The 131851-nt window shown below is 28.6% G+C and overlaps 3 protein-coding genes and 1 long non-coding RNA gene across 31 annotated transcripts; 3 read left to right on the forward strand and 1 right to left on the reverse strand.

Annotated features, from left to right (window-relative positions):
- The first annotated feature begins 2903 nt into the window (after nt 1–2903).
- LOC136988281 (neuronal growth regulator 1-like) lies at nt 2904–8682 on the forward strand. Of its 6 annotated transcripts, XM_067286164.1 has the most exons (8): nt 2904–2998; nt 3123–3235; nt 3310–3597; nt 5391–5672; nt 6958–7074; nt 7215–7314; nt 7405–7686; nt 8588–8682. In XM_067286164.1, exons 6-8 carry the CDS (start codon nt 7248–7250, stop codon nt 8590–8592), a joined length of 354 nt encoding a protein of 117 aa, XP_067142265.1. In that variant the 5' UTR covers nt 2904–2998; nt 3123–3235; nt 3310–3597; nt 5391–5672; nt 6958–7074; nt 7215–7247; the 3' UTR covers nt 8593–8682. The 6 variants fall into 6 exon arrangements, 3 of the variants coding, with proteins under 3 accessions (XP_067142265.1, XP_067142264.1, XP_067142267.1); XR_010882742.1 differs by lacking the exon at nt 8588–8682 and having other exon boundaries at nt 6958–7314; nt 7405–7453; XM_067286163.1 differs by lacking the exons at nt 7405–7686; nt 8588–8682 and having other exon boundaries at nt 7215–7242.
- A 1505-nt stretch (nt 8683–10187) lies between these two features.
- On the forward strand, nt 10188–32224 carry LOC136988279 (cell adhesion molecule Dscam2-like). Its single transcript, XM_067286162.1, has 5 exons — nt 10188–10589; nt 10690–10980; nt 30885–31172; nt 31605–31895; nt 32154–32224. Exons 1-5 carry the CDS (start codon nt 10538–10540, stop codon nt 32171–32173), a joined length of 942 nt encoding a protein of 313 aa, XP_067142263.1. The 5' UTR covers nt 10188–10537; the 3' UTR covers nt 32174–32224.
- LOC136988275 (cell adhesion molecule Dscam2-like) lies at nt 11041–73208 on the forward strand. 23 transcript variants are annotated; one of them, XM_067286137.1, is made up of 17 exons: nt 12350–12668; nt 12782–12883; nt 12959–13249; nt 13810–14100; nt 33341–33460; nt 33548–33718; nt 33897–34044; nt 40112–40260; nt 43335–43469; nt 47081–47239; nt 47499–47569; nt 47640–47877; nt 58581–58682; nt 59964–60146; nt 60219–60380; nt 64144–64334; nt 72611–73208. In XM_067286137.1, the coding sequence occupies exons 2-17, from the start codon at nt 12826–12828 to the stop codon at nt 72704–72706; spliced, it is 2565 nt and encodes an 854-aa protein (XP_067142238.1). In that variant the 5' UTR covers nt 12350–12668; nt 12782–12825; the 3' UTR covers nt 72707–73208. The 23 variants fall into 23 exon arrangements, with proteins under 23 accessions (XP_067142240.1, XP_067142259.1, XP_067142238.1 ...); XM_067286158.1 differs by lacking the exons at nt 12350–12668; nt 12782–12883; nt 12959–13249; nt 13810–14100 and adding exons at nt 11051–11509; nt 11589–11722; nt 11793–11879 and having other exon boundaries at nt 72611–73204; XM_067286151.1 differs by lacking the exon at nt 13810–14100 and having other exon boundaries at nt 12561–12668; nt 72611–73205.
- On the reverse strand, nt 63868–91919 carry LOC136988283 (uncharacterized). The gene is made up of 3 exons (XR_010882746.1): nt 91813–91919; nt 64108–64341; nt 63868–64024 (listed from the first exon to the last, which is right to left on the reverse strand). It is a non-coding gene; the product is annotated as an uncharacterized lncRNA (long non-coding RNA).
- Nucleotides 91920–131851: the final 39932 nt, after the last annotated feature.

A 131851-nucleotide genomic window follows, 5' to 3' on the forward strand; every position in this document is an offset into this window, starting at 1 on the left:
CAACTGAAAATCCACGAGGGCAATCGCAGCTTTTTTAACCGGGTCCAATAGCTGTCATACAATGCAGAATTCCATGGAGGCAATTGCTTGATTTACAGTTGAAGTCACGAAAACAACTAGTACTCGTAAAAATCCTGGCAGTTGTGGGTCGGATTCGATTTGAATCCCTCCAGAGCGAAAGCCAAACCTAAGCCACCAACTGGCTACCTGGCAACGACGTTCTAAAGAAATCAAAAGGAAAGATAGGATTGATGGAATAAGGCAACGCAGCACTTGGGCGATCTGCTAAGGGAAGACTTTCTGTAGGAAATTGGCTCCTATTTAGATGCAAGGCACACGAGCAAAATCCGGAAAACCCCACATGGCGACATGGCGACTTCCTTGGTGAGGCGCGAATCCGCGATCAACTGCCGGGAATTGGTCCGTCTTGACGATGTCACCACTCGGCTACCCCATCGTGGTACTGGCCCAACCTACGATGAGCTTGAGAAATAGGTGTTAGTGCTCACAGGGCAGAATAAAAATACAGTATACATACTTTTCATGTGTCATTCATTAGCGAGGTTGAGGCCGAAGTTTTAAACGCGAAAACGTGTACGTCGGACGTTCAGCGCCGCTTTCCTGTAAGCCTAGAAGTTTTACAATGGCGTTTGGAAAGTCAGTGAAATCATGCTCGACGTTCCAAATGCCATTGTCAAACTTTTAGGCTTACAGGAAAGCGGCGCTGAACGTCCGACGTATACGTTTTCGCGTTTAAAACTTCGGCTTCAACCTCACTATTGTTTAACGCTAGCAATATGCTGCTGCTTCACAGGCGTTATTAGAAAGCGGCAGTTTTAACTGTTTTACAGACATTTGAATTGTATCTTTTTATCATCATCATTAATCAATTAACTAACAAAAACTGTTTGTTTGTTTTATTAAGTTATGGCAACGCAACACTTGGGCGATTTGCATAAGGGAAGAATGCCTTCCGGGAGATCTTTTTAAGGATAACTGACCCCTCTTCAGGCGTTACAGACGTGGAGAAAACCCGGAAAACTTCACGTGGGCAGCCCGTCCTAGGCGAGGCGCGAACCCACGACCGAACTCCCAGTGTTCAGGGAACGGAACCGCTTCGCCACTGGTGGACTCGACAAAAAATGATATTGAAAAATTAATTAATTTTTTATTTCATTTTTCAATATCATTTTCTGTATGGCGCAGTCATTAGTGACTTGGAAAACACAGAGCGGGAATGTCAATTATTTTCAACCATACTTTCTATTTGTAAACATTATTTCAACTATAATTTTATCATGGTTGGTGACAAATTTTCCCCTGCTTACTTACTATAGGCTTATATTCTTTAATTTATTTAAGGTCATAGAAAGAATGATAAAATTTTCACAGTTCAGGATTCAGTCATGAGCATTATTCATATCAGGAACAAGCGGTAATAGACATTTAGATTTTTCCATACAAAGAATAGAAAATGGCACGTATATAAATCGTGAATCGAAGTAAACTTTGAACTAGGAAAGTAAACTATTTACAAAGGTGCTTTTGGTCTGTGAATCGCGTTTTATCTGATCTGATATCGTATTCAGACGGGTCAAAAAAAAACTCCAGAAATTTTTCCATAGTTCGTATATGTCGGAACAGTCTCTCGCAACCCGGCCTCTCCCAGTTTGGCTTAGCCGAACCAATGATTGGTATGAAAAAAGTCTTCTTAGTGCCCACAGGTGGAAAGAGAGAAAGAGGGAGGAAAAATCACATAGTGACAATATCGAGCACATATTTCAGTTTTCCAAGTTTTTAAAAACTAGAACAGTTTTAGAATGGTTTTAAAATACAGGGTGGGCCAACGAAAACGAAACGGCAGAGTGTTCGTGTTCGTCCAAGCAAATCGCTCGGACAGGTCGATTTTATTCTCGAGGGGACATCTTTTGCAATAAAGTTTTTGCGATTCTGAATACAACAGACAACAAAAAATTTTAAAAACTCATTTATTTTGTATTAACTAAACAAACATTTATTTCGAAAAAAAATGTTTGTTTAGTTAATATTCAGATTCGCAAAACTTTATTGCATAAGATGTCCCCTCGAGAATAAAATCGACATGTCCGAGCGATTTGCTTGGACGAACACGAACACTCTGCTGTTTCGTTTTCGTTGGCCCACCCTGTATATTCATTCATAAAAACAAAAGTTTTTATTAAAAAATGAAGACTATACCAGTTTCAGTCTGTCTTTAAAATTTATTATTTAATTTTATTCAGGAGCTGATAGTTGACGACTTGAAGATAAAATACTAAAAATCTTCATTTAAAAAAAGAGACCGACTAGATACGTTTAAAAAATACAATACACATAATAAAATGACTTTCTTAAGTAATAAATAAGAAGAATTCTTTACGTAAATGCCTATTAAAATCATCAAAAAGTTACATTTTAATCAAACTTTGCATATACCTCAGTTTTTGTTATTTTTTATGTATCATTTTTTATTTCAGTTTTGATGTGCGTGTGTTTATAATTAACTTTATTAAAAGTAAAAGCTTTAAAATTTTAAAAGTGTATTTTTTGAATCCAGTGAAAACTAGTGTTTAATTTTGTGTATTTATTGCATATTTTAAGCAAAGGTCGAGAATCCTCTATCTTATAACATGACCGCCATCTTTGTTTTTCGGATGTTAACTCCTGTTAAAATGGAATTAATTATATGTTGTTTTTATTATTTAGATACAAATATTTATATAAGTATAGAAATAAATGAATGTACAATAAATACAACATTTGTAACTGTACGATATACACTCTTGAAATCTCTCTATAGCTTAGAATTTCATTGGCTAAAAAATTTAAGATAAAAATGTTTTAATATTAAGATTTTAGTTCTTGAATTATACACTTTCGGCGCTGCAGTTTTGATTTTAAATTCAATGTATTACTTGAAGACGAAGGTAGTATTGTATGTATTCTTCTGCAGTTGTCTTTCTTAGCGGCAAGTTTTCAGGTAAATGTTCTGTTTTGAATAGCAAAACATGTTTATAAATGATCTTTCATTAAAATTTCGATTTAAAAACTTGATTTGAATAGAAATTTATGAACATCAGAATGTATTCTTTCTTCTTTTGAAGAACGTCCGAATATTTTGAAAAGTTATCACCAGAGGTCCTCTTCGAAATGTTCCTTTGCTATAACTCGATTTTTTTTAATTTAATTATCTTGTGGAAATTTTACAGTATTGACTGTAAGTATAATAGAAAGAAAAAAAAAGAAAATATTTTTAAAACTTATTTCAAATATTTTTTATCTTTATTTTAGCCGCGGTTGCGCCAAAAATTAAGCCGTTTTACTTCTCAAAATCTGTACACGAAGGACAAAGGGAACAAGTAATATGTTCTGCTATAACTGGCGATCTTCCATTAACTTTTATTTGGAAAAAGGATGGAGTCACCGTTGAAAATTTTCATGACATTACTCTTGTATCAAATGACTTATTTTCAGTCTTGGTTATTGCGTCAATAAAAGCAGAGAACGTTGGAAATTACACCTGTATTTTAAAAAACGCTTTTGGTTCCGATACCTATACAGCATCCTTGGTTATGAAAGGTATTCAAAAATAGTTTGCCATGTTTTAAAATATTATTTATAAGATATACTTTTTATATAAATGAAGATAAACTATATTCAATTTATTCAAAATTTTTATGTGAAAACTTATTCTAATTATTAATCATGTTAAACTGATTGAAATGAATATATAACATGATTAATAATTAAAATTTATTCTAACAAATTTATTTCATTATTCATGTATCATTGAATCAATGGTCTTTATTGATATTCGCATTAGAAGAGGACAGCGATGAAAGAATATAGTAACATCCATGTAATATATTATAAATTGTAATAATAATCAAACAATACATCCGGATTCTTATCGGGCTATAATAAAATCCGACAAGAATTCGGCTATATTGTTTAATTATTAATATATATTGGGTATGGTTTTATATTATTAATTACTATCATTTAAATGATACAAATGAATAGCTTTATAGAGAAAAGGTTTGCTATTATAGAATCTTCTAAGATTGCATTTTACAGAGGAGAAAAATATTTTTTTTTACTTTATTAAATCGAATTTTTAATGAGAGTAATGATATATTTTCTAATGCGTTGAAAATTTCATGTAATTCATAGTGTGTCGAATATTTGTTTTGATCTATAAAGAAGAAAACTTTGGTTTATACAATTCATTTGAATTTTGCAATATTGTACGCTGTATGAATAAAATCAGTTAGTAATGGTGAGATGTGGGAAAAAGTTCCGATCAAATTATGCAAATAACAATATCACAAGAATTCGGTTGATTTTATTAAAGCTTCTTGTCCTTTAATTATTGTATGATTTAAATCATATGATTTAATAAATTAAGGACTTATCATATAGAAACATATTTTACAAGATGGACGAAATAAGTTCAACTTAATTCGTCCATCTTGTAAAATATCTTCTTGTATGATAAGCTCTTAATTTATCAAATTATATAATTTAAGAAATACATGAATTAGGATTTCTCTCGAACTCTGGGTGTCCATCAGTGGTCGAATGGATAAAACCTCGGACTACTGGTAGTTGGCTCCGGTTAGCGCTTGACAAACTTCCAGCTGTCCACGTGGAATTTTCCGGGTTTTATTCACGTATCTAAACTTAAATAAAGGCCAATTTATCATAGAAAGTTCTTTCGACAGGCACTTTCTCGAATTAAGCTCAATCCAATCTAACTCGGATCCATTATTCAATCGACAAACCGCAAAATAAGATAGAGCTTAGCGAAAATATTAATTAAAAATGTTATACTTGTAATTATTACTTTTTTATTTTTATTTTTCTCGTTTATGAAAAATGCTTGTCTCATCACATATTAAACGAAGTTCTAAAAAAGATTTTATCTAAATTGAAATGATGTAAATCCCAATATTTATTTCATATAATTTCGAAAATGGTCGCTAGTGGCGTTCCAGTTAGAAAGCTTTCATTGTTAAAGAATTATAACTGAATTTTGAAATACTACAAACAATTTACAGCATATTTTAGGCAAGAGTTTAGATATTGCCGTATAAATAAGATTTACATGCAGACTTTCATTGTTGTAAATGAAAATGTATAACGTTATTTTAAATGTTTAGAGTTTATTTTCTATTATGACTATGCATTTGCCTTTGTGAAAGGAACCAACGAAGATGATTATTAGAATGATTAACTTTTTATCGTTGATCATTTTTTGGAGTTTTGCCGAAGGTAAGATGTGAACATTATTTTGATAATGAATAATTTGATTTATTTAAACATTACATAAGTTTGTGTTTATATTAACGTATTTATACGTGTATCTACAGGTTCAACAATTCCGAAAATTATACCTTTTCATTTTATGAGTACTGTGCAAGAAGGAGAAAGGCAACAAGTAATGTGTTCTGTTGTTGCTGGTGATCCACCTTTCACATTTACTTGGAAAAAAGATGGTGCAGAAATTTCAAAATCAATAAAAATAAAAATGGATGAGTTATATTCGGTTCTAATTATCCCATTTGTGCGTTCAGAAGATATAGGAAATTATTCCTGTATCGTTCAGAATGAAGCAGGAATTGATCAGTATACAGCTGCATTATATATGAAAGGTGAGAATTTTAAAAGTTAATCTGTTGACTACCTAAAGATAATATGAAAACGATTTAATAAACTTGATCTCAGTTGCATATAATTAATCATTTTAAATAAATATGCATTTAAACTGTAATCCACATTTCAGAATGAATATGAAACCAAAATATAAAATAACAATACTACATGATTTAATTAAAATATAGATTTGTTTACAAAATCCTCTAATATTCAAAACTCCACTAATATTCAATCGAAAATAAAGCTGAAATACAAATATCTTGTATATTTTCTACAGCTTAAATGTGAACTAACAACAAAATTTCATGAAGTGACTATTAAATGTGCCATGGAACGCGATCGTATTTCGTAAATTGATATATATATATATTTTATATTTCTACAATAAATCACTAATAATTTTGATTCATTAGAGAAAGATTCGCTTCGTACGATATTAAGATTTGACATCAATAACTTTGTATCGTTTTCTTTGGATGAGAGTTTCAAATTTGATGATGTTTTATCAATAAATCCTTGGAATATGTTTAAATTGGATTAATTTTATACTTTTATACTAAAAAATTGAATACAACACAATGTCTGAAATAAACTTTTTACAATCAAGTTTACGTGAAATTTTCATAATTTCCGTTTATATGGAATATATTGCTTGTTTATTGATTAGCATTTTGTTATTGTAAACAATAAATAAATTTGCAATACATAGACTAGAAACATTTAATTTTTAGTTCGTTCAAATTTTACATTTAGAGTTTACATTTTGAGATTAATTTGTCATTGTTCTATGTTAATATATTCAAGAGGAAGAAAGATGATAAAACTTTTTGAATAATAACTAATTTCATGTAAAACTAGCAATGAATTTTATTCTGTAATAATTCCTTTAATAAACCCGTTACATTTCGATAATTATATAGGTATTACAGTACATTTTGTGAATTTTCTAGTTATTCGACAGCATCGATTTTAAAAATATTTTACAATATTTTTCGAGGCAGTTATCAAAGAAAAAGTCTATAATTATTACCAGTTATAGATAATGGATTTATCCATTTATAATAATAAACATACATTTAAAGTTTCAACTTGTGCGTTACATTTTGCGCTATACAAATACCAGTTATCTGATCTTTTGTGTAAAAGTTATTTTTTTAAAAAAATTGGATTTATTCAACATATGGATTCTTGAATTTTATTTAAGGTAATGTTTTGGAAATCAAATTATGAATATTTCCCACTGTATTCTGTTCGGAAATAAAAATATTTCCTTAATGTCAGTTTATATAGCAGTCGCTAGTGGCGTTCCTGTTAGCTATACCCGAAAGTCTTTGCTGTTGGAAGATTTTAAAACTATCACATATTTTGATTTGTATTCTTGATAATTCGTCTATTTTGGTAAGGATTTTTAAACATATAATTTCAAGTAATTATAAATAGATCTTTTGAAATCGTATGTGAAATATGCAAATTCTTATTTTATGTCATTACAATGTCCATTATTCTTTGTATCTGAATGCTTTACAATACTCCAATAGTTCTCGAATGAGTTTCGAGAGGTCGCCACCGAAATGTTTTTACGGATGATAAATTTGGTAGTCTGTTTTCTTCACATTTGGAATTTGAAAATAGTGAAAGGTGAATAGATACTTCTTTTTAATAGTTATATTTCTACATAATTTAATTTGCTTAAAAAGTAAGTGAATGCTTATGTTTTATGGCTTTTAGGTAATAGTATTCCAAAAATCATGCCTTTTCAATTTTTGTCAACTGTTCAAGAAGGACACAGGCAACAGATAACGTGTTCTATAGTTGCGGGAGAGCCACCTTTTGTTTTTACATGGAGAAAAGATGGAAAAGAACTTTCTAAGTATATAGAAATTAAAACTGATGATTTATATTCGTTATTAATTATTCCTTCTGTTCGAACGGAAGATATCGGAAATTATACATGTCTTGCAAGCAATGCTATAGGAACCGATAGTTATACTGCTGCACTTAAAATGAAAGGTATACAAATTATTTTATTAGAAATATAAGCAGCTATATGTTTACGTAGACATTACGCTAGTTTTTATGAGTTTAATAAGTTTTATGGTTATTTATATAAATCCGTTATTTCTTAATTCACTGAATTTACTGATGAGATTTTATATTGGGATTACAGAATTTTACTAATGAAAATCTTATTTGTAAAACACGTGTTTTATAAGTGATTGTTTTGCATCTTATCTGTTTAGCTTCATATTTTAAAAATGTTAATTTTCATTTATTAATAGTAGTTTTTATAATTGTTGTCACTTCGTGTATATATTAATTAAGGGTGGGTATTTCATAGCACATTGGATATATGGATGTTATTTTGCTACATAAAAGCAGAAATATTTCTCAATAAATAGTAAACATTGATGATAATTATGCCATACTATAAAAAGCATATGCATGCAGATTCGAATTTTCAGAATTTATCACAATTTATAAAAAGGTGAAATAATGAATAATAGAACAATTTCATCCAAAGTAAAGCATTTGCATATATTTATTCGTGAAAATAATTTCAAATTTGTTTAAAGTTGTATGAAATTATTTTTCAGCTATTGTGCTCATTTTCACTTAAGATATCTTTAAAAAATTTCGAATTAAATTGGAATTAGTTCCAAAATAAACCACTAGTGGCGTAACAGCTTTGATACGACCAAAAACATTACACTACATAAAACTAAACGGGTAAGCGAGTAGTGGAGGAATTTTCAGGTAGGCTATGATTCATACCTACAATCATTTATGTGAATATGATATTCAGAAAGATGTATAAACTTTAATCATAAGAATCTTTAGTGATTTTGTAATTATGAATTGCATTTTCTGTTCTGCTTATTGTTAATAGTTATTCTTGACTTGTTTCCGTTAGAATAACCAGAGGGCGCCTTCGAAAATGTTCTTTTGCGGCACATTCATTTATCTGCTTTTAAATGTTTCGTGGTTATTTTTTCAGATTGTAAATAGTAAGTTCTGCATTATTATAAAAGAATCGAGATTAGGATGATTTTATTTCTCGTGGAAGTGACTTATCAGAGAATATTTTCTAGGCGAAGTAGTTTCTCCTGAAATAAAACCATTTTATTTTTCAACATCTATACAAGAAGGGAAAAGACAGCAAATCACGTGTTCCATTGAAGCTGGTGATCCACCGTTACATTTTATTTGGAAAAAAGATGGTAGCGATGTTTCTAGAGAAACATTAATCAAATACGATGACCTGTATTCAATATTAATTATACCTTCGGTTCAGTCGAAAGATATTGGAAATTACACTTGCATTGTGAAGAATGCAGCAGGATCCGATTCCCATACAGCTTCTTTGATTATGAAAGGTAAACATCATTTGATAAATTAGAATATTTCGTGTTATTTCACAATTTTTTATGCTTATATGAATTATACTTTGCAATCACTTTTAATTGAAAGTACTTTTGCGAATGAAACCAAACAAGATAGTTTTAAAATATGAAATAAAGCAGGTGTTTTAAACAACCAGATAATAGAATAAAATTTTATAGATGTGTCTTTAATAATGAACATTAAAATTTTTTGAAATATTCAATTTTCGATTAGTAAATTAATATTATTTTTTAAAATGCGAAATATTTCGAAAATACCAATATTACAATTGTAATCAAATAGTTCTAATAATGTGGAAATCATAATTCTCTATATGATAATTTTATTTTTATAGTCGAAAGTGACAAATATTTTAAGGTTTAATTTTAATGGTTTGATTTTATTATTTAATATTAAAACATTTAGTTCTAAAATATACCAATGTGGTGCTGCAGTGTGTTATATCCCGAAAGCCTTTACAGTTTTCAAGTGGATGATCTTGTATTGTTATTATTGTTATTATACAAGTTAAAATTGTGTTTATTTCTGTATAGTTTTATCGAGTGACTAGTGTTCAATAATTACATGAAAATATCGCTTTAAGATGTGTTCTTTTCAATCATGCTAACTACTAAAAGAATTTAGGAACGATCGTATGGATGATGCCAAGATAATGTGTCAAATTTTTTATCTATTTTACTTCACAATTCTTTTTATTGGATATAGCACTGTAAATGGTAAGTTGTTGGTTATAAATTTGATTTATCATTTTAACGCTTTAAACTTTCAGATATGATTAAAAAATAATATATTAATTGTAGGACAAAATGCTCCAAAAATTATGCCATTTTATTTTTTATCAAATATTCAAGAAGGACAAAAGCAACATGTAATGTGTTCGGTAGTAGATGGTGATCCACCTTTATCTTATCATTGGATGAAAGATGGTATCGATATATCTAAAATTTCAAGTATCAAAATTGAATTGTCCGCTGACTCCTATTCGACTTTGCTTATACCTTCTGTGAAATCAGAACATATAGGAAATTATACTTGTATTGTGAAAAATTCTTTAGGTTCTGACAGTTACACTGCTTCTTTGGTTATGAAAGGTATGGATTTTATTTAACATAACAATAAAATTATATATTTAAAACATAAGTTTTTATTTTATTAAAATAGCGCGATATTTTAATCGCTATATTGTGTTCGCCGAAAATTTTTTTGATAAATTTATCGCGGTTTTTAAGAGTTTAGTTCGAAATTAAACCACTGGTGGTGTCGTAGTTTCGAATTATCTTTGGTGTTTGGAATGAGAGTATTTTGTTGTTTCCTCGAAAATATATTAATTAGGTAAGTGTGATTATACTTTGCATTATTTTATAATTTTAATTTTATTTTTATTTGTATAAGTAAACCTTTAACAAGTTTCATTTTTAATTTACTCTAGAATTTCATAGAAACAATATTAATTATAACCATGTTCCTATCTCTACTAGTTTTTGTATTAATGAAGTTACATATTGGCAAAGGTATCAATTTTACTGTATATAAAATTTAATTTACGTTTTTAGTTAAATACGTCATAACACTTTTCATGCCTATTTAATAAATTCTTGCTCTGCCCAATAGGTGTTACTGCACCACAAATTAAACCATTTTATTTTTCAACAACTATTCAAGAAGGGCAAAGAGAACAAATAATGTGCTCAGTTGTCGCTGGTGAATCACCTTTACAATTCAATTGGAAAAAAGATGGTGTTGACATCGATAAATTTATAAATATTAAAGTTGAAGTGTCACCCAATTTCTATTCTGCCTTAATAATTCCTTCTGTAAAATCTGAAAATATTGGGAATTATACATGTACAGTGAAGAATGCCATTGGATCTGATAGCCATACTGCCTCTCTCGTGATGAAAGGTAAAATATCACATATAAATAAATTGTGTGTTATCTTTGGTTTTTCGTAGTGATATTTATACAATAACCATTTGAGTCTTGTTTCACGAAACGTTTGTTGAATTGTGGCGCTCCCATATTTTATCATTTGCCGTTTAATTTCTATATGCTCTTATTATATAAAAAATAATTTAAGATTTTGATTCCATAATAAACCGTTATTGGCGCTGCAGTTTTCGTCTAGTCGACATTCTTTTCATCTTAAAATCAGAAGTGTGTTCTTCCAATCAGTTTTTCAGATCAGGTGAAAAGAGTAACTATTGAAATCTACGTGTAAAATCAAAGTGAGTTGTATATACTTAATAATATGTAGTACGTTTATCAGTTTTATTAGACATAGTTTTAATCATCAAATTAATTTTATATAGTTTGTTCAGTGCTCTGATGGTATACTTTCGGAAACACCCAACAGAGGTCAGTAGTACGTTGCTTCTGATCCGCACAATTCTTTATTTAATGCATATTTTGTGGACTTCAAAAGTTGCTTTTGGTGGGCACATTACATTTAAAATTATTTATTGTAAATATATTTCTTAAAAGTATTTATAAATGAAATGAAATTTTTTCAGGCGCGGTTTCTCCTCAAATAAAACCGTTTTATTTCTCAGCAAATGTCGAAGAAAATCAGAGGGAACAAGTTACTTGTTCTGTTGTAGCTGGAGAACCGCCTTTCTCTTTTAATTGGATGAAAGATGGGATAAATGTGAATAAATTTTTAGATATAAAGATAGAAATACCGAATGATTTTTATTCGGTTTTAATTCTCCCTTCAGTAAAAACAGAGAATATTGGAAATTATACTTGTATTGTATCAAATTCTGCTGGATCCGATTCTTATACCGCATCGCTGATAATGAAAGGTAAACATTGAATTTTATATTACCGAAAAAATAATACAGAGTATTATTATTACTTTTACATTTGTAGATTAGCTCTAACTTTGGATATAATAAAGGGAAACATCAAGTGAACTTTCATATTTTATTTATAATAATCATAATTTTTTTTATACATATACAAACATATACACATTAATTTAACCGTTTTCATGCATTTGCGAGATTTTGAAAATGTAGTTTATTCCATTTTCAAAATCTGACAAATGCATGAAAGCTGAATGTATCACTATACGAGTATATTGTATGTATACTAATTAATATATGTTTATCTCAGAAATTTATTGATATGATTTCGATTTTATATAAATTTCTGACGGATATTTTAGAAATTATTTGTATGTTTGTAGTTTTTTGTACAAAATATCGGTATAAATATTCCTTTTGATCTGTTTCTTTATATAAGCCTATAAAATTCGTTACGAGAAGAATAGAAACGGCGGCACCGGGAATCGATGAAACGTTACCAAATTTTGTTACGAACAGTTTATATAGGGAATAAGGGGCAAAGCCACCTCTAGTTGTATATAAAATAAACAGCATTTCATGAAATATTCTCAATATAATCATTTCCATAGTGTAATTTCTAATGTGTGTTTAATTCGCTTTCTAAAAATTAATTTCTATTATTAAAAATTCAGTTACATTTAGTTCTGAAATATGTCGCTAGTGGTGTTTCAGTCTTCATTCTGTAGAAATCATTTTGAGTAGGAAATCTTACATTGTTACTCTGAAAAACAAACTTAATTTCAGGTAAGATTCAGGTTTTCCGTATAATTCGCGACATATTTTGATTCATCATTTCATGTTTAAATGTTATGTTTCGTTTTAACGAACTAATTTAGGTTATAAACATTTCCTTGTAGATAATTTTGATTCTGAACGTCAAAATTCGACTACAGATGTCGCTATGAAAAAATTCGAAAAGTTAGCTATAATAATTTATACGTTTGTTTTTGCTGTTAATGGTTAGTAGAGGTTAAGTATTTTGTTTCAAAAATTATTTTATCCTAGTATTTATTAAAGATTAAAATATTCTACAGCGGTAGTTATGCCGAAAATTAAGCCATTTTATTTTACATCATCGGTTGAAGAAGGCCAGAGAGAACAGATTATATGTTCTGCTATATCAGGCGATCCACCGCTAACGTTTTCATGGACGAAAGATGGAGTTGATGTTAACAAAATATCAGATGTAAGAGTGGAATCTCCAAGCGATTTTTATTCTGTGTTAGTTATATTATCAGTCAAACCGAAAAACATTGGAAATTACACTTGTACAGTTACAAATCCTGCTGGATCCGATAGCTTTTCAGCTGCTCTTGTAATGAAAGGTAAAGAAAAAGAATCCAAATTTATTGTTATTATATATGTTTTAGGCATTTTATAAAATAAATTGAATTAAATCTCACATTTTTATGCGTTTTTAGTTTAAAAGTATTTCATCTAAACAAACAAACAAAAATATTAAACAATAGTAATAAAATTCGCCACTATAGCGCTTCAGATGTAATTTACCCAAAACTCATTGCGGTATGAATGACCAAACCTCTTCGCATGTTTTAATAACATTTTAAGTCGTGATTTTACAGATATATTAGTTATTCTAGAGAAATTTTATATTCCTCTCCAAAGGTATTGTGCTTTATGGTGTATATTTTAGTCTTACAGTGTTATATCAAAATAATTTCCTTTGTTATAATGAATAGCTTGTATATTTCATTGACTATTCACTGGAGGTCGTCGGAGAGATGACAATAGTTAGCAAACTGTTTTCAGTTCTATTTATTTCTTTATTGGAAATATTCTCAGTGACTTGTGAGTAATTCAACGATTTTAAAAATTTTAATATTTTCAATAATATGCCACAATTTCATAAATTTTGTTCTTGTAGGTATACATGCTCCACAAATTAAACCGTTTTATTTCTCTGCAACATTACAAGAAAATCAAAGAGAACAAATTACATGTTCTGCTATTGCTGGCGATCCACCTTTGTCTTTCTCATGGACAAAAGACGGAATTAATATTGATAAATTTTCCGATATCATCATTGAATCGCCTAAAAATTTTTATTCAGTTCTCGTGATTCTTTCAATTCAAACAAACCATATAGGAAATTATACCTGTATTGTCAAAAATTCTATGGGTTCTGATAGTTTTACAGCAGCTTTGGTATTAAAAGGTATGAATTTTATATATGTCAGATTATGTTTTACGTGACATGGCACTCTGCCCTGTGTTTTACTGCCCTTATTTTAATATCTGTTATTATTTATATATATAATATAATCGATATTAGTATATATAGTATTTATTATATTTTCTCTGATTTTTGAAATACGTAAAATGCACGCTTAATTCTCATTGCGGACGCTAGTAGCGCTTCAGTTTTCATTTAATAAAATGTCACTGAAGTTTATGAAAGAATTGTAAAAATCGGTTTTACTTTTTAAGCTAAACAAGTACACATTGGGAAAGTGTTTTAACACGAAGCATCTGATAAGTAGTGTATTTCAGTAATTTAATAGAATGACTATTATTATCCTTCATTAATGCTTGAACTATCAATCGGTACAACTATCTTATTGAATTTATTACAATGGCTGTTGTATATATTATATTCTTGATTCTTTTCCCGTTTTTGACATCGAATGGTTAGTGTTATATATAATATTCACAAAAGATATATACCTATTGATTATTTTAAACATAAAAAATATTTTTCAGGCTTGATTATTCCTAAAATTAAACCATTTTATTTTTCTTCATCCGTCGAAGAAGGGCACAAAGAGCAAGTTATATGTTCCGTAGTAGCCGGTGATGCTCCTTTAACCTTTATATGGAAGAAAGATGGGAGTGATATCTCAAAATTTCCTGATATTAAAGTGGATATAGCAAATAATTTATATTCGGTTTTGGCAATATTGTCTGTGCAGCCAGAAAATATTGGTAATTATACATGCATAGTTAAAAATCCCGTTGGATCTGATAGTTATACGGCTGGTTTAATAATGAAAGGTAAATGTATACTGTTAGTTTTTGGAATATTACATTTATACTGTGAAATGATTTCTTCATTGTAAATTAAAATTTTATTTAATTCATTTTACATAATTTCACCGATTTTAGTTAGTTCAGTAACATCTCACTTGGAGTGCAGTAGTGCTTAAATATCCCGACAGTGTTTGCGAATGTTCACATTATATCGGCATAAATCGTATATCATTAACAATATTATCTTTAATTTTATCAGGAACTAATTAACATAAGTTTAACTCGATGAAATCATAAGACAAACGGAATAGTTTCATTTTATAGTGATTATTTTCGATTTTAACAGTTATCGAGCCCATCTTAGAATAGCTTTATGGAAGCTATTTTTCTTTGTGTCATTGCTGTTTTGCGTTATCTTCAGTTTTCGATCGGTGAGTAACGTTGATTTTATAGTAATTTAACGTATAAAATACCAAATTTTTAAAAATATTGTAAATTTATTGATAAAATATATTGAAATTTTTAAATGAAACTTATGAAGTTTGTTTTATGAATAATAATTATTTTTATAGGTGTTAAGTCACCAAAAATCAAACCTTTTCATTTTTCTGATGATATACAAGAAAATCAAAGAGAACAAGTAACATGCTTAGTTAAAGAAGGCGAACTTCCATTGAATTTTCAATGGATGAAAGATGCTGTTGAAATTAGACGTATTTCTAATGTTTTAATTAAACAGATTGATGATTTCTCTTCAATGTTAACTATTCCATCTGTCACTGTTGATAATGTAGGGAATTACACTTGCACAGTTACAAACAATTATGGATCCGATAGATATACAGCACTTTTGAAAATGAAAGGTGAGCATATTAAAAAAAAATGGTTTAAAGATTAATTTATTAATTGTTTTTTTGTATATTTTATGTAATAAAGATTTTAAAATATTTTAAACGTTACTGTAATTCGGAAATTACACACTAATGGCGCAGTTGTAAAGAAGTTCATTCGCCATCTTTGATATTTATAGTTTATAACAGCGAAACATACAAAAGTAATCTCAAATTTCGACTGTTTACGATTAGTGAATATAACTTATTGTCTAGTTTCTGTCTTGATATATTATGTCAGTTATAATTTTACTTATAGCGTGTTTGAGCAGCTTTAACATACTAGTTGGTGAGTGATTAATACTTTTATTTGTTAAGCAACTTTGTTAAAACACATCCAAATTAGGAATGTTTCTTTTAGCTGCTGTGGTACCTAGAATTAAACCGTTTCATTTCACTAATGACATTCATATTGGTCAACGAGAACAAGTAGTGTGTTTGGTTATTGATGGAAATCCACCATTCACATTTATTTGGACAAAAGACGGTTCCAATATCGACAACTACCCGGAGATTCTTATTGATTATAATAATTACAATTCCATACTTATGATAGCATCAGTACAACCAAATAATATTGGAAATTACACTTGTACTGTGTCAAATAATGACGGTTCGGATTCCTACACTGCAGCGCTGTTAATGAAAGGTGAGAAAATACTCTAAATATATACATATGTAATAATTTCATAAATTTGTATATTCAGACACAAAAACGTGTTTAAATCAATATATTCCATAACTCACGAAATATGTCACGCGATTTTTTCGCCACTAGTGGTGTTTCAGTCGTTAATTGTCGCCATGAAAATAAGTTGAAGATACTATTCAATTAAGTAAGTATTTGATAGTAATTTTTATCAAACAATAAATTTAAATATCATTAAACTTAATAGAATAATATATTAATAGATTCTATTCTTTCTAGATGCATTTATAATAACACAAACAATGATTACAATATGGCACAATAATCTCAAAGTTATTTTCTATATAGTCATTTTGTGCCTCGTGCATGGTAAGTGTATAATAATTTTTATATATTATAAGTTAGTTAAAACGAAATTTCTGACCATCCATCTTTTCAGGAAAGACCATTCCTAAAATCAAACCATTCCATTTCACTCAAAATCTTCGTGAAGGTCTGAAAGAACAAGTTACTTGTGCTGTCAATGAAGGAGAAACTCCTCTTACTTTCACATGGTTGAAAGATGGCGAAGATATTATGAAATTTAAAAAAATAAAAATAGTGGATATAGCAGATAGTTCTTTGTTAATCATTCCATCTGTTCAGTCCGAAAGCATTGGAAATTATACATGTATTGTTAGGAATTCTATGGGTTCCGATAGTTATACGTCTCAGTTAATCTTGAAAGGTAAGATTGTATTGTTTCTGGAAAAATGTAATATATATATAATAATTTTCGGTTTCCATGATATGATAAAAAAATTTAAGAAAGAATCATCGTAAACATGAAATACTAGTGGCTATTTTTGTGCGAATTTATCTTAATATTAAAATATTGGCTGTGTGAAGTGAAATTCCGCTAGGAGGTTGTATAATCGTATTTAGTATTGTTTGTGAAGTGATGGATGAATTAAAGTTTTATTCATTTTAAGTGTTAAATATAAGTGAGATTTTAGAAAAGGTTTCAGAAATTGTTTAGTGTCAATGGAATGCTTCGTGAAAAGAGAAGTGAAAACATTGTTGTTCGTTTTCACCATAGGTTATTGTTTTTGCAGTGAGTAGAGCAAACGTTTTGATTCTGAACTAAATTTTATATGTATATAAATTTAATGCTGATTTTATTTTAGGTGTATCTCCACCTAAAATAAAACCATTTCATTTTACAAAAGATATTCAGGAAGGTGAAAGAGAGCAGGTAACATGTGGATTAAAATCAGGCAGTCCATCTTTTGTGTTTAGTTGGATGAAAGATGGAATAAACATTAAAAACACTCCTGATATAAGCATTGTCGATGTTCCAGTCAGTTATACTTCTCTTTTAGTAATTTCTTCAGTTCAAGCGAAACATGTTGGAAATTATACATGCATAGTTAAAAATTCCGAAGGTATAGACAGCTATACAGCTGCTTTGGTGATGAAAGGTGAGATCATATGATATTGATTTAATTTTTAGAATGTTTTACGAATGGAATTTCATTTTGATTAAATTTTATTAAGGAAAAAGTTAATGATGATTGACTATTGTAAAGGTATATTTAAAATTTTATAATTTACTTGTACTATTACTATATTTTTATAGTAGTTACATGTATATTTTTAAAATAACAAATATCGACCTAATTTTCAAATTGCTTTTAGAGAAGACAGAAGCATTTAAAAATATATATTTAAAATTCACATTTGTTGAGACTAATTTATTATTCATGTTTTTTTAAAGCTGTTAAATATTAGTTTGTAATTAAATTACTAACATTATCGTAAATTTTATGTAAAGCCAACCAAATAATGTTTATATTTAAATATATATAGAATTGTACAATTTTGTTTTGAGCGACGATTGTCGATTACAAATATTTTGCGACAAATATAAATTAGTTTGTTGCAAAAATCTATTTGACTAATTTAGAAAATGATAAAGATGTAATGTAAAATTAATTATTCTTCGTCAAAAGTTTATGAATTCAACAATTGATTTATAAGTTCTTATTAAATTATACCATCATAAAATTTGAATGCTTTTCGTATAAGTCTCAACAACAAATTTTAAGTTAATGAAATATAAAAGTAGTATAGATTTTGTATAAGTTAAATTTATTATTATTGCCATTTGGAATTGCTTTAATCAGATATAGAACAGTTTCTACTAGAAACAGTTTTATATGTGAAATTTATCGAAGAAATCTTATCTATTCTGATTAAATGAAACAATATAATGTTAGACGTAATATTAAAATGTTTCTGTTTATCTTTTATCTGGCATTTGCTTTATATTGGGTAAACTTGGTTTTCAAAAATTCTGCTTCCTCATTATCAGATTTAAGTCAGATTTTGATGTTCGCGAAATTTGTGTGAAATCTTAATACTTCTAAATGACAGTGCAGGTTTAGTGTGGTCACAATATTCTAGTAGTTGATGATTTTGTTGAAAAAACACTAACTATTTACACGTATTATTATGAGGATGATGATATGAGACTTCAATAATCTAGTATTAGTGGAATATTTTCGTTACAAAATTACTACTAATCGTATAATAATAACATAATCGTATTCTACATTGCCGCATTATTAATCAAAAGTGAGAAAATAATTTTAAAAAATGTTATACGTATATATAAATCAATTTTCTAAATGCATAGTGCGTTCACACACAAATATCTGTTTAAAATCGACAGATTTCTTAAACTTGTGACTTATGCAGTTCTTTCGCCACTGGTGGTGTTTCAGTCGTTAATTCTCGCCATGACGATAAGTTGAAGGCACTTTATTTTACTAGGTATTTAAAATTTTCATTGATACTTAAGCGTATTGTTAGATTATGAATAATATAAACACTTCTTGTTCTTTCTAGATGTGTTTATAGTCAAATATTAAACAATGATTGCAATATGGCAAAAAAGTCACACAACTATTTGCTATGTAGTCATTTTGTGCCTCGTTTATGGTGAGTGTATAATAATTATATATATATGGTAGTTGGGACGATTTCTGATCATCCATCTTTTCAGGAAAGACCATTCCAAAAATTAAACCATTTCATTTCACTCAAAATCTTCGTGAAGGTCTAAAGGAGCAAGTTATCTGTGCTGTCAATGAAGGAGAACCACCTCTTTCTTTCACTTGGTTGAAAGACGGCGAAGATATTCTAAAATTTAAAAAAATAAAAATAATGGATATAGCAGATAGTTCTTTGTTAATCATTCCATCTGTGCAGTCTGAGAGTGTTGGAAATTATACATGTATTGTTAGGAATTCTATGGGTTCCGATAGTTATACGTCTCAGTTAATTTTGAAAGGTAAGCTTTTTGTACTATTTTCGAAAAAAGACTGTTATAATTTTCGTTTTTTATAGTATGACAAGAATATATTAAAAAATATCATCATGGATATTAAAAACTTGTGGCTATTTTTGTGCGATATACTGTAACATTATTAAAATACTGGATACGTAAAGTGAAATTCCGCTAGGAGATTGTACAATCGGATTCAATATTGTTTGTGAAACGTTATATGACAATGTTTAAGTGTTAAATGCAAATGAAATTTGGTAAAGTAGTTATAAAGTTTTCAAACTCCAGTCAGTATCAATGGAATGGTTTATGAATAGAAAAGTGAAAACATTGTTCATCGTTTTCAATATAGGTTATTGTTTTTGCAGTGAGTAGAGTTTTGATTCTGAAAATGAGTCGTTATGTGTATCGAAATTTAATTCTGAATTTATTTAGGTATATCTCCACCGAAAATAAGACCATTTCATTTTACTAAAGATATTCAGGAAGGAGAAAGAGAGCAGGTGATATGTGGGTTAAAATCAGGCAATCCATCTTTTGTGTTTAGTTGGATGAAAGATGGAATAAACATTAAAAACTTTCCTGATATAAGCATTGTCGATGTTCCAGACAGTTACACTTCTCTTTTAGTAATTTCTTCAGTTCAAGCGAAACACGTTGGAAATTATACATGCATAGTTAAAAATTCCGAAGGTATAGACAGTTATACAACTGCTTTAGTGATGAAAGGTGAGATTATATGATATTGATTTAATTTTTAGAATATTTTATGAATGGAATTTCATTTATTTTGATTAAATATTAATATTTTTGAAGAAAAAGTTAAGGATTATTTATGAGAAAGTATGAAGTATCGATAATGATGATTGACATTTGTGAACTTCAAAATTATATAATATACTACCACCACATTTTCATAGTAATTACATGCATTTTTTAAAATAACAATATCGACCTAATTTGCAAATTGCTTTTAGTCTAATCTTATAGAAGATAGATAGCATTTAAAAAATATAGTTAAAAATTCGTTCGTTGGGAATGAAATTACACTAATTTATTATTCATGTTTTTTAAAGCTGTTAAATATTAGTTTATAATTAAACTACTAACATTATCGTAAATTTTATGAAAAGCCGACCAAATAATGTTTATATTTTATTTAAATGTATATAGAATTGTACAACTTAGTTTGATTATGTTTTGAACGACGATTGTCGATTACAAATACAGTATATTGTAACAAATATAAATTAGTTTGATGCAAAAATCTATTTGACTAATTTAGAAAATGATAAAGATGTAATATAAAATTTATTATTCTGCGTCAAAAGTTTATGAATTCAACAATTGATTTATAAGTTCTTATTAAATTATACCATTATAAAATTTGAATGCTTTTCGTATAAGTCTCAATAACAAATTTTAAGTTAATGAAATATAAAAGCAGTATAATTTTTGTATAAATAAAACTTAAGCAATTGCAAATGGTAACAATAATAAGTCAGATATGGGACAGTTTCTACTAGAAACAGTTTTATATCTGAAATTTTTCAAAGAAATCTCATCTAGTCTGATTAAATGAAACAATACAAAAGTCTACTTCCTCATTATCAGATTTTAATTTTCGCGAAATATTCGTGAAATCTTAATATTCCTAAATGATAATTCAGTTTCAATATCGGCACAATATTATCTTTTGCACTAGATTATCTTTTGAATAAACACTAACGTTTTATATGTGTATTATTCAGATGATGATGATGATATCAGACTTCCAATAATTGCATTAGTGGAATATTTTCGTTACAAAATTACTATTATGTATATAATGATGACATAATCGTATTTTACATTGCCGCATTATTAATCAAAAGTGAGAAAATAATTTTAAAAAATGTTATACGTATATATAAATCAATTTTCTAAATGCATAGTGCGTTCACACACAAATATCTGTTTAAAATCGACAGATTTCTTAAACTTGTGACTTATGCAGTTCTTTCGCCACTGGTGGTGTTTCAGTCGTTAATTCTCGCCATGACGATAAGTTGAAGGCACTTTATTTTACTAGGTATTTAAAATTTTCATTGATACTTAAGCGTATTGTTAGATTATGAATAATATAAACACTTCTTGTTCTTTCTAGATGTGTTTATAGTCAAATATTAAACAATGATTGCAATATGGCAAAAAAATTACGCAACTATTTGCTATGTGGTCATTTTGTGCCTCGTTTATGGTGAGTGTATAAAATTTATACAGTATATGTAGTAGTTGGAACGATTTTTGACCACCCATCTTTTCAGGAAAGACCATTCCAAAAATTAAACCATTTCATTTCACTCAAAATCTTCGTGAAGGTCTAAAGGAGCAAGTTATCTGTGCTGTCAATGAAGGAGAACCACCTCTTTCTTTCACTTGGTTGAAAGACGGCGAAGATATTCTAAAATTTAAAAAAATAAAAATAGTGGATATAGCAGATAGTTCTTTGTTAATCATTCCATCTGTGCAGTCTGAGAGTATTGGAAATTATACATGTATTGTTAGGAATTCTATGGGTTCCGATAGTTATACGTCTCAGTTAATTTTGAAAGGTAAGCTTTTTGAACTATTTCTGAAAAAAAAGATTATTATAATTTTCGATTTTTCTAATACGACAAGAATATATTTAAAAAATTATCATGGACATTAAAAACTTGTGGCTATTTTTGTGCGATATACTGTAACATTATTGAAATACTGGGTATGTGAAGTAAAATTCCGCTAGGAGGTTGTACAGTACAATCGGATTCAATATTGTTTGCCAGTCGATGTATGATATAATATTTAAGTATTAAATGCAAGTAAATTTGGTAAAGTGGTTATAAAGTTATCAAACTCCATTCAGTATCAATGGAATGGTTCATGAATAGAAAAGTGAAAACATTGTTCTTCGTTTTCACCATAGGTTACTGTTTTTGCAGTGAGTAGAGTTTTGATTCTGAAAATGAGTTGTTATCTGTATCTAAATTTAATTCTGATTTTATTTAGGTGTATCTCCACCTAAAATAAAACCATTTCATTTTACAAAAGATATTCAGGAAGGTGAAAGAGAGCAGGTGATATGTGGGTTAAACTCAGGCAATCCATCTTTTGTGTTTAGTTGGATGAAAGATGGAATAAACATTAAAAACTTTCCTGATATAAGCATTGTCGATGTCCCAGTCAGTTACACTTCTTTTTTAGTAATTTCTTCAGTTCAAGCGAAACATGTTGGAAATTATACATGCATAGTTAAAAATTCCGAAGGTATAGACAGCTATACAGCTGCTTTGGTGATGAAAGGTGAGATTATATGATGTTGATTTAATTTTTAAAATGATTTACTAAATAAATTTTCATAATTTTTTTTGTTTTTAAATTAACGAAAAAAATCATTTTGAAAAAAGTACGAATTACGATAATTATGTTTGACCTATTATGGAATTATATAGGCCTAATATATTGCTATTAGATTGCTATAATTCCATATATAGTTTTAAAATAATAAATATTGTTTTACTTAATCCATAATTTCCAAAAATGAAATTAGACGAATTTATTCATTAAAGCTACTAAATATTGATTGATAATTAGATTAATGGTATTGCAATTTTTATGAAAAGTCAATGTTAAACTGATATGCATTTTAATTTTATTTGTATTTCGGCGATTATGCACAAAATACCTTGTAACGAAGATACTTTATTTTGAAATAATAAAAAGATGCGTTGATATAATGCAAATTATTCGGATAATTTAGGAAATGATGATTGATAACTGTTACACAAAAAATTAACTTTATATTAAGTAATTTACAAATTATGTCTATAATAATTTATAAATTAATTTATAAGTTATTAGTTTTTTATATTAAATTACATCAATATAAATTTTGATTTGCTTTTTAATATAAGGAGCAGTTTTTTATTAGTAATAAAAAATCATTTTATATTTCACTATAATTTTTGCTTATATATAAAACTTTACATTTTAATAAAATTCCAAAAGACTATTGAATAGATTTTTATAAAAGTATAACTTTTTTAACTTTTTGTAAAAATAAAACTTACCGTTTGATTAGAATTAATAATGTCATTTGCATTTAGAGTTAAGTGTGTTTCTGATGGAAACCGTAAAGTATTTGAAATTTTCTTCAAAAATTTCATTCATTGTGATTAATGAAGAAAAATCCTATTGACGTATTATTAAATGAAATCCCGGTGTGTCTTCAATCTAACTATTTATAATTGGTTTTCAGAACCCACAAAAGTTATCAGATTTACATTTAGATTCTCATTTGTATGCAGTACGTAATGTGCACACAAAATAATTTTTTTTTTTTTTTTTTTTCAAATGAAGGGTTCAATATACAGCTTGTCAAAAGTCGCTTAACACCTATAAAATCGAACCGAGTTAGGCAGGAGAAACATGTTATGCCGTCCGATTGACACACAGATGGTTGCTCCTAAGTATAACATGTTTCTATTATGCCAAAATTTTCCTTGTTTGCTTCAATTTTATAAGGGTGTTAAGCGACTTTTCACTTACCATGTATTACAATATTCTGTCTGATATGTGATTGATCGATTATTCGAGAAAGCGTTAACATTTTTCGCACTCATTAGCGGAAGTGGGATTCTAGACATAATGTAAGGAAGTTACAGGACTTCAGTAATTTTATATTAGTGGAATGTTTTTGTTATAAAATTATATATTAAATACGTATTAATATCTTAATTATATTAAAACTAATATAAATGTGTAACATGACATGCAATCTTTTAGATAAGTTTTTGTATTTTAAATATACTCAAATTGTCGCTTGTGGCGCTACCGAATCGTCATTTCAGTGTTGATAAATTACTAGAGGTAGATAGGAATGCTTATATATATATATGCTATATTTAAATAAGTAATTAATGTAGTATAATAAAATGGTCATTGAACATTCTTTTGATATTAATTCAATCAGTTAAAATGGAGTGTGATTTAGCGTTTCGCTTTATTTTATTATTACTCGCCATCGGTTTTGTTTCAAGTAAGTACAGTACAAGTCATTTTTAGTGGAATTAATCAAAATTGAAATTAATTGGAATTCTCATTTAGTGAATAGTTCACCGAAAATAAAACCGTTTCATTTCACTGAAAATGTGAAATATGGTCAGAGAGAGCAAGTGATTTGTGCTGTTATAGAAGGAGACCCGCCACTCACTTTTACTTGGTATAAAGATGGCGAATCAATTGAGAAATTATCTGAAATCAAAATTGTCGATGTTGATAATAGTTACACATCTCTGCTAATCATTCCTTCAGTTACACCGAAAAATATTGGCAATTATAGTTGTGTAGTTTCAAATTCCATTGGTTCGGATAGATTTACTGCTACTTTGATTATGAAAGGTAATATTTTAAAATTATTTTTATAAATATTTATTGTAATAGGAATACAGCTTTTTTATAATATTGACGAGACTGTTGAAAATATGTTATAATAATTGATTTTATTGATAAGTTGCATTATTCTGACACTAGAGTGTGTAGTAACAAAATGGAGAATTCGTTGTATGTTCTCAACATTCTATGTATTCCTCTAGTCTTTGGTAAGTTTCTCAAAAATGTTTGTTTAAGCCATTCTTTCACATTCTCTTTGCATGCGAAATCTAAAAGAAATGTTCATAAAAATCAACAAACTTAAAATTCTACATTAGTTTTCTTATATTTCAGGGTCACTTCCAAAAATTAAACCTTTCCATTTTACAAATGATGTTAGAGAGGGACAGAGACAGCAGCTAACATGCACTGTTACCAATGGCGATTCTCCATTCAGTTTTGAATGGAAAAAAGATAATGTTGATACTAAAAAATTTTCTGGTATTAATATTGTTGATGTGGCCATCACAGATACTTCATTATTGAATATTCCTTCGGTTCAGGCCGAACATATCGGCAATTACACGTGTATAGTTTCTAATTCTGAAGGTACTGATAGTTATACCGCTGTTTTACTTATGAATGGTGAGTTTTATTTATCAAGTGTTCCTTCACTTTAAAAATTATGATATAGAATATATATATATATATTCTATATCATAATTTTTATATTTTTATTTTTATCAAACATATATATATATATATATATATATGTTTGAAATGTTATCGTAAGCATTGATATGAACAAAGTAAATTATTTATACGTAATTATTTTATTAATAAATTTATGTAAATTAAAAAGAGGACATTATAATAATGTTTTGGTTAAATTAAATATACTTTTCTTAAATATAGCTATTAAACAAAACAAAAATGAACTTGTGAAAATTATGCTGTATGCATGCAATATATCCTCAATAAAAGTTTATGATTTTATTTAAAAATCATGAGTAGATATTACCACTAGATGGCAACATGTTATAATTGGGGGCTTTTCGTATTTTACGAAATTTAAGACTGAATATAATCGCGAATTAGATATTAATAAAAAATATATATTTTTATAAAATTTTTTTATTAATGTATAGCTTATATATCTGAATGATCTAGAATTTATATTTTCTATATTAGTACATTGTTTTCTCACTTGTGGCAATACAGTCGCGTTCATGGCGTTAAAACTGTGAATGTTATTTTCGACTCCAGTAAAACTGTCTGACTATTTCTGATGTATTGTTTCGTTATCAGTGAAATTTTGTTGTACATTTGCTGAAATTTAACTGTCATTAATTTATAAAAAATATAAATGATTTATTGTTAAAATGGTATAAATTTTATTCCAAAATGAATTTATCATTGAAAGAAATCAATCGGATCTTGCTTCTCTTATCCACTATTCATATAGCTTATGGTAAGTTTGATGTAGTTTTGTTTTCTAAAGAAAAGTTCAATTGTTCATTAGAAAAGCTTTTCTTCCTTAGCCGTTTCGCCTCCAAAGATTCGCCCATTTCAATTTACGGATGGTCTTAAAGAAGGCCAGCGAGAACAAGTCACTTGTGCGGTACTAGAAGGCGATTTTCCACTTTCATTTATGTGGATGAAAGATCAAATGGAAATTGAAAGATTTCCAGATATAATTGTAGAAAAGAATGACTTTTATTCTGTGCTTATCATCCCATCTGTACAAGGTCAAAATATCGGAAATTATTCCTGTATCGTAGAAAACGCTGTCGGAAGAGATAAATTCATGGCTACTCTGATGATCAAAGGTAAAAAAATTACGCGAAAGTTGTTGAATGTTTGTGCTATATATATAACGTCAAAATTAATTTTATTAAATGCAAATTGTTTTGTTTTTATTTTTGTTTATTATTTAGAAGTTATAGAAAGTAAACAATTTCATCACGTATTGTAATCATTTGTCAACTTGATCGAATGCTTAATGTTTAGTTTTTCACAAAATTTCAAGACTATTTTTGTTTTTTATAATTTTCATTATATCGGTTTTATATATTATTACTGTGTGATAAAAATATAGCCTGATTTTAGCAAGCTTAACAAAGTATTGAACTGACGTGAAATTTTGAATAATGATATAAATAAAATGTGAAATTTTTTCGATAAAAATTTAAATTTTAATTTAAAGTGTACTGAAAATGTTGCTATTTTATAAAATTATAAAATCTAAATTAATTATATATGATATTACTTATGTTAGTTCTTTATTTTCTCGCTTGTGGCAATGCTGTAGCATACTTATAGCTTTGTTGATAGAATGAATTCTGCGTAAATTTATGTGAATATATCTTCTTTCTTTGGTGTTCTATTAAGAAACTTTGCTATGGTCCATTTATTGTATACTTTCAATAATGAATTCGTATTTGAAAGATACTAAACGAATAATTTTGTTCGTTTCCATTCTTCATATTGTTTTTGGTAAGTGTTTGCATTCATTTGCATACTGTTGGCAATAGTTACAAGCATTTATCATGAAATATTCTTTTATTAGCTGTTTCCCCTCCGAAGATTCGCCCCTTTCAGTTTACCAATGGTCTTAAAGAAGGCCAGCGAGAACAGATCATTTGTGCAGTTCTGGAAGGTGATTCTCCATTTATATTTACTTGGATGAAAGATCAAATGGAGATCGAAGGACATTCTGATATTAAAATAGAAAAGAATGAATTTTATTCGTTACTCATTTTTCCTTCTGTACATGCCCAAAATATTGGAAATTATTCGTGTATAATTGAAAATTCTTTTGGAAGTGACAGATTCACGGCTGCTTTAGTTATAAAAGGTAAAAAGTCTCAAACATATTATTAATTTTGACGCTAAATTTATATTAAAATATTTTTTTCAAATAATAAAAATTATTTCATTTCAACTGTGGAAATCTTATTTAATCATTTCTTTAGTTGGTCACTTTTGGCGTTGTTGTTGTTTTCTAGGAACCATGTTTTCTACTGCAGCCTTTCATGATGTTAGAGATTTAATTGTTTTGTATTTTACATGGTACCTTCTTAGTAAGCAAAGATTAGCATTTTTGTTCGTATATTAAAGTTAAGGTGTTTTCAATTAAGACAGTAGTATAATTAGCATATATTTGAAATGCGACAAATACAGGTTTTGTTTTCGTTGGTATTCATAATACCATTTTCGTCAGGTATGCTTGAAATAAGTTACTTTGATATAAGCATTTTTCTGTTAAATAACAACGCCATGCTTTTTAGGAAAGTATCCTCCTAAGATCAAAGATTTTCATTTTACCAAAGATGTAGAAATTGGAGAAAGAGAACAAGTAACTTGCTCCGTGAAATCAGGCGATCCGCCATTCACATATAATTGGAAAAAAGATAACATCGATATCAATGAATTTAAAGATATAAAAATCGAAACAAGCGAATTTTATTCCATATTAATTGTGCCTTCTGTTCAGCCGAAAAGTATTGGTAATTACAGCTGTATAGTAATCAATTCTTTTGGTTCTGATATATATACGGCTGCTTTGCTTATGAAAGGTAAGCTATAAAATAATAATAAGAGAGGTTTTTATTATTTTATATGATATAGATAAAAAATTATTATTATAAAACGAAATATTTCGCTATTTTTAAAATATGTTTTATTTGTCATGAAAATATTGCAAGACACTTTTTAAGAATTAGTACACATTGAAACTTCAATATAAAAAATTTTCGATTTTATCACGAATTAATTGTCTGATTTACCACATTGGCAGTGTTATCGTATTATTCCTTCTGTTTGTTGAAGTGAACTTAACCATCATTTTATAGCGAGTATTTATTGTTCCGTAAGTTAAACATTATAGTTTTGTCTTGTGAAAATCTGTTAGTCAATGTCTTTTTTTGATATGGACTATATATAGTTCAAATATAGAACTGAATAATGAATTTCAAACTAGTAGTGATAGGCTTAACAGTGATTTTCGATTTGTGCACAGGTAAGAGAGATAAATGAAGTTAATATAATTTGGAACGTAGACGCTAAAGGTAACAAAGTTTTTTAATATTTAGCCATGATTCCACCGAAAATCAAGCCTTTTCATTTTACTACAAACACAAGGATAGGTCAAAGAGAACAAGCAGTGTGCACGGTTATAGAAGGAGATCCGCCGTTTACTTTTACTTGGTTGAAAGATCAAATCGATATTAAAACACTTCCAGATATTAATGTGGATTCTATTAAAGATTTCAGTTCTTTTCTTACGATTCCTTCAATTCAACCATCAAACATTGGAAATTATACATGTATAGTACAAAATTCTGCAGGTTCTGATAGTTATACTGCATCTCTTGTGGTGAAAGGTAATCTATTAATAAAATAATAATGCATTGTAGTTATAAATTTCTTAGTATTAATAATAATTTTCACATTTTAAAGATTATTTCAGCAATAATATCTCATTCATAATTACAATCCTTTTTTTACTTACTCTTTTTGTTGGATTTGTCGATAATGGCGCTGTTGTTGAATTTTAAAAGCTGCAATCTTTTACCTTGGGTACACACTTTATAGTTGCAATAGGGTTGCAATACACACTTTAGGTTGCAATAGAGTGTTATTTCTTTAAATTTGTGTTCAGTTCAACGAATAACATATATGAAATGAAATGTTTTGTGTGATGATTTAGTATTAGTCTTAAAATAGAGTGTTCTACTATTAATAAGTTCGTTACAATGTATTTGAAGTTGGATATCAGGAAAATAATAATATATTCAATACAAATATCATGTGTTTTAGGTAGGTAATAAATTCATTCTTGTTAAATTCGACCTTTTATCCATTAGTGAAATAAATCTTATTTTGGTATTTTAGGAATTGTTCCGCCAAAAATTAAGCCATTTTATTTTACAAAAGATATAAAGGAAGGTGAAAGAGAGCAGGCAATCTGCGCTGTAAAATCGGGAGATAGTCCTCTCTCATTTACATGGATGAAAGATAATTCAGATATTTCAAATTTTCCAGATATTAAAGTTGAAATATTGAATAACTTTTACTCGGTTTTAATAATACCTTCAGTTCACTCAACGAATATTGGTAATTATACATGTATAGTAACGAATTCTGTGGGATCCGACAGTTTTACTGCCACTTTGATGATGAAAGGTGAGATGACATGAGATTTAAATAGGATATTTCGGTTTAAAAATTAAACGTTTATTCACTTTGCCTTTATTTTTTGCGACAAAGCTCTTAAATACTTGATTAATTATTCGTATTATCATCGAAGTAAATAATTTTTAAAAAGTTGTGTAAATTAACTTTTTTAAATAAAATAATCATTGTACTTAAAAATAAATAAATAATACAGCAAAAACTATTTAAAAAATATATCTTTTAGGCTACAGAGAGTAAAATTTATTTACTTAAATACTTAATTTGGCGCTGCTGTACCTCCCATTTTCGGTCACAATGTATGGTTCTTCGATAATATTTAAAAACCTTCATGTTTAAATATTCACAAAACAATTAACGAAAGTTAAATATTTGTATCAGAAATATTTCAGTTCATAATGATAACTGAATTTACTCTTTTATGGATCATTCATTTTTCTGTTGGTGAGTACTGCTAATATACAGTACACGGTGTCGAAATAATTATATTGTTTCTTGATGTCTGAATTTTTTCTTAGCCATAAATGTACCAAGAATTAAACCGTTTCACTTTACCAAGGATATTCAAGAAGGGGAGAGAGAACAAATTTACTGTGCAGTAAAAAGTGGAGATGCTCCGTTTACATTTCAGTGGCTTAAAGATGGAATCGATATAAGGAGAATCGCCGAAATCAAAGTAGAAACCAAAGATTTTAACTCTCTTTTGATGATTCCTACTGTTAAAACAGATAGCATCGGCAACTACACTTGCACAGTTACAAATTCTTTTGGTACCGACAGCTATACAGCACAGTTATTAATGAAAGGTGGGAATGAATGCAGTTATTTTACAGTATGTGTAAATTTTTGAAATTTTTTGTGAAATATATCTGGGCAGTAAATTTCAATGTTTCGTGAAATTCTTATTTTCACAAATAATGTAAGGAATTTGCTGTAGTTAATTTGTAAACAAGCATGCTGTAGAAACATACATTAAATATTTATGAAGCGATTTTTCAGGGAGAAAAAGTACACTTATTAATATAGTTTGGCCGATAAAATTTTGATTTTATTATTAAATATGTTTAGATCCAAAAAAGCAAACCCCAATGTCTGCTATTGACACTAGAGGCGCTTCACAGAATGGAGTATCTAGCTGTCATATTCATTTTTTTAGCGCTTGCAAATGGTATGAATTTCAATGTTTTATGATATTTTACAAAATTACAATTTGATAACGAAATTATTATTTTAATTAGGAATTCAGCCACCAAAAATATCACCATTTCATTTCAGTAATAATGTTGTTGAGGGGCAAAGACGACAAATATTGTGTACTGTTATAGAAGGCCATCCGCCCTTTAATTTTACGTGGAAAAAAGATAACATGGATATACAAAAATTTACAGGAATATCTATTGATTCTGCTAATATTTATAGCTCTTATTTAATGATTCACTCTGTACAAATGGAAAATATGGGTAATTACACTTGCATGGTTACAAATTCGGCTGGGGCCGATAGTTATACCACTTCTTTAATTATGAAAGGTAGGCATCTTATGTAACATCTTAATCAGTTTTAGGCAAAAAGCTTTATAAATTATAGAGAGTAAATAAATGCTTACAGTTTTTATTTAATAATCGATTAAATACAGCTGGAAAATATGTTGAATATGTGTAAATATTATTATATTTTCCGCATTTTTATTCATTTTAATTATGTGAAATAATTTGGAATTTTATAAATAAATTTAAGATATTCTTCATTATTATTATTATATTTTGATAATGTGGTTATACCAGTAGTTCCGTTTTGTGCCACTTGAGGTATCATAGTTTCTCAGAGAAAATTTCAATTGAATGGATTTTTAACTAATCTTTCATGAATAATAGAAGATAATAATGAAAATGACGGTGAGCATAATTATAAAATTTAATATTAAATTTTATATCTTGTTTAAAATCACTTATAATCGTTATTTCTAATAGAAATCTTTTAAATTTCAGCTCTCACTCTGTATCTGTCTAAAAACTTTTTATTTTCTAATACTTCTTTACCTTGTTGCAGGTATAAAATTTTTTTAACTTTCTACAGTTTACACAGTTTTTTTTAAAATAAAACATATATAATTTAATGAAACAATGTTTTTTCAGGTCTAGATCCACCTAAAATTAAACAGTTCCATTTTTCTTCTGATATACAACAAGGTCAAAGAGAACAAGTCACATGTGTTGTCATACAGGGTGATTTACCCTTACATTTTAAATGGCAGAAAAATGGTATCAATATTAAAGAAACGGGAGAAATAAGTATTAATAAAGCAGATGACTTTACTTCACTTCTGACACTTCATAAAGTAAATGTAGATAGTATTGGAAATTACACTTGTATTGTCACTAATGCTGTAGGTTCTGATATTTACACAGCATCCTTGGTTATGAAAGGTAGGAAAGTTTCGATAAAACAATGTTGCTGAATTTGTAATTTAGCAAACCTTTGTTGTGGTTTTTATTTATGTATGAATATAAGCAATAAAGTATTTTACCAATCATTTTGTATAGTTCACTTCTCATTTCCTGAGTTTAGCACTTGAAAATGTGGTGTTTTCATTTAATTTTAATTAATGTAATTTTTAAAGGTAAATATTGTAAGTTAGTTAATTCATAAGGTTATTTATGAATGTATAATTTATTATTTAAAATACTGATGAAATAACGAGAAATTTTTTATAGAAAATAGAAATCATATACGAAATACGTAAGTAAAGAGTTTTAAATAGATATATCCTAATATTTAATTTTATTTGCATTATATTCATTTAACGGCATTAAATGGCATCGTTTCATTCGTCACCATTTATTTTTACACGTTTGTGACAAGTTTATTTTAAAGGCGCTAAAATTGATTACAAGCATCGATACGTTTGTTAGCTGACTGGGTAATCGAAAGTAACTTTTAAAACTAATTTAACAAATATAACTTTCGTTTTCAGTGCCACCTCGATGGGTTAAAGAGCCGACAGACATCGCAGCTACTTTAGGTTCAAGATTGACTATCGATTGCAGTGCTACTGGTTATCCGCAACCTCAAATTACTTGGGATAAATTGACAGGTACGTAATTGATATTTTGAATGTGTTTAAATTGTCGAATTTTAGTTTTATCGCAGTTAAATGGATTAAAATTATTATTAATTTCAGATCGAAGCGAGCATCAGCTTCCCGTAGGAAGCGATAGTCAAAGGACTTTAGCATCGAACGGTTCTTTAACATTTTTGAGAGTCGACGAAAGTGATAAAGGAGTATATATTTGTCAAGCTTATAACGGAATTGGAAACGGTTTGCAGAAAAAAATTCATCTAACTGTACATGGTACGGAAATTCATCATTAAAGTTGTTGGGATATAATATATTGTAATAAAGTATGTTTATTATATCAAGAGGATGTGACTTTTCACAATCATTTTAAATTTATTGAGCTGACTCGCCTTCTATTTTTGGAACTGCTAAATTAGTTTAACTTGATGATGATTAATGACTTTTATTACAGTTGCACCGAAAGTGAAAGGCGATTTTTCCGTTATTACTGTACGTAAAGGTTTCACCGCTCATTTGAAATGTGAGGTGTTTGGTGAACCGCCCCTCACTATAACGTGGAAGAAAGAAGATACAATAATAGCTGGAGAAAAAGGTTCCAGGTTGGAATTATTTAAATTTTCTGAAATAATTTTAAAATTAAATTTTGTATTAATTAATAAATAAAATATTTATTTTAATTAGTATATGTTGATTTAAATGGAAATATTTTAAATAATTTTAAACTATAAATAGATGTTTTATTAGCTTTTTTCTTTAAATAAATTGCTTGAAATTTTTTAATAAAATATTAAAATTTAACAATAGATTTATTTTCTAATTTTAATTCTGAATTAATTAAAATAATCATAAACAGGATAATTTTATAATAAGCTTACAAGAATTCTGTAGAAATTGCATAACTTCTTATATTTGAAATTGTTTATTATACAATTTTCTTTTAATTCTGATTCACATATATTATTCAACATAAAATTCATAATATGTGAATATAAATAAATCAATAATACAATATTGATAGATTTTGTTATAAACCTATATTTTAAGTCTGTATATTTTATTTTGCTGAATGATGATTATGTTTTTTTCTAATTTTTATCTGGTTTTCTGTGGTGAGTAGTTATCACTTACCTATTGGCATTACTATGGGTATGTTAATAAATAAATTAAAGAAATTTGATTCCATATAAAAACGAGATGTACTGTACATGTGCATAAAGTTTATTTACAAGAATCAACAACAATTATTACCTAAAATGCAAGTTTAAATAATGACAAAATAAATTTTTAAAATCTTATTAGACTAAAATAGTTATAGTGAACAAACAATTAAAACTCGTAATATATAAATAAATTTTTAATTATATAAAATGAGTCTAATTTTTTTGTTCAAACTGTGAAAATGTTTGTTGAATAGTAGTACTGTACAGTACTGTACATTAATATAGAATTATATTAGTTTATTTAATTTCATTTTAAAATTGGAGAAGTGTGTTTTATATTAATTGAAATATATTTTCTCTTTTATGATATTTATTATTATAAATATTTAGAACATTGCCAAAAGTTTTTTTTAATTTAAAAAAAATTATTATTTAATTTTAAACTGGAAAAATGCTTTCCTTCTTTTGACAGGCTTCATCTAATTATTTATTAAAGAATTAAAAATATCTCAAAAAATATTATTCTGCTTTCACCTTACAAATTCAGAGGAATAGTTTCATGTATTTATAAATAGTTTAAAAATGTCAATTTTTTATATTATCTTGTTGATTGCTTTGAACTACATTGAAATAATAATAATATCATCCAAATTATGATATTAATGAATCAAATAAAAATTCATCGGTCACAATAAGCTATTTGTTTGTTATTCTGTCAGTAAATAGTCTGAATTTTAGCTATTTGTTATATTAATTCAGAGAGTATTTTTCCTTTGTTTTCAAAGAATATTTAAAATAAACTTTAAAATCAAATTCATTTATTATATGAATTTTTATTTTAATTTGAAAGATTTAATTAGACATAAGATGTTCTTCAACATCATTCCAAAATATGTATAACTTCTTGTATCTTGTATATTTGCTGATTTATCAATTATGGATTTTAGATTTTTATTCAGTTTTTTCAGTTATTTCTTGAAATTGGCTTGAAAATTTTGGAGTAGATTTTTGGCACAAATGTTTCTATATATATTGGAACAGAAATAGAGGGTAGGAGGTTCACATTTACAAATTGTGAAAATAAGCTCCACCCTAATGAATATGTTAAACAAATGGGTGCTGATGTGTTAAAATTTGTTAAATTATTATTACCACCTCTGCCAGGTGCACCTAGGTTCTCTAATATATTTAAACATCTCTGATACTATACTCAGTCTTACTGAATGAAGATTGTGGGATACACAATCTTCATTCAGCTTCTAGCCACATGACAAATAGTCTCTGAGTTTACAGATTTTCAGAAGTGGTCACCCTACTTGCTGTGCTTATCAAATATAAAAATTATGAGTCTATGAAATGATAAAATCAATAAATAACATTCTGATTACAACAAATAATGCTTTTCATACTTACTTTTACAGAATTGATTAGTATATTAAGTGGTCACAATAAATAGAGTCTATTATATATTTGAATGACTCATTCACTCTAATTTATTAATTTTAATAAATGATTTAAATAATATATTATTAAAATAAAATAAATCTTTTAGAAAATGATTAATAGAGCAATCAAAGATCAATCATTTAAAAGTTGATTTTTTTTCATAAATCCAATTTAATAAATCTCAATTTTACTTTTCTTTAAAAAAAATTAAAATTTAATAAGATATGTCATTAAATCTGAATTCTAAAATCTTAAATAATACATTGTACAGAAAAATAATAAAGTTAAACTTGTTCCTAACTTCATTTTGCAGAAAATATCAAAATATTCACTCAAATTGATTGGTTAATCACATTTGCCAGTCTATTAGCTTATAAATTGGTTTTACAATACCAATCATCATTTTACAAGTTAAAAGAATTACAGTATGAAGTATAAGTAATTTTTTTAGAGTACAGTATTGTAATATCTTGAAGTATCTAATAATAATCACTGTTTTTAAAAATAAATGGTTAATTGTGATAATTCTTATAAAATATTAAAGCAATACATTATACATAGTTTTTAAACCAGTTTAAATTAATTGTTAAATAATAGTTTAAATGATATCTGAAACTTTCATTTAATTCAGTTACAAGGTTTTTAAGATATCTAAATTTGACTTTAAATTAGGTTTCTGATTTGGGAATTGGGAAATTCAAAATATTTCTTGTTTCAAGTCTCAGGAAAAACGTTTTTACAAATCTGAAACAGAAATGTCTCAATTTAATTTTATAAGTGTTATTTTATTCATTTTATTAAAAAAATAATAATAGAGTATTTTATCATTGTAATAAAATTTTAATCATCTAAGTGATGAAATAGTTTAATGATGGCAATAAATATAACATGAATCAATGCATAAAATAATGAATAATGGTTTTTAAATATAGTACAATAATATCATATGATTTGTTACACTTGGTTTACAGTCATATTAAACATCACAGACAGTGTCTACAGATGTAAACTATAGACTCTGCCACAGATAATAGATATATTTAATGTACTTACACTTTGAGTCAGTTCATTCACATGGTTATCCTTCTTATCAGATAATTCATTAGTTAAATGCAGTTGCTGATCCAGGATTGAAACATTGGGGCACATGCCCCATCATTTTTAGAATATGCACCAGTTGTTAAATCTACTTACAAAATTCTTGTATAATGTTAAGTTATATGATTTTTTAAAAATTAATAATTGGTCTAGATAAAGATATGAACACTTTTATAAAGATATGAGGTAACATTTTAATTATTTATATTATATAGTATCCCTTGTGTCATTTTTTTTTCTGCATTTGTCACTGGTTAAATGTAAACATGTGTTTTATATATGTTAATTTTCATATATTTTTTTATTATGTATAATATAATATTATAAAACTTTGGTTATTTTAATCTGAGTTTGATTATTGTTGTTATCATATTTGGGTAAATTAGCATTTTAAAGATCTTTTCATATAATCAGCTAAATATGTGGCTAATAACATGCAGTTATTATCACTTATTGTTAATTTAAGTACTCATTAAGACTAATATGTTTTCAATACAATAGCTTAAATTTCTGAAATTTATTACTTTAATTATATATCTAGGTGGTGTTGAAGATGGTATTGACAAACAATACTGGATGCATTATATTATTAATTAATCTTCAAGTTATACAACTATAATTTTTTAGCATGTTATTTTATAGTCTTGCTCACTTTGTTATCAATCAATTATTGTTTAAGCATTCAGTCCTAAACAGGGCCAGATTTAACAATTAGAGGCCCATGGGCACAAATACGATGGGGCCCCCCTTTAAAAGTAGGCAAATTTGATGATTTAGAAAATTTACACAAAATACTGTACTTTCAACTAGATTTCAACTAGGAAGACGTAAATTTCATTTAAAAATAAGGTTATTGTAGACATACATATATTTTATTGTGTAAAACTAATTATTTTAACTTAATTAAAAAATACCTGTGTAAAATTTTTTTTCCAAAATTTTTTGATATGTTTCATAGGTTTTTTTTTGGGTTTGGTTTTCTGTCTGTGGCCTTCATTATTAGGCCACACTAGGCTGTCATGATAATAGGAAAAAAAAATTATGTTTAAACATAGTTTTGTGGGGGCCCTGGCACTGGCCCCAAATGCCTTTATGTAAATCCGGCCCTGGTCCTAAAGTGATTACAATAAGTGGATTCTACTGTATATTTTTGAAACTATTAAAAATTTTAAGTTCTTTTTTTTTGATATGTCCTTTTTTTTCAGAAAATAGCATAATAGGTATCAGTTTGTTGTTTGCTAATCCTCCTTCTTTGCATTTTCTTAAATAAAAAAATTAAGTCTGTCCAGAGCAAAAATCAGTTATTGCCTTTTATGGTAAATAACACTATCTGATGGATTGACATATGTGATGTAGGATAGTGGAATGAAAGAAGACTTTCTTGATAGATTTTTTATTATTTATAAGAGCATTTTTCATCTTGATGTTCAAACAGCAGAAGTACATATACTTGCTGTCTAAATGTCAGGGTGTAAGATTAATACAGTAGAGAGTTGTTAATCGGAACACTGGTAATCGGAATCGCCGGTAATCGGCACGATTTTCAGTTGGACTGTGTCGTGCTGAATCAAACGTTTTTGATACTAAATTTACTTCTAAAGTATAATTTTCATGTTTTTATATTCTTCAATATATTTATTTTGTTTGTACAAAATGCAGAAATAATTTTTAATGATACGATAGCCTTGATTATTATTATAAAAATTTTTGTTAGGCTTAAAATCGACGAAAATTCAACACGAAGCGACACGCAACAGAGAAAAATTTGAACATCGGACAGGTTAATGTATTTTTTCGTACATAATGGGTAATCGGAACAACCCCAGTCCCCAATTGATTCCGATTTTCGACTCTCTACTGTAGTGAAAAAATGATCTTATTTTTTATTATATCAAGTTGTTGATCTTCAATATAACATTTTTAAAAAAAATATTTAGGAATTATCGTATCAAATAATAAAACTATATTGATAAATGGAAGAATTTGCAAGAAATGTATTTTATACATTATCTAATACAGTTTCTTTACTATGATTTATATAATATTTATTAAATTTAAATAATTAAATGTAAAGTTTTATATTTAGGTTTTTTTTTCTTATTACAGTATTTTAATATAGTAGAATCTCACTTTAATGGCTCACCAAAAATCATTTGTTGTTCTGAGAATCCATTATAATGCAAACAATGGATTTCCCTCACACTCAGGAAAACATCCTTTATTCAAAAAAATTTTTTAACCCCCCCCTACATATAAGAAATATCTGTATTTGAAATTCTTCAGTCTCTTGAGATCTCTATCCTTTATTCTACAGAAAAACATGTTGCAAAATTGTACAAAATTGCCATTCATATGTACAATGAAGCTGATGGAAACTGTATAGCACAAAGAGGAAAAGTACATACATATGTTTGTTAGCACTTCACTTGACTTCAGGATTTCACCCATCTTGGTTTGTTTTGATACTGCTTTTTCTGCCTATTGAGTACAACAACTGGAAATAGCTTCCTGCCACTAATCAATATGCTATAGGAGGGTGCTGGTGTGTGGCTGCAAAGTTAGCAATATTAATTGTTGAGAAAAATGTGATGTTTACAGTTGGAGCTACAAAAATAATCTATTGTTTTGAGTTACAGATCTGCTAAAAAGAGGTAAAATTACATTGATTTGGTGGGACTGGAGAAAAATCCATTATTCTAAGAAATTGTTGTTTTGCTATCTGTTAAAATGAGATTTTACTATATTATAAAATATTTTAAAAGGAAATGAATGTGGTTAACTTATTCTGTTATAATTAAATACTGGTGCATCAAAAAAAAATTTACAAATTTTTAATAATTAATTAGTTTTTGTTAATTATAAAACAAAATATATTAAAACATGTGAATTTTCACATTAAATGTATGATATTTTTTCTTTAATGTTTGTTCTATTGTTAAAAATAAATTTTTTTTTTTTTTAGATTTGAAACTTTACAAGAAAATACTGCAAATGGAGCTATATCTGATACATTAATTAATGATAGTCAGAAGAATGACACAGGCATATATACTTGCCATGTCAGTAGTCAATTTGGAGAAGCTGAAGGGAAAATACAGTTGGTTGTACTTGGTAAGTTGTATTTGATAACTAAGATGTTGATTTAATTCTTTACAATGATTTTATTAATGGACTGCTATATTTATTAATGGACTGATATATTTAACAATACAAACAAGCATGATATCATGCTTGTTTGTATTGTTAAATATATCAGTTTTGAATAAGAATATATTTTGAAAATGATTTCCTAGAATAATTTTGTTATTTACTAAAATTTTAAAATGATATGTCTTGAATTTAATTATCATTGTGCAATATTAATGATAATTAATATTGCTCTTTTTAATGATAAAGAGATATAAATTTTTAAAGGTCAGTATTTAGTCATATTTTTACTATATTTATAATAATGCATTTTTAATAAAAATACATATTTTGTACATTTTTTACTGCACAAGTTATAATTTAACTTAAATTTTCAATGTAACATAAAATATATGGTATTTTTTCAGCATTAGTAAGACATTAATTTTTAATTATGTTAAAGTATAAAGAAAATTGTTCTTCATATGGAATTTTGTATCATATTAAAATTTTAATTCAGTAACTGAAACATCAAATTTATGTCTAATGTCATGAAGTAAAATAGTTAAACTGTAGATCTTTACATAATTTGCTTTTCTTAAATTAAAATTACATTTGGTTATTTAAAATCATTTACTATGTTTTCTTGGTTTTAGTGTGTCATCAAATCCAATGCACTCTTGATTTTCAAGACATCAAACCCAAAATAGTTAGCTTGTGATTGTAATGTTCACCTTATTTCAAAAACACAGTCACAAAAAATTAATGTATTTAAACAGTAATAAATGCATTTTATTTACATGTTTACAGTCCAAAAAAATTATTCCAAATCCATATAAGAGAACATTTTATTATTTTTTTTGCAATTTCTTTAGTTATTCATAAGTTGTGAAATATAGCTGAAATTGAATTTCCAATTTCAAAATACTGATTTACAATATAGACACTTTACATTGTTTTTGATAAAACAACTCATGCTAAAACTAATATATAATATGTTTCTTAATGAAATATTTTGAGAAATATCATAGTTTGCCAAGAAGATTATTATGCAATTTATTTTAACATGTAGATGTTTGTAAGTACTGAATCTATGAACTCTATTGAAGTATTTGTGATTATATCAAATTTTTTTCCTCAATTCATAATGTAGTTTTTGAAAGAACTTTTTTCCTTCCCTCTTGTGAAGTGTGAAGTTGACCTAATGAATATTTGGCAATTTAAAACTTGTATTATGAATTCATCCAACAGATTTTCCTTTGTCTAAAGTTATCAAGAGTTTTTTAAAAAGCATGAAAAATCCTTTACATGCTGTGCCTATTTATCTATTATTGTTTTTTTCTTGGAAACTGTACACACATAAAACAGGTGAGAATTAAAGATGAGGCATATATATCAGTTTAATCCATGTTTTAATTTATATTATTATAAATTCCTACTTAACTTTCATCTTGAAAGCTGATAAATTTTTGAAGAATTATTTAGAGGCTGACTGTCCATTTTATTGAATGTTAGAGGTCTACACTAAATACAGTAGAGAACTGAAAATCGGAATCAATTGGGGACTGGGGTTGTTTAGATTAGTGATTTGTTCCAATTACCGATTATGTACGAATAAATATATTAACCTGTCCGATGTTCAAATTTTTCTCCGTTGCGTGTTGCTTTGTGTTGAATTTTTCTCCGTTGCGTGTCGCTTCGTGTTGAATTTTTGTCGATTTTAAGCCTAACAAAATTTTTATAATAATTATAGAGGCTATCGTATCGTTAAAAATTATTTCTGCATTTTGTACAAACAAAATAAATATATTGAAGAATATAAAAACATGAAAATTATACTTTAGAAGTAAATTTAGTATCAAAAACGTTTGATTCAGCACGACACAGTCCGACTGAAAATCGTTCCGATTACCGGCAATTCCGATTTACCGGGGTTCCGATTAACGAGTCTCTACTGTAATAAGGTGAATATTTTGAATATTTATATCTTATTTCAATGTACTTCTCTTTTCCACTGTTGGGTCCCAATATATTGAGTTGAATTAACTTAGTGTTATCTTTACAAAGTGTATGTAATAATCAGTTTTTAGGTCTGACAAACTCAAACAAAATAGGTAGAGATTTTTATCCTTTCTTTTGTAGGAAGTCTGCAATCATCTTTGTTTTCTTTTTAATGATAATTAGTTAAATTTAAAAATTGTCTGTTTTATTTTGTAAATTTCCAAGTAGTGTGATTTGTTTTGCTTTGTTTGCGTAATCACTGTTACATAGTTGTCTAGAGAGAGGGAGAAATATTTTAGTAGCTGGTGGATCTGGCACAATAAATACCTGGAAGTTGACCAATCTATGCAGATAGAAACTGACAAAATTTGAGGAGAGAGAATAGGATCTGGTAAGAATTGAGGATTGACTGATTTTCTAGTCTAAAAGCTATGATGTGACTACTGCTCATCTGAAGACTGAAATGCAACTATTTCCTCCTCTTCTCTTCATTTGTCTCAAGTTTTTCAAAAATCTTTCCCCTTGGATACCATCTGCAAACCCTTGTTGGCAGATAATCAATTTGCCTTTCTTTTTGATTAGATCCTCAAACTGTCATTGAAAGTTTACAGAAGTTATCTGGAGATTGATACACATTCTCAAGGAAGTTTCCTCTCTCTGTGTCTCCTATTACAGAGTTTAGAAAAACAATTAACACTATCACCCACATACAGTATGTTGTTGTCTCATTTGACATAACAATTTTCTTCTTTTTGATTTATGTAAACCCACAAAATGTTTGAAAGTCATTAAATTCTATATTAACTGATGCCCAAAAATTCCTATGTTGTAGTGGGGCAAACCTTACTCTATATGCAGTTCCCATATTTGTGCCATTTTTGTAGAATGTAACCTCAACAAATATGGAGCTGCTTCTTTATATTTTAAATGTTCATTTATGTTTGTTTAGTTAACATTAAATTTAGTTTATTTGTTTTATCACAAGCATTAAATTTACATAGTAAATTATTGATTGAATATAGTATTATCAGTTGACAACAAATTTTCATTTTTTATAGAACCACCTTCTCCTCCTCGAGGAATAAAAGTGAATGATGTTACAAGTCGAACTGCAAGATTAAGCTGGCAGTCACCTTATGGAAATAGTGATAGTACTGTTGTTAATTATATTGTAAGATATTGGAGAGATGAAGGTAAGTTTATCATTATGTACTATATTAGATAAAAAATTAATAATTGATGAAGATTACAAATACATACCGCATTTTCTTAGGCAAGAAAGTTTTAATATGCAGGGTTTAACAGATAACAGAAAAGTCCTGCATGGTGCATCCCACTATGGCAATTCACACCATAGATGAAATATCATGCATTTCAATTGTATTGAAATGAAAAATAAAAAGGAAAACTTTTTGGTAATAGCAAAATATCATGCTATTCAAAAATTTAAATTTAACAAAGTAGTTTTTTTAGTACAAAGAATTAATTTGATTGTTATCATCACATTATGTCTATTAATTAACATTTCTTGAATTAAGTTGATAGTAATGTTTTGTTCCTAACTGATATTGTGAACTGTACTAAAATTAGGTATTAAGTTCTAGTCACACTAAAACTGTCATCTATTGTTACTTTGGCTTGTTTGGATGTTTCAACATGCTCAGACACTTGAAACAGCTTTTTTAGCAAGAAATTATTTGTGACATACATTACAGTAAAGAATTTTTCTGTCTTAATCTTCATTAGCACTGTTATCAAATTGCTATAATGCAAATAAATTCTTTGTTCTGGCTATATTGGTGCATACAAGCTGGTTTGCAGAGAATTATGGCACCAAAATCACACCTTTTTTCCACAAGAGAAAAACTTCAAAAGTTTAAGTTAAGTTACAGAAAATATAACCCCTGCAATTATATGTAATAATTTCTGATCTACTATCTGGAAATATATAGCCTTGTTCATTTGAAAAATTATTACAAAAATACATACTCAGTTGATGGGCCTTTTCAGGTCTGGTCAGTCCTACATGCCTTCCTTCTAGATCACAAAGTCACACTGTCTCCCACTTTAAATTTTTTATTATCTCTTTCTGCTCAGTGCTGGATGAAAACGTTTGAAGTTGAAAGTCCCACTTTTTCCTCAAATTTTTGGATTTATCTGACTTCACCAATCCTGGGCTTGGAAACTGCTATTAACGTGACAACAACAACAACAACAACAACAAAAAAAGGCATCATTCCAGCTGGAAATGTAGATTCGATCTCCTCTGCCCCATGGTGTTAGCTGATTCAGATGTCCTGCAGCATCTACCTTGTCCAGTTCAAAACAAAGGATGGCATTAAGCCAACTGATAATGGAGACAAAGGGAAAGCCGTGGCTCCAATACTCACCACTTATGACAATTTCTTGGGTGTTTGTTTTCCTTTTTATATACCAGTACAATATCTAAGATCCTTGCTTTTCATAACTATAATATGAAAGGGGGCATAGGATTTGCCTCCTTTCATATTTCATAAGCAAGCTTTTGTTTACTTTTAACTTTTGTAGGGAGGTATAGGTTGTATAGTAAAAGAAACTTCTAATGATTGGTTTGAGATTTTAACAATTGTCTCATTTGTTTTTCAGTACATCCAAACACTAACAGAAAACAATTTCGCATATCTTCATCACTCAACTTGCAATTAGTACTACAAATTTACCCCTCAAAAACTGGTGCAATAATATTGTAAAAGCAAGAATAGCCCAAAAAGTACTATTATTATGAATTTTTCAAATTGCATATCCTTAATTGATCATCCTCAAGTGATTTTATATTTATCATTCAGTTATCATCTGAAGTGCTGTAATGTTTGCAAGCAATTTGCATTGTAATAGTCTGCAAAACATTTTTTATGTAGCAATCTCTGGGTAAAGGATGTAACAGCCTTGCCATTAATGATCCTGAGGTGCAAAAACTAAATGGAAACTGACAACTTTGGCAAAAGAAATGGTCCATTTTGATCATCAAATAGAATTATAATGTGCAATCCAAAATATATATACAGTCAAACCTGTTTTTATGCGGGGGATAGGGACCGCATTAAAAAAAACGCATTAAAAAAATCTCACGAAACTTCACGAATGGCTGTAAATAATAGTTTTCGCAACACAATTAAAAAATAATTTTTTTTATGCGGTCAACAGGGACCGCATAAAAAAAGTCTCACATAGAAAATAACTCAAAACCGTACGAAATAGAATTTATTGACAACAGATGTCAGCACTTGACTGCATCGTCTGGTCTATCGTCTGTTTTTACATATTTTTGTCCAGGTGGTGTTTTGTTGACTTAAAAAGTAAATTATTTCATTTTTCGCATATTCATGCAATAATATTACTATAATAAGTGCATTTATGCTATAATAAGTTTATTTAGCTATAATAAGTCAACGTGAGACATGACGAATCGCACGAGACTAGTCGCCAACTATACCGCACAAATTAAAAATTCGCATTAAAAAATCGCACAAATAAAAATCGCACATAAAAAGAGCGCATAAAAACAGGTTTGACTGTATTTTCTTGATAGCTAACTACCAAAACACTGTTTAGCCTTGAGAGCTACCAAAACATTATACAAACAACCTATAATAATAATAGAACAAAATGTAAATTAAAAATTTTCTGGAGATCAGCAGAACTCTGATGTTGTGATCAACTTGTTGAAAAGCAGAAATACAACTAAAATATCATATATGATCCCAAAGCATAAAGTTTCAGGAAGGCATACAGCTCTTATGTTCTATTTGCTGATCAATATCATTCAAAGCATAAATTTTCAGAGCATTGAAACTTTGAAGCTTTCAATCAAGGTATATTTTAATGATCCAAGCCAATAATAAATTACTGAAGAACCAGAATAATATTGTTCAGCAAGCAAATAAACTCCCTATTTCTTTCAAATTGATAAGAAAATATCTTTTTCAAATATCCAAAGAATCATACCTTATTACTATTTAACCATTTTCCAAAAGAAACCTGTCTGGAGTGCACACAAACCACCAGATGACAGAGTAAAGTTTTCATATATATATTAAAATTGTTTGCATAATAAATATACTGTATAAATGTAAATCTACAGTGAACTGAAGCAAAGAAAAATTAGTTTAAAAAAAATTATGAAATAAGAAATATGCCAAATATTCAAAATTTTGTTTTATAAATTTTGCAAACTATTAGTTTAAACAGTAGATAAAAAACATGTGCAGCATATTATTTCAGCTATAAATTTCTGCTGTCAAATTTAATCTGTATAAATGTAAATATTGTGCTCATTTTAAGTATACGTTTTGAAATTAAAATAATGCATAGCATAAAATGAGCATGTGTATATTTTGAATCTGGTTATATTTTATTCCATATATCTCTGGAAAAAATGATTCTATTTATTATACAAATGTTGTTTGAAGATGACTATAGATTTATTAGTCAACACCATTAGTTTCTTGAAATAATTTATGCTGAACAAAGCTGTATTTGTATTTTAAAAACAGTTCTTATTGAAGCATAAAAATTTATCAACATTTATAAACACTAATACTGACTTTTATCTGTGCAGTGATTTATTTCAGATGAGAAGATTTTGCTCTACCTCCTAATAACAAAACATTGTTGTTTGTAATTTTTACCAATTTAGTATTAAATTTAATCTTTTATAGAAAATAAAAAATAAAAATTTAATATATTAATTAGCAACTCAATCCCCATTATAATTTTTACTGTTTCCTTTATTTTCTGATATCTATATTTTATTATTTTTCTATAGAATCTAGAAGTCAGTTGCACCAATTAAGTATTCAAGTTACTTCTGCAACTTTAAAAGATTTGCATCCAGGCACTTCTTATGCAGTTCAAATTCTAGCAGAAAATGATGTAGGTGCAAGCACTCCCTCACGTTTAGTGCATTTTCGAACAAATGAAGAAGGTAAAGTTCAGAAAAAAGTGAATAGAGATTAATGTTATTATATGTTTTTGACAATACAATATCAACAATGATTTTATATAACTTTTTATTAAAAAAAAATGATTATTTCTGTATGTACTTTTTATCAATATAAAAAAAATAATAATATTAATTAATGAAGAATAATCAAAATTCGAAAATGTGTAAAAATATGATCTAATCTCATTTATTTTAAATATTGATAATTTAATTCTTTTTAAGAACAAATAATCTTTTTCAGCTCCAATTGGTGCACCAACAGATGTAAATGTAGAGCCTATAGGATCCAGAACTCTGAAAGTGTCTTGGAAAGTAAGATAAGTTGTTTGCTACACGATTAACAAAATATGATCGTTATTTTAATTTTTTCCTCCATTTTTAGGCACCTCTTCTTGATCATCGTAACGGTATCATTAAAGGCTATTATGTCGGTCATAAAGAGTCTGATTCATCACAGCAGTATCGTTATCAAACAGTTGAAAAAAGTGGTATTGATCCTGAATCACTTCTTATTGCTGGACTTCAAAAGGCTAAAGTTTATAATGTAGTTGTAAAAGCATTTAATACAGCAGGATCTGGACCAGAATCACATCCTGTTGAAGCTTATAGTCTAGAAGGAGGTATGCCTCAATTCTATTATTATTGTCATTACATATTTCAATTTTCTTTCTTTTATCATTAATTAATAAGTTCAATAAATACAGTGGAACCTCACTTATGAGCACCTCACACAACGAGTATTTTGCATAACAAGCAAAACAAATTGTAAAAATTTGCCTCACTTAACGATGGTTCACACAATGAGTGAAGAGGAGAGGGGAAGTTCCGAATTGTGCACATGCGGCGTGCTCCATCAGTCTGTGTTTAGCACTCCTTCCACTAGCATCTTAGTGTCGCTTGTGATCACATATTTTTCCAAACTTGTGTTCACACATATTACTTATAAACATCAACAACCATAGCCTGTTATATAATAAACAAACCAGACAATATGCCAAATTCTTGGGTCATTAAATTTAATGACTGAATTAAAAGTTAACTATTTATAATTATTAAATTTAATACGAGATGGAAACATAACTGCCTACCTCTAGTCAAATTAATTAATTTCTAATATTTAATTATAGCATTTACATAACCCAAGAATTTGGCATATCATTTGTAGTGTTTATCAAACATATTAACTGTGAATTTTTTTTTTTTTTTTTTTGTTTGTTTCTGCAAATCGAATTCTCATTCCAGGATGGTTCATTCTGTGCTAGAAGAAAAGATGATGATGATTCACGCTCTTTAACAGTGCATATTGTACAGTATTCTTTTTGAATAAACGTTATACGTAAAAAACATTTGAGCATTTTTTCAGCGTGGAATGCATTATCGTATTTTACATTAATTTCTATGGGAAAAATTGTTTCGCTTAACGAGTGTTTCGCATTACGAGTAAGACTCTGGAACGAATTATGCTCATTAAGCGAGGTTCCACTGTACAAATAACCATTGTGTCTATATTATGCAAATAAAAAAATTAAAAGCACTTTTGTTAAATTGTTAGCTTTATGTTTAAAAATATATTGAAAATTGCATGCTTTTATTTTATAAACATTAATACATAGTGTGATTTGAATTTAATTTGAGATATTTTTAGAAATAAGTATACATTTATTTATCAATTACAATATACTATAATCAAAGTATGATTTAGAGTTATAAAATACTGTAATAAAGCAAGTTTTTTGTTTTCTACAAAGGCAATAGAAATAACTTGACATACTGTGAATACAACAATAAATAATACATCAAATAATTTATTTTAGTTATACAACTCAAACAAAATATTTTGGACATAGTAAAAGAAAAAAAAGACAATAAATTTGTTTACAAAAATTATTGTATATTAAACAATAACCTTCATTAACTTACTTATGCAAACATTTGTGTTATTTGACAAAAAAAAAAACTTCAGATACTTTGAGTTATATCACCTTTTGCCTGTATTACTGCATTTACATATTTTAGGGTCTTATTAATACAATATTTAACACTCATCTTGAGTAATTCCATTCCAGATTTCCTGGATTTTTTTTTATGGAAGCCAGTTGAGATCTTTTTTCCATTGGAAGTTTATGGGTAAAAGATCTAGACTACTAGATGACCAACTCAACACATTAATGTTATGATTGTAAGCCATGCCCTTGTTTCATCAGATTTGAAGGAAAGCTTTCTTGAAGGATCTTCTGATATTTTTCTGAATTCACTGTTTCATTGATAAAATGCTGTGTGAAAATCTTGAGCAGTCATGCAACTTCATAATTGTACAACAGAATTCCCGGAATGCATTATGAAATTAAAACACTCAAAGAATTCATGCTTTCTTTGGATTGCTTTTGATGCATCTAATTTTGACCTCCCATTCTTCACTATAATTAACAGGAGTTTTTCTTAGTGTAATATGTCAATATGGATTTTTCTTTTTAAGCTATTATTTTACCTGATTAAACTAGTTGGATATATTTGCAGAAACTTGACAAGTCTCTTTAGTAATTTATTTATTAGTGAATGAATTCTATTCAATTCACCAATTCTGTAAGGGATGCTCACCAGGTTAGGTCTCTTTGATAATTTTGTACAAGAACTCTAGATTGGAAGCTGCTACAATTTTTGATTATCCTGGATCAATGTTGCTAGCTTTCTTGTGTTTTTTTTTTATATAATAAAGTTGATTTGAAAAATTTTTTATTTTTTTACCTTTGTAGCTATTTGATGCAAGGACTTTCCCTCTTCATGAAAGTTTACAATTATTTTCATTAATATCATACCTTACTACTATTTCAGGTGCCATTTGTTTTAGTAATTTACACTAAATGAATATTACTATATATGTGTAACATGCAAGTTACAACTAGATTATATCCAATAATAATAAAGAAGAAACATTTCATTTTCAGCAGTTGTCTTTTGCTACCTATGATTTCTTGAATAATTTTGCAAGCATTTGCACTCTTATTGATATGGTTTAACACAACAAGTATGATTACAAAAATTATTCCTTCATTTTGTATTTTGCCATCTTTAAAATAAAACTCTGCTAATAATTGAGATATCTAAGATGTTTTTAGTTTGACTTGTAGAATTAAATTCTTTTGTTCATTTGAATTTAATAATAACCTAAAAACAACAGACTCCACACAATACAGGCGAATTACAGATGTCTTCCAACACTACACATTATTGACATCCTGTATTGCAAACAAAATATAGGAACATATTGAAGAACACAACATTCTTACAGAACAACTAAAAGGTTGCCGTAGAAATCATGGGATGCAAAGAACAGTTAACCATAGATTCATTCATTCTATGGCAAGCACACAAACATACACAAGGCATATATAGACTACAGAAAAGCATTCAACAGCATTCCACACATGGCTCCTACATATTCTACACATCTATTACTTATTGCATTCTTCTAAAACACTATGCAGCACTGGAGAACACTGCCTCTTAGGAATCATAACCCTTCCATACAAACAAACCAAATATTCATTAAGTGAGGAATTTATCAAGGAGATTCCTTGAGTCCTCTCTGGTTCTGCTTAGCCCTGAACTCATTATCTAATATGGTTACAATATCAGACATGAAAAAACAACACAGTTTACATTGTCACATCACATGTACTGTACATGGACAATATAAAACTTTATGCATCCACACAAAAACAACTTCATCAACTCCTAAAAATCACACATTCATATTCCAAGGATATACAAATGGAGTTTGGCCTAGACAAATGCAAAACACTTCACAAAGAAAGATGATTTTGCACTTGGAAATGGAGATGTTATTGAATCCATGAAAGAAGGCGAGTTCTAATTTAGCTTGTTGGAATCCTAAATATTTAGGATTCCAACAAGCTAAACTAATAGAACATATCTAGATAAAGCAAAGATTAATTAAAGACAAACTGAATTCTGAGAATAGCATTTAACTTACTTTGGTAAAGCAATAAACACACGTTGTCCCAGTACTCACTTATTCTTTTGGAGTTATACATTGGACTCACACAGATTTTGAGCAACTCTAAACGAAAACAAGAATAATACTTACTAAGCATAAACATCATCATCTTAATCTGCCATAGAAAGATGGTAGATGTGGCCTGATTGACATATTAAACCTTCATTACAAATAAATACATTCTACATTCTTTCAAAGGAGAGAAGGCCTAATCCTAAGGCATAGCCTTTGAAAAGAAAGAATGAACAGTTTAACTGAAGTGAGAAGGGTGAAGGATAGGAAAGTGTGAAAACATGAGATCCAGAGCAGCCACCAGATCCCATTTATTTAAACAACCAGAGTTACAATAGAATTACAATAAAATACAATACACTTGAGAACAATAAACAAGCCTCAGCACTTTGAAGTGGATAAAAATCTTAAAACAGCCTTTGGCTTTGAGATTTCCCCCTCAAAGCCACATATGTATAGCCCCTCCTATTTTTAATAATGACAATTAACTATAAAGAAGAAAAATATAGTGAGCTTGCCTTACTTCAAAAGTAGTATAAAGTATTATGCAATGAGAAATACCTGTTATCAGCATAAATATGCACACTGAAATAGGCCTGAAGAGAGAACAGAGATCATTTAACAATTGTTTAGGCAGTCATTAATGGCCTTCTTATAAACAATTGCTATAGAAAGCCAAGAATGACTTCATAATGCATCCAAACAAATATAAATGCTGACTGTGCATTTCATAGAATATATTAATTACATTTGCATGAAAACAGATCTGAGAATCCCAAACAGGAGATATTTGTCATTTGTATGCTGAACAATAATAGTCACTTTCTTGTCCACTAGAAAATGATTTTCAAGAAATACTTCTTTGTAACAATTTACTTTATGGCTACAATGTTTATTTACAAATTGCTTTCTAAATACTACTTTGATCTTTATTTTCCTATTTTTAATCTACTAAAATACAAATTCTATTTATGAACAAATATATAAATTTACAGATAGAATATTGCATATTATAAAACTGTGTCTTTTTCTTTCTGTTTTTACTGTCACAACTAGATGCATAGACAGACACTGGACATTTCTGACATCAATGTCTGTCTATGCATCTAGTTGTGACAGTAAAAACAGAAAAAAAAAGACACGGTTTCATAATATGCAAAAATAATCAATTGGATAAGTTGAAATGGCAATCACATCACCATGAGGGAATTTATACGATTTACCTTAAAAAGAAAGGAATAACAGAGAAAGAAAGAACATACACTTTGTATCTCACCTTTTATCTTTGTTTTTAAGACATCTTGTTGATATATCGGGTTGTTCAGAAAGTAATTTCGTTTTTTTATTACTAGAGGAATTAGATGTATTTTTATCAGCCAATTTGATTTTAAACCACATTTTCATTATATAATTTGACAGCTGACATTTTAAGGCTTATTTGTAAAAATTTTGTTTGATTCTGTACAATTGTTTTTTCTTCGGTGACCCATCAAATATGGAAAATCGAAAGCATCATTTTTGGCATATTTTGCTTTTTTTATAACTAAAAAATCAAAATGCAGTTCAAACAAGAAAAAAATTGTGGTACATGTTTGGAGATGTGTTGAGAGAAAGACAATGCCAAAACTGGTTTACAAAATTGCATTCTGGCAATTTTAATATCGAAGATACACCACATTCTGGATGTCCATTTGAAGCCAATGAAAACAAAATAAAGGTACTGATTGAAGCAATCTGCCGTATAACAACACATGAAATCACTACAAGATTAAATCTGTTAAATTGAACCTTTTATTATTACTTAAAACAAATTGGGTTTGTGTCAAAGCTTGATATATGGGTTCCACATGTTATTAAAGGGAGATGTTCTCTATGGTGGGATTTTAAAGAATTTTTTTTTTTTTTTTGAGCTTTTACCAGACAATTTAACAATTAATTCGAAAGTGTGCTGCCATCGAGTAAACAAAGTGTAGTGTTTTACCATGATAATGCCAAATTTCACACAAGTTTGGTAACTCATCAGAAACTGTTATAGCTTAGATGGGATATGTTATCACACCAATCATATTATTACTTGTTCCGGTCTATGCAAATTTTTTTTTAACTGTAAGACATTTACTTGAAATGACAATGTCAAAAATCACTTGGATCAGTTTTTTGTAAACAACGATCAAAATTTTTATGAATGTGAAATCATGCTACTACCAGAAACAATGACAACAGGTATTTGACCAAAATGGTCAATATATAATTCAATAAAATAATTATTTATTATAAGAATATTGCATTTATTTTTCTATGGAAAAAACGAAATTACTTTCCGAACAACCCAATAGATTACTTTAGAATACATGTCATAGAAAAAAGAACATTAAAAACCTTATCTGTACCAAAATCAATTGCAAAAGTGATACCCAATAGAGAAATAGAAGCCATTAACCTAAAAATATTAAAAGCTGCAATATAAATATATTAAAATTAAAAAATTGAAAAAGAAATTTAAAAAACTAGGCATTAAACAAGACAACAGCCTAGGAGAACTAGAGCAAGAAAGAATAAAAAGCTAAATAAAAAGTTTGAGTTCCTGCAATTTACAGAAGTTAAGAAATGGAAAGATAATCTGGTATTAAACAAAACTGATATAAGAGTTTTTGGAATCTTTATAAGTACTCTCCAAGACAGCCTAGATTTTAATGGTTTGAACCAATGGAACATGTTAGACATTGTACCACACAGATCATGTATGCAACAACATAAAATTTTCAGAAAGAGAAATAAATGAAATTAAAATAGAAATTAGTAATAAGTTAAAAAAACACATAGAAAATTATAGAAAAATTGTATATCAAATATAAAGATAGAATTGAAAAATTAAAATCATTTTTAAAAGAAAACGATATAGAAATTATAAAGGCAGACAAATCAAAACAAATTATTATAGTACATAAACAGTGGGTCCAAACTAAAAAATTTGAAGTATCCAAAAGATGTCATCTATGTAGAACTTAAAAAGAGAGTAAATAAACAGTTTAAAATGAATAAAATAAAAAAAAAGAAGAAAAACAATTCATATTAGAAGATGCAAACAATAGAACACCAAAACTGAACATACAATTAAAGATGCACAAACCAGTAGAGCAAGTAAGACCTATTGTTGATTTCAAATACTCTGTCTTATATAATTTAGAAAAATTCCTAAAATATGAAATTTCCAAGTATACAATTAAAAATGCAGACAAACTTATAAATGAAATGAAGAATATGAAAATAAATAAAAAATTACAAAATTGCCAGTTTAGACATTGTAGACATGTATCCCTGAATAACCTGGGAACTAATAGAAGATACATTAAGAAAAATTGAAGTTCAGGAAGAAGAAATAGACCTAATAGAATTTGCTTACAGAAATAATTATTTCATCACAAATGAGAAATTTTATACACAAGAAACAGGAATCGTCATGGGATCTGTTATAGGTCTGAAATTGGCAGAACTTGTCATGATATACATAGACCAAGAAATCAATGATATCACAGGTATAAAATTCTATAAAAGATACATAGATGACATAATTATATTATATGATCAAACAATAGTAAGAAGACAAGATAAATAAACTAAATAATGAAATTAAATTCAAGATGAAACCAATACCAAAATAAACTATTTTCCATCTTGATATAGTAGTAAAATGAAGAAAAGAAAAGCTAGAATTTAAACCATATAAAAAACCAAGCAAAATCCAGAAACTTATAATTTATAATTCAAATACTCCATTATATATAAAAGAAAAACATATTTAGTATGGAATATAAAAAAATTATAAATAGAACAAGTATAATGCAGAATAGAAATAAGTATATCAAAGAATTAAAAGCTAAATTTCAATTAAATGGTTACCCCAATAGAATATACAAAAATGGGACAGTAAAATCAACAATAAACATCAGCAAAACAAAGAAAAAAAACAAGAGCATCAACATAAAATATGTAGCTTTCCCTTATATCCAAGGCTTCTTTGAAAAAATAAAGATAACAAAGTAAATATAAAACTTTGCTCCAACTTACAAAAAATTACAAAAGAGAATACAAAAAAAATCAAGCCTGAACTGAGCAATAAGATAGAAGATACATATAGCACAACAAATGTAGTCTATTCCATACCTTGCACCTGTGAGAACACGAAAAATTACATAGGAGAAACAAAAAGGAAAGTAGGAGTAAGACTAAAAGAACATATCACTGATTTGAAACACAGAAGAGTAAATTCAATTTTTTACAAACATTGCACAACAGACAATTGTAATATTAACAAAGAAGTAGTGAGAATTTTACACAAAGAAAAAAATTGGTACAACAGAAAATTTAAAGAAAGTTTTGAAATTATAAAAAGCCAAAAAAATATCAATAAAACTTTAAGCATAAAGATTCACGAAAATTGGTTAAAAACATGATAATGATAATAATAGTAATAACAAAAAGAAAGTTTATTTTATTGTATAAATGTTCTTAAAAAGATTTTTAATATGCCAACAGAACTTCATAAACACAGACATCACAAGTATGAGCCAAGTGCTGTTCAGAGTAAAACCAAGAAATTTTAACTGTAAAAATATTTTTAACTGTAAATAAGTAATTTTAAGCAAGATGTATACCAGTTAACACCTCCTTACAAGATATCACAAAAGAAATGGTACGTTGTAACCTATTATAATATAAAACAATTTGTTCTATGAAAAATTCATGTTCATGTTTTATTCTGTAGCCGACAGAAGAGGGGTTATGCCCGAAATGCATCTCGGCCAACAAGATATTCCCAAATAAAGATTGATGTCAGAAATGCCCAGTGTCTGTCTATGCACCTAGTTGTGACAGTAAAAACAGATACAAAATTAATTTTCATCAATATTCTAATTCTGCTGGATGAAAGATATGTTTTTACTGAGAAATTTGAAAACAATAATAAACATGCAAAACATTAGAGATATTCATATTACATATTCAATTTCAGACTAACTTATCCTCTGTTATTTGCAGAACATATTAATAATTTTTGAATACAAGTACCATGTCTAGAGAATTTATTCTCATTTCAACCTGAGAAAATCAAACCTTTAATTTCCAGCATGTGTAAGGTGTGTGTGAAAAGACATTTTTGTCTAATTTAATCAATCATCACCACATTCTAAATATATAAACTTTTAGATTCCAGAATATTAGTTTTAAAAAAATCAGTATTCTGATATATAGCAGCTTGTTTGAAACCTAATGATGTGCTAATTGAGTTCTAATTTATTAAAATATATAACTTATTTTCAAAACCATGTACTAGTCTGACTTGTAGATTGTGTTTGATTCATATAGTTAGTTAATTATTGTTGGTTTTTTTATACAAGAGCCAGATATGGTAAAAAGGTAAAAGAAAGACAAAACAAGAGAACAAATTAATGGTGAACAAAATGCAAATATATACACTTAAAGAAACATAATTTAAATTTGACAGTGCTGTATATCAAACGGTTTAAAGATATTTTATATCTGTGGAAAGGAATAATACTTATTTTTAAATACTGTTTTCTTGCAATATATGAGAGTATCTTTTAAGCTATATTAAGCTTAATGTATTTACAAAGTTACACATAATTGCCTAATTTTTATTCTTATCTATAAATTTAATTAAGAAAAATCAGTGTATACTTTTACAAAGGTATCCGTCTTAACCGTGTAGTTCATCAAATATTCAACTTGATAAATACTTGATTGCAATCTAAATCAATTTGTTTTTTCTTTTTTTGACAATGAAGAAAAGGAATTTATTTAATTAATTTTTAAAAAATTAATTCATTTCATAATAAGACAGTGTCAATGATACTTAAATTCAAAATAATAATTAATTTCAATGAGTAGTTTTGCTTTTTCAGATTGATAACTATACTTTAAAAAAAATTGCACTTAAACTTCCAAATAGAAATAGGAAAATACACAAAATAGCCAATTTAAGTGCAAAAAGGAAAGCAGGGAACTAATACCCCTCCAAACAACTGTTTCAAAGTATCATAGGATGGTTCTTTTATTAAGTTTACAGTCTTTTGTGCAAATAATGAAAAGAGGGAGCAACTCAACTTTCCAACTTTATTGATAACATAATGGATTAGAATGTAGAAATGGAATATTTTACCTTGCATTTAAATTTAACATACTTAGTGTCAGGTATAAATTTATAAAAATAATCTCTAGTTTAATCTTACATTTATATTTAAGGTACTGGTCTTTTATCATCAATCTGAAGATGCAAGAGTGCTCATTGAAATTCATTTGTGTTGTTTTCAATTTAGTCATTGACACACTATTAGTAGGAAGTAACAAATTTTTCACAAGCAAAATACAGTTTTAATTTTAGTCAAAGATCAGTGTTTAATGGTACAAAGATAATTGAACATATATACAGAATTCCAAAGTATTATTTTTAAAAAAAGCTAATTACACTCCATAGTATATAAATGTTGTTGTAAACTAAAAAGTACCGTATTTACTCACATATAAGACAAGGTTTTTATTCATTTATCACAGCTTCAAATTCCTAGGTCATCCTCTTGTATTTAAAAACAAGTATTTTATCTGGGTCGTTTGAATCGTTCTTATATATTATCAGGAGTAAAGACAAGTAGCAATAGGAAATGCAAAGCTTTTGAATTGAATTCCAATTTGAAATACCAAAATCACATGGGAGCCCGATAAATATTAATCCATTCCCACGTGAAAACAGATGATTATTTGGAAATCAAAATTTGAAGAAACTCATAAGTGTAATCAACAGAGAGTGGATTCGACTGTTAAGAATTGGCAAAAAAGATTCCTGATTGTCTAGCTTTACATGAATAAATTATGTTGTTGATTTTACAAGATTTTTCCTTAAAGTTTAAAATGCCAGTAATTTTTGTAGGACAATGTCTGCATTTACATTCATTTCATATTTTGTGATTAAACAAAATAAAATTAGAATTATATTAATAAATCTAATTTTCTTTATTTTGATCTTTAAAGTCACACCTCGTCCTATATGCGAGGTCATCTTATATGCGAGTAAATACGGTATTTACTAAATTTATGCAGAATTTAGATTGTATACTTTGTAGTTTTCTATATGTATTGAGAGTTATAAACAGAGGTTTGTAAATACAAATTTTCTTGATTATTTTTGGTAGTATGTTATAAAATGATAAAGAATTACCTTTATAAAACTACAAAATAATAAATAAAACAGGATTAATATTTTTATATTTATTTTTTTAGATCCACCTCCTGCTCCATCTATATCAATTTCCCATGTAACTTCATCTAGTGTTCAGCTCAATTGGGAAAATTCTCAAGCAGTTCCCACATCAACAATAAAACGTAAGTCTATCTATTACAATATTTAATAATATATTTACTAAATATAGAATTGTAATTGAAAAGCTGAAACTGATTTAGTGAATATTGTCATGATTCTAACATGATTAAGGGAAATTTCTTTTATTCTAGCACTGTCTTGAGAAAATAATAGTAATGAGTCTTTGAGTATAGTATAGATTAACTAAACTTATTAGTGATGAAGTTGTGAATGAGTCATAATTAAAGTAATAAGTATTTTTGTGTAATGATAATTTTAATTTTTGTTTTTGTCTGATCAAGAGGCTTTTTACTTTTATCAACCATAATTATGGTATAGTACTTAATATACAACAAAGAAATTATTCCAATATGATTCTTAGTTAAGAACATAGTTTGTAAATTTTACTATGTATTACTCTACTAAACTTTAATGAGGCTCTGAATCAATCCAGCATTCCCAGATAAAAGAAATTTGATGCATGACTTTGGAATTTCAAATAATGTTGTTAGCTCACAAGGCAAGGTTTACAAAGAATTCATACTGGAAGATAGTTTTAATTTTAGTAAACTAAAATTACTATATACAACATTACTGGAAGAGAAATTTGAATGTGGAATTCTATAAAATAGTATATTGTCTCCTGGCATGCATTAGCATGTTTATCCCACCACATTCTAGCCCCAATAGTTTTTCTTGTTGTTGCACAATAATGCAAGCATGTATGAACTTTTAACACAAGACAGAATTTTTTGTGTTGAAGTTGTCTCCTCTAGACTATTTTCTAGTTTTCAATTGAAATTTAAAGGACACTTATTTGCTGATGTTCCCACCATCCAAAAAGCTATGACAGAAGAATTAAAGATAATTTTAAAAAGAGGAATTTTCTGTAGCTCTCCAAAAATTGTACAACTGTGCTAAAGCCTACATACATGCCAATGGATCATACTTTGAAAATGATGTGGTGGTTGTAAGTCTTTCATAAGTTCCTTATTTGTCAAACATTTGACATCAACTGCAGCAAGAACATTTTAAAGACCACAGCTATTAAAAATACATTTACATTTTCAGTACATTTTTACATAAAAATGAAAATTTTCAAAGTATTATTCTAGAAAATATATGCAAGTTCTTTGCAATTTGGCAAAAATGCATAGATAAAATATTTTAAGGTAAAAATCTCAATAATACTAATATTCAAGTGAACTATATTAAGTTTGGCATTAAAAGATGTCTCACTCATTACTTTTACTGACCTTTCAGTAAAAGTAATTAGTAATCATAATAAAAAATTTTTCTTTTAGAATATCTACTAGAATTCCATGGAGATAATAAAGATTGGATAAAACTTCATATTCCTAACAATCGAAAATCTTTTGTTTTAAATGGATTGGACAGTAGCAGGAGATATCAACTTCGTCTTGCTGCATATAATAGATATGGAAGAGGAGATTTTGCTGTAATTGGTTTTACCACAGCTCATAAAGGTAACATTGAAAATCATAAGAAATTAAATATATAATTTAAAAGATAAATATATATTTATGTATTTATTTCAGAACTCATAACACCTTTAGAAACATCTTCTAGCTCAACACCATTCTATTTAAGATCATATGTTATTATACCTGTAGCAGCATCCATTGTTGTAATTGTGACTACTTTGGCCACAGCTTGGGTATGTTATAAAAGGATGACATTAAGAGAAAAAACACAAATTAGTAAGTAAAATTTATAATTTTTTTTATTACAGTAAAAAGTTTTAAAAAATTTTTTGTTCCGAAAAACAAAGGAAAAATAGGTCATCATAGATTAAAAAGAAAACCATCATAGATATATGCTAAGGGAGATCTTTAACTTTGTTATTTCTGTGTCATTTCACTTCTGATGAGTTTAAGAACAGAGGGAAAATTCCAGTTCACCACCAAGTGTCTACAGTAAAAAGTCTGATGTCATTGGAACTATTTTGTCAATGAAGAAATGTGTTTTTACATGGATTTATTAAAAAAGTAAAAACAAATGATTTAACTAAAAAAGCATACTATTATAGGAATTTAATGTAAAAGATATGAAAGATTCTAATGACAAAAGTTTTTTAATACTTTAATTCAATGTTTATAATAATAAAAATGCTTGCATCTTTCTGATCAGTAAAGAATATTTAAAATATTTACTTTGGAATAAATAATGATCAATCTGTGCATAAATAGCACTGACTTTTACTGAAAAGGAACTAATTTAAACATTAAAATAATGATAAAATTTACAATACACATAATAGTTTTACAGATTGGGATTGAGATTGAGAAAAATATTGGAAAATATTCTTTGTAATAAAGAGGATAGAATATGCAGAAAAGCTTTTTTCTGTTGTAGATATGGATGGATGATATGAGCAGATCAAACACTATGGTGATTGCAATTGAATAAATGTTTATTTAAGATGCAAACAGATCCAAAGTTCAAACACTAAAAGTAAAGATATAACGATAAGTCATAACTTATTTTTCTACTTAAGATATGCACAGTTAAATTTATATTATGACAATGAAGAATATGGTTTCTTGAAAGCAGTGGCGTGCCGTGACATTTGATGATAGGGAAGCTGTGTTTCTGTAAGAAGCCGACTTACAGGGGCAATCAATTAATTGCGCGTCAGGGCCCGTTCGTATTCGTTTGTTCGATAAGCCAGTAAAAACCGTATACTTCTTTAAATGTATTTTTAATAGATTATCTGACGTACTTAATAAATAAGAAAGTTCAATATAATTACCTCCGTTATTAGATTCAATAAATTCCCTACGCCCTCTAAATGCCAATTCTTGCTTTGAGAAAAAACATATAACGTCTATTAATTTAGATATATCTATTAATCGTAATTATCTTGTTATAATTTTCAATATTTATTTTATATTGTCTACCAAAGTTAAATTCTATTCCGCTTTGATTTCCAAATTGCTTCAATTTTACGAAAGAATCGTCATTCGTCATAAATTTTATCGTCAAAATGTCGAAATTTTTTTGTTGACGTATTTATATTTAATTTAGGCATCGGTCTTTCTCTTTTAATAATGTTTTCTTTTTCATTATATGGTCTCGAACCAAAACTTTTTTAAAATAAATTTTTGAATCACTAGCCACGATATAAGGGCTAAAATTAAAATTATAAAAAAAAAACTTACTTAGTAAAACAAAATGTGTGACGAATATACATGCTTAGTAAAAAAAAATTCTTCAATTGTACGAATATACTTTTAAAGAAACTTATAATTAAATATAACTTTGTGAAGAAACGTACATAAAATTAAAAAGTAAAGAATATTTTGTTATATCTTAAAACAATCCACTTACAAGTTAGTGAAATAGCTCCCTACGAGTGGCTAATGAATGAAATCAGAGACAGTCCAGGTAGGTGTGTGCGTGCCAAATCCCGAGGGTGCCGATACCGGTCAATGTCAAATGCCTCTTTTGTCGCATTACTAGTATATCTCAAAGGACGCGACGGGGTTGTTGTAGATTTTAAACGTTTCTCACCATAGCTGTAAAAATCTAAATATGTTAAACTTAACAGATTGTCCGTCGTTCGTTTTCTAACTAATTTGTTTTAGAACCGAGTGTTCACGGAAATTTCCAAAATTTACAACTTTTCGGTCACTCTCATTGAACTGGAAAAATTTCTGTCTTTATTACATCTAATATTATGAAGAGATCAGACCCCACTGTTCTCGGCAAGAGATTGGTTCGGTTAAGCTTCTGTTTAAGTAAAATTTGGCTCTTTCATCAGGGTTTTATATATGTTTCTAATTCCCTAATCTGCTTAATTATTTAACTACTACTTAAGTAGAAATAAGTTGAAACCGGTTACTTTGTACCTGAATATCTGTAGTCTTCGGAAAACAGTGGAAAGACAAATTTTTATGACAACAGATATATAAATCGTAAATTTAAGGAAAATAAATTCTAGAGCTTTTTTTGTACCATTGTACGTCTCATTCATTAAATTTGGTTGTAAATGATGCTGCCAAAGTAACAGTTAATTTTTTAACACTGTACTAGAATTGTACACGTTTTTTCTGCATCCCCTTACAGATGGGACATACTAAATCGTAATATCACCGGTTTAACATTGAAATCCATAAGTAATATAAGATGGGAGAGCGGAATAAACGCGGAATAAATATATCAAATATTTTAATGGATTTTTTTAAAACTCCTGTCAACTATACAGAACTATCATAAAAACATGCCAGTAAATTCCTATCGGTTGGGTTAAGTTATAAATCTAGTCTACGGTGAACAACTGTTTTTTATAACATGGGCCAGAATAAATTTTACGTTTTTTCCGCGGGCCGTAGTAGTCAATTGACGCCTTCTTGTGACTTGTAATTTTTTTAGTCTGCATATATGAAATAAGAGAAATAAATGTAGTAATTAACTTTTTATTTATTTATCGTTTTCGAAAATTACAAAGAATTGGAAAAATAACTATTAATTAGTTATTTTTCCAATTTAATAATCTATTAAAGATCTCGCGGGCCGGATAGAAACTTTTCGCGAGCCTGTAGCTGGCCCGTGGGCCGGGGGTTGCCTGCCGTTGATCTAGTCTGCTTCATGATTCACATAATCAGGCGAGGGTGGCCGAATATCTAGCAGGCGGCTAACAGCCCAGAACCGCTCCGGGATATAAAGTCGGACTCTTTACGCGTGTGTTGCTTCTACCAGCTAAATCGGGTGAGGTTGGTGCACTGTAAACCGCATGTGCCAATGCCTATATAATCTGGCTGATTGGAAACTGACCCGGTTTCGACACTCCTTCCGCCACCGAATCATTCGAATATACAATAGCAATCTTATCGTTTTTTTCACATGTAGTATAGAAATTTGTAAAAGATACATAATGCAGTTATAATAAAATATTAATTTTAATTAATTCAAAGTACGTTAAAATATGAAAATTTGTATTTTATAAAATACAAGGGAAGGTCATTGGAAGGTGGAAGCGGCGCTTCCATCGCTTCCAATGATGGCACGCCACTGCTTGAAAGTACTAAATAATCTAGAACAAGATAGTAGTCTGTCATTTTATATTGTTTTATAAAAGAGGAGCTCTATTTTTCATATCTGGAATATATCACATTGAAATACATTATAAAGTCAAACTAATTACTGTAGTTAATTTAATACAACTTAGTGAGCAGTATACCTTACCCACTATTAATGTTTCAACCTGGTTAATGGGCCATCTTCAACCAGGAACAGACATAAGATCCTTCCTCTTACATCGATTTAACACCAGATGATAGCTTGTATTGTGAACTAGGATGTCCACATTTCAAGTTCTTTGTTTTCTCAGAATTGATTTATGCTGTTAATAATTTATATATCATTCATTAACTGCTTAAGTTTTACATTACAGAAAAATATATAATTATTTGCATCTTTACATACATGAATGTTATAATTTATTTTCTAATCTTAAAATAGTGCTCACTCAACAATATGGAGGAAGTATAGCTGGAGCTCGAGCTAGTCTTCACAGCAGAAATGGATATAGTGACATTCAGTCTTATTCTCCTCCTCCTAATACTCGTTATCCACCTGGTGGTGTTGCCGTTCCAGAAGATGATGCTTATGATGCTCCGTGGGATATGTCAGGAAGTCGAGACCCTCGTGATGTAAGTTCTGTTAACAATGAATTTTGTATTAATTACTAGCATCAGAGAATAAAACATTTCTGTGTAAAATGCTTTTTTCCTTGTTTAGAACAAGAAAAAAGAAAATAATGTTCTTTCAATTATAATTGTTGTATTCCTAAGGAATTTTTAAAATTTTAACAACATTTTGCAGTAATTACTTAATCCTTGAACATACATAAAAATTTTTAAGTAATTTAATTTTTTTAATAGAATAGAATTTTTCATATTTATTGGGAAGAATAATAGGAGTGGGTTTTTTACAAAACGTCTAAGCTATAAGCAAACTAGGTCTTAAAAATTTTTTATAAAATACAGTTGAACTCCCTATATATTGGTTTGTTTGGAAAGTTCATAGCAATTTTTAAGAGAAACAAAAGAAACTGATTTAAGACTAAAAATATACTTTTATTCCATTATGTATGTGCCATTGTTTTTAATGACATGTTGCCATCTATAGGGGAGCTTCATGATACCCTCTTCGTAGATCTTTCCATTTTTTTCTGTGAAAAACTGATCCACGCAGTTTTTGCAAGCTTCCAAAGTATCAAAGTTTTTATCATGAAGGGAATTTTGCAGAGAACAGAACAAATGGTAGTCCGATGGGGCAAGGTCAGGTGAGTAAGGGGGGGTGGGGTAAAACATCCCAGCCTAGTTTCAATAATTTTTGGCATGTTCATAAAGACGTGTGTGGTCTGACATTATCTTGGTGAAACACAATGCCTTTTCTGTTGGCCAGTTCTGGACGTTTTTCTTTAATTGCTATGTTCAGTTTATCCAATTGGGAACAATACTTATCAGAATCAATTGTTTGATTCTGTGGAAGAAGCTCATAGTACAGGATTCCTTTCCAATCTCACCAGACAGTGAGCATGACTTTCTTTGGATGAAGACTGGCATTTGGAGTTTTTAATGGTGGGTTCATTTTTCTTGCCCCATGATTGTTTTCGGCTGATGTTATAAATGATCCACTTTTCATCACCTGTCACTAAAGCACTTCAGAAAAGGGTCATTTTCATTTCGTCTTTCAAGAGAATCACAAATGGAGATGCGATCCAGTAAGTTCTTTTCTGTCGTGAGGTATCCAAATGTCATAACGATTCACATATCTGAGCTTCTTTAGATGTTGAAATACAGTACTGTTTGATGACTTCACTATGTATGCAATCTCTCAAGTTGTGTAATGAGGGTTTTCATCCAATGATGCTTTGATCTGGTCCTCTTCAATAATGCGAGGTCTTTCTGAGTGGGGAGCATCTTCAAGGCTAAAATTACCCACTTTAAATTTTGCAAACCACTTTTAAACAGTTGATTCTACTACAGCACTCCCACCATAAATGTCACGCCTTTTTTTTTTTTTTTTTTTTCTTTTACAATATTTTGCCTGTACGATAAAAAAAAGAAACAAGTGTCGATAATGCACATTGTTTGCATCCATTTTTTTACGAGATAAATTAAATGATACTTGAATAATCTTATTTTTTTTTTTTTTTTTTTTGTAATGGACGTGTCTCAAGGTCATTTATCATAATATTCATTGGTTTGTACAATTCTAATCATTTTCACATCAATCAATGTCTCAACTGTCAGCTATCAAAAATCACTACAAACTTTCCAAACAACCCAATATATTCCTGAAATTACATTTCAATTTTTTTGTTTTCCACAGTTTCACGTCTTTATTGATTTTATAAAGTACACATTTTTTATTTTTCCTTGTTTTTGAAAATAAATAAATTTTTATTAGTGTAGATGATGATACTATTGCCATTTTTACAGTTTTGGTAATGTTACAGTGAAGTTTTTCCATGTGCTTTGATATTTTTATCCTCCTCCCTTACTGTATTTGATATATTATTATTTCTCTAACTTACAAAGCTTTACATAGTGTTAAAGATACAGTTTACAGCATTTTGATTAAAAAGAAGATGCATTATATATATTTCGTTAATTTACACTTTTTTTTGGGAAGTCCCCTGAGAAGTGTAAATAACTTTTCATAATTCATAATAATGTATATAGTGTCAAAAAATAATGCATCAAGTTGTTTTTGAATTCATATAAATAATTAATAATGATTTTCTCATAGTATAAAATTCCCATGCTGATTGTTGTGAAATCATTTTTAATAATAATAGGGAGACATACAAGTATTTTAGAATCTAGATTAGACATTTTAATCTTCTATGATTTATATATATCTCTAAGAATAAGAAAAGTAATGAATGATGAATTAAGCTCTAAAGATAAGATCTCTCTAGTTAATATGTTGGTATTCTAGACTAGGTGCTGTAATTTGAAACATAAGTTTGCTAATACAGATCCAATCCGTGCTCATGAACACAGACCAGTAACTAAAAGACTTTATCTAAAGTGTTCTGTTGAATAACCAATAAGCTTATTTTCCATAAGGAAAATATGAGCAAACTAAAAAATAAACTTGTAGTTTCCTAATTTCATCACACTATGTCACTTAATCTTTCCTCTGTAGATGTTTTTATAATATTGATATGGAAAACTGTTTCATAGAAAATATCCTACTAAACAGCATCAACTGCTTAGCACATGTCAGACATTGGGGATGCACTATATCCTCACCAAGTTTGATCAGAATTGGTGACCTGAATGTCATGCCATCCCTTTGTAAATAACAATAGACTTGGCATTGATTGGGCAGACAAAACTTTTCAAGTTACTTTTATAATTGATATTGCAATTCTATTGTATCAATATTTGAAAGAAGAAATTCAACAAATCTGGCAGTAAAAACAGATTTTTGTTATATTGCAAAAAAGATTGGAGATTGCATTTTTCAACTGTTGGAAAGGATCCTTTGAATATTAAAAAATTATAGTTTCACTATATGTAGAAAGTTGCAGTCTTCATATCTGCCATTTAGTATGAAGATTAACTTGTGAAAAGAAAAAATTCATTTCATGCCAATCCAAAATTGACTTTTCATTACACCAACAATCCTGAATACTGGTATTTTACCAGTATTCAGGATTGTTCAGAGGAAAAAGAGCTGGGGACTTTGACATAGACCCCCACAAAAAATTAGAGGCCCATAGTGGTTCTTACTCCTCTAAATTAAATTTATTTTCCTGTTAGTAAAAATAATACCATTAAGACTGTTTTTATTAATAAAGAAACATTCTGCATATTTCATTTGTTAAAAAACAAAATGGCAAAAAGGGCCCCATACAAGCTCTCGATGGCCCTACTAGTATTACACTGACACTAATACCAATTGATATTTTCCTAATTTTCAAAATATATTATTCAATTTTTTTAAGTTTTAAAGGGTAAGAATGTAACAATTATACAAAACATTATAGAGAGTCAAAATACAATTAGTATTTATAATTAAAATATTAATTTAATATTTTTGTTAACAAAGTGATTTCTTTCACATTCTCAGTTCCATACTGCCCAAGTACCAGGAGTGGAAGAGTATTTGCCAATCAGTGCATTTTTCATTGCTTTTGGTGCTATGCTACTTGTGCTATCATAATAATTAATGAACTGTAAGACACACAACCTTTGCAAATGATATCATATGCAAAGTTTAATTTTATTGAAGAACTTGTAGACTTATTTATACCATATTTTACAGACTACAAATGTATGAAATATACTGTATTTGTAATTGTAAAATATGGAATTTGAAGAAAATTAAAATCAATGCAACTAATTTGGTCTGTCATTTTTACCTAAGGGGGAAAAGGTGGGCTCTTGGGCAAAATTAATTAAAACTGCTGGAGTATGACTAGTAGTATGTATACTCATATACCGAAAGTATGGAATGTCAATTTTCACAAAAGAAGGCTTAAGCAGAAACAAGTGAACAAAAAACAAGTACTTTTAAAATTGAAAGTAATTGATTATTTTTCTCATAAAATTGGGAATAATTCTTTGTCTGCAACATTACTAGTTTAACAATTAAAGATGGGCTAATATCCAGTGTGCGTTGTATGCCTGAAGATCTATGCTGCGTACTTATAAGTTCAAGGTTTTACCAAGTTGCCTGTATTGCCTAAAATAATTTGGAAAGTAGTCATAGATTACAGTGAAACTATTTGTTTTGTAATTTCCCAGTTTTTCAGTTGGGCAATTTCTTGGGATAAGATTAACCTTAGATACTTCACTCAAGAATTGACAAGATAGGAATACTAATGTTCTCTATACAGTTTGTAATTACAATGGACTAACACTTAAGTTATCATGATTTTGGAGTCTGATTCAGCTCAACACCAGCTGAAAGCCAACATCAGTCTCATAAAAGAAAAACTGAATCATCACTGTCTGTCCCTAGGAGATATTGGAAGCTTTACTGTGCAATACATTCATTGTTTCTATTGTCACAGATGGTGCTTTAGTGTTGAAAAAAAATAGGGAAGCAGATCCAATATCCACAACAGTTATGCTTTGCTCATGAAATTCATCAATCACTACTAATTGTTTGATATTTATGTAAGAAACATGACATCATGTGTGAGTGAAAAAGAGATGAATGCTAATGCAGATTTAAAAATTCTTCAGACTCTGAAATGAATGGGTTTTTGAAAGACAAGACATGCAAGAAGAAGGACCAGACTCTGAAGTTGAACATTGTGAAGATGGAATGATACTGATGAGTCAAGAATGTTATGATAAAGCCAACAATGAACTCTGCTACCTGGAAATTTTTTTTTTTTTTTATTAAAGTACAGTACATCAAATGGTGAAAAGATTTATATAATGTTAAACTAAAAATGACAGTTCTGTAAAAATACATAAAACTCGAGTGTAACAAAGAACTGTGTTTGCTTTTGGACTCAACAGTGTAGCATACTAACTATGCTTTATACTTGATAAAGTGTTCCTGAATACAAATTTAATTGTTGGAGGAAGTTATCAATGTTCTGGAGCCTATAAAATTGACCATAGAAGCATTATGCTGCTACAGTGTGAGTAGTCTTATTGTGGATACAGCACTGTTCTTTGTTCTTAAACTCCTAAAAAGCCAACTATCAAAATTAAGCAAGGATTTTTAGAATACAATGATTTGTTGCGTACAACACAGAACAGTATTGTCCAGTCTGCTGCAGTACTTGCATAATCTAAACATAATCCAAACTTAGCAGTTGCTCCAACAAGTTGTTTGTCTCAGATTGTCTTTCAATTCTAGGAAAAATACATTAAACAGAGCTATAAAACCATTGGCAGTCTACCTAAGCAAAACAAGTGAACCAATAACAGAGACCAACTCAAGAAACAGAAATCATTCACCCCACTGACACAATTGAAGATTTCATGCCCAAAGCCATGAAAGAGTGGAACTGGAGCAAGAAATGAACAAACTACTTTTCTTAAGGAGAAATTTGACAGATAGATACAAGGAACAATGGAAGGCCGAAAAGCAGCTCAAGCCTAGCCACACCATAAGGACGCTATCATAGAAAGAGAAGTAATCTTATTTGAAAGTGGGATCCAGAGATTCATTTACAACTCATATACTTATTTACTGTTTATTCTTCCTCTCTGTGTCAAGGCAGAAAAAATCTTTTCTGCAGTAGAACTGATATGCATGAAGATAGATAGGATCTTGTCTTGTTAAAAAAAATTAGGAATCAAGAGTATAACACTTTTGATTCATTCTCAATTTTTCTTACATTCATACTTGCAGGTCAGTGCAAGCAAAAAACCTAACTAGAACAAGCAATTATTTATTGTGACAGCATGCCAGGCTGCAATTTTTAATTTAAAATATAGTTTTCCACCTCAAATTAGTACTGTAGTGTCTTGCCCCTATATATCATACTTTTCTGTTAGCAATAGAGTCATGCATGCCAGTCATCTATTAATTGCTTTCAGGAAAAAAACTTTTGAATTGAAATAATGTGACTTCCAGTTTGCATCAGAAGTTCACATATAGTTAATTGGGACCTCCTGTCCCTAAGGTTTCCATATTTGGTCTTGGATTTCATCTATCTGACTCCGTTCTCAAGATTAAGGAAAGACGACAGTGGGAATTTATAGGTCTACAATTTTTTAAAATTGCAGCCCAATTACTGAATTTTGTTATAAGTTAATGTTGTTTTTTATTCTTTCTTCTGTGAGTACTAATAGTGCTGTATTTAAAGTCTATTGTAGGTTTAGCCAGGCCTACTCTCACAAAAACTCTAGGGTGTTTTGATCCATCTTTATTCCCAGATCCTCTGAGTGGTAGGCTAATGCCTTAATCAGCTCTGCCATCTGGCCAGTTTGTTAATGGTTTTTGAATAAAATTATTTGATTATTCAGTTAACAAAACTGTTAATATTTTATTAATTGCTGAATTTAATACTTTGATACCTTATACATTATTTATTAGTTTTTAATAAATATAATTTTATTGAACCTAAATGAAATAATTCTTATAGGAAAAATCTAAATACCAGTATTGATAAAAACCCTTCAGTATTGTAATCCCTAATTCTAAATTATCTGTGGAAGTATGACTACAGGCAATGCATACTTTATCTATTTTCCATAAGCATCTTATTTCTAAGGAAAGTTTTATGCACCTATTGATTTTACCAGTGTAGGTGTTTTGTAAGTGCATAGAACCTTCCTTAGAAATAAAATACTTACAGAAAACAAGTATTCATTGCCTGTAGTCCTACTTCCACAGATATCATACAACCTACACTACACAAAAGTCTAGAAATATTAGATCTTAATCACAATATTTACATCATACTAAGGAAAGCAGCAATATTAATACATGTCACATAAATGAGAACTTTTTAAACACAGATATTTGTGTAATGTTAACATATCTGTGATAAAACAGTTTTCAATGATATTTCAGACCAGTCAGGGCATGGTGCTAAAAACTACCTTGACTTTGGGTCTGGCATAGCACTTGATATCAGTATGTATTAAGCAGCCATTAGTAACAGTGCAAATTGATAAGTAATAGAATATTTAAAAATGTGCTGGTTATTAATATGTATTATAAATTACAAAATAAGTTGGCATGAGAGCAGTTATGCTATTAAAATATTAACAAAGCTGTATACAATTAAATTGGATGAGTCTATTAAATTTATTTTGAGTTATGAAGAACAATAGTTGGAAATGCATTTTTACAGAATAAATCAGAATTATTTTTCTTTATGAAACGTTTTGTTTTTCTGTTTCAAAAATTAACATTGAATTTTTTCCTTATTTGGTTAAAATATATATAACAATATATATTTACATATTAATATATTAGTAGTAGTAATAGTATCCGATGAAAAATGTAGTCTTATTCTTATCTCCTTTCAGTACAAGAAGTAAATAAACAAAAATATATTCTACAAAGCCACATTTCTACCTAAATATAATTTAATTAATGTTAGATAAATAATACTCATTTTCTACTAAATTCTCCAATAAAGTAGAATAAAGTTAGACTCCTTAAATGTTCAAAATCTACAATAATTATTATGAATGAGGCTAACTCTGCCCTGTTTAAAAAATTTAAATAATTTAAATTATTTGATATTAGGTATTAAATTGCACAGCATATAAAAATTATTCGATTTTTCTCACATTTTATAAAATTAGCTTACAATTATTGTTTTCTGAATCTATTTCTAAACTGTCAGTTGGATCTGTTGTTATTGCAAGAAAAATTATGATTACACAATATTGTAAATATTTTGTCTTATAAAAAGATTAGAATTTAGCGAGTTTTTTAAATCTTAAAACAGCATAAGATGTTATGTTTAAACATTAAGTTAGGTTTCAATTATATCTTCACAAAAATAGGCTTGACTGGCCATATTTATGGATAATTTAATTGCAATAATTCATTTTGTTCAAACATTTATAATGGAATAATGTTAAATGACATCACGGGTTAAGAGATCTTTTATATGGCAAGATTTTGTATATAAATTATTTTTGTTTATGATATATACTGGCCACTAAGATAACATAGCTGGACTAATTAATGCACTTTTAAAAGTGGGATTTTTAGAAGAACACTACCCGGTTAATGGGTCATTCTCAGGCATCGGAAGACAAAAGTGGAGTGCTAGTGTAGGAAACAAGAGGGGAGGTGGGCTACGACGATGTCCTTGATGTGAAAGAGTCAAGAGACTCTTAGGACTCTTTCATACATCTTACTATTATTTTCTGAAATTTTTTAAGAATGAGTTATTTTTATGTAATTAATTTAAAACAATATTCGTTATTGAATTGCTGCTTTGTTGTTTTAATTTTGATTTTGATTTTGTTTTTAGGGAGGCAGCTATACTAGACTGAAGAACCATACGCCTAATGGTTCCGGAGTATCAACAAGCAACGAAAGACCAGTTCCACCTGAGGGCCGAATTTAAATATCTAGTCTTAATTTTTCTTAACGTCCACAGATTCAGATTCAGACATTAATCCTACAGAGGCAGTTTTTGGTAAACTTTTTTTCTTCCTCGAATAACATGGCAGTGCCATCACGAGAACATACTCATATTGTGACTTCGAATCTCCGTATATTTATTTTGTTTTTTACATTTTAAAGATGAACGTAGAAATATTGAACAAAACTTTTATACCAAGTGTCACAAGCCAAGTTTTACATTATTATCATTTTTGTTTTTTTTTAATTCTTCATTCGAGATTGTAGATATTTGTTGTTGTTATTTTTTTAACTTTGATTATCGAACTTATAACTTTTTTTTATTTATTATTCCAATCGATTGATATGCTTGTTAGATAGCAAATTTCACGTGGTCAGTTAAAGTTTCAAGCTTAACGTAAAAAAAAGTTTTTATATATTTGTTAATAAAAAAGAAAGTGAAAAATATAGACTTGAAGATAATAGCGAGGTTGAGGCCGAAGTTTAAACGCGAAAACGTGTACGTCGGACGTTCAGCGCCGCTTTCTTGTAAGCCTAAAAGTTTGACAATGGCGTTTGGAAAGTCAGTGGAATCATGCTCGACATTCCAAACGCCATTGTCAAACTTTTGGCTTACAAGAAAGCGGCGCTGAACGTCCGACGTACACGTTTTCGCGTTTAAAACTTCGGCCTCGACTCAATCTTCTCGAAGTGTTTTGCAAATCGATGATAGAAATTTTTCAGTCTGTATTGTAATGTGATTTCAAATGTGTACTTTACGATTTTTCAATGTAGATTAATTAATATTAAAGAAAAATAATCTGATATTGTTTATTTGTATAATTATTGATTTTAGGTTATTAAGTGGCTTAATATGTATTCTAAATCTGCCAAATCATTACGTGGTCCATAAACAATTTTCTATCCAATGGCCTAGAATCAGAAAAAAAGGGCTAGGTTTCTTTTTTCTGATTCTAGATCTCTTAGTTATTCTCTGTGTTTTAATGATTACTGATTTTAACTTTTTAAATTGTGCATCAGATCTGACTCTATGACTTAAACTATTCATAACAAATTTTAATCTGGACCAGATCGAACCCCGATCTTTCACTGACATGTAAGCTAGAAGAATCTTAAAGAATTGTAGAAATAATAATAATAATAATTTTGTACAATACTTATTTTGGATAGGATGTATTTTCTGTAATTAACAGAATTGCTTGTTTTGTTTTAATTAAAAAAATAGTCAAATCGCCAAATTTATCAAATATTCCTCATTACAAGGACAGACTAAACACTATAGTAAACAAAGTTATTCAAAGGACAAAGAATTAATGAAATTAATGAACATAGAAACTAATATGCAATTCATTTTTGTGTAGAAAAGCACATCATATGAATTATTATTTTAGTACTTCTGATTTGTGGTACAGAAGACGTTTGACTTTCGGATTTTGATATTTTATAACTTGTCTTCAAGTGAATATAAACAAATGAAATTCAGAGATTTATGATTCGCACTGTTGAATGAAAAAACTGTGGAACATGCGAATTAAAACGATATGCAAAATTTTTCTCTTGGCATGTTTACCTTTCATCTATAGAAGAAAGTGGCAGCTCCTGCTTAAAATTTTGGTAATCGTATCTGCCCTGCCCACCAGTGGCCGAGTGGATAAAACCACCAAACACTGGTAGTTGTTAGTGGGTTCGCGCCTCGCCAACGGACTGGCCACGTGGAGCTATCCGTGTTTTCTTCGTGTTAGTAACACCTAAATAAGGACCAGTTTCCGTTAGAAGCCCATCCTTCGACGGCAGATCGCTCATGTATCGCATTGCCGTATACGAATAAAACCAAACCGAACTATATCAGCCCTTCCAACTTTGCATGGATGTTAACTCATTCTAAACTATTAAATTAACACACTAAGTTTTATATCTTTATAAGGGCTTAATATGATTGCAGTTTATATAAAAACTTTATAATAATAGGCTATAAATATTTTGATATTCAAAATATCTATTGTGTATAACTAAAAATTTTACTCCTTTAAGAAAAATACAGTAAACCGCTCTCCAGTGCTTATGGCCTATCTCCTCTATATTCATGATGTAGAATACATTTAAACAAAATTTTTAAATTGGCAATTTTAAACTTTTATAAATAAAAATTCTTAGAAAATATTACGGTATATAAAAAATTTCTTTTGTTGTAAGCAAATTTAATACCGAACAAAAAAGGAAAAACACTCAAAAAGTAATTTACAAAAAGATTTATAAACAAAACGAAAAATTGTTAGTTGTAACAAAAAAATCACAAAATCAGAAAGGAATTACAAAAAATGTTTTCAGCAATCGCATAAGGTTTACAGCCAATATTTTGGTTAGATAATTGGTTTAATTGATGGATGGAATAATATAGGTTTTACGTCCACCAAATTAAATCTGAAATTTAGCTTCTCTCTCCACCTTAGTGATGACAACTATTGTACGCAATGTATGCAAGAGTAACATATCTGAAAATGAGCTGTTATCTTGTTCTTGTGAGGAGAAATTCTATTTTGACTGTGGGATTCTTACGTACTTTGCTTATTCGAATGTTATTGGGTCTGAGTAATTGTCTGTTTATCCAAAATATGAAAAATTAAAAATAAATACTGAGTTGTTATATTAATTGTTAAATTTATATTTGACCAATATGATACAGATTTATTTATAATTGTTTTACTCTCCACAAGCGGACTGGGTTTATTATAAATAGATATCAGATAATTCCGATTTTTAACCTCGTCCTTTTATATTTAGGATTTGATTCTCCCTAGATATAAAAGGGCAGTAAGTCAAAAATCGGAATTCTATTAAAGAAAATATAAAAAACTTAAATAGGTTTGATCTAATAAAGAAATTGTAAACAATAGATATATTGTTAGTCGTATATTATAAATTTAAAGCGTTGGTGATATAATTATCTAAATTAATTTTATGTAAAGAATATAAATTACCGGCTCGATTCAGTGTTCTGCCTGTGGAATCTAATGCTTTTGTATAAAATGGTTTACTTTATTATTGTGTTGAAGTTTTCTACTAATCGGGGACTCTCCGAAAGAGGCTAGATCAGCGATGTCAAATTTTTTTCCGAAGGTGGGGCAAAATTGAATTAGAAATTTAGTATCTCTGAATAGCGGGTCAAATATTTAATTTGGATAATTAAGTTTTGAAAATTATCAAATATATTTTTTTAAATAATTTATAAAAACCTAATATTGACGCCATGGTCTAATTTATCATCATTGAACTAGACCTTGGCGGCTGTTTGACATGTAGCCTACTATGCTTTTTGCGTGTGTTTCGTTTTCGTGTCAATAAGTTATTACTACTACTATTATTAAATATATCTTGTATAAGTGATGCCATTGGACAACATATTCTCTTCATATTTTTGGATAACTACAATCAGATCACTTTGTTAAAACTCTGTAGTTTTGAAAGAGACTTACACTTATTTTGCACTGTTGCAAAATAATCGGAATCGTGTGTAATCGGAAAAAATAAACTGTAAAGACTGTCTAAAATAAATAGTGTACGCTTATTTTAAAATTAATTGTCCCTACTCAGAAGAAACCCAAAATCTATTGATATTTTCTTATGTAATTATACGTAATGGTATGAATATGAGTAATTTTTAAACAGTGTAAAGGGCCTGGTCTACGCCATCCTACGTAAGTGTCACTTAACCGCCCATATAATAGTTAATATATTGGTTAACCAATCAATGGTGTAAGTTATTAGGCCATTGAGTTTTCCAGATTGTATTCATGTGATTTATCTAAATAGGGGTTAGTTTCTAATAAAAGTCCTTTCCCCTTTGCAGCTCGCCCTCCTGCCGCGTTGCCTTATCGCATAAAAGTATCTATAGCCTTTATGAATGTTATATTTATATACACACACACACATATATATATATATGCTTTTTCCCAAGAACATTTAAATAATACTAATTCCTCAGATTTTGCTTTACATATTCTGTTATGTAGGCCTACCAATAGGGAATGATTTGAAATAATTGCATTTATACTGATACCGATTCTAAATGTATACATACACTACCAATATTCCGGCAAGCTTGGTTCCAAAGCCTTACCAGACCAATTAAAGTCACTTAATAATATATCAACAGTAATCCTAGACCACTAATTATGTATTTCCCATGTGTAGAGCTACGGACTGGTGGAAATTTAAATTAAGTATGAAATGTGAATTGGTATTACATTTGTGATTATTGACGCATCTTTTCTAGAACTTAACTAGGGTTGAATGTAAATGAAATGAACTAAAAATCGCACTGAATAGGGGAATCACCAACAACAACGATGTAAATCAATAGTATTCAAACTCCTCAAACCACAGGGTTTCTCAAGTAACCTTCAAGAGTTCCACAGAAATATATCTAAGAAATTTATATAAATATAAAATAGAAATAGATAACGTTCAATCCAGAAATTATACACCTATTTTTTAAGTATATTAATAAATCTTTAAGAAATGCAGTTACTGTTGTTTGTAAACGAAACGTATCAGAAATTCTTACAGTTCCGCAAAAGTAATACTCAAGCGTGAGGATTTCGCAGATGTTAAAAGTTTGAGGACCAACAACCCAAGTGAAGGTACACTGCAAGTAATGCTCTCTATGTAACAAGTAAGACGGTTGCAGGAACTTTAAAGTATCCTCTCGTAATTCTGTCAGGATTAAGAGGAGGCCTAATGACGGAAAATCAGTAATAAAGCTGTAAATGTTCGGTAAATAAATAAATTAAAATTCAAGCTGCTATTAATTCTGGAATAAAAGTCAAGTTTTGAGATAGCCAAAATTCGCGGAATTTAATTTATTACTGAAGGTTTTTGTTTTAAGGCCTCGATTGAGAATGATGTATTTTATTAAATTTATTCTTCTTCAATAACAATTAGCGGAGGGAAATACAAATATTACGAAATAATCGTTTTTCAGAAATGTTTAATTAATAACATATACAACTGGATACACTTACAAGTACCAGATTTTTTAATCGGACTGTATTAAGCCAATTAATATCAGATTAATTAGCCTTAATATATTCTGATAAAAAATCCGGCGTATTCTTTGATATGGTTAATTAAACCGTAAAAAACTCTAATTAGAAATATATAATTTCAGAATATACAATATCTAAAATAAGAAAGTTATAATTTCAATGATCTTATGGACCATCCATTAATTAACGTGGACAGTTTTTGAGCCGTTTTTAATCCCCCCTCCCCTCTCTGTTTTGTACAATGATATACTTTTCGCGATCTCCTTAAACTGTACACATAATTAATGGACGGCTCCTTTTATAATGCACGTCATTTCTTATAAATGATTATGTTTATTATAAATAATCACTTTAGTCAATTAATTCGGTTCTTATCTCCAGAAAAAGTATATAAAATTTGAATGCTGAACTCTGAATATATAAATAAAAATCTGCATTGCATTCAAGTCATGAAATACATCCAATTTGTTTAAATGCGTTACACATTTAGAATATGCTTCAGGGATAGCTTTATTCCAGTGGCATTCTATACTCTATAGAGTATATTAGTTATTCTAATGTATTCAAATAGTGCAGCACCTTGCAATTTCATCTACTTATTTATTCAACTCGGTATTCGAACTCGGTATTCAAAAGCCAAAACATTGTGAATTTTGATCTAGTAATTGCTTCTATAATAGTTTATTAATATATCAAAATTATTAATTCACGTTTTAATAAAACTTATTATCTAGTTAATAAATTTTGGCAAAACAGTAGCATACTGTTACTGCTATTTGTAAACGAAACATATCTTGAAATACGAGCAATTATTTATTGTGACATCGTCACTGCAATTTTTAATCATATTTTAATTAAAAAAAACACGTGACTCCCGGTCCAGTCCGGAGTTCGTATATAATTAATTCGGATCTCCGACCCCTAACTTTTCAGTGTCTGACCTAGATTTTTATCCATCTAACTCCATTCTCTGGATTAACGAAAAACAGACAGACAGACGGAATGTATAGGTTTGCAATTAGAAAATTGTAGCCAATAAAGACTATATCACGTATATATTAGCGGCGTGATTGTTCCGCGAACTTAGTAGTTAATAAAATTTTTTTAAAATTATACACGGCATTATTGTTTGAATATTGTAGATAAAAGGATTTTCTGATATTGCTTTCAGTTTCGAATACCCTCGAGGTAGAGAAAAGAATTGTTGTCAAGGGAATAATTACAATAGCTATAAAAGCAGAATTTATCACCAAATAAATAAAAATTCACACACACGTAAATATATTAGGGTTAGAGAAACATTATTCTTGTCACGCCATTGCGCTCGTTATTATAAACAATATGAAGTTCAACCAATCGGAATCATCATTGGTAATAGTCGAGATGTTACATCGTTTGTAAAGTTTGATTTTAATAATCATTTCATTTAAATTTAATCGATAAATTCGTGTTGAATGATAAATTTAACAATTGGAATTTGTAATTTAAATCTCGGTTGATCCGATTATGTATCAAATCGAAGTTTGATGCAATGAATAACTAAAATATAAAAGAATTTATATACAATAAGTGTAAAGTCATCAGAAAGCATTAGTATGCCACTGGAGTAAATTGTAAGACCGGCGTATTCTAAATAAATTATGGCCGAATTAATAATATAAATCCCACAGAATTACGCTTGAAATTTATCAATAAGTCTACTTGAAGCAGGAAGAAATTCCGCAAAATATTACAATAAATGTTAAAAAAAATCGTACAAATTCCTTTCGAAACAAGAATCTTTGATGTGAAGTTTTATTTTATTTATTTGTTTATTTTAGGTTATATTTGAAATATTAATGATCAAAGAAAAATACTTTAAAACAAGTTCAATGCACGGACCAAATAAAAAACTTTCATTTAGAAAATGATTAGCAAAAACAAACGTGAGAATTTCATTTTAAATAATGAATGCCTATTTGTAGTGTCTTCATTCCTGTCATTCCTTTGTCTTCATTTTGAAATGCCATTTATTTGTCAGCTCTGTTTCGTGGATGTTAGTAAAGTTATGAAGTCATCATTCTACTTTTTAAACACGTCATATATACTGAAAATATGCCACCGTGGAAATGAGATTCCGTATTCTATAAATATATTAGTATTCTAACGTATTCAAATAGTAAGAGTAGCGTGTTACACGCATGCAAAACACGAAAATACATTCTGAATCACATTTTTTTACCAACTCGGAATTCGAAAAATCAAATCAAAGTCAAGATATTATTATGAATTTCGAAATATTAATGTATTTGATTTGAAATTTCGGAAATGGACCTATCCACATCTCGAAAATATTCCGAATAAATTACTTTAACGAATAGAATATCTGTTTAGAATATAGCAGATAATAAACACTAACTTTACTTGTTATTTTAAAAAATACCTCTGGATATTACATTCTTTCTTTATTTATTTATTTAAAAGGTAACCGAAGAATTCAAATGGAATTTAAAATTTATATAAAATTTAAATGTAATTTTAATTTATTTTTAAAATAAATTTTGAAATATTTTTAGAAGCACGAGAGGAGAAAGACTCCGTAACGTATTTAATCGTACCTTGACGTTCTATATAATATTTTGATCCCTAGTAATCTGGTCAGGATACTCTAAAACTAATTAACTTGGAATTAATATATCGGTTTACATACCAAAGGTTAAAAGTTGGCAAAAGTAGTTAATTCACTTTGTTACTTTATGTACTTCGAAGTGTAAGAATAATCGCTCGTTCGAATATAGGTAATAGACACAGAGTTTCTGGATTTAGTTTAATAAGACTTTTGTGTTTGTGCGTAAATGCTAATTCTAGAATCAAGTATTATTTATAGAACCGTTTCGAACAATTGTGGCTCCTGAGACAAATTTAAGAACAGCGCAAACGTATTTATATTTCTATAAATATTACGAAATTCTTTTAGTATCCCTTTCAATTTGGTGCCTGAGGCCTCTCCGCCTCATCTATCAGCACGTCTCTGATTATTTACATAATAAATATCATCGAATATTAAAAATCCACGTTACATATTTCGCCTCTCTGTCACTTTGACACGATCAATGATTACAACTTTGTAAAATTGTGCAATTATTCGTTAAAATATTACTTTGACATTGTTTATATTTTACGCTCAATACATATAAATGCGTATTTTTTTCATTAAAATAATAATAAAATAATTTATTTTTAAGAAAGATTTAAAAATCTCGCAAAGTGTTGCTTAATTTTCCCGGCAACATTTAAAATTGTGTATGGCGCCATCTGTTATGATATTTTATTTAAAAACTTTTTATATTTTTAATTATTATAAAATGGCAAAAAGCTTAGTTTTGAGGACAAGAACGGGTTTTATTTTTTAAAAACATTGTAAATTCTAATAACAAGTAAAACTGTTATGTCCGACCTTACTCGAGATATGACACACGACACGCTTTATCTCCCCACCCGGTCGACCTTTAACTTCCAAAATTTAACAGTATCAAACTCCCTAATACGCAAACCTCCCTACAAAATTTCAGAAAGTTTTGAAAAAACGCTCGGGAGTTATTAAGCTTCGAAGAGGATGGACAAAACCGTGCCCTCCCCACACACTAACATCCATACATGCAGGGGAAAAAAAAAAAAAAAAACAACCGAATTTTCTTCCATTTCTCGACGTTTCAAGGTCCCCGAGTCCAAAAATTTAAAAATCTTGGGGTTTATTTTTTGACCGATCGCTATACTTTCCCTGTTATATATAACAGAACTGGGAAAGTAAACTTACCTAAGAATAAAACCAAATTTTAGTCATATAAATGTTAAATGCAATCGCGTTAATAATAAATAAATAAATGTTTATCTTCCAATCGATTGTATAGTGGATCGGATGATAAATATTTACTTCTTTATTGAAATTTTTAAATCTTTTAATATTCGTCTACTGCAGAACTTCTATTACAATATATTTATAAACTCTATTGGTGGATTTGTGAACTAAATTATAAAGTGTAAAGAATCTAGTGCTTCAATTCATTAAAAAAAATTTGTTTTGTCTACAAATAATAGAAATTTAATTGTAGTTTTTTTATAATATTTAAACATTTTTATTTTTAGTTTATATTATTTTAATTAAATTTTGTAACTTCTATTCATTAATTAATGGTTTTATATACTAAGATTTTTATAAATGTTCTTGTTTAAAAAAATAAGAATTAAAATTTTTAAAATGATTAAAAATCAAAATGAAGAAAAAGATTTTTTTTTTTTTTTTTTTTATACACAAAATTCGAAATTTTGAAGAATTTTATTTGCATAAAAATACTGTGTGATCAGTTTTTTGAATAATTAAATCATTTTTACAGCTAATATTTTATATGATAAAAACAAATTTCAATTGGTTGAACTGCCTCAACTTTTCACATTGCTAATTTAAATTGATGAAATCTATATTTACATAACTGAATTTGTGTGTATAGAAAACTCTTCTTTTAAAATAGGAAAGCATTTTTATTAAAACGTTATGTCATTAATTCAATATGTCTGATGAAGTTAAAGTTTTGAAAGTTTGATTATAAAAATATATATATATTTTTTTGCATCCTAAATTTTATATATTAAATAATTTTATAAATTTTCGGTTCGGTTTGATTAAATATATTCTATATTCTAATAAATTCATTCTGAAATATATTCCAGAATGCAGACAAATACACCATAAACAGCGATGTTTTATTTAAAAAAAATCTAAGGCTTTCAGTCTACTTAATAGACCATGGTCAGGATATCGAACGTTAGAAATAGAACGTGGAAACGTCAAGTCTTCAAAATAAAATATAAACAGTCGAATACATCGATAAATAACGTCGATTATAACAAGATTTGTATAAATGACTATCGCCTGAAGTTTTACAATACGATAAATAAATGATAAATGTAAATATAGTGCGCATAATATTTGTGTTAAAAATTGTATTTGCGTATCATTGACTTGTTAATTAATGCGTATTTGTCTTTTGTGTTTGGCTTTTGTGATATTTCGAGTATTTGGCTCAGTCTTTTGTGTTTAAACGCCAAAAACATAAATTCTCTAGCCCACTATATACCCACGGGTTGGAGAATTGCTGTTTCTGATGATCTTTGCCTCATTCCATATTATCTCGGTATCCTCAGTGCTGGCAAAGCAGATTAGAGTCGTGTTGTTTCTTATATTAGGCTACGTGCATCATATATTCGTTGAGAGAGGTTACTTCCAGTATAACTTTCTAATATAATGCTCATGCTAACGCCTACAACATTATATTAGAGATTAACGATATGGTGGCACCGACCAAAGCATACAGAAAAGCAGTTCTCAAGCTTGTTAAGTCTTCCTCGAAGTTAGAATTTCTGCAGGAATGTAAGAAAAATGGCGTGTTTCTTATGCCCATTTAGTCTACGGAATTAGTATTCAAATTGAATTCAAGGCGGTAATCTTTAATATGAGGATGTTTTATCTCAACAAGCCCGTAGGCTTGATTCGATCTTTCAAAATCAGCCTATTAACAGAGATAATTGATGTGGAAAACCAACTCTATAGAGGAGATCCTAACTTATTGAAGGAAATAAATTCGTATGTAGTGAGTCTATTGAAAAAGGTAGGCAAATGAAAGCAGAAATATATTAAAAAGTTGAGGTGGATCTTTGGCAAGAAATATATTAAATCAATCAAACGCTAATATAATCTGTACACTATATGGGACAACAATGATCTTCCTCCGAGAGTTAAATAAGTGCTGGAGTTTGGACAGATCTCTGGAGCTGGAGCCGAAGCTCCTGTGGATCCTAGTATATCCACCTTTATTCCGAAGTATGAGAAATCACTAAGAGGGTTTGATCCAATCACAGCTGATTACTTCAGATGGAAGGCGATCATCCAACTTAGCAAGCACAATCGAAAGGCAAAAGATCTACACAGAAGCATCTTATTCACGAAGAAATGACTAGAAAGAAACAACTACATTCTCACTAGGGCAGACAAAATAAGCAACTCGTTATATTAAAAAATTGATTTACGCTAATGCTTTATAAAATTATATACTGAGACAGACTGTAAACGTATAAGTGGAAGTGTGTTAATGTCCACGACGAGACCAGTTAAGAGATGATGTCGAAATCCGCGCTTTGTGAGATAATACCGTTCCTTGGAAACACCAATATTCATGCACAACAAGAACATTAACAAGTTCACCAATACCGTCAATTAGAATTCATTCGGGCTCCGTCTTAAAATGGAACAAAAGAGCAGTACGTCATTTCATTTTCTCTACAGTCTCAACAACGGGATAATATATACAAAGGTGTGCATGAAACCAACCGCTGCCCTTTATACGTTCCAGCCAATTTTTATCACCCACCGGCTTACAAAATATCTGTATTCAATGCATTAATTAAAAAGACGCACACTCATTGCACCAACATTCACAACAAGATCGCTGAACTCAAAGGGATTACGGGAATAACAGCAACACTTTGATATAAGAGAAAACTGATCCGTAATCTAGTCCAAACCTTCCGTCTCCATAATCAACGCCAATACTCTAACAACAGCATATTCACATTCTCTAACACAGTGACCTTCAAACTTTTCTGATTGCATACCCCTATGACGTAAATAATTATAAGTTGTACCTCCTATAATATAATATAATATAAAATCTATTGTTTTCGGGTTCTCGAATACATATTCGGACAAGGAATTAAAAGGAATGTTGTGTCTAAATAAATCTCACTCGTCTGCAATAAAACTTTTCAAATAAATTGGAAAAATGTACATATAAAATCTATGCTTATGGAATAAAGTACTCACATTTTTTTACGTGTCAGAAAAATTTGCTAAATTCCATTATAAATACATAATTCCTGATAAATTTCCCGCTGCCCGCAATTTGAATTTTTCCGTGTATGATCGCAAATGATCGTGAGCCTACTTATTTGGGAGGATGACTAAGATTAGACAGACTGCGGACAGGACACACATACAGTATTTTGAAAGGAAACTTGGCGTATCCCCAGGGCCGAATTTACCAATCCAGGGGCCCTGGGCACAAATTCGGTGGGGCCCCCTTTAAGAATAGGCAAATTTGATGATTTAGAAAATTTACACAAAATACTGTATTTTCAACTAGATTTCAACTAGGAAGTTGTAAATTTCATTTAAAAATAAGGTTATTGTAAACATACATGTATATTTTATTGTGTAAAACGAATTATTTTAATTTCATTGAAAAATACCTATGTAAAATTTTTTCCCGAAATTTTCCGATGTTCTTTCCGATGATAGGTTTTTTCCCGGGTTTGGTTTTCTTTGCCTGTGGCCCTCATGATTAGGCCACACTAGCCTGTCGCAGTAATAGGAAAAAATTATGTTTAAACATAGTTTTGTGGGGGCCCTGGGCACAGGCCCCAAATGTCCTTATGTAAATCCGGCCCTGCGTACCCCAATTACCACTTTGCGTACCCCTGGGGTACGCGTACCCCACTTTGGAGACCACTACTCTAACACATTGGCAGTGGTTTAAAAGGAATTAGCCAGGAAACAAAACGCTACGGTGGTTTACGAGCGCGACTAAACGATATACAGAATTTTAAGGAATGATAAGTTAAGGACAGGAATTGTAAGATGAACAGCATTTAGCACGAACACGATCTACATTGGTTATACTAGAAGGAATCTCGCTCGGCGAATATATGAGCACAAATACATATAATGAACATAATAGAAGAAACAACACAACTCTAGCCTGCTTCTCCACTACTGAGGATACTGAGATAACAAGGAACGGGGCAAAGATCATCAGAAAAATCAGTTCTCCAACCCGTGGGTATATAGTAAGCTAGAGAATTGATGTTTCTGGTGTTTAAACGCAAAACACTGAATCTCTTGCTAATGCATAGAAATGCACATTAACAAGTCAAGAACACGCAAATCAATACAGTTTTAAAGCAAATATTAGGCATTCTCTTGTGTATTTTTTATTTTTATTTATTTCGTTAGTTATATTTATTATTTATTTTTTGTAAAACTTCAGGCGATAGTCATTTATACAAATCTTGTTATAATCGACGTTATTTGCCGATGTATGCGAATGTTTATAATTTTATTTTGAAGACTTGACATTTCCACGTTCTATTTCTAATGTTCGATATCTTAACCATGGTCTATTAAGTAGACTGAAAGTCTTAAATTTTTTAATAAAACATCGCTGTTTGTGGTGTGTTTGTTTGCTTAACGGTCAATGCAGCGTTCGTATTGAATTACATATATTCGGAATTTTAAAATAGATTTTTCAATCTTTAGCTAATTCAATTATTACTATTTTTTATTATAAAATAAAGTGTCTGTCAAAAATACAAAAAAAGCAAATAAAATCATTTTTAAAATATCGAATTCTAAATACAGTCAACCTCTGAACAACAGCCATTGTTGGAACACAAAGATGACCGTTGTTCGGATGTTATTTTGTATGCATTTTAAAGAGAAACCTTCCTGAAAAGGGTGGCCGCCGTTTAGAGGTAGCCGTTATTGGACGTCCGACTGTACCTTCAAATAGGTAATTTTATGAATTATTTTTCGAATAAACATTTTTAAAGAGACTATTTAGAACAAACACAAGTCAAACTGCCTAGTAATTAGACACGTTTAAAGTAATTTTTTTTTAAATATTACAAGATTTAAATTTATTTATTCATTTTATATTGTATTTAAAAAATGAGAAAATATTGAAGAAAATTTACACTTCGAAGCTTCGATTTAATGTAAATTATGCGTAAAAAATAAGTATAAAAGATTCAATTGTACAGTATAATTCAGTTTTCGATATTGAATTCGAACGAGAACAACAGAAAGTGCATAAATTATCATTTATTCCGAAAATAAATTTGAGAAATATGATTTTTAATTGTATTAATACTTTTTTAAAATTGAAAATCGATTACATACGTATTTTTTTTTTCTTTTTTACTAAAACAAGCGTTACTTTTACACGCTGTTCTTGCTTTATTGAAACCAAACGTTCTAAAAAAAGTCCCTAGCGCTTTCAAGTCTTCTCAGCTTATCCTCAGGGTTTAAGACTTAAAAGTGCCAGGGACTTTTTTCTAGAATGTTTGTGCTCCAATAAAGCAGGAACTGTGCGTAAATGCTATTTGTCGAGAATTAAATATTAATATTGAATTATTATATAATTTAATAATAATGATTTGTAATTATTTATTAATTTTATGAAAAAGTCAAACTTACAAAGTACAGAAAGCGTGCATTATAAAATTTGCATACATATTACAATGGTAAGAAAAATATTAACTTGAAAAGTTTAATCAATTAAAAGAGATACGGATGATTAGATTTCATGTTTTTATTAATATAAATAAAAACATTATATGTATATCCTTCTATAAAATTACGCTAGCAATTTTTAAACACGAAATATTCGCTTCAAGATTATTATACAGATTTCTCATAATTGCATATAAATTGGCTTTTCAAAATTCCATCAAATCTAATACAGTAAACTTCCGATTTTACTACTTAATTGTTTTCTGAACTAAATAAGTCGTAAAAGCGTCGTTAAGCGAGTCATCTTATTTCCCATAAGTCAGTGTCACGAATTGAGATTATGGGCGCATTGCCTAATAAAGCGACTTTAATACAACTCGATAAGCAAGCCAATGATGCCTGTTTGATCTGGTTTGCTTGTCCAGCTGTATTAAAGTCGCTTTTACCAGGCAATGCGCCCATTATATAAAAATATTGTACAAAATAATCTAATTGATAATTTTTCGTTTTACATCACCGCTGCTTAATAAAGTTATAACGTATATAAAATATTTTATTGAAGATATTTTGCTGTGTCCTTTTTCGAAGTAACGGAATAAAAAGTATAATCCTGAATTTAACAAAAATTTATTACTCTGAGAGAACTTGGCGTAAAATGGCACATCCTGAGGAAAATGTTAAAATAGATCTATTTTCTTACATAACACGCTTAATAATTTATTGATATTTAATAATACACTGAATAATACTAAAAACAGTCTGAAGTTTTCAGTTCTTGTTATTAAGTAACAGGCATTTCAAAATAATGATACTAATTTAGCTATCATTTTATCAACGATATACCTGAATCACTTTTTGAATCAATCGCATATAAAATTGTTTTTCCCTTGGTGAGGCCCGCACATTTATTATGTTCTAACAAAAAACATTTCTTACATTTAAGCCAGGATTTAGAACGGCTGTAAAGGCCATCTTAGTAGAGGCAAGCAGTATCACTCTCATCAATATTCTGAACGTTGCAGTCTTTTTAATCTTGAATTTCTGCAGATCTATCATATTCTAGTGTCTGTGTCGCTCTCTTTGCTGCATGTCTCTGCTCCACAGTCCTCTTTTCTTCTCCCTTCGTCTTTAATATATTAATTTATGCGCTTGATGTTAAAACTTGGGATTCTTCATGTTTTCTTTTCTTGTTGTCAGATCTAGGAGCAAATGGAATTGGGAAATATTCTCTGGTTTCACATGAGATAATGTTTCCTTTGCAATTGTATCTGAGCACTTAGTATCAATATATAAAATATTAGCTTGCAACTTGAACATTCAGTCAAAGCACTAGGATAAAATCGCACAGTAGCTCGTTTTACTCAATCAGCTGATATCTCATTTTACCCTCAATGAACAATAATAATAATAAGTAATGATATAACATGACATGTAGAGATGGTTGGATCGTTTTTTATTTTTAAAGATTACTTATATTTGAAAGCATTAAGTTTCAATTATTTATAATGTTGTCAACGATGAAAAACAATGGCTAAACATCTACAATCATTATTATATTGCAGTCTTCTCTGCAATATAATAATGCAATATTTTTTTTTATTTTCTTTTTTCTCCAACAAAAGATTCTATGATATCGAAACTCTGTAATGATCGCTGCTGTCACTTTCTGAGTAGCATTGAATAATAAATTCAAAAACGTTCAATTTTGTAGCATTTTTAAAATATAACTAGTGGTATCGGTTTACCCTAACGTGTCATTTGAGGTCAAATTCCCCTACAGATCCAAGGATATGATTTGATCTTCTATAGCACAGTGCTTCTCGAACCGTGTTCATGGACTAGTTTTTTTTTCTTTTTTCATTTCAATTCCTCGCGGATCAGTATTTTTGTGAAAAATAATTGTAAAACGGAGAGAAAAGAGTTCAAATAAATCTTTTCTATTTTAATTTTTAGTTTGAATTAATTAGAAAAATACAACTACAAAATTTGGTTCTAATCATTTTGAAAAAAAATAAAATAGGGTTTATGGGCCATTATTAAGTAATTGTCGGACCGATTTCGATCCCGTGGCACTGTTTAAATAATAAAGAAAAACGAAAGTAATAAAATAACATGTTTTTAAAATACTTAAAGACGTTTTACTAACGTAATATATATAAAATTCTGAAATTTTAAGTAAAAATCTGAGGCCCAGTACCAAACTGCTCGCGAACCACAGTTTGATTAGCACTGAAATAGCAAACTACGTGAATTAATTTAATTTTAACATAAATAAATATTTTAGAAATTTGAGAATTGTTGAAATATTTTAAAAAAAATATACAAATATATTAATTTTAATTTATGTTCTAATTTCTACTTTGTTTTATATATTAAAAAATGGTTTTAAAAATGTTAGTTAAAAAAAATCATTAACTAAATTCAATTTCAGTAATTTATATTTATACAACCTTAAATAAATTTAAACAAAAATATAAAATAAGAAAGAAAAAGTAATTATTTTCTATACCCCGTTTTATATTTCCTGTACGAATATTTATAAAGAGATAAATTTAACTAACAACTCAAGTAATGGAATACCATAGAACAGAGAGTAATGATAAATAATAAAATATTTATATGATGATTTCTGAGAAGCAAGCAGCTTTTAAAATCGATTTTAGAAACTTAAATGAGACGACAGCTTTTAAAATTCTCAAAAGTAAAAAATAAGATAAAATTAAAGAGAAACTGTTAAGTTTAGAAATGTTGGTATACGATTGTCTTGTGGAAAACAAACGATTATTAAAACTTTTGTATACATTTTATTCCATAGTTAAACCTATGAAATAAGTATTCGTAAACAAATTAAACAGGTTAAATAATAGTTATTCTATTCCATCTCTCCGATTTATCTTTTTAAATTATATAAAAATTTTGCGAGAGGAAAACCAGTGTTTATTAAAGTAGTTTATTTTACTATGCGCAAAGACAGCTACATATGCAGCAAACAATTTTGAATCGGAAATAAAATTTATGCTTTACACCAAAAGCAGTCTAAACAGATATATCACTGGATATACAAAACTGGAATAATCAATGATAAAACTCTCAGAAAGGCAACCTAACCAGGCAGTTTTTCTTACTATTGACGACATCAGCTTATCCCTCGTCACTAACTTCTCTGTAATACAAATCCTCGTTGGACATGGTAAATTCAGTGGCTACCTGGCAAAATTTGGACTAAAAGACACAGCCTTATGTACTTGTGATAATGGTTTCAAAGAATATACTTGTACGAGAGACTAATCTTGCAGTTAGAACTGGCTTAAAATGAAGGTTGTGTGGTCTTGCAATCTTTCTAAATTAACTACAAATAAGACTTTCCTGATATTTTTAAACTTTAATCACTCAAATTTTTAAGAAGAATGCTCAATTGAAGACTTTCAATTTCTGTAACATAAGCTGTATTTTGTAATTTTTATTCTATCTTTTTCATAACTTTGCATTACTGTCGTGTTTTTATTTTTGTACTCCTATCGAGTGGTATACTTAATAAATATCTATCTATCTATCTATTTACAATGCACAAAATATTAATATAGTTAGTAAAATTAATATTTAGTATCTGTTGATAATTAATTTGAGTTAGACTCAATTCAGTTGACTCGTTAAAGAAAATCGCATCGAAATACTAAAGTAACATAACAATGAAAAAAGATAATTAAATAAAGAGATCTTAACATCTAATTTACAGGTAACGCTATCGAGAACTCTGTTTTTTCATGTCTCCTAACCTTTCTTATTTTTCTTTTTTATTATAAAATAATGTTAACGGTTTTCAGAAATACAAAAATTTCTAAAAGTTAAAAGTTCTGAACATTTAACTTTTAGAAATTTTTAAAATTCTTTTGAAGAATTTTATAGAGTAATAATTAATTCACACGAGAATACAGATACGAATTTTTCAAAATTAAGGAAATTGCTAAAAAATATATGTAATCAGTTAAGTACTGTACACATTCTAGCGCACACAAACTTCAATAAAACATTTGACTCGGAGAACATTTTTTAAAGTTAATTTTGTATCAATTTAATCAAAAAATGATAACTTTTTCCATTAAAATTTGCAAATATACTCAAACAAAACAGCAAAGTTTTTAATTTAAAAAATCTAAACGTCAATATGAGCTCATTTTGTAAACGTCTCAACAACATTTACAATTAAAATAGTTTTATATTTATTTATTTATTTATTATTATAACTTGCGCATATTTTTATACAATATAATATATAACTTAGTGACCGGGTTATTGGAAACTTGTATGGGGCCTGTGGGTAGAGCGGGCCCGTTTTGCCCTTTTTCTTTGCACAAATAAAATACTTAGAATGTTTCTTTATTAATAAAAAGCAATGTTAAAGATTTTATTTTCGGTTATTTTTACTAATATTAATTTATAGAGGTAGTAACTACTACGAATCCCTAAGAAAAAGCCCTAGCTTCCTCCTCACATAAGTCACATAAATATAAGTGATTTCTCTCTTCCAAAAATTTCTAAATATCGCAATCCATGATATGTATTATTTCAATTTTCCTTAGAAACTAATTAAAACTAATATAGTTCCTACAACGAGAGATTATTAAGAGAGAAATGATAATATTTATTCTAAATTTTACGAGTAGCGACATTATTATTTTGAGGAAGAAAAATTAAATTTAATAAGCGAAATTTTTTACTTACAATTGATTAAACTGAAAGAATAAACAGGTCCATTATTTATCACATCAGAAGAAAGGCTTTAAATATGTGTTGAGAGCAAATCCCATGACTCGACTTATGAGTCATCAGTGATAAAAGCATAAATATAAATAAACTGAAATTATATTAATGATGTTAATCAACAAATATCGTTTAATCATTACGTATTTAATTCTCAATTATCTGAGAGAAAATTTATTTATTTTTTAAAAAATATATAAGCTAGCACATAATAACGAACATTATTTTATTCAATAAATAAACAAATATTATTATTTTAACTATTTTAGTAATTTCTAGATTAAATAATATTTAGATGAATAGATAAACTTATTGGCTAGTTTTATATTATTAATTCAATTATTATTTTAATCGAAAATTAAACGTGCTTTCATTTTAAATCATTTATCAGTTTAGAAAATGAATGTATCAATAAATATACAATATATATACATTATATATTGATAAATCAATCAATTCTGCAATAACATAAAGTAAACTAATTCATTTTTTAAAAATAATCTTATAAAACAATTTTATAACATTTTATTTGTTTTATATTGGATTATAAAGCAGTATTGTTCTCATATTTTTGTATTGTATTGTAAACATTTTTTGTTTACAAGTTCTATAAATTATTTTTTAAGTATATTTATCTATCAAATGATATATTTTGTTATACTTAAATATATTGTTATATTCTTTTTAAAATAAAGGATATATGATGTAACCAATTTAATTTTCATCTGTTGTCATTTACAAACACAGTAGTTTGTTTATTTAAGTGATTAATACTTTTTTTAATTATTACTGTTTTACTTACTATCTGTTTTCGTTTTGTTTTTATTGATGCAATTTTTGTCCTTTGGATAAACATTTACTTAAAAATTTATTAAAACACTACTATAAAATATTGTCACAATGCTGATTTATTGTACAGGTATTGTTGTTACATATTCAAGATCCTATTAGCATAATTAAGTTTTACAGATTTTATATGTTAAGGTAAAGTAAATTTTATTTAGTGCACCACTTTGCACCACTCCAGGAGGAGTACAGAACGTTCAGAAAATACAATGGCAAAGATTTTATACGGAAAAAGAAAATGAATGCGTTATTTATATGTACTGGGTCCAATAGCGTATCCAGAAATCTTTAGAGGGGTGCAGAAAGAGAACAATATGCCTTGCAAAACTTTTTATTACCTGAGATATCCGACTTTATTCGGGAAAACCCCTAGAAGAGGTGGTGCAGTTTCGCCCTGCGCATCCCCCTAAATCCGCCCCTAATACTTAATTGTATCATTTTGTTTCTGCAAAATTAAACAGATCATTCATTTATTATTCGTTTTCTATCTTTGTATATTACTCTTATGAAATAAATGATTTACATCTTTATATGACACCGATCAATAAGAACCGTTTCCTCGTATATTATAATATCAATTGGTCTACTAGGTTTAGATAAAAACAAATACGTCAAAAACTCATTTATTACAATTGTATTAGAAATGTTGACTGTATTAGTAATATATCAATCATAATAGTATATAGTTTTTTGTTAATTGTAGGTACACGTTAACAAATGATGCATTGAATCCATTACTGAATTTATAATCAAGCATTATAATATGCCCTTCAAATATTTTGTCAGTTGTTGTTGAGGGTAATATAATAAGCTACTTGACTGCAATTTTAGCATCAGTGTTGAAAACATCTATTATCATAATCCAATTTGTCTGTGTGCGTAATTTCAAACTAACTGGACATATTTTGGTGATGCGTGATGTAAAAATTGCTGTAGGAATTATCGACATACTTTTTTTTAACTTTATTCGCTTCAGATGATTTATGACTCATAAATTAAATTTGGATATTCATTTCTAATTTTTGACGTCTTTCACTTTGATATTAAATTTTAAAAAGCTAAGTCATTTCTTTATAATATGTCAGTGAATCTCTCACACGTAAAGACGTGTGAGAGATTCAATGACATATAATTAGTAAAATTTTGTTATAAAATTATAACAAAGTTTTGAAATATTCAAGAATAATTTGGTTACAATTCTATAATTACATAACATAATGTACAATAAACTCGTTTAAAGAACGGCCCACCGAGATTTGGTTGACGTCGTTCTTTCAGATTTTCTGTTATTTCGAGAATTTTTATAAAGTAGCGAATACTTCGAATAATGAATGACGTCAAAAAATGAATAAGAGTGAGATATATAACATGTAAATGGAAGTTTTCTAAGTTTTAAGATTAAAATGCAACAAAACTGGGAGATAAAAGAATGTTTATACATTTTTAACAGTTTTTAGTTAGGATTAATTAATTACTGTATACCTTTCCTCTATACAATAAACTTTATTTTTAAAATAGATTATTGATTTTATTCTATTTAAATTTTTTTTTCAACTGTTATTCATTTCCTAAACTATAAATTTTCTATTTATTATTAATTTGTTTATTTTTCAGTGACATTTTTATTGCTGTGTTTTAATAAAATTCGAAACATTTCGATTAGAAATTTTGGTTTTACAATTTAGAGCTTTTATATAATTACTAATTTACTTATAGATTAGATGGCTTTAATTGAAAATATGTGAATAACTGTAGGGAATTTTCAATAACAACACAATATACTTCTACTCATCTTGGTAAAGTTGATCGATGAATTCTCTAAGATGCTGTTGTTTCGAATGCTCCGTTCTTCAAGTGTCATTCTCTCAAGAACTTATAAAATAAACAAATAAATAAAATATATAATATCAGTGTACGATGCCATTTTATTGCAAAATTTACCATATAAGATCAAGAATTCTCTAATGATGTGGATAATTAATTTCTAAAAAGTTAAAAATAAAACTTTATTAAAATTTTAAATTACTTAATTAACATGACTGCGAGGAGTAAGGAACTTTTGTAAACAAGCTCTATTAAAAATATTATAAAGTAGGTTATAATTAACATTAAACAGCTAAAGTTACCTAATTATAACAAAATAAATGTTCAATAAACTCGGTCTCGTCAATTAAAATAAAATAGCCATAAATAAATAAAATAAATTTTTAAAAATTCGTAAAGCTTTTTTAGTATTCCAGAACGTTGTAAATATTAATATGAATTCAAGAAATATAGAACTATAGTCTTTCCTAGAATAAGAATGGAGCCGATGTACTGGATCTCGAATGTGTATCACCCCGCCGATGTAGCTTAAAAAATACAATTGAAAATACACAAGTCATATGACATCGTGTGACTTTTTTCTTTATAATCTCTTGCAAAAAATGTCCGAAATTTCAAACAAATATAACAATTTATACATATAATTTTCTAAATATATGTTTTGCATGTATTACATTCTATTTTGTAATGAATGCGGAACGACTATCCATTGCGTATGTAGACTAATGTAGTGTTCATCGGCTTCATTCTTATTCCGAGAAAGACTATAAATATCGTAAATTCGAATAATATCCTATTAAATAATTTCTGGGTTAATAATTATTGTTTACAATTAAATTTCGCATTAAAATAAAATGGCAAAAAAATATTTTTAAAGATACACTTTTCACACGTAGACTTATTGTCAGCTTGAAAGGAAAAAAAAACATTATTTTTAAAATTTTAAAGTGTTTCTTGTATTTATATATGCGTTTCAACTATTTATAACACGTGTTAAATTATTTATGTTTTTAATCTAGCACGAGAGGGAGCTACAGTATATATTTTTCTCACTACACGAAGTTGTCGAGAAGTTTGATCAATTTTGTACGTAAAGTTTAGCAAAAGTAATGACATACAAGAATACAAAATGATCTAATTTGTTTTATTTCTCGATAATTAAACGTTATTAATACATTATTAAACAATTTAATTTTATATAAATAAATTAAAATAGTTATTTCATAAAGAATTGAGATGTTCTATCTTTTAAAATATATATATATTTTTTACCAAATATTTTTAATTAAAATTGAAAATAACCCGTGCTATTATGCAATTTATTAATAAAATTGCTATTAAAATAATTTCGAAGTTTCCAGGTTTTGATTATCTTTCAGTGCATATCATTAAAAAAATTCCTCTCCTCCAGATGAATATAGCTAAAATGCTTTAAATATCTAAATACTTAGCAACGTATAGTATAAGAAATTTTATCAAAACTCTACTTGATGGAAGGTTTTAACAGGTAGAACGTTTTAGGTTTCAACATAACAAAATTACTATAGATCTGTTCGGATTTTTATGATGATAAATGATAAGCTTACTTGATTAAAAAAGTCAGATTATGTATATATGAATTATTTAAGATTAATGAACCATGAGTAGACTTACAAAAAAAACAAATAAATGGGATTAACATAGATTTAACAAAATCAAAGAACCTACAGTTCTCAAGCTAATCAATAGAATTTTTCATTGTTACAATAACACAGTGTATGATAAATGTCTCCGTACATAATCAAAGCTCATCAAAGTAACATATACCATGTTTAGTATGACCGTATATCCCATTTTGTCATGGCAGACCTGGATTTCTTCTGTTTTTAAATTCTCAAAAAAAAAAAAAAAAAAAAAAAAAAACGAATTTTAAATAGAACCATTTTATACGTCTTGTAATGTAATGTAACCAATTTATAAGTCAATATATAAATAATATTTTTTTAAAATAATCGAAGTTTAACCATTTTTTAGATCCATTTTTCACTCGCTGTTAGAAACTGTCCCGGTGTTGGAGGCAAGGCAGACTTAACGGCATGAAGCACCGTACAGCGACTTCTACCACGCTGTACATTGATGCATATCTAGGTATAGTTCACTGTATAACGAACCTTACCTGCCAGGTACAGAAAACTTAGATAATTTATCACATTTGAGTAAAAATAAATATTGTAATTGTTTGTATTTTGTATTTTGATAAGAACTTATGTAGTAAAGTAAAAAGTAATATATCATTAGGATAAAACAGTCGCAGTTTAGAAAAGTAATACATTATTAGGAAGAACAGTTTTATATAAAGTCAAGTAGAAATTTATTACTGCAATAAACTTATATCTTACATTAACAACTAATTATTTATTTATTTTCTATACACGTTTGTTATTAAAAACGACTTAAAATAGGAAGAAAATATAATATAAGAGGTCCAACATAAGAGATTACATATTGTAATTGTTTGACCAATGTCTTGAGACATGAAAATAAAACTAAAACAATAATATATGAAAAATACATTGCTTTTATTTGGTAAATCAATATTGATACATTTCATATATTCAATTCACGCTTGTACTCTGTCATAATGACATCCATTCTTTAATAGTTATATGCAAATCTGATTGGAATTGCAGAGTTATACGTTTGAGAGGTTGTACTTTTTCTTAAGGGGATAATAAAAAATCCAACTAAAATTACGTGAACTTGGACTCTTATAAAACACTACAATTTGGGTTTATAGCGCTTATATTTCGACATCGTACCTCAGACTTTGTCTTTTATGCCATTTTCGCTGGGATACCCATAAACACTTCTATGGTAAATAATTATTGAATGCTTTAGAATAATCGAAATTTTTTATCGTTTCCATGGCCACTTTTACAGCCAACTATAACGACAGGCCCAACCATGAACGCCGACATATGTAAGATGGTCGACATTGGTGGCCTATGATTACAATAAACAATATTTACAAATATGAATAATAATTAGAATTCATACAGTCACTAATTTGTCTTAAGAAATCAAAACAGCTATGAGAAATGATTTGTAATAATAATAAAATAATAAACAAAGAGCTAAAATAATAATAAATAGAACAATATAATAAAATAGGCTTAATACTAAATAAATCTTTATTTCTATTTAGAGCATTAGACCCAAATACAAGGGATTAGTTACACCATACATTTTAATTATTATACGTGGTAATTAAACATATTACATATATAAAATAAAATAATGGAAGACAAAATCTCATCATAACTTACTTCAAAGTTATCAATAACCTATAAAATCGAAATGACTTGCCTCAATACAGATAATCTAATTTATGCTTATTAAAACTCATGGTTCTTAGGGTCTTATTTCAAATTTTCATGTACGAGTAGTTATTAATGAAAAGATTGCATAGAATTGGAAGAGCTTTACAAAATATATCATTCTTTCCTTACACACACCATTATTTGTAACAAGTTTCCTCAGCATTGCATGTAAAAATGACTTTTGGTTGCCATTCTTTAAAAATATTTCCTCATATCTTGACAATGTCAATATGATAAGCACCGAGTAACAATTAATCACAAATTCAGTACACTGTAAAGAGGGATATTTCAGGAGATTCATATTAAATTTTAAATTGAATTTCCCTTTACGGATCTGGTTACGTTACTGGTTACTATAATACAATATAATATACTGTATGTGTTTATTTTTCAGGCAAGGAGGTGCTTCATATCTAAGTGCATATTATCTAGTCAGGAATTATTTGTAAGTAAAGTCAGCGCGAGGAGAGATTTCGCTTGGTAATACTAACTATGCGTACTTTAGGAGAGATAAGATGAAAGGATGGGTAGTACTCTCCTGACAAAACTTTCTCTACTAGTTTTTTAAATTTGTTTTCATGACTACATTAAACTTACTTGAAACTCGAATCTCGAATCCCAAGACTCTCTCCAGAAAATCTCCGTCGAAGTAAAAATGTGTTTGACTGATTATTGAATCCATAGATTACCTCTCCGGCCCTCCCCAACTTTTCCAATTATCACCCAGGCTACAGAGGATTCACCTTTGTTTACAAAAATGCTCTTTTCGAGAAAAAATGAAGTATTACAACTTGTACAGCATAAGTACTCGCACATGTAGCAAAATTACCATAAAACTATCCCATCCTGTAACCCTATCTCCCTTAAAGTAGGTACAGTTAGTATTGAACAGACCAAACCAAACTCTCATCGCGCCGACCTGTGTGCTACTGGCTAAGTGTTTCCTGGTTTCTACACTTGTATAGACGATAAACGATATGGTCACTCTAAGTATGTTCGATATATCCACCGTTACATGCTTTACATACGTCGAGCTTTCTTTCCACTCATGTCAGATATGTGACATCATGTCTGATGATATGGAATCATAAGCTTTCATGTGATTTGATGTCATAATTTTCTGCATTAAGGAGAAATATGAGCCCTCTGACTCCATAACAATGATAGTTTTTATAAAACAAAAAGATTATTTTTCCTGAAGCTGAAAATATGATTTGAATTGATACTGACATACTGTGTTTGAATTGATTGAATATGACAGGAATAGAATTGAAAGTGATTTAAATTGAAATATTTTCATTTCAATTTAAATTGTATTTTATTTTATACGAAAATACTAATAATGATAAAATATAAGAGATATTAATTTTAAGATTTGGAGTGCTTTCAAGTCATGTTTTGTAATGAAATGTTACGAAATAAACTGGTGCTAAAAAATTAGAGACAGCGGCATATGAAACGTTATTACCTTCTAACTATAGGGGAAATGCTTTGAACTGGAACATTTGCATTTGACACCATAGGGTACGATACTTATCGGTTATGTGTGAGCTTGGTTAGAGAAGCAATGGGCCGTGTAAAGAATTTATTGCCGTTTGGTCGTGGACAGATTGTTGGAGCAAGAAGAATGGATCACTCTATCAGCGAGATGACCAATGCTCTCGTACAACAGTTTCAAGTGTTTACTAGGAATACTTAAATTCCGGACAGACATCAGCAATACGTGCATAGTGTGGGCACTCATGACTGATGCAAGAACGTGACTGCTGGTGGCTAACCAGGTTACTAACCACGCAAGGAAGGGAAACTCGACACCAAATCACATCACACTTCAACAGGGGCGCTGCTAAACCCTTCAGTCAACGCATTGTGCAACACATACTGCATTCCTTGGGATTTGGTAGTCGCCGACCCACTTTGGTATCACTACTAACACCAAACGTCAGTCAATGCACCTGGGCCAAAGAACACCGAAATCAGACAGTAGATGACTGGCGTAGTGTTATGTGGGCAGATGAATCTCGTATTCAGCTATTTCGGGCATAGTCGTGTTCGTGTGTGGCGACAACCACATGAAACCGTGAATCCATCGAGTCAGTAAGGTGGTGTGCGGCTCTGTCCTGATTTGAAGTGTGTTCTATTGGCGTAAACAGGGACTAATGGTGAGACTGCCGTCGACTTTGACAAGTGCGACGTATACTAATCTTGTGCCAGACGTTTTGCACCCTCTTATGTTTGTTATGCTCCCCGACGGTAATGGTTTGTACCAACAGGATAATGCTACTCCCCACAGGGCACGGGTGGGTACAACAATGATTCGAGAACACTTGACAGATTTTCGGCTACTCTCTCGGCCGCCTCGTTTGCCGGACTTGAACCCCATAGAGCATTTATGGGACACTGTGGAAACGTTACTCAATCAATGCCTTGCAGAACTATCAAACAATAGCAACCGAATTATGGAGAGCCATTGAACGTGTCCGGATTAAAATACCTGTTCAATAACTCAGACACCTCGTACCAAACGACTCCTGTTAGCGGCTACACGTCGTGTAGCCAATGTTATTCGGGTTCAGCGAAGAACTACACGTTATTAGGTAGGAGTCTCTAATATCTTGGCACTTCAGTTTATTAGAGTAAATAAATGAATGACCTGACTCGTAATTAACGTTGCCCCCGACCTTATTTGGTAGGAAAAGTCCATCGGTTGCAATGTTCTTCCATCCTCATTTAGCAAGGAATGTCCTTCCTGACAGCAAAATGAATAGAAAAAACAAAAAATGTTGCGGCTAATATCAACGGCTAGTGTTTCAAGTGTTATCTAATGTATATTACATTGTGTTTCTCAACATATCACAGAGAAACTTATGAAAAGAACTTTTCTGGGAAGTATCTCAAGACATTCCCCGATAACTTTTAGCATGCAGTGCATTAACTAATAATCTAATAATAATTGATCAGTTAAAATTACAAATTCAGTATCAGTTCAGAATTGAGTTTGATAATTTTCATGACTACAATTCAAAATTTTCAAATTCGATTAAAAATATATACGGTAGATTAATAAAGAGAGAGTGCTTCGTAAGAAATAGCAAATTAATATCGAAACGATGGAAGTTTATATAATTTAATGGCCATTGAAGTAATTGAATAGTCAATTAATAAATGAATATTAAAAACGTTAAACTTAACAAATAAATACGTGTAAAATATATTAAGATTAGTAAATCAATTAGTAAACGTGTACGCTAGCTGAAACCAAAGTTACATTCTTCAGAGACAAGTTATGTGCAGTAACCATCTATCAAGACTCGATTATCCAGTCTTGAAATGAAATTCTTCACTGCGAAAACAATTTATATAAATTAATGGTCGATCCGTTTATTTAGTTCATTCACTCACTTCCATGAATAAATCTGTCTTTGACTAAAACATGCAGTTTACATTTTGCAGATGCCAAAATTAAAAACCATTTTCATAGCTATAAAATAAATAAATATACATATACATATACATTTAAACGTTTTTTAAAGAAAGAAAACTGAATTAATTCAAGGGATTTATACAATGTAGATTTGCATTATCTTTTATTTATATAAAACGAATGCGTTTTATTAGATTGAAAGTGAATATATTTTCAATTTTATATGTTGAAGTAAAAATTGGAAAACATTCAAACATTTCAGCTAAATTTTTATTTAAACTTTGTCATTTAATATTTTCATTCTAGTAAGATATAGAATCATTTTTCTCCCTGTTAAGATCCCCTGCAGTTAAATAGATTAGAAATTGGACATATTGGTATTTAAGCTTAAAAATTAAAAATTATGTATTTAGTTTTAATACATCTCAATTTATTAATATAATTATTTATTCTGAATTTAATATATTTACATATTAAAACACATTTAATACACTTTTTATTTGAGAACAGTATCTTTTTACAACAAAAAAAAACTTTGTTGATGTAGGTTTTATAATAAAAGCAATACTTTAAAATAGAAGTTTTCGAGCATTTGTATAACGAATCTTCGAAACATTCTCTAGCATCACTACATATACTTTCAGCTAAGTATATACAGTATATCACTTTAATATTCACGACGGAAATTTTTTCCCTATCACTGCTAACCCACGAGAGAATAAAAATATTACTCTAAAAAAATTGTCCTCGGACTATATTTTGAAAGCTTCTTAAGTCATCTCATTCTGTTATTTTTAAATGACAAAATGAAAATCTTATCTTTTATTATTGTGAAAGTATGTAGTTAAGCTTTGTTCATTTGTACAAATTATATATGGGTTGTAAGTATTAGTTGAATTTCTTGGAGTTTTGGAACAGTTTCGATATGGTTAAATGGAAAAAAAATCCAATATAACAAATCGATAATCCGAAATGATCTGTGAATACTTATGCAAAGTAAAAATGTAAACCTTAAATCAGAAGGAAATACAGTGGTGCCTTGTACAGTACTTCTAACTTAATTTATTCCAGGAGGTCGTTCGAAGTCCGAAGCAATGTTTTCCACAAGAAATAATGGAAAGTGAATTAATTCATTCCCCAACATTAAACAATACCCATTTCGATAAAATTAATTCTGCATAAACACATTATTTAATGTTAAAATAAGACAAGTACAAGATGTAATAATAAATTAAAACTCGAAAATGATAAATAAAATATGTAAATAATGTATAATAAAATGAGAATTGCATTTACCGCCGACTTTGGCATCTTAAACATGGCCGCCAGATCCGCCACACGTGTACGGCTCTCCTGTTTCGCGATAAAATTTCTTTTTAATTTCAGTTGTAGATACTACAACCTTCCTTTTAGACTTTTCATTCTTGAACGTTAATCTCCTTTTCGGCACTTATATAAAACAAGATCAACTGCTCTGTTGACTCACCTGAGACATTTTCTTCGCTTCCGATTTGTTTTCTTACATTTCGTGGTGATCCGTCTTGAGATAGCGGCGAAAAAGTTTTCTTTTTCTGAGACGGAAACTTTGACATTTTTCCAGAAGAAAGCAAAAGTGAATCAAATCAAAGAGCAAAAACATTCACGCCAACAGTCAGACAGCGCCCCTCTGACGATTTAATTCAAAATATTCAGATAAAGTATAATAAAATCTTACAAAACATTATTTATTCTTCAATTTTAGTTTACTTTAATGTAAGGTTTATAATGCTAATGAAGAATGATTTTTAAAATAATGATTTAATGAATAAAAAAGAAAGAAAGATTACGAGAGTTTGCTAAAATTGTAAATATTCACTCATTAGAACACTATTGAAAGTTTGTTTTACGTTTTAATTTAACTTTTGTAAACAAAATTAATCTTATTAATAAATGGCCAAATGGCCCAGTCCATTAATGCACCAGTCTTTTGCTCTGGAGTATCCGGGAACGTATCCAGACGTCGAAAAACTCCAGGATACGCTGTTTGTCGCGGTTACGTCTCTCACCATCCGACTACCTCCAGTTTGAACCTAGTCGAACTCAAATTAAGAATTTAAAAAAAGGCCTTCTTAGTGTACACAGGGTGGAGAGAGTTTAATAAAATTATTATTAATCAAAAATTCTTAAAAAGTTCTTTATAACAAAGTAAAAATTATACGAGGTATTTTCCCTATTTTATTTATAGAGGTTATCTTCTTCGTCCTGGCCTATATCCCAAATTTTTTGGGGTCAGCCCGAATGTCAATTTACGCCACGTTGGTCTACTCTAATTGTTTCTTCATCTACTCCACAGTCTAGTATATCCTTTTTTACACATTTAATCCATCTCTTCTTAGGTCTTCGTTTACCTCTATATCCCTGTACTTTCATATTTAGTGCCTTTTATATATATATATATAAAACATTATTTTGAAAAATGATATAGACAATTTCATAGATAATTTATGAATTTCATCTAAAAAATTTGCTGTTTACTTTGTTTAAAGTTTTAAAACTATCATTTAAAATGTAATTTTCCAAAGTTCATAAATTATATTTTTATATGTATCTTCATATTTATTTATTTACAACTTTTATTTATTAAGATGCTATAAGTAAATACGAAATATATTTATTAGTAAATAAAAAACATTAAATACTTAGATTTTTATTTTATTTACGATTTACAAAGTATACAGTCGAAAATTCTGATTGAATTAATTTTTCAAAATTTCCGTATTTAAGAAAACGACTCAAATAAATATATTTTAAAAAAGTTATTTAAAAAATTTTTGAAAAGCATTTTTTAAATTTTCAGGATATATACCGGGTGATCATAATTTAAAGTACATTTATTCAATGCTGTATAGAAAAATATCTAGCAATCTAAGTGTAATCAAATCTGAAATGGTGACATTTCAGGATATGAGGAAAACGTTGTCGTAAAAAGAAAAAAATAATAACTTGACCATTGTGGGACTTGTAGCGCTGCGAGTGGTGTCAAAAGTGCTCGGCGCTACAATTTCTTAAGACATTCGCAGCATTGACATTGTTTTCATAAAACAACAAGATTAGCATTTCTAATAAGGACACTACCAATTGCCGCTTATAAACAGACTGAATTCCACATGTGGATAATTTTATACCCAGAAATCGCCCACAGCATGTGCATTTTGCATGAGATACTTTTTTGCCATTTACAGCACCACAAGTCCCTGAGTGGTGCGTTTTAGTAATTGTTTTTCTCTCTCTCTCTCTCTTTCTTCTCAACCAACGGTTGGTGGACAAATATGGATGTATGCATTATTATAGCTTCTCTCTTCGCTTGTTCTAATTGTTTTTAAGGAATTGTTTTACACGTGTCCTGAAATGCCACCATACCAGATTTAGTTGCATTTGGACTGTTAAATCTCTCTGCAGACAGCGTTGAATACGAGTACTTTAATTGCGATGATCAATATATTAAATTTATATATACAATCTTAGAATACACGTTACAAATTTAATCAAAATATATTTAATTTTCAAGAAAAGAAAGGATGGATTGAAAAAAAATTCAAATGTTTAATTAAATTTATAATGAAAAGTAACATTCAATTTTCTTAATTTCTATAATTGTAATATTTATTTATATTTTTAGAACTATCGAAACAATTTAATTTTTTGCAGAAAATACTGTAAGGTCCGTTTAAAAATGATCTTTAAATAATTAAAAATATAAAAAATACATCAATTCGTTATTTCAGGATCTTCTGATTGTAGACTACGCAGTAATTGCTATTAATACATAGTTTAGTTGTGTCCTTAGCAATGAAGTAGGAAAATATAGTAAGAAAGACAAAGGTGTACCTTAATTAAAAATCCTTTTCAGATATATAATCGAATTTATTTAAGAGTATTCTATATATATATATTTTTTTTTCTTTTTTTTTTGGCGATATTACATTTCCTCTTTACTCTCTTTTCCGTTTAATCACTTCAATCTCTAACCTAAAAGATGCTCAGACATCGTAAAACCTTGCTAAACGACTTACCTATTCAGACGCAAATGCCACTAAAGCTTTGAAACACACGAAAATTGCGTCCACATCCCAAGAGTTTTTAACATTCGGGAGTTTTTACAGAATATGTGCATTTCGCGGAATCCCCTAAACGCACGCATTCTGTAAATCAGTTGACTACATCATACTTCCTCTTTAACTTTCACTGTTGAAGTATAATGTATACTACTTTCAAATTAACCAAATTTATATTAAAAAAGATTTGATTAACTACATTTTAAACATTAATCTAAGTACGAATTTCAAGGAGAATAAGGGCGGTTTCTAATTAATTATATTCGACTGTCTTATAAAGTCCTTATGTTTTATTAATACTTTAATTAGCATTACAAATATAAATGCAGTAGTGTCAAAATCACATTACGTACCACACATGTATTACCATGTTATAAATGAACACAAATATAATAAGTGACATATATTATAAGAGTAATATAACCTACATAGTAAAGAGATTGTTGCATTAAGACATAAATTTCTTTAAATAAAATTAGTTATAAATCGATTATATATATATAAAATACTTCTTAAAATTGTCATAAACGTTTTACAGTCATTAAAAAGAAAAAGATTTTCCTATGTTTAAATACTGCAAACGTTTAATTCAATTCAGATAATGGAAAATATAAATAAAACGCAAATACGATTGACAAATTATAAGGTTCGTCAAATGATCTCATTGTCAGAATAACTTCAATCACCAAATATTATGTCATTAAATGCCGAAACATGCGGATCCATTGTACTTTCATCTAATAACAAAGACTGGGAAGAAAAATCAATCAATCAGCCATATTTTAAATAAAATATTCTTGATAATTTTAAATAAGTTTTTTTTCTTTTGATTTATATTATTAACGCATGATTGATTATTCTTATTTATATATGTTATTGATAAGTTAGATGCTATGCCAATTTCATTTATCTCATTAAAAACTAATTGAAATATTTTCTACTTGACTAAACTTTTCAAATAAATAAAACTTCGAAACGAATTGGTTCTTTTAATGTCGAAATTTGTTTTTATTGAAAATAAAGAATTCAGAATTGGTTTTACTCTGCATTAAAAATCATTGAATGCAAAAATTTACATTTATTTCACAAAATTAAGTGAAGAATTCTTATATATGTTATAATTCTATAATAAGTTATATCTTCAACAAAGGTTTATTCAGTTAATATTTAATATTTTGTTAAATTCTTATTTAGTCATACAGAAATTTCTATATTTATTCAAATTATTTTGAAAGAATTAAATCAATTATATTTAAAGTTGCGTAGGTTTAACGTCATAAGTTTACGTTAGATTCATATTATAGAATTTCTTTCTAATTCTATATAATAACAGTTGTGACAGAATCAAATAATAAAATTCGTTGCATATTTATAAAGATATTAATATTATAACTTTAGCATAATAGATTGCGACAAATAAAATTTTATCTGCTAAATTTATTCTACTTTATTATTTTGTTTACATTTATTCAATGTTAAACTAATAAATAATTTATTTTATATTGACTAAGCAAATTAATAATTGTAAGGGTTTAATTTCATTTCGTAAGTTAAATAAAATTATTTATTTTTCCACCGGAAAAAAACTTCGTATGTCTTACTTCAAAAAACATGGATCACTGGCCCATCAGATTCTAATTATTGTTAAACATTACTTTGTTTTTACAGCATACAAGATTATATAATTTATAAATTTAAATGAAAATAATAAATCAGCATTTTCATATTTGTAATTTTGCTATAATTGAGTCAATATGCTCATTTTGTTATAAATTACAAAATGAAATTCAGAAACAGTTTAACAACAGCTAACACTATAAACGATGTATATATAACATATAGCATGCATTAAGTGTATACTGTCAATTTTTATAATTGAGTACTTACATCATCCTAATTCTCTCCGGGGTGCTTAGTAGCGAGGTTGAGGCCGAAGTTTTAAACTCGAAAACGTGTACGTCGGATGTTCAGCCCTGCTTTCCTGTAAGCCTAGAAGTTTGACAATGACGTTTGGAACGTCCAGCATGATTCCACTGACTTTCCGAACGCCATTGTCAAACTTCTAGGCTTACAGGAAAGCAGGGCTGAACATCCGACGTACACGTTTTCGCGTTTAAATCTTCGACCTCAACCTCGCTAATATCGAGCTACGAGAACAGCAGCACAAACGTGATACAAACTACCAGTAAAACCACCAATTTCCGTATTACAGACCTTTTAAAAAATAGAACAATGCCACTGATTAGTAACAAACGAGAAAATAACAAAATGAAAAATTAAGACATTTTATAGCAAAAACAATTACTGATTATAAACAAACACCAATCGCTATCAATATTACTCAAATTATTTTATATTTAGACCTATAAGATCCTTTTAACCGTCCTAAATGAGTTCAAAATAAGAATAACTTTTATTTCTCTTTTTAAAATATTCCAGATTTCAATAGATTACTATTAAGTATAACAATTGATTTTTGCCCAATAAATAATTTACATAACGGCGCAGGAAGTTATTTTTGAATCTATTACAAAGAAGTGCGTTTATACGAGTGAAACAACTATAAATTACATGTTAATCATGCAATAAGTTACTTAATATATAAAATGTTACTATTATTAATCATATTTTCTTCGTAGATTCCACTAACCAAAATTTATTATAATTAAACAACATCCTAAAGCGGGGTGAGTGAATACTATACGATTTTTCTGCCCAACGTGGCCGCTGGCCACCAACAACCATTTATTCTAACGTGCAACTGGACACAAAATGTGTAATGGGAATTTTGAATTGTGCAGTGGGAATTCCATATTTGTGCAATAATTAATTGTCTGATTCTGGGTTTTATAAGTTTTTTTTTTCTTCCTGGTTAAAGTTAAAATATTCACAGTGTACGGTAAAACCTGTACAAAACGGAACCCGAATAAAAAAGGAAACCAGTTTAATAAATAATTATACAGATACGAGATTTGCGTTATTGTCCTGATTTTCCATTATCTTTTACAATAGCTTATTAACGTTAGGATTTATAGGCTTGGCCAAAACAAAACTGATATTTATGCAATATGAAAAAACCTTAGAATAAGGTCTGATTTATACACAAACACTTGGCTAAAAACCAATCAGCTACTATAGATAAATTTTATTTGTTTCAGATATTAATAGGTTTTGGTTAGAATTGATAAAATTAACCATGATGTCATCACATACAAAATTAAAGACTGTTATAAAACGTGGTCAAATATGCTATGAATAAATAAATAAATTGCATAATACGAGAGATAGCACAAATCTCTGAGACCATAATTCTTTACAAAATCAAAAAAAAAAAAAAAAAAAAACAATGTAGAATCCATTAAAACAAAGTATTTTCTATTGTATAAATAAAAAGTCAACCAACACAGAGAATTGCCACGGAGTCCATATCGATAAAATTTCGGTTATAACTAGGTAATAACTAGGTCTATTGAATCAAAAGTTTTTGATAAATCAATAAAGACGGCAAGATTTAGTCAAGAATTATCTAAATTATTAGTTAAATTATAGTGATAAGAAACCAGAGCATACAAAGTAAAATAGTTTTGCCTAAAATCAAATGGTTATTTGTTTGAATATTACATTTGCTAATGAGAGCATTGAAACGATTGTAAAAATCTTTTTCAAATATCTAGTAGGGATTATGATAATACGGCAGTAGTTACCTACATAAGTTCTCGTCCCTCTTTTATGGATTGGTATCACTAAATTATTATGCAGACAATCCGGAAAAATACTTTCCTGTAGAATAATTAATGTGATCAGACAATGGGAGTATAATTATACCAGTTGCATATTTAAGTAGGTATGAAAATCATCAATATCTGTCGTATTGATAGAAATATAAAAAATAACATGATAAATTTTAGTAGCATCGGTATTCCTAAAAACAAGAGTTCGGATTACTACAGCTACTTTCATAATAATTTATGAGAATTCTTTTAGAAGCAACAACTCTATAGCGGGGCTTATCAAAGAGTTAAAATAAGCAACAAATACATTTGCAATCTAATCAAAAGATTTAGTAGTAGTATTTTGGTAAATCATTCAACCTCTAATTCAATTTCTGTGGAACGTATTCTATATATTTAAGTAGTAATGCACAGTCCAGCAAAATTTCTTGGTCTTCAATTATTCTGGTTGGAAAATCTAAATCAGCCGTATAATTAATTCCGTAGACAATAACTCTTTAAATTCAAGCCACATAAATTATCAGATTTAAGATCAATATTGTAGTCATCTATTTAAATTGAAACTTTGCTGCAAAAATGGAAAACAGAAGTTAAGATATCCAATAAGTTGATGGTTTAACACTTGGACATTTATAAACTACACATACCGACTTTTTTTTATGAGTTCTAAAGGTTAAAATGTGCAATTTGCATTTTTTAACAGTAGACTAAATTTGTCTACTAACTGATAAGATTGTTTAGAATAATATAAGAAACTATTCCACCATGCTTCGATGTTGGTCTTTCTATGTTTTCTATAATATAGCTAGGTAAAGTCAGTGGCGACAATGTGGTATAAATCCAAGATTTAATAAAGACTAACAAATCAAATTAAAACGTACTGCCTAATTAAATTTAATAGAGATGTGTTTAAATGTATGTTTCTAACGTTGGCATTAAGAATGTACACCTAATTCAAATTATCCCCCTTGAGACAATTATGTATAAAGATGTCGTTTATCATGTTACGTGTTGTTGGTCTAACGTGAGAGAAATTAGAGTGGCAGAAATAGGGTCTTTTCTAATGTAATTCGTTTCATTTCATGTTTAAGCAGTAGCTATCTTCTGTCGTTTTTATAATCTAGTTTTGTAAAATAATACTTTCTAATATTTAAATAAATGGTCATTAACATATATGTTATGTTTTTCATTTATATTTGGCAAGCTTCTATTGTAATCTGAAGTTTATGCTGCTTGGCTTGTATAATTTTCTGCTTTATCTGTGTCAAGGAAAATTTACCTATGGTAGGAATATTTGCTCCAGGATCTCCTGACAATCGTTTCGTTCTGTGTACATTGCTAATATCGTCAAGGTTCATATCACTATTAACGTAACAAGGGTCGGCGTGAACTTTTATGAATGAATTTAATCAAGGACACATGCATATATATACGCTTATCGATAAGTGAATCGATGAGCGCTTAACCAATGATAAGTAGTGGCGGATTTTCCATTAGGCACGAGCCTAAGAGCGTAACAGTTCGAGGGAGTGAAAAAATTTACAATAATAATAATAACAACAATAAAGTAATCAAAAACAATTTTATATGATACAATTCATAAAGGAATGTTCTTAAGTATAACTTACTTATTGTGAAATGGGTGAAACTCGATAGAATTATGATAGTAATCGCATTACAAAAAGATATATATATATATATATACTTTCATGAAATTTGAGAAAACAAAGCAGAAATTCATGAAGTGTAAACGATACGTGGAGAACATGCTATGAAGAAACTGTATTTGAACCATTGCATGTAAAAACTTTCAGAACGAAGAAAGCTCGTTACCGATAAGTAATCGGACACAATTCAAAAAATGTTGTTTATCATGAATTTGTATATCCAGCACAAGTAGTGGTACAGTTAATTTTAATGTTCAAGCATCTTGGAGCAAAGATTGGAACAGATTTATCTTCATGACAATGAACAATTTCACAAATTCTTGTCTGTGAATATATTTTTGACTCGCAAGATTTATTATTTTCTAAGGACCAATAAATATGTAAAAAACAACATATTTTATCCGTATGGCAGACAACTGCATATCTTCACTATTTAACCAGCAATTAAAAATTGAATTTTCTAAATATTTAGAAATATTATAAACAAACATAAATTACATGATTATGGGCATATTTAAAATTTCATCCGATTTTATTCAATTTAACTATAGATAGAATAAAATCAAGTGAACAACTGAATAAAATATAAATTTAACATAATGAAAAATAGGCCCTATATAAATTAAAGAAGCAATTAGGATTAGATATAATCATTAACTAAATTTTAATCTTCTCTTTCCTTCCTGTTTAGCGAAATAATTACATGATTATTGGGATAACGAAACAACGCTATACATGGGTAATCTGCAAAGGAGAATAGCCTTCAGGAATGACTTTCTTACAAAAATGTGTTAAATACGTGAAGAAACCCGGAAAACTCCACGTAAACCCGCGATCAACTCTGCCGGTGTTTAGTGGTTTTATCCAAAATAATTTCAGATCTATATTTGTTTCATTAGGAGAAAAGTAAAACAAACATAGTTCGTTTCCTTCCTAAATTATAGAATGCGTATTTTATTTTACGAGCACACGTAATGTTTCATTTACCATTTTGAGTTTTAATCGAATTCTAGCGTACGAATTTCAGAATTTTCATTAGAACATTCAGATTTACTTCTGCTTAGTTCGTGTTCGATTATGTTCATTAGTTATTTCCGTAACAGTGATATTTCAGTAATGGTTTATTTAGAGACGGTTACTTTACAAGTAACAATTTTAAGCAGTAACCAGTTATTCGAATAAGCGATTTTAGGCAACAAACAATTTAGCCTGGCAGAGACTACGAAAGCGAGCTGACCAATAAATACTTTATTTGTTATGCAGGGTTGACTGCATAACAAATAAAATATTTACAAAATTCAAAACAAAAGATTATTTTATTATTTATATATCATATATTATGTATATTATTTTTATATAAAAAATTTAATTGAGTGTATTTTTAAAAATAAATATAAAACAAATGAAAAAGAAAAGATAAAATAAGAGCAAAGTAATTTTGCCATTTTGTTTCATTATACTAATATTGAGATTTGGAATATTATATTATTATTATTTAGAAACAGGCAATTTTATATTGTATATTTGTCTGCATTATTTTCATTAAAACTTTCATTAAAACAGATTTTAAAAAAAAAGAACTTTACTATCGATTTTCTGATTTTCGTTTTTCTTAAAGAAGAAAAATGTGAAGTCCTGATTCATGGTTGCAATTGTAATACTACTGAATTCATAATTTTATTTGTTGGCCAGATGGCCGCTCTTTAATCGTGTCTATCATTGTGATAGTAATGGGATCGAAGCCTACTAAAGGCCGAGTGGATAAAAACCACTGAAAACTGGTAGTTGATCGTGGGTTCGCGCCTCAATAACGGACTTGGCACGTAGAGTTTTTCGGGATTTATTCGCGTCGTAACATGTAAACAGAGCCAGTTTCCCTGAAAAAGTGTGTAGTGATGAGAAGATAGAAGATTGGATGATGGAATAAGACAACGCAACACTAGGATTATCTATTAAGTGGCATTACCCGCGAGGACTTTCTATGGGGAAACTAGCCATTATTTGGGTGTTAGGCACGTAAAGAAAACCCGAAAAACTCTACATAGCCAGCCCGTTATTGAGGCGCGAATCCGCGATCAACTACCAGTGTTCAGTGTTTTTATCCACTCGTCCACTGGGTGGCTTCAGCGTGCTATTGGCTTCTATTGGAGCCACGATGCGGTGATTTCGATCATCGGTCAGATGATCATTTCCTTAACTAGTAATTTTTATAAAACGTTAACTACTAAAATCATCGGCAATTTTTCAATAATAGTGATTACATTATCGTTTATTATTGGTGTTTCTCTTAAACAGTTAATCTTTGTCAGCAGCACTCAAACTCTGATTCTGATTTCATGCAGTTACATGAAAATCTCTGTAGACATTCGACTACAGTTATTCACATTAAATAAAATTATTTCTCGAGAGTTATTTCGGCAGCATGATAGAGTTACTACATCTAAAGCAGCCAGAAGGAATGGTGGCAGCCACTATGATATTCTTCCGCTTTGAATCAAATAACTACCAGAATGGTAATGTTTAAACTTCGAATATATTAATTTAATAATATATACTCAGATGTTCAACTATCAGAAACAAGATTAATTCTCGTTTTGTTTCCCATAAATATGGAGAAATATTCGTTACCAATTGCAATAAACAGATTAAAATTCTGATTAAATTTCATCTTTATTATAGTCAGGAGATAACAAAAATCATATTTAATGCATATTTTCTTTGAAATAACTGCAAAAATTATAAAAATAAAATATTATTCATCTGGCTTTTAATATGGATGAAGCAGTTTAGTGCATCTCTGAAAGACATCTTATTAAACGTAATGGCACTTATCATTATAAGCAAATACGCCCATTTTATCTATGAATTACAAATGACACTGCAATCATAAAAGCTGTTATTATGGAAGCGTTACCATGATAGTAGTGGTGGTTTTGTATGACAAACGTTTTACGTTTGTACTCATAATGCAGAATTAAGAGATAGAACTAGGAATTGGATTGGATTGACGGAATAAGGCAACGTAACAAATGAACGATTTGCTGAGGGTATTCCTCTCTGGAGGACTTTTATGGAAAAAAGGTCCTATTTAGGTGTTAGACGTGTAAAGAAAACTTTGAATACTTTAGCCGTTTGGTGAGAGGCGAACCAGCGGCCAACCAGTGTTTAGTGGTTTTATCCACACAGACATTGCTAGGCAATCAAGTATTCACTAATTCACATGGAGTAAAGACTTAATCAGAAGTCTCTCAAAGCGTCTTTGAGAAACTTTAGATTATATCTTTATGCATTTTCATGGATAAAATAATAAATGAAATAGTTTCAGTAAATTTTATCAATGTTTAACACTTTTTCTGTAAAAATGTTATAAATAGAGAATTTATTTCAAAATAAAGCATTAACCAATAATATAAAAGTTTTACAGTTGAGATAACTCACTATTTTCAGAAATTAATAATTTTCAGAGAATTTAAATAAAGTATATGTAAATCCTACATAACGTGTCTCTATTCAAGTTGAAACCTTTTATAATACGGCGAAAAATGGATTTTTCAATTTCACGTCATTCAAATTTGATAGAAATCTTTATTTTCAGCGTCCAAAAATTTATTCAGTATAATATTATTACATTTTTCTTATATACCTTATTACAGCAAAATATGTAAGCTCGATACAATATAGGTAACATGTGCTTACCTATAATGCAGGCCATAATGTTTGGACCTCATCACCCACATTATATCAAGAAAGTTTGAAAGAATTTCGACAAAATTTCACTTTTGTACATGCAATTTACTAAAATATTTATGGTATATTATAAAACTCCTCAGTAATGAGGAGTTTTATAATATAAAAGAAAATGACAACAACGAGAATTTGATTAGATGAAGTCTATGTGTTATGTATCTTGGAAGTGAATTTTGTTAATAATAAATGGATAAGATCAAGTAAAGACGTTTGATACAACTTTTCTGGCATTTTGAAATAGCCTTCTTAACGAATTAAATTATTGAAATATGAACTTACTGATCTTAAATGGCTTCTCTTTTCAAAATTTACAATGGTTGAAACAATTCCTGGAAGACAAATTAATTAATTTATTAGAGATAAATTCATTGGACCTTTAATATTCATTTCATAAAATATTCTAATAAAAATTTAAAATAATATTTTATTACATAAATATTAAATTTTAATTGTTTATTTTCGCTATTTCTTTATTATACAAAACAAAATATTAACATTTAAACGAAAATATAGATTTATTTTATTAGAATCATACTGATAAAAAATTTAATATAATATTTGAAGTTTGTCAGCCACAGTTGGGCGGACATATTTTCGAGCGATATAACAACTTGTAAACGATATAACAGAGCTTAAGTTTTGTTTATTACTGGCTACTTTCATATTAGATGAAACTGGTATAGGCCTAAATCACTAAGTAGAAAACTGTTTAGTATAGTTTAGTTTGATAGGATACGGCAACACAACACATGGGAAACCTTCCAAGGGAAATGCCTCTCATAAGTTCTTTCTATTGGTCTCTTTTTAGGTGTTAGACACTTGAAGAAAACTCGAAAAACTGTAGGCGGCCAGCGCGAAGCCACGACCAACTGTCAATGTTCAGTAAGAGTAGGAAATGACTTCTCGATGTATAGTAAATAAATCATGAATCACACGAGTTTTGGATTGGATTGAACTGATGAAATGAGACAACGCAATACAAGCGAAGAAAACCCGAAAATTTTCATACGGCCAGCTTACTGGATAGTAACCTGAGACCAGTGTTCAATGTCTTTATTCGGCTACTGGTGTGCACATGGATTTTGAATGTGACTCTTTTACAACTGTACTATCCATGATAATTTAATTCTTACAAATTTAAAATTCGATAACAATGCCACTAAACTGTGAATATATAATACAAAGATTATTACTTATTATTTTTTATTTATATATCCGAGACCAGGGACGTCGAGACAGGAGGAGCTGGGATTTTACTCTGAGTCTGGAGAAATCTTAAGGGCCTATAATGGTTCCTATCCATATAGATTAATATTATTTCTACTGACAAAAAATTAAAACCTTTAAAATTGCTTCTCATTAATAAAGAAACATTCTACGTGCTTTGTTTGTTCAAAAAAGTAACAAAAAGGGCCGCTAAAGGGCGAAGGGGACCGCTGTATCTCCAGACCCCATACAAACTCTCACTGGCCTACATCCAACAATGTGAATAATCAAATAAATAATATGAATATTGAATTATTAAGAATGTACAAACTCTTATACATCGAGATAACACTGAATTAATTGAGATAAACACTATAATTTAAATAGAGTTAAACCTCTGAATAACGGCCACTAACGAAAATAAAAAAATGGTCGTTGTGTGAGGAACTGTTTTGTAAATTAAAGAAAAACTTAATTTCTTAGTTTTAGATTGGAAAATCACAAAAAAATAAATAAAAACTCTTTCTGTAATGTGCAGAGAATTAAAAAAAACACACAGATTGACCTTTTATTGCAGACTAAATCCTAAGGTAAAAAAAAGGGAAGTGTCCTCTGCCAGCGGAAATAATTAAAAAATTTTTCAAATTCTTCTTTAAAAACACTTAAAACGTAGTTAGTTCTTGGTGTTGAATTTTTTAAATTATCCCCGCCGGCAGAAGACACCGTTCCTTTTCTTTTACATATTTTAACTTCGGTCGTAACCTAGACAAAAAGTCAAATTAAGCCTGTGTTTAGGAGTTCTCTGCACGTTTCAGAAAAACCTGTACAGTTTTTTTCGCAGTTATCTACAGTATTGAACTTAGTTAGTCCTTAATATTTTTAAAGAAAAATTCATTTATTATTTTGCATTTACAGCCTAATTTATTAACCAGGTAAAGATGAGTAACTAAACTAACCATTTTATCGATAAAGATTAATTGTATACAGTGCACAGTGACGCGTTATCCTATTGGCAAAAAGGGCAATTGCGTGGGGCCCCCACTAACAGGAAGCCAAAACCAATCTTTTATAAGAAAATATTTCCCCCAAAAATATTCCCCGGAAGAAAAATGTCTGAAGTCATGAAGTCCCCTAACTGAAATTCGCCTGGGCCCCTTGAAACGCCATTATACAAACGCCACTTATATCACATTTTTGAGGAAAATGGCCTGTGTTGAGAGTTTTTAAAAATAAGACTTCTAGTGGCCGGGAGCATTGTTGAAACTGACCGTTGTTTAGAGCAGTGATTCTCAAAGTGGGGGTCGTGAAAAATATTTGGGGGGGTCGCTGAAAAATTGATGCCAGATCAATTTTTTTCAAATATTTTATAAATTTACTATGGATTCATGTTTAGAAATAATAGAAATAAAAAATATATAAAATAATTTTTACTTAAATAAATTGCACATATAAATAATAAAAATAATATAAATATTTAAATACGAGCCTAACCTCCTCCCTCCGGGATGTTTTTTGACACATACTTATTCTTCCGGGGTCCTTTGAAATTTTTAAGTGAAGAAGAAGGGTCGCGGTCCAAAAAGTTTGAGAAACACTGGTTTAGAGGTTATTTTATATGTATTTTTGTTTAGGAAAAACGTTTCTGAACAAATGGCCGCCGTTCAGGGAAGGTTTTTATTGGCGATTCGACTGTATTAGCTAAAAATTAATTGTGATTTTAATATTTTGAAGTACAAATCTTGAGAGCGAAGTATCGCATACGGTATATTCGGTACACTTACAGTATAACACGTAAAATTCAGATTGAATTTTCAAAAACGTCTGTAAAATTTTGCAAGCAGAAACAAAACTTTGCCGAATTTTTTGCAAATAAAATATTTTGTATAAAATATCATTATTTTAGTCGATGCGATATGATTTTTAAGTAACTTTCTTTTCAATCTTTTCGATCATCATTCAAATAATCTCGATAAAGAATTTTATTCACTTATATCGGAAAAGGTATTATTTTTCCATTTGTCTTATTCGATGATCGACAGACTCCTGTCGAGAATCAAAGTTGTTAACTTCACAAAAATGGCAGAATACGTTAAACGATAATTATCTCGGATATTTTTTATAAGTGTAGGATTGTAGGATTATTAATGGAATAAAGCAACGCAACAAGTAGAAAGTCATATAAGAAGTCCTCTCGGGAGGACTTTCTAGGTGACTTCCAATGCTTTGCGGCTACAACACCAATACGTTGGTGTTGACAATGTGTTATCAACATTAATAGAGTCCAGATTTCTATAGAAAAGTTCTCCCTTTCTATGGTAAACTGGCCCTTGTATAGGTGTTAGAAACGTGAAAAAAGCCCAGAAAACCCCACGAGGCCAGCCTATTTGTGAGGCACAAACCCGCGACAAATTTATTACCAGTTTTCACTGGTTTTATCCGCTGAGCCGCTATCATTTTTATAATTAAAAAATAGCGAATTCAGTTTAACTATACAATAGTTTTATTTTAAAAACAAACAAATACTCTTCCCTTAATATACTAAAGAATAAATTAATTTTTGAATAGTTTAATTCCTTACCGTCATTATTAATTGTTAAATAATAAATAAATTATGTTATAAATAGGTGTATCTATTAATGTATTATAACACTAAATGAATTAATTTCTATTTATATGCCTAAATTTATCAGTAAATAATATAAATTAATAATTATATTGTAATTTCTTTTTGACCTTTCTAATTTTATGAAAATTGATACAGTTAAACGTCTGAACAATGGCCAATGGCGGGGACATAAAATTGGCCGTTGTTTGGGGGTTATTTTGTATGCAGTTCGAAAAAAATGGCCACTGTTTACAGGTACCTTTATTGGAGATTCGACTGTAATTATGTAAATAGTAATATTCTCATTTCGATTTATAAACATTAATTTATTTACAAATTATATCAATCTTCTCTTAAATATTTGCATAGGCTAATTCAATATAGAGGATAATTAAATTGGCCTATACAGATCTAATAATTTTATAAAGATTTTAAGCTCAAAAATATAAAATTATTTATAAAATCCGAAATTTTTATCTGTATTTTTAATGATTAAAAATTATGAAAACTGTAGATGATAAAGACAATTTAATGCGAGGTAACATTTCACTTAATTTGGATATTAATAAATAGAATATATGTAAGATACTTTTATATAATTTTTTTTCCGAAAATAACGTGTTTTTTCGGAAAAAATTGATAATCCTTTTCGAAATAAGATTAAAGTCGTAGCTGTTACTTGTAAGCTTTGTTAAGATTATGCTGCAGTAAGGCAGTGAAAAGCTATCAATGTCGGTCAGACTCGTGACGGATCTACGAGATTATAAGGATTTAGAACCAACTTTACTTTATTTCTTTACACCGAACGAGTCAATTTTGTTAAATTTACAACGAAACCATTTTAATTAATTAGAATTCTTTACAATGCATTGAACTACTAAATTAACTTCGTATGCATAATTTAATTTTGTACGTTGTTTTATATTCTTTTCGCCCTGTAGCACCTTGTAAGAAAGTCTTTTTCTATGCTTATTGTGGATCTAGTCGAGTCCAGAATGGGAGTGGACAGATGCGGATCACCCAGAAAAATTTCTGGAATTTTTCGACCTTCCGGATTCGAACCCGATGGGGAACTTAATCGCTTCGGCCTTTCAGCCGATAATCTTGTATATTGAAATATAATATATAATAAACTCATGAGAATATTTTTTAAATTTCAGTGTCTATAACTTTATTTGATAAGAAAGATGGCGATTTATTAAATATTAATTATTGGAAGTTAAATATAAAGACTAGAAATTGATGATATATTAATAATCACTGGAGTCTTATTCTTAAAGTAAACATTTATTCTCTAAAGTTCAAATAATATGAAATATTGAAAACATTCAAGTTCTGTAACTGATTTAATTATAAATTCACTTCATTTGAATAAAGATTTAGAATTTTCTACAAACTTAACAGAACATTTTAATTATTATTTTGGATGTTGTTTAAATTTATTGATTTCTCCGTTACATTTTCTACAATTAACTCTATCAATTCTGAAGATAAAAATTACTTTTATAATTATGCATAACAGTTAAAATAATTGTTTAATATCATTTATTTATTTATTATTATTATTATTATGCTGGTCAAGAATGCCGATAGTATTTATTTCAGGGGTGCACAATAAAACGACTAAACCAAAACTCCATTTATTGTTTAAAAATTACATTTATCTCGTATTATATTCGACAGATTATTTAGTGCATTTATGAATAAAATAAAATTACTACTGTATTTTATTATTTTTCTCCACATTTTTGAGCTAAGGAGTGTATGTGCACCACTTGCATCCTTCTCGCGGAGCGCTTGGTGTTGGTAGAGTGTATTCTATTTGGTTTATATACCAGTACCTAATAGTATGCTACACCAGGATCAAAGTATAACTACAGAACAAGCTAATGTTATGTTTACGTGCTGTTCGTGTATGTTGTTGTTGCTATTATTACTATTATTAGTTTTAATATTAAAGAAGATCCTTCTGATTTTTTGACAAAAAGTAACTAATATTCTTTGACGATAATGTAATTTTTGGCTAGTATTTTTTTCAAATAAATATATTCAAAAGTTTATCCATCTTTAGTTTATTCTATTTCTTTGGCTTATCGTATTTCTCTAATGGATTTTTGGTAATCGATTGAGCATTTTTATTTAATCTTATATAATCAGGTTTCAACTTGTAATTTTAAACCTCAAAATATGTATTTTTGTTCAGACATTTTAAAAATCAAACTCATTATTCTGTTTCTCATTCGTGAACTCATATAAACTTACATATTTGTTTTAAGTAATTAAAAAATATAGTTTAAAATTTTCTAATTAATTTTTACATATATAAACAAAATTTTAAAATAACTGCTTTAATGTATACATTTACATTAATTTGTTGTAAACATTAAAGTTGTATTAATTTGTATACATAACTTATATAACTTTCTTCTACATAAACAATTTTATATTGTCTGAGAGGCAATTAATGGAACTAGAAAGTAATTATTTACAATAAAGATTATTTGTTATTTTTATAATGAAAGATTCATTAACTATATTAATATTTTATCGATTTTTATGCTACGTTAAGACGTGTTATATATAACCTTAACCAAAAATGTATACTTAGACTTAAAGGTAATGTTTATACTTGTTAATATCCAATCTTATAACTAAATTTCCGAGTTTCGAGTGAAGAAAATAAATTATAATTACTTAGATTTTTTATAAACATAAATATAATAGAAATTAGAAATTTAAATATTTATTTAACTAATCCGTTAAAACATTAAATTGAAACTGAAAACATTTTTTTATTATTCAACTATTTTTTAAGGCTGATCGTTTAAAAACGTTTCCAAAAATTCTGAAAAAGATCATTATAACAATAAATTTCGAATCTTGTAAGGTGTAAACTGATTTATCTCGAGTTTCTGTATTCTTCCAGGCGAATATTGAATGAATTTACAAATTCTAAAAAAACATTTCCTCCGCTGTTTATGAATAAATCAATATACTGTATACAAGAAACACGCGATATCCTTCTAGAATTTAAAATAGTTCCACAGTTTTCCATAATGTACTAATGTAAATTCAATTCAGTGCGTTGTGTTGCAGTTTTTAGCACTTTATCAATTTTATCGTGATTAATATGCTTTATTCTATTCTTCAGCGATTTTTAAAATACAAAAATATGAAAATATTTTTAAAACGATTGATTTAAAATGCATTTAAAAACTTTTTAAAAAAATAATATCCTCAATAAATTGTATTAAATTAAAATTTCCTTACGCAGGGTATCAGGAGGAGTAAAGGAGAAAAATATCCCTTCGTATAACCTCATATAAAAAGTCTTGTAAAAAACATAAATAATTATTGTTTCTACGTATACGTATACGTGTATGTGTGTATATATCTATGTAAATTGGCCGACCAATTGCATCTGTCCCTCTCCCAGATCAGAAAAACACCCTTTCCCGGGAGAATGTTTCCTGAAAGAACCGCTGATCTTATGTATATTTTATTGCATTTAATCGTGATAAAAGCTTAAAAGTAATTAAAATTATTTCCTCCGCTCGATAATTAAATTAAAACGCTAATGTCTCTCTTAAGAAATGTTTAGAATCCACTATCCACCCATTAAAAATGGACTGCATAGTGCTCGTATGACAGATCACTTAATAGGTAGTCATCCATTTTAACTTAATAGTGTAAGGTTTAGCTATAGAAAAGTTGTAACTTTGCACGAAGAATATTCAATAAGAAATTGCTGTAAGCTAATTTTGGAACTAGACTTTAAGATACGATGAAAAGCGAGATGAATAAGTTTAGCCGTTCATTGTTATCTATTATACTGCGGGTTTTAGACGAGTTTTAAAATATATCAAGCAGACAATAAGATGTACTTAATTAATAATTATATGAACGAAAATCTTCTTTTATTCACGCCAGCGTAGCTATTTTGTTATTAAAAATAAGACAAGATATTGAAAGAACTATTTTATATAAGACGGAATATCAATTAAAATGCAGAAAATATTGTTATTAAAAGACAATTTTCTTGTCTTAATATTATTTTTCTTTATCAATTTAATTATTATCTGCGCGCAATTTTATATGCTAAATTTTTCAGCATTCGTGATAAGTGGGTTGTTCGTAGTCTTGTTTGAAGTGTATGATAATAGCTCAAATATAAATAAACTAGCTTATATTATTTTAAATAGAAAAAAAATGTCTATAACACTATATTTATACTGTATTTAAAATATTTATAATAATATTCTTTTTAAATAATGTTCACTTATAAAATATTTATTAAAAAAAAGTGAACTAAAATATGAAAAATTGCTAAATTACAAGACGTTTCTGCAAGAGAAAACCGTTCTTTTATTCTTCTGTTTGTATTGAGATGTGCAACTCCCTTTGTTCTCGAGGAATGCTTTCACCAATGAAGCAAGACGATTGACGGTTCTACCTAAAGCTTCCTCTAACTTCCACATTTTTATAGACGAAAGACTCGAAGTGGAGCAAACGGAGCGATCACTCCCCTCAAATTCGATCGACAAACGAATAGTTCGAAAATAGAAACGCGCAAAACATCAAAAGTAGAAACATCCTTCTACATTTTCCGTTCAGGATATCTTTAATGTCTGGAACGTGAAATAAAATAGTTTTTAAACGATTTTATTTTTACGATCAACACATTTTCTAAGATATAACTTTCTTTGGAAAAGCTTCTGGAGCCATCTCTGAATCCTTATTTACTCAAGGCGACAACACAAAACAAACACCACAAAGAAGACGGCAGAAACACTCACCAAAATGATAAAAGGACAATCATTCGTTATAACTCACCCTCCTATTACTTCCACATAAAAATAACCCTATTTTATCCCTCAACGACATCTTCTAAATCCACACTTTTAACGCTATAATTGAACTAGAGATTGTCTTTTGTCGTTTAATTCCTGAAAAATTTTCATACTACTCAATTCAATACACGCATAAAACTTGTGTAAAATAAAACAAATATGTTGTTTTTATTTAAAAAATGATTTTTTTTATTATTAATATATTTATTCATTTTTATCCCGTAGCATTTGTACATTGTATAGTGTAACATCTATGTAATATCCCCAAATATTCTTTAATTATCATCATCGTCATTTAAAATTATAGAAAAACAGAAAAACTACTAATTTCATTCATTTCTAAATAAATAGAGCGTATTTAAAGGAAGCGATTTGAAAATTATATAGATAAGTTAATACATTTATACAGGTATACGCCGCATAACTACGGACCCCCATAGGATTATAATGGAGCTGAAAAATTCGTAGCGCCTCTCATCTATGCTTAAATATGTTTAGATACACAAATGCTTATCATTGTATTACGGTGTTTACACAGAGCTTATATAAGTAGTAGACTATAGCATATAACGTTTGTCTAAGTACACTCAATGAAGTTCGCTTAAAGGTCGACGGGAGATAAAGAGGGGAGGGTCTCGAGTAGGATCTGACTTAATGACGATTTTACTCGTTACCAGCATTTACAATTGTTTGTAAAACCCATCCCTATCCTCAAAATTAAGTTTTTTTGCTATTTTATAATATTTAAAAATATAAAAAAATTTTAAAATAAAATATCATAACAGATGGCGCCACCAAAATTTTAAATGTTTCCGAGAAAGTTAAGCAACTCATTGCTGAATTTTTTGATTTAATATCTTGAACTTTAATCAATGACTGTGGATTTCATCACAGTCTCTTGCAGTTAAAGTTAAAATACAATATAGAAAAAAGCATTTTATACGATTAGTAAATATATTAATAATGTAAAGCTATCATATATAAATAAATGTAGACATTCTTAGCTTGAGATGGTTCAGATGTTGACATATGATACCACGAATCTCATTGAAGCCGCCGGCCACTAAATGCATTAGTTCAAATGGTAAACTTATTTCCCTTCAGGTAGAATACATTTAGTAATGCATTATTCTCTTAGACAATTTAATAATTAAAAACAATAATGAAAACGATAAATAATTTCATAAATATAATATATAAGAAACAGTCGAATGACATTTACAATTAATTAATCGAAAGACATTTATAATTCTGTATCTATTATAGCATCTAAAAAAACAAAGAAGTTTCATAAATTTATAAAATTTGATTTTGAATTTAACGATGAATGATATAAACTAGTTAAAGTATAATATAATCTAATTTGTTCGCTACAAATTTTCCTTTAAATCATATATAATTTTGCTTTGATGAAATCTGTAATTAAATTTTACTGATCTTAGATATAATTCTCTTCATTGTCTTCGAGTGATAAATTATTTGAAAGGAACTAACGGTTACATAAAGTAATTTTAATATTTTCAAATATACTATAAGAGATTTAGTACTTATTCAATACAGTTTTTCAAAGCACTCGTAGATTTTTTTTATTATTTAAATTTTTTAATGATTCGTATAATTATTCTTAGATGGAATTGGAGATTGGAAGTTTTCTTTTAGCGCATTATTGATGAATTTCTTTCAATATTAATTCAGCTTTAAAAAAAAATCAGAGTTAAATCATTTATTTAATGAATTCTCTCATTAGATAAGTGACTTTTTTGCTGTCCATTTTGTATTACACACTGTTTAATCTCTACTTTGTTCGTAAGAAAAGAATATTGTAGTTATCTCTTCCCTCCTTGATCGTACGAATGGGACACGTTTCGCATGAGTTAAAAACAAATTATTTATAAAAATCTTTTAATTATTTTGACATTTTAAAATGATTAATTATTCAAAAACTCTTTTTTTACGTGTAAATACTTATATCTTGTGGATAACTGAGAGGAAAATATCTCTCGGAAATAATTATCACGCTGTTTTTTGTCCAGAAAACTGAAACTAAGCATTATTAAAATTCGTATTGCGTAATCTAGTTAATTAATTAATAATTTAATTTTGTTAATAATTAATTAACTTTATGCAATTTTTTATACAATTTTACTTCATTAAAATGCAAAAGAAAACTTCTTAATCCTCTCCAAATCATTATTTCTTGGTTAAATATGACCGCTTAATTTTTTTAAATTCTAATTAAATTATAATTTTTGATACTTTGGACACATAAAACATCTATAATTATTACATCACATGCCTTATTATTAAAATTTTAAAAAGAGAATATTATTAATATAATTTTCATTATATTATTATAACTATTTTAAAAACTTAATTACAATTAATTGAATAAATTCAAAATTAGAATTACTAATCCTAATATTAATTTAGATATGAAATCAGGCATATAAAATAGACAATAAATAAATAAATAGAACATTTATGCTTTTAAAAAATTGATAAACAATAATGAAAAAAAAAAAACATTTTAATATAAGAAATTGGAAAACAGTCTTTGCTTCTTTTATTAAAATGTTTGCTTGAAGTAAATCAAATAAAGGCTGAAAAGAAGTATTTCTTTACATTGTATTGCACAATTTAAATAATAGTTTATGTTATTCAGTTTCTTCTCTTGTTAGACTAATAAATTCTTTACTATTTCAATTAACTGGGGTCATTTATTGAGGAAAATAAACTAAATTATAAAGCAGTTTAAGAAAACACGGTAGGTTATCGTGGAAAAGTCATCAAGTTTCTAATTTAAAAATATAATTTATGTTTTTATTTGTTTTATCAATAGGTAAATGCTGCTTTTGTATTGTTTTCTTTTCATGTTTGTTTGCTAATGTTTATGGTTGCTTCATTGAAAACTTTTTATGCTAATCAATTTGTTTCTTCTTGTGTTTAAACAATACATTAAAGTAAAATAATAAAATAAATTAATTTAATATAGTTTCTAAATTTTAATTATTAATTCATTTTAATTTTTTATTACTTCAAAAAATACATTAAAATAATGCATGAAAATATTCTTAAAACATTAAGATCCATGATTCAGATTAATAGAACTAATATAGAATGAAGCGAATAATGAACAAAAAAATATTTTAATTATAAAATAAAATAATAAATTATAAATTTTTTTTTCTCTCTCTCTCTCTCTTTGAAGCGAGATCTAAATGATTTTTATCTTATATTTTATGATTTATAGGGTTATTTTATTTATGTAAAATTGTACAATGTAAACGGTATTAGCGATCGTCCATAAATTACGTAACGCTATTTTATACTTTTCAACTACCATCTTATTCCCCTTAATACCAGTAACGTTATCGCATATACCCAACCCCAAAGTTACGTAGCGCAATTGTCGATCATCCCCATTAATATACAGCACGGAGTGCGGAACGTTACATTATTTTATTAATTACACGTATGAGACATTCAAGTATCAGATCAGCAAAATATTGCCCATGTTTTGATCCTCTACCCATAATTATGTCATCAGCCCAGAAGTTGAAACTATTCACAAATACACAAGAATTATTTTCAGACAATTTTGTGATAATTGGGGAGAAAAATAAACGGATGCAATCTTACGACATCAAAGACTCATCCTCCTTCTTCCCCTCATCAGCAATCGTCAGATACGAAAGATTCCTACCTCCCTCATAAACTACTGACGTAATACTTGAATGGTCCCTAATGTATAGTGACCCTTGACCTTAGTATTACGCTTTTGTAAACGTCCCCACTCCGTTGTAACGCATCGTAACGATTACCTGACATGCGTTACAGTCCGTTAACAGGAAGAATATAAGTAGAAACGAGAAAGTTTTTTGTGGAAATAGTAGATTATACGCCATATTTATTACTATAATCGGTAAGATCATTGGCGATCAAATAAATTATTTATCGATTAAATTTTTTTTAATTAAGAGAACAATGCCTGTGCAATTGTTATCAATCTCATCTTGGCAACTCAAGCTTTCGCCAATTAACAGATAGTGAAGAGAGAATGCTTCCTTATCAGTTTTCCATTTACAGAATGGGTAAACACATCCATTTACTGTCAAAGATTTTTTATTTTTTGGTCCTTCTATCGACAAATAACAAATGGACAGTCGCCAGTCGTCATTGTATTAATAAAATTTGTTGAATCTAAAGCTCGAGGGAAGGAAGACACTACAATCCACTGTAATTGTGTTATTATAAATTGAATTAGTTTCTAAATCCCTTTTATAAATAAATATAAAAATGTCTTTACAAAATTTAGTTTTAAAATTAAATTTTGAGCACACTTTGTATATGTTCTTTCCTTTGAATGGATTGAATTCATTTTAGTAGATGACGTTTAATCCCTAGGATTTATGTATCAAATACGACTGTTTATAGAAAATATAATTTAAAATTTTTTATATTTTTTCAAATTTTTCTTAATGAAAAACGAAAAAATGAAAAAAAAATGAAAAATAAAATTAACTTACATCTTCACCACCAGATGGCGACGGAATAATTTATAAAAAATTGTTTTTCTAGCAAATTGGTTAATTAAATCGATTATTAAATTAGCCCGAAATTATTCATTTTTATAAAAAGTTGGGCTTAATTTTTCTTTTCCGAAAGAGGCAATTTTGTCGGTCATTATTTTTTAAGGTTTCGGTCATAAAAGGAAGTAAGAAATTCCGCAAAGGAAATTCTCAGTTTGGAATGAATATGACATTCCATATCTCTCAATAACGTCATTCCTGTCCATTGAAAAGGTTTTGTATTAAACACCGAACTTTCCCAACTTCACTGAACTTCTGAGTGCACTACAGGTCTGATTCATACGAAGTAATAACCACAAAAATATTTTATAAGATCGATTGTTACATTGTTTTATTGCTTATTTCACAAATATTCTTCATTTTTACTCTGAAAGAATATTAAATTTTAATTTTTACGCTTTTCATATCAATTTCTATATAATCATACTTTTTAACAACTATCGATAATAAATTTTATAAAGTACAGTACAGTAGTCCCTCGTTATATCGCGCATACAGGGAGATAAAACATCGCGATATAACGAGGGACCACTGTATAAAATATCTTTGGCTTTTATCGATACATCTAAAAAATTGCCGAAAATTTTTTTATTTATATACAAAATCTTTCGACTATTTTAACGAGAATATATAAAACTAGTATTAATTAGAAAAGCCCATCATCTCTTCTTATTAAATAGAATTTTACTATTTATTTAATCATAAATTACTATCCAGAATCATTTAATAAATGATTATTAATGATATTTTAAAACATAATTTAATATTATAACAAACATCGATAAGCTCTTTAAAAGATTTTACGAGATATCGGGCAAATTAGGATTTACAATAACATTATTTGGGATTAGAAATACTCCAAGTGAAATTTTTATCTCTGAAACTAATTCCTTATTGACTAAACTCGATAAGGGTAATTATGAAAGAGATATATAATCACCGTAATCAAAAATCATTTATTTTCATAAAAGAAATTTTTTATAGAAAAATATTCTCCCGATTTTTTTTAATATAGTGTAGGATATAATATAAAATGGTTCCTGCTCAGCGTAGCTTTTTCTGTAACAGTAATCGCAGCATTCTGTACACGTATTGATACATCCATTCTCGTTCCCTGGATATTACAAAAGAAGAAATTTTCAAACGAATCACGTTCATATTTTTCACTATTTCTTTTTGTAACTGAGTACCTCATTTAGAAAAGGACTGATTAACGAATACATCCGAAAGGAATGTTTAATAAGAAATATTACCGTTATAAATAACTTTTTCCTTCTTCTTCTCAGTTGATGATGTCGCATCTAGTTATTAAGCTACTTTTCTACGAACGTAAAACAGTAAATAATAATATCATCATTATTGTTGTTTTTTTACTCTTTCCTCCCTGTGGGCCTTTTTTAATCAGGCCCTTCGTGGATTCTTCCACCGGCTGATAAGGGCCTGGCATACCCGAGACAAATAGCTTGAAATTTTTGCCCGCCGGATTCGATCCCGGATCCCCAGAATGATAGGTTGACGTCTTAACCACCTCGGTCAACCGGCCGGCGAATACAATTATTATTATATACATATCTTGTATTACAGAATATCGATTACTCCTCTCTTAAATGTGACATTTATCATGCTGGATATTATAAATTTTGCAAACTGAAATTAAAATTATATAATCTTATGCTGTTAATTAATATCAGTTTATTTGAATATAAATATATTAATTAATAGCATTACTTTTTATTTTTAATAAATTAAAGTGAATATTTATTAGATTATTAAATATGAGGACTTTGATATAATATATGCTTTACTGTTGATTAATTAATATTTTAAAAATAATAATTTATAGTGTAATAACCATATAATGCTATTATCGCACTGTTATTCTATTTTATAAAATTTAAAATATAGAAACAAATATTTTAAATATATAGTCTTACTTCTTCTCGACTGATAGCTTTAATTAATAAGTTTATATATATACAAACCATTCAAAAACGGCCACCTCTAAACAGACGCCATTTTTTATTGTCTGTTTCTTTCTGTCATTATCCGTTGTTCAGAGTTAAATTAATATAATAAGCCTACACATTGTATATATAAGCCTATTATATAAATTTATTATATAATTTGTTTGCTTAATTTGGGAACCATACAATAAAATAAACAAAATATTAGAAACTTATCATATTCTTCAGTTTAACAATTCATATTAATATTATGAATTGTTAAACAATCGATTTGCACATTTGCGCAGACCAATACGTGTTAAATATAATTACTGTATTTGTTAGAGTTAACAGCGCATACAATTTTAATATATTTTATTTTTATTAAATAAAATTAAAGTATAAAAAATTTTAATAAATATAAATGTATGTTTTTACCATAAATTAATCCTACTCTATGGTATAAATAGAATATATCAATTGTTTATGTTGGCAAACTAAAAATATGTAATAAATATATTTATTGATTGTTATATACTTTAAAATTATGTGTTAATAAACATTAATTAATATAATTATTATGATAATGCTAATTGTCAAAGGTATTGTCTAAAATTAAATGCCATCAACGACATCTTACTAATATTACCCATTATATTACAACATTACCGAGTTTAAATTATATAAATTATAACTGCTTCATCATATTACTGATATTAATAATAACTTTACAGAATTGTTTTCAGTTTATACTATTTGATACTTACTAACAATATATATTACTTTTGATATCATTAATAAATAGTATCGACTCACATGTTGCTGACATTAACGCTTCACTAATGATTGTTACTAATTTATTTTCTAAGATAAGCTGTCAAAGTATTAATCATTAGTTTGCTAATTCCCTATAGATGAACGTTACTGATTATTCTGGAATTAAATTCGACATGTTTAATTTTTTATTTTATGTTATCAATGAAAATCTGATTACACGACAGATTCGTGTGCTAATTATTAAGAAGATCATAAATGATAATTCGATAGTACATAAATTATAATATTATTTAATTAATTATGGCTATTTGCATTGAGTACGCCAATGTAATTTTGCTATGGACATGATTCTTGTTAATTATTATTGAAAGTCTTTAATTTTGTTAATGAAACTAAATTAAAATTCATTTTTAATAAATTATTAAATATATTATATAACGTTTCATATTTTGTAAATTTAAGCTAGAATTTCTCAACTAGTGAATCGCCATCCGATTTCTGTATGTCATGGCCTTCTATAAGCTAAAGGGGATGTCAATAACTAAAGAAAAAGAAAAAATAAGTGAGAAACATTGATCTCGCCATTTTAAAAATATTTTCGTATCCTTTTCGTGATAAATCGAACTTTCTTTTTGAATTTTTCATAAATCACAAACCATATTTCTTCGAATTGCAGCTTACCAGTGGCCGAGTGGATAAAACCACTGAACACTGGTAGTTGGTCGCGGGTTCGCGCTTCACCTAAAAAAATCGGAAAACACCACGTGGCCAACCATGTGGAGTTTTCCGAGTTTATTTTACGACTAAAACCTAAACAGGGATCAGTTTCCGGTAAAACTCCTCCCAGGAGGCATCCTTTGGCAGATCGCCCAAGTGTTGCCATTCCTTATTTCTATCCTAACCTCGATTTGCAGTGAAATTTCTGCGTTGTCATACGATTTTATAATTTATTTTTAAAAACAATCGAAATTATTGCAAAAATTTGGTATCGTGTATTATCATTGCTGCATTCTGTTAAGGTTAAAAGCTCAGTAAATTCGATGGCTTGGAGATTACTATATAGAACGGGCCAGACATCTGATAGACATGAAAAATCGTGAATTTATCTAAAATCTGTTTTCTTTCATGGGAAGAAAGAAGAAATATAAATATCCTTTCTTGCTCCAAGACATGATCAAACAACGAGACAAATATTTTCTTGTTATAAATATAAAATCTTCATAGTTACGTTGCTTGAAGCAGGTTGGTTCGTAGCTCGAGGTTTTCATTTGTACTTCGTTGCGTTGTTTATTGTTTGTGCTTATATAATTATTAAACTCTCGATAATTTTATAATCAG

The sequence above is a fragment of the Centruroides vittatus genome, unplaced genomic scaffold (genome assembly GCF_030686945.1).
Source record: "Centruroides vittatus isolate TY-2023 unplaced genomic scaffold, ASM3068694v2 scaffold_324, whole genome shotgun sequence".
Taxonomy (NCBI): Eukaryota; Metazoa; Arthropoda; class Arachnida; order Scorpiones; family Buthidae; genus Centruroides; species Centruroides vittatus.

Coding starts and splice junctions, on each gene's coding strand:
- LOC136988281 (XM_067286163.1), top strand. CDS start 3,169: ATGTTCCTTTGCTATAACTCGATTTTTTTTAATTTAATTATCTTGTGG. Junction 3,236..3,309: donor GAAATTTTACAGTATTGACT/GTAAGTATAATA, acceptor TCTTTATTTTAG/CCGCGGTTGCGCCAAAAATT. Junction 3,598..5,390: donor AGCATCCTTGGTTATGAAAG/GTATTCAAAAAT, acceptor GTGTATCTACAG/GTTCAACAATTCCGAAAATT.
- LOC136988279 (XM_067286162.1), top strand. CDS start 10,538: ATGTTCCTATCTCTACTAGTTTTTGTATTAATGAAGTTACATATTGGC. Junction 10,981..30,884: donor TGCCTCTCTCGTGATGAAAG/GTAAAATATCAC, acceptor ATTTTTTCTTAG/CCATAAATGTACCAAGAATT. Junction 31,173..31,604: donor AGCACAGTTATTAATGAAAG/GTGGGAATGAAT, acceptor TATTTTAATTAG/GAATTCAGCCACCAAAAATA.
- LOC136988275 (XM_067286135.1), top strand. CDS start 21,952: ATGATTGCAATATGGCAAAAAAATTACGCAACTATTTGCTATGTGGTC. Junction 47,570..47,639: donor CTCTGAAAGTGTCTTGGAAA/GTAAGATAAGTT, acceptor CTCCATTTTTAG/GCACCTCTTCTTGATCATCG. Junction 47,878..58,580: donor AGCTTATAGTCTAGAAGGAG/GTATGCCTCAAT, acceptor TTATTTTTTTAG/ATCCACCTCCTGCTCCATCT.